Genomic DNA, 144,179 nt, shown 5'->3' on the forward strand with positions numbered 1-144,179 from the left:
TGGAAGAGACCAAACTAAAATGGGAAATTGACAGGAATAGTCTCCTTAAGTTTTTATCTTTCAAAACTAGCACATTTTTTTAGAATTCGTAACAAGAGTTTTTCTCGGTCCATTTCGTCTGAGATCGACTACGAAGATTTACATAAAAATTTAACTTTTTCTTGGATTGTTTTGGGTGAAATCCTGGGAAGTTAACACTGAGATTCAATCCAGTTTTCTAAATAATTATGCTTTCCAAATTTTTTATCAAATCTTACCTCATTTTTTAAATCTTTCCACCCAAAGATCAAATTTTGCCCAAAAAAGGAAGATTTTTCTAACAAAATTAACATTGAAATTCTATATATTTGGGCTATTTGGGTTTTTACGGTGAAATCTAGGTAGATTAACCCCGAGATTCTTTATATTTTCCCAAATCTTAATTTTTTATTTGCAAAATTTGATCTTTTACAAGATTTAAAAACACAATGCATTTGAGATCCATTTAAAATATCATAATCGGTAAATTCATTTGTAAATTTGGAAATTTGTATACCTACGAGAACTAAAATTAATGTAAAGATTTGAAAAATTATATAAAAATTTGATATAAGATTTGGTAAAAATGATAGAATTTGGAGAAAATTCGAAAAGATATGAAATTTGGTATAAGATTTGGAAAGATTATATGATATAGGAAAATTGTCTGAAATAACATCTTTTAAGTTTTCACCATACAAAATTAGCACACTTCTTGAAAATCCGTTCAAATAATTTTTTTCGGTCCATCTCGGGTGAGATGGACACCAAGATTTAGTTAAATATTTTATTTTTTCTAACTTATTAATTGTTTTGGGCATTCTCTCGCTACATCTTGCCAAATTACACCTTGAGATTTGAAGTAAAAAAAATCGAAAGGTTATGTAATCTCCTTAAATCTTTCCAAAATTAAAAAACGACACTACCAAATATTACACGATTTGGAGAAATTTGAAAAGATAATTGGTAAATTATTTAGATAGTAAATCATTTAGAAATTCGTGTAAATATAAATTGGAAGTAAGATTTGCAAGATTTTATGTAAGACTTGGGAAATATTGCAAGAGGAAATTTGAGAAGAAATAAGGGTTGGTATAAGATTTGGAGATATTGCATATAATTTGAAAAAATTATGTGGATCTCGGTGTTAATCTTGAAAAAATAACAACGAGATTCTATATTTGGGTTTTCTTCGTGAAATCTTGGGCATAATTAACATCGAAATTTGATATATTTGAGCTTTCTCGATAGAATCTCGGTCAAGAATAACACCAAGATTATATATATATATCTGACATCTTACCCAATTTTCATAAAATTTAAAAATGTTGAATCAATTTGAAAAATATATTTTGATAATAGGATAACCCATTTGAAAATTTGAAAATTCATATAACTGTGAAAATAGAAATTATGCTAAAGATTTGAAAGTTACGTAATAATTTGATATAATATTTAGTAAAGATAACTAAATTTGGAGAAAATTTAGAAAGATAAGATTTGGGAAGATTACATAAAAATATAACAAATGTCTAATCAAGGGAGATGTATCGAGAAGACCCAAAACAATCAATAAGTTATAAAAAGTTGATTTTTTTTTACAAAATCTCGGTGACCGATCTAGTCCAAGATGGATTGAGAAAAACTATTGTTATGAGTTATAAAAAAATGTGCTAGTTTTGTAAGGTAAAAATTTAAACGTGCTATTTCTGATAATTTTCCAATAATATATGGTAAAATTAGTAGAATCTCGCTATTAATGCCTGAGATTTCACCGAGAAGGTCTAAACAATCGATAACTTAGAAAAAGTTAATTTTTTAAACTAAATTTCAGTGTTCGATCTCGTCTGAGATGGAGCAAGAAAAATAGTTTAACGAGTTTTCAAAAAGTGTGCTAATTTTGAAAAGTGAAAACTCGATAGTATTATTTCCTGCCATTTTCCAACTAAGTATAAGGACGAAAGTCAACATTTAGGAAAATTTGGGTCGATGACCTAAAATTTGGGCCCGTAATGCTAAATGACCTATTTTTCTAAGAAAAAAATGTCGAATGACCCTCCGCTGATTTCATCACCATATCAAATTACGGGAATTGCCCCTCACGATATTGGTCTCACCCGCGCTTCAATTGATCTCGCTCTCGCTGTCGCTCTTCCATTGTGATGTGATTGTTTGTTAGTGTATGAATGATTTGACAATTTTCATGAAATCATTTGTCTAAAACCTCAAATCATTAATACGCTAAACATATAATGATAAATTCTTTAAAATATCAACTTCATTTTAACTGTGATTTTTTTCAACGGAGTTTTATTGAACGAGATTTTCCAAAATGGAGGATTTCAGAACGGGGTTTTTTATAATGGAATGGATTTTTCTGGAACGTGGTTTCATTGGTGTTTATTGGAACGTGGTATGAAAATAGCATAATGAAAGGAGTGAGAGAGTGAGTAAGAGTGATAATTACCAAGGGTTTAGGGTTTTGAGAGAGAGTGAGAGAGAGCGACAATGAGAAAGTGTGAGCGAGAGAGAGAGTGACAGCGAGAGAGCATGAGAGCGAGAGAGAATGACAACGAGAGTCGCAAAAGCAAAAGAGAGCGACAATGAGAGAGATTTAGAATTGAAATTGTGTATTAGATGATATTCATCTTCTTATACAAACTTAATGAAAAATGTACTCTTGCTTTGTAGAATGACAGAAAAGCGTCTACTCATTCGATACGGAGGTGATTGGGATGAGAACCAAAATTTGTATATTGGAGGCGAGCTAATAGGAATTATTGTGCCTATTACATTGAAGTATGAAAAAAATTAAAGCTTACGTTTACAGAGTTACAAATGTTAGTTCTTCAGAGTTTGATGTTATCATGAGAGTTATGAAGGAACTCGTATTGAAGGTGATCCTTGAGAGGAAGTGAATGGTCCAAATTCCATGAATTATTGAAAACATAATTTACAATAAACATACAGTAGATATGCATTCAAAATAAATTACAACATACTTGATACAAGAAAAATGGTTCAAGATACATTATCCTTGAAGAACTTTTCTTCGTGTGACTCCCTCAAACAGTCATGGGCCTCGAATAGAAACAACAACTCTTGAAGACCTTCTTCAAAATCTTTCGAACAGTAACAAGGGTACTACCATAATGAACCTTTAGTATTCTCGGGATGAGAACCTAAGAGCGGTGGGCTCTAACTATTTTGGTTAGGAGGGAAAGTTTGAGTGTGGAGGAAGAAGATTGAGGAACACACAAAACTTTTCTGCAATTCTTAGTCGTTTAGCAATCACAATGTTTGCTGTCCAGGAAGAAGAGAAAACTAATTTTCTTTTATTCCTCTTGCCACAAAAATAATAACCACCCACTTAGTCGTCAAAGAGAAAAGAGGGAAGTTATCATTTAAATAATAATAAAATAATATAAATAAATATGATAACTAACTTATCATATTATATTTATATTAAACTATATGTTATATCAAATATAACATATAACCTATAGTTTTAATATTGTATCATTTACAATATAAACTATAGTTTCTTTTCTCTATTTTATGACATTTAATATAAATCATATTTATATTAAATTTAACAATTATGAATCACATTCATAGAAAATATATTTGAATCTCATTCAAATATTTATTTCCTCCCATTAAACTATAATGTATCAATTACATTATGACAATTATATCATATATAATTGAAACAGTTTAATTATATCATATATAATTATATCCCTCTTATTAATTTGAACAATTCAAATTAACCCAAAAACAGATTCTCAACTAAATCATTTTGAGCTACCAAGGGGACCTTATGACCTGTAGTTTGAAGCTTCAATAGTACATGAATAATTAATTAAACTCTTTAATTACATTATTCACCATCCGTGTCGGACACTCCACTAAAGACTGATAGCCTCCACTCTTCGCACTACAGATATATTTTTGTGTCCATTGGATATAACCAATTAACAGTACAATGACCCTTCACAAATTGCTCGTAAGTATAGCTGGACCAAATTACCATTTTGCCCCTGTAGTTGTATCTAACTCCTTAATTACCACTTATTCCTCTAATGAACAATAGATCTGTTGGGATTTGTGCCATAAAGTCTCGTGCCCTATAGTTTGTAAACAACCTTATAAGAATGCTTGTGATGTATAATATATATGATATTTACTTCACTTCTTGACTTTACACATTTAGATATTTTTTATTTTACCACAAACCAATAAACTTAATATCCCTGGTTGTCTTTATGTAACATAAGCATGTATGTAGTGACATACAAGTAAATCTTGTCTTAAGTGACAACCAAAATGGTATGAAGTATATGGATATAGGAGGGAAACCTTATATTGGTAACACTACAGACGCGACCCGCTTTGTGAAATAGTTACAAGTGTTGTGACTTGTCACAGATGGTCTGATCTTGATCATTCGTGTAGGGGACATGCGAATGAGGGCGTCCTATACAAAGAGTTTGTATAAGACCCGACCTCGAAGTGTTAACGTCTCGTCATATAACTCTGTTCATGATTGAGACTTCACTTCACTAGGATGACCATAGGTAACATGACCTCAATCTTGAGTGAGTTGGGAACTCCTGCCATTGAGGGCGATCCTTTGATTTGCATGGGTGTGAGTGGCCAGAGCGCCAACTCAAACCTATTACTTTTGGGATTCGTCTGATTTGGGAGCTGGGAACTCAGCTTCACAAGATGGAGTTCACTCCTTCCCCGAAGCAGGGGTAAGTAGATAGATTGCTCTCTAAAGGGCTGATCCCGAGGCTTGAACGATCTGGTGCCACACACCTTTTTAGGGCCCGAGAGGTGTTCACACATAGTAAGACTATGTTGTATTATTCATTAGAGGGATCAGTGGTACTTAAGAAGTAAGATGTAACTACAGGAGAAAAATGGTAAATTGGCCACCTGTACTTACGAATATCTATGAAGGGTTATCATTATGATGATTGGTTATATCCAATGGACATAGAAATATATCTATGGTAATAAGAGCTCAACTGTCGGTCTTTAGTGGAATGTTTGACAGTTAACGGATGATGGATATCGTGGCTAAAGAGTTTAGTCAGCTATTCACATACCGTTGGAGCTTCGAGCCATAGGTCTATAAGGTTCCCTTGGTAGCTTGGATACAAGTTGAGAGTCAGTTCTTGGGTCAATTTGAAATGTTCAAATTGACAAGAGGGAGCTTCATTATATATGATATAATTGAACTAGTTAATTATATATGATATAATTAACTTTATGTATAAGATACATTAATTTGGAGGAAATTGGATATAAATATGATTTATATTTAGTGGAGGAAAAATACTATGATTAATATATGATATTAATTCATAGGTTATAAATATGATGTGATGATATTCATTGTCTATTAATTGGACTGTTAAAGGGGTAATAGGACGGTGTCTCTTCTATTTTCATAACGGATGAGTAGTTGAAAGATCATTTTGAGACACGGTGTGTTAAACATTGGATGCGTGGACGTTATGTTGAAAAGTGTCATCGTTTAGCAAAACCTGTGCCTATACGATAGTGCTTAAACGATCACTTACCTATACGATAGTGCTGAGCGATCGCTTAATGATTGCACCCACACACGCTATTTACTAAACGATCGTTTACCTTTTCCTAAGCGATCGTTTAGCGCCCGATATTCACTAAACGATCGTATAGACGATCGCTTACCTTTTCCTATACGATCGTATACTTTACCTAAATGATCAAGCATTTTATCTATACGATAGACGAGCCTATCTTCCACTTGCTTGATCGTTGTATAAGATCTCCCTTCCTCCTTCTCTCTACCAAATCTGTATAAAGCCCACCCTTTGGATTCTCACTTCAAGAATATTGAGGGTTCTGAGTGGTAGTGTCGTCCCCGTTTCCTTCTGTTCGTGTGGAGACTGTTCGAGGTAGACGATTGAGTTTTGCTGAGCGATAGCTTACCGTTTCAGCAAAAGAGAAATTTGCCATGAAGAATAAGTCTTCAATTGGTATGATCTCTCGATCTCTTATTTATTGTTCCTTTGAGCATGTCAACAATTTAACATTATAAATGCATATTTGTGTGTTTGAATGTATTTGTGGAAATTCTGTCACAATGAATTGGAAAGATCCGTTTTCGCTCGTAGGTACTCTTGAATAAGAGTTCCTTCAAAATCATAGTCCTACTATGACTAACCCCTCTCAGGCCAGGAGAGAGTGTGATGCCACATTGTTCAAGACCCGGAATCACCCTTAAGAGAACCATTTATCTACTTACCCCTGCTTCGGGGAAGGAGTGAATTCCATCTTGTATAGTTGTGTTCTCAACTCCCTAATCAGACGAATCCCCAAAATAGTAGGCTTGTTGAGTCGGTGATCTGGCCACTCTCACCCATATAAATCAAAAGACTGCCCTTATAGGCAGAAGTTCACAACTCACTCAAGATTCAGGTCATGTTACCTATGGTCATCCTAATGAAATGTAAGTCTCTATTATGAATGGTGTTATATAACGAGACTAAACATTTTGTGGTCCAATTTTATCAAACTTCTTTGTATAGAGTATCCCTATGCGTATGTCTAATACATGAATGATCAGGATTAGATCATTTGTAGTACTTTACAACAATTGTAACTAAAGCGAGCCATACTCGTAGTGTCACTAAGATAAGGTACCCAACCTTATCCATCCACTACAGACCATTTAGGTTATCACTTAAACATGATCCACCTGTATGTCTCCACATACATGTTTAAGTTACAACGACAACCTTGGATGTTAGTTTATTGGTTTGTGGTTAATGCAACTATAATATCACATATTTTATAGACAAAGTGAATAAAAATGTCATATATTATTAATCACATAAAAGTTTATTCATACAAAGTTTACAAACTATAAGACCTTACGAGATTTAAGGCATTAACCCCAAAATTCACATCAGGCTCGATTTTCACCTTGGGCTCGCCCTTGACATTGGGCTCACCCTTCACCTTGGGCTTGCCCTTCATATTGGGCTCAACCTTAATCCTATATTTCTTCAACGCTTGTGGTGGAAGCAACTCAGGATGCAGTAGTGTCAATGGGGGAAAATGTGGTATATCAAGAAACAACATAGAAAGATGTGGTATCTCAGGGAGAGCGGTGGATACTGTAACGATGGGGAGGATGGGCTCAATGGATGGTGAAGGGATGAGGTTAATAGATACGGTGGAGGGATGAGGTTAATGGACTCTATGGAGGGTGTAGGGATGAGGCCACTGGTCTCGGTGGAAGGTGTAGGGATGGGGTCAATGGACTCTATGGATGGTAGAGGGATAGGATCAATGGGCTCGATGGATGGTGGTTGGATGAGGTCAATGGACTCGGTGGATGCTGGATGGATGGGGTCACGAAACCCGATGGATGGTGGAGGAATGGGGACACTAGTCTCGATGGAAGGGGGAGGAATGGGGTCACGGGACTCGGTGGATGGTGGAGGAATGGGGTCACGAGACTCGGTGGATGATGGAGAAATAGGGTCATGGGACTTGATGGAATCCATGCCTAAACCGTACATCGTTTACAAAGTACATTAGGTTAAACACTACATGTTATATATTTACATTAGAACAAGTTCAATATAATAATATGTACTCGACACAAGGACCACAGTAAGTTGGTGATTATTTGTACATCGACCTAAATGACACTCAAATCGAATTTCACATTTTTCAAGTCTGACTGCACATTGTCCAATTTATCCTCCATCATAGACACTCTTTGGTCTATGTCACGAAATGATGTACGAATGCTCACACCCCTCATGGGCTCCGAATGGGATGTATTCGGTTGAGGCAACATTTGCTCCTTAATTGGGGGCACATACTCGTCAATAGACAACTTATGAGACTCATTATGAGGAGGGTGAGTCTCACGTTCTTCAGTAGAGAGCTTGTGAGAATAATGCTCATCGAGTTTTGACTCATGGGACCGATGCTCATAACTCTTGTAGTCACTTGAGTGACTATGAGCATCCTCATCATGGTGTGATCTATGTGTCTCTAAGGAGCTCATCTTAGCATCAATGTGCTCGTATGCGGGTCGTTTATCAACCCTAGTGTCCCTATACTGCCTCTCCCTATCCGACATGATCAGTGGTGTGAGTGTGATCTTTGTCTGTACAAAACAGTGAAGAATTTGTTAGTTATATTTGAAATTCACCATAAATCCAAGTAAATTTTGATGTAATACACTAACCTCGTTGGATTTAAACACGTCTTGTTGTATTGTTTTAGTCGGCGGTAAGTATGTACACTCCCAACTCAGGAATCGAGGACGACATGTCTACTTAGTCGGTTTGCAACTTTTCAAAAACTGTTGATATGATCTCGTATGGCCACCACCTACCATAATGTTGGGTTTTATGCCCTAAAACTCATAGATAGTAAATGTTATTAATTGACTGTCATCAATAAAGAGTTATGGATTTAATTCAATAAATATTATTGCTTGTATTGTTGTCTTTTTTGTCTTAATAACCCTAAATCCAATAAACTAACATCCAAGGCTATCTTATGAGTCTTGAAGTGTATGTGGAGACATACGGGGATCAATGTTCAAGATATAACCTGAAGGGTCTATAGTATATGGATAAGGTTGGATACCTTATCCTGGTAACACTATGGATATGATCCACTTTGTATTTGATACAAACATAATGATCCAACACATTTGTGTAGGTAATACGCGAGTGGGGTATCTTATGCAAAGAGTTTGCATAAGACTAGACCGCAAAATAGTAATCACTTGATGTAACACTGTTGACTAGTTCGGTTTCTATTTCAATATGATGACCTGTGCGACTTAGTCTTAATCCTGAGTATATTATAAACTCCTGTTCACGAGGGATTTTCCTTTAATTTGCATGGATGAGGGTGGCTAGTTCACTGACCCAATATGCCTACTATTTTGGGGACAAGATCAAGTGGGGAGTTAGGAACATAATAATACAAGATGGAATTCACTCATTCCCACCTTAAAGGTAAATAGATGAGTGTTCCTTTAAGTGGTGTCTCTGAGACTTGAACAGAGGGTCCTATCCTCTCGTTGGCCTGAGAGGGTTTCTGTTTATTGGTTGTACCATAAACATATTGTTCATTAGAGGAGCATTGGTACTTAAGAAGTCAGAGGTAATCCAAGGGTAAAACCGTAATTTGACCCCAATTGGAGTTACGAACACTCGTGAAGGACCCCCAATTGGAGTTACGAACACTCGTGAAGGACTAACTTGCTGGTATTGATCTATATCCATGGACACAGAAATATATATGTAGTAAAAAGAGTGTATCTGTGGGTCTTTAGTGGAGTGTACCCACAGTTAACAAATATTAATTAATTTGGTTAATGAGTTTAACCAATTAATCTCATATTGTTGGAGCTTCTGATCTATAAGTTCATCAGGTCTCGTCGTTAGCTCATTAGAGGTACTTAAGAGGGATAATTTGAATTGTTCAAATTAATTTGAGGAAACTATATATTAATGTGATTAATGCATAATTATGGATATAATCTATAATTAAATTGGAAAGTGATATTTGAATATGATTCAAATTAATTAATTCAAATGAATTAGATTCACAAAAAATTAATTAATGGAGAGGTTTTGCATATATACATGAGATGTATATGATAATCCAATATATACATTAAATTGGGTGTAATGTATAAATAGTTATTAATTAATGTGCAAATTAAAATTAAATAAGTGTTATTTAGTTGAGCTAATTGATTAAATAAGTGTTATTTAATTAATTATAGTAAAGGAAAATATTAGGAAAGGGGTTTGACCCTTCTTTATATAAAGACTTGCCTATGGCTCTTTGGACGTACACAAAACACAATACACAATACCATAGTGTTATTGCGCAGAGTATTCTCTAAGAGAATCCTCTCTACTCTCCAAAAGTATTTTCTCCTCTCTCTTCCAATAGTTGGATACCACCTATCCCTCTATTGGAATCCCAGAGAATAACGAGGTTACTCTCGTGGTAGTGTTCGAGATTATTCAAGAAATTGTTCGTGATCAAGATCATTGGAGATCCGTTCGTTGGAACTAGGAGAGGATTGTTTGTGGAACTTGGGAATCTATAAAAGTAAGAATTGTTCTAATCTTTTCTTTAATGTATGCTAATTTACATGCATATATATTATGTTTTGTATAATGATTTTGTTTAATATAAAATCGATATGGGATGCAAGACATTTTAATAAAATTCTTCCGCTACGGGATTCAATCCATGCACATAGTTCATAAACGATTATAAAACAAGAATAAATAGTAACTCATATTGTAACTAAAATAAATAGATCTTGTATGACCAATGAATGGATATTACTTGGAATGCATGAGGAAACCCCGATAAATTGTGCTTGACAATGTAGTTCTTATTGTTCTTGGACCTTTTTTTTTATAGTTATCTGCCTTGCCACTCAATCCTCTTTGTAGTCCAAGCAACGTCCTCTCTCATAGCACGTTTTCCCATTCCATGGAATTAAAGTAATTCAAATCCTCCACATCAATTAATAATGTCTTGTCAACATTGTCCCCCATCTTCTCCCTCCCTATCATACCCAATTCAGTATAATAGATCAATGTCATCTTCACAGCATCTATGTCGTCATCAAACTCCATCTCCTTGTACACTGTCTCTAAGGAACCAATACGAATGTCCCTTGCAAAATCATTCTTAAAGTACCTACTACACAATAATCAAAATACTTCACCCTTCCTGACAACTATTGGATTAGGTGACCGCCATAATTCTGTCACCAACAGGAAGTCTTCTTTGGAGAATATAACAATCGCACCATTCAAATCGAAGGTCATTGTATCCTTCCTATCGTCTACAACCTCCCTCAATATAATGTAGTGGACCAATAGACTGTTGAAGATAATGTCTATGTCCATGAATTGCCCAAATACCGCCTCTTGAAGAGGGAAAGCTGATTGAGAGTAAGTTTCTCTTTCACAATTTTGTTAGCCGCCCCAATGTGAGAGGATAGGCTGGTCATTTAGCCTAGAAACAATCCTGGGGAGGAATCTTGAATTGTCTAACCACACTGCACATAATAACAAAGAACATAAGAAATTAAGCATTTTGTTCAATACTCGATATACGATGTACGATACTTGATTCACGATACTCAATACTCGATATACAATACACGATTGCTCGATAGTAGATGCACGATACATGCTACATAGTGTCCCTTACTCGATACATGCTACACAATGTTCCTTACTCGATACATGATACATAGTGTCCCTTATTCGATACACGATACATGATGGCTCGATTTAATTTTCCACCTTCATGACTTATCCTACTCAAACCCTAAACTCTAGATGGTTCGAAATACCAAAAATATGGAAACCAAAACGAAAAAATTCAAGCTTTAGCCAACCATGCAAGATACGAAACCGAAATGAAAACTGTATCGGTCGAGTATCATGGAATATGATGGAAAAATATAATAAACAAAGAGACTAATGATGCCAAAATATAAACAAATAGAAGAATGTTACATGATGCAGAGAAAATCGAGGGAGTTTCGAGTGTAGAGGTGTAGTCGTCGAGGGATATAAAATTGGAAGATGAGAGAGAATAGTCTGAGAAATAAGTTGAAGTGGTGAAATAATGGACTTCAAACGGTTTAAGAATTCAAAAAGGTCAAAGCGATTGAGTATACATTAGTCGAGTATCGAGTATGACGTGGCTATGATCGAGCATACATGTGTCAATTGCACACATATAGAAGGACAACACATCCAGGTATCGAGTGGCCATGCTGAAAAAACCTATGGAAGTCCTGAGCGAAAATGTGGATCATCCCAATTTTTGGTTTTTCACATAGCACAAATTACAGAAACAATTATGCAATTCACAAAAAATTACAACATGCAATAAAATTGAGAAAAGGATTAGAAAGGGAGACTTACCCTTGAAGAACCTTTTCTTCACATATTGCATTTTCTCCAAAATGGCCACGTACTGCAATGAACTCGAAACCAGGGCCACCACTATGAAAATTTTCTTTGTATTATCTAGGATGAGAATCCAATGAGTTGTGTTTGCTTTTGGAATTTTGGGAGAGATGGAGATGAAATTTGAGAGGGAAAGGAGACTTGGAGATTTTTAAAGAGTTTTTCTCAGAGAACCTTTTCTCTGTTTTCTATACAAACCAAGAAGAAGAAGAAAACCGGATCACCACTCAACTCTCATCTTGATCGTGAGATTAAAGAGAGAATTAAGGGGAGGAAAGTTATTTCCCTCCCTTTAAAATTCAAATTAAAATTAATAAATTAATAAATTAATAAATTAATTTTAATTTAAAAAATATATATGTATGTATGTATGTACGTACGTACGTACGTATGTAAATATTTGTTATATCATATATAACATATAACCTATGGTTTAATATTGTATTATATACAATATAACCTATAGTTTTAATTCTCTCACTAATGGTATTTAATATAAATCCCATTTATATTAAATTCAATTATATGAATCCAATTCACATAATTAATATTTGAATCATATTCAAATATTTATTTCATCTCAAATAAAATTTATATTATAATGTATTTGATAGAGTATAAAATAAACAACAGAAGAACTCATAATCAATAAATACTCTAATTACACTCAATTTGAGTTTTAAAGCATGCATATAAACTATTATATAAAGTAGGGTTTCATAAGTGTATTACCTTTGATGAAACTCTTTAAATTCTTGCTCCTCACCACGAATTCAACTTACAAACTCACAATAGACCACCAAGGGGATCTTCTTTACTATCCTCTAACTCAGATTGTGTGGTGGAAACACTGAATTGAGGTCAATTGAATAAGGTAGGAAGAAGGTTTTGGAGAGTAAACCAGAGTTTCAGAAATTCCAGCAACATTACTTTGTTCAAAGTTGAGATTCAACTTATTTAACCAGGTTAGCCATGCATGCACTTACTTAGCTACTAATTGACAGTTCAATTAGCACTAAGTAAGTGGAAAAGATGTCTCAATTGGGTGAAAACACCCCAACTGAAGAGAAAAAATTGGAGAATTCCACTCGAAGTGGAATTTTCCTATTAATTTTCAATTTTTCATTGAATTTAATTTTTACTAAAATTAAATAAAATATGAATTTAATTGAAAAAATGTTTTATTTAAATAATTAATTAATTAATTAATTAATAATTTAATATCAAATATTAAATAAATCAAACACCTAATTCATACATGAATCATATTCATAATTCAATTTTTAAATCAATATTAAATATTCTAATCTCTCTAATTACGTTTAATTTTGATAAATTAAACGTTAATTATATCAAATACAATTAATCAAACCCTAAATTGAATTTGAATACTTTAAATTCAAAACCCTAATTTCGAATTTGAACATTTCAAATCCACTTAATTCACTAATCCAAGATATAATTTTACGAGCTAGTAGAGGGATCTTATGGACCTACAGTTCATGAGCTCCAACGATTTGAGATTAATTGGCTAAACTCTTTAGACTGAATTAATCAATATTTGTTAACTACCGAGACATACCATTATAACTTGATAGTTGCACTCTCCTCACTGTAGATATATTTTTGTCCACTTTAACTATAATTAGTAAGTCGATCCTTCATAGGTTGTTCGTATTTAAAATAAGTCAAAATTATCGTTTTTCTCCTGTAAATACTTGCTCCTTAAGCTCTCATTGATCCTCTATTGAATAATTGGTTTATAGCCCAACTTATAAACCATGACCTCTCGATCATGAGAGGGCGGGACCCCATTGTTCAAGACCAGGAATCAGTACTTAAGAGAACAACCTATCTACTAACCCTAAGTTGAGTAGGATTGAATTTCATCTTGCAGGACTATGTCCCCAACTATCTATCCCATATTATCCCCAAAATGGGAGGCTTGTTGAGTAGTGTTGTTGAACTACTCTCACCTATGTAGATTAAATAATAATTCTGAATAAACAAGAGTTCATAGTTAGTTCAAGATTAAGATCGAGTTACCCTAGGTCATCAAATTTCAAATAGTCGATTTTAACAGTAAACGGTTGTTATAAAGAAAAGTGACTATCTCGAGGTCTAGTCTCATGTAAACATCTTTTGCATAGGATGCCCCCACTCGCATGTCTCCACATGAATGATTTTGTGATCACATCATTTGTATCAGTATACAAAATGGGTCGCACCCAATAGTGTCGCCGGGATGAGATACCCAATCTCATCCATATACTCATAGACCATTTTGGCTATATACTAAAACTTGATCCACATTTTTGTCTCTACATAAAGTTAAAGTATTCATATTATAGCCACAGATTCGTTTATTGGATTTTTATAATAGAATTCAATATCAATAACATTTTATTGAATGAATAACTCAATAATACTTTTATTGATAAACAGAATATGTTTCCAATATTTACGAACTACAAGTTTTAGGACATTCCCAACAGTATCAAATGCTTTATATTAATTATATCATATATAATTAAATTAAATCAATTATATCACATATAATTAATTCACTCATTTAATTTGAACAATTCAAATTAATCCAAAATTGATTCTCATTAAATCCCTTTTGAGCTATAGAGGGGACAACATGGACCTATAGATTAAAGTTCCAATGGTACTTGAATAATTAATTAAACTCCTTTAATTAAATTATTCAACATCCATTAACTGTCGGGCACTTCATTAAAGACCGACAGTTACACTTTTCGCAGTACAAATATATTTATGTATCCATTGGATATAACCAGTTAACAATATGATGACCCTTCATAAATTGCTCGTAAGTACAGCTAGGCCAAAATTACAATTTTACCTTTGTAGTTACATCTAACTCCTTAAGTACCACTGATCCCTCTAATGAATAATAAGTCATAGTCCAACTATGACCAAACCCCTTTCGGGCCAGGAGAGGGTGTGGCACCATATTGTTCAAGCCCCAAAATCATCCCTTAATGGAGTTATTAATCTAGTTACCTCGATGTCGGGGAAGGAGTGAATTCCATTTTGTGTAGTTGTGTTCCCAACTTTCCAATCAGACGATTTCCCAAAATGACAGGCTTATTGAGTCGACAATCTGGCCACTCTCACCCATACAAATCAAAAGACCGCCTTCATAAGCAGGAGTTCACAACTCATTAAAGATTCAGGTCATGTGACCTATGGTCATCCTGGTTAAATGTAAGCCTCAATTATGAATTATGAATGACGTTATATAATGAGACTAGTTATTTCGTGGTCGGGTCTTATACAAACTCCTTTGTATAGAACACCACCGCTCACATATTTCCATATAAATGATCAGGATCATATTATTTTAGCACTTTACAACAATTGTAACATCTACAAAGTGAGTCGTATTCGTAGTGTCACCAGGATAAGGTATCCAACCTTAGCCACCTACTACAGACCATTTAGGTTATCACTTAAGCATGACCCACTTGCATATCTCTATATACATGTTTAAGTTACAGATGATAACCTTGGATGTTAGTTTATTGTTTTGCGGGTTTAATGCTACTAAATGTCAAATAAAACATCTCATATTGTATTAAATAGATAAAATGTTTGTACAATACAATTACAAACTATAGGACCCTACGAGATTTAGGACATCAACCCTAACAATCTCTCACTTGTCCTAAAGATAGTGGGGTGTATAGTATACAAGTCATACTAATATACAAATACACAAAGCAATAAACTTGGGCGTAAAATGCGTCCAACACAAAATCTCCCACTTGCCCTATATTAAATGTGGCCTTTCTCGTAGACCTATACTCTGGAAGTGACCTTCAAACACCTTAGCCGTGAGAGCCTTTGTAAATGGATCAACAACATTGTTCTCTGAAGCTATCTGTGTGACGATTACGCCCCGTCGATACACAATCTCTCGGATGAGATGATACTTCCACTCTATATATTTTCCGCGCTTGTGACTTCAAGACTCTCGGGAATTAGCCACAACACCACTATTTTCACAATAAAAGTGATGGGCTTTGACAAGTTTGGAACCATTTCTAGATCAGTCAGAAATTTCCTGCGCCACACAGTTTCCTTAGTAGCTTCACAAGTTGCTACGTACTCAACCTCCATGGTAGAGTCAGCAATACACCCGTGCTTGGTGCTCCTCCATTAAGAATAAACATTGATCCTAATGTGGATTTCCTAGAATCCTTATCAGTCTAAAAATCAGAATCCGTGTATCCTGTAAGGATCAAATCCTTAAAATCATACACGAGCATGTAGTCCCTTGTTCTCCTTAGATACTTGAGGATGTTCTTAACGACGGACTAGTGATCAAATCCTGGATTAGACTAATATCTATTGACTATTCCCACTACATAGTAGATCTCAAGTCTAGTATATAACATCACATACATCAGGCTGCCAACAGTCAATGCATAGGAGATCTATCTCTTCAACCTCTTGAGATATCTTAAGAAACTGTTCCTTAGACAATATAACTTCATGTGTGAAAGGGTGTGAACCCCTCTCGATGTTCTGCATCGAAAATTTGACAAGCATCTTGCCAATATACGACGCTTGAGATAGGACTAAAGTTTTGTTCTTTCGATCTCCAAAGATCTGAATACCTACAGCAAATTACGTCTCTCCCATTAGTTAACGAATGGGGGTTAATTCGGTGTAATGAGTTTAGCCAATTAATCTCAGATCGTTGGAGTCCATGATCTGTAAGTCCACGAGATTCCCCTACTAGCTCGTTAGCTTTAGAGTAGTGTGATAAATTAATTTGAAACGTTCAAATTAGAATTAAATGAATTAGTAATTATATGAGATATAATTACATATTTAATTTTAAGAATTAAATAGAATTGGAGAATTAATATTTAAATATGATCTAAATATATGATGGTGGATTTGTGTAAAATTAATTTAGTATTTGATATTAAATTAATTAAAATTAATTAAATTGTTTAAATAATTATTTATTAATTTTATTAGAAAATTAATTTTGCAAAATTAATAATATTTTCAATTTTAGAAATCAATTGGAAAAAATTGAAAAAGTTAGAAAAACACATAAAATGGAATTATGCTTTTTTCCATTAAACTTTCAACTTGCTCACACAAAACCCACCCATTTGGCTTCAACAACTCCAAGCATGAGCTGCATCTCATGCAACCATCTTCTTTGCATGATAGTCTGTAATATATTGAGAAGATTGGAGTGGAATTGAGGCATGCAAATATAGAATTTTTGCTAAAAAATTCAGGTTGAAGAAGGTATTCTTCAAGTGGGTTGTTGCTATGAGTTCTTCTCCAAGTTCCCTTCATTCAAGCTTATTTTGAGTCCCATAACTCAATCTAAATCTCCAATAAAATAGTGAGGAAGTTCTTGAGGTGGTCTACATCAAGATTTGGAGAAGTTTGTAGTTGAGAATCAAGATTTGAAGAAGTTTTACAAAGGTATAGCTTGAAACCCTCTTGTTTTAGTATGAGCATGCTTTAGTTATTGCCAAAATTAATGAATTAGAGTGATTATTGATCCTTGTTGCTTCCGCTACCTGCTGATAAACTCCAGCAGTAACCACCTCTCGTTCCTTTAAGGTATCCTACAAATAGACATAATTTTGTACGAGGTGACAATTTCTTAGGATTTGCCTCAAGCACATATGTTGGACAACCCCAAATTTTGAAATGACGTAAACTACCTTTACGACCATTCCACAATTCCAAAGGTGTTATCTTAACACTCTTGGATGAAACACAATTTAAAATATAAGTTGCAGTATGTACTGCATAACCCCAGAACGAGTCGGGTAAAGAAGCATAACTTATCATAGACCGAATCATGTTCAACAAGGTTCGATTTCTCCTTTCTGATACACTATTCTGCTGAGGTGTACCAGGTGCTAAGAGTTGTGATACAATTTCATGTTCTATCAAATAGTTCTGGAATGTAAGATCCAAAAACTCTCCACCTCGATCAGATTGAAATGTCTTAATTGTTTTATTTAATGCATTTTCAACGTCAACCTTAAACTCTTTGAACTTTTCAAAAGCTTCAAACTTCAGTTGCATTAAATAAACATACTCATATCTTGAATAATCATCATTAAAAGTGATGAGATATTAAACCCTCATTTTTCTCTAACATTCATCAAACCACAAAGCTCTGAATGTACAAGCTCTAAGGGTTTTTGGGCCCTATGACATTTTCCAGTAAAAGATCTTTTAGTTGTTTTTCCTTCAAGGCATGACTCACACAGGTACAAAATTTTCTTCTAACTCGCTTAGAAGTCCATTCTTAACCAATCTCTCAATTCTTTTGAGATTGATGTGTCCTAACCTTAGGTGCCAAAAACGGACATTTTCTTTAGGAGAAATTTTAAGTCTTTTATTTTGAGTTATCGCAGTTTTAAACATTTCAGTTTTTAGGAGGGGTTTAGTTGTTAACAGTCTTAGCACATATAAACTATTTTCTAGCTTAATAGAACAAATATCTACATCATTCTTAGAAATAAACGCTTTATTTACAGAGAAATTAACAATATAGTTTTGTTCAATCAAACACTTTACAGAAATTAAGTTCGTTTTTAAATCAGGAACAACAAATACATTTTTAAATAAAATATATTTATTCTGTAAAGTAAACTGGAGTCCTCACACTGCCATAGCTGAGATGGCGTACCGAGTTCCCACACGCATCGTCATCTCCTCAGCTATCAGTTGCCGCCAGGAACTAATTCCCTGAAATGAAAAACAAACATGGTTAGTGGCACCTTAATCAATTATCCAGGTTGAATATGATGGAATGAATACATGCGCAGCGGAAGAAAAAATGGATCTAAAGTACTCTAAATAGTTTAATTACAAAGGACAAACATGCAATTAAAACAAATAAAAAGGGGAAGAAGAAATACAACTTTTGTAGTCTCTATTCTTCTCCAAATTAGCTCCAATCTCCTCACAAACAGTTCGTAGACTATCACAAGAGTCTTCCCGACTATTCTCCGACCTTAGAACGGGATGGTGGGATCCAGTGAGTGACTAATTTGGAGAGGAAAAAGCTAAGTATTTGAGAGAAATATTTATGAGATTATCACATAATTCTCATAAATTTCACTTTGTCCAAGAGTTCTAAAAAAATTAGAAACTCTTCCTTTTAAAGGCCATTACATGCAAAATATACAACTTTGAGTTTGATGAGAATTTGACACTAAAAAATCTACTAACTCAAAGTGGGATTTAGTGGGATAAGTGTCTTCAAATGAAGACAACACTTAATCATACAAAAATTGGCATTTCTCACTCACAAATGTTCCATCTTTTCACTAACTTGATCAAAGTTTGACTCTCAAAGTCTAAAGTCAACAAATTTGACTTTTTGACTTTCAAAGTTAATAATCAACATATTGACTTCCATTGCAATTTTGACCTAGTTCATTTAATTTCAAAATTAATTCTAATAATCAATTTTAAAATTAAACTAATATTAAATCATTAATTAAATAATTTAATTAATTTAATTTAATATTAAATCCAACAATAACCCCAATGAATATGAATCCCTATTCATAATCTTGATATTTAAATCTTATTTAAATATCTCATATTTTCCATCTCTTTATGTTTAATTCACAATTAAACATTAGGTTAAATATATCGTATATATTTACCGTTTTACTCGAAAAACCAAATTTGAATACTTCAAAATCGTTCCTCACACTGTTTTAAGGTTTAGTCCGATATGAGCTAGTAGCGGGACCTCGTGAACCTACATATCATGGGCTCCAACGATCCGTAATTAACTGGCTAAACTCTTTAACCTAATTAACCATCATTCGTCATTAAAGCTCAGTAATTGTACTCCTTTTACTGTAGATATATTATAACCATGATTAGTAAGTTAACCCTTCATAGGTTGTTCGTAATAACGGCTGGGTCAAAAGTTGTTTTACCCCCCAGATTACATCTTGCTTCTTAAGTCTCACTAATCCTCTAATGAACAATTGGTTTGTGATCCAATCATTAACTGAGTCCCTCTCTGGCCAATGAGAGGGTGGGGCCTCTTGTTCAAGACCCGAAGTCAGCACTTAAGGTAACAACCTCTCTACTATCCCTAAAAGTAGGTATAAGTGAATTTCGTCTTGCACTCTATGTCCCCTAACTATCTATCTGGTCTAACCCATAAAATGAGAGGCTTATTGAGCTGGCATTGTTGAGCCAACCCTCACCCATGTAAATCTAAGGATAATCCCAAATAAATAGGAGTTCATAGTTAGCTCAGGATTAATATCGAGTTACCTAGGCCATCACTTTGAAATAGTCAGTTTTAAACAGTAAACAATGTTAAAAAGTAAGAGTGACTTAATTCTTGATTCGATCTTATGCAAACTTATTGCATAGGACGCCCCCGCTTCTCATGTCAATACATGAACAAATCAGGATCACTTCGTTTGTAGCACTTTACAACAAATTGTAATAACTACAGACTGTGTCGCATCCTTTAGTGTTACCAGAATAAGGTACCCAACCTTATTCATATACTATAGACCATTTTGGCTATTTACTGAACTTGATCTACTCTTATGTCTCCACATAAAGTTCACGTATTCAAATAATAGCCATGGATATTTAGTTTATTGGATTTAGACTTTACAAGTGCAATTCACATATTCAATAACAGTTTTATTGAATAAACGTCAATAACATCTTTATTGATAATAGAATATGTTTAACATTATAAACTGCGAGTTTTAAGACATATAACCCAACATAATCATCATTCTCCACTAAACAAGTCTCCAATACAAGTAAATCACATTTACCTTGCTTGGCCTTCTTCTTTTCTGCCAAGTACATGGGACAATTCCTCTTCCAATGTCCCTCGTGGTTGTAATGAAAACAGATTTCCTTTGCAACCTTGGCCTTCTTGCTCTTCCGAGCAGCAGCTGGTTGGTTAGCTTTCCCTTTGCCACTTTTCTTCTTCTTTCACTTTTTGGTGCCGGAAGAAGAAGGCACAAACTTAGTTTCAGAGGACGATCCTCTGCAAAACTTCTTTGAGAACGAGGCAACATTTGCCTCTCCCTTTTGTTCCTTGCTTTTCATCAAGAACTGAAAAGTCTGAAGCTCATTGAGTAAAGTGGTCAGTTGTAGTCAATCCTGTTCATAACAGCATTGCTATGGAACTATAGAAAAATTTCAAGCAAAGATTCCAAGATGAAGCTAACCTGACTGGCCTCATCGATGATAGACCCTTTCATCTCCGCCACGTTGAAGTGAACCATCATGTTGAGAAAATGTTCTCTAATAGATGCCCCCTCTTGCATACGGGTATTAAATATGTGTTTTATAGTGTTATGCCTGATCTGTACGAACGGCTGTCCGAACATCCCTCGCAGGGACTCCATGATCTTACGGGCAGTGAGCATGGGCACATGTTTTTTTGCTAAGACTTCAGAAAGGCTTGCCACGATATACGCTCGGGTTTTTTCATTTGCCCTTATCCAACGCTTGTATGTCTCTCGAACATTTCAAGTGGCATTTTAAACAAGAATAGAAGGACCATCCTCCATAAGGACAAATCGAAGGTCATCGATGATTAGTAGTGTTGATTGTATTTTTTTCATGTTGTATAATTTTCGTCGGTTAGTTTGTTGGCAACGAGTAAACTCAATGTAGCGAAAGTCATAATGAAATTTGCTGAAATCATACAATTTATTTATACCAGTACTCTATGCATTACTCCATTTACAAAAATCAATTAAATTGAACAAAATAATCTAATGCACCCTAAGTGACATCTATTTTGCAATGATGTTTCAATGAGACAAGATAAAAGTCACTGTAGGGTGATCATGTGCCCTTCACTAAAATGAGACTATCTCAACCAAAGATAGAATAACTCCTTGTTACTGTAATTATCAGTCACTATTGGATTAAACCTCGCTCTAATACTAATTGAAAGAATCTGTGAAGGTCCTGAGCAGAAACATGGATCGTCCCCAATTTTTTTTTTCACAGAACACTAACTACAAAAACAATTATGCAATTAAAAAAGTTTACAACATGCAATAAAATTGAGAAAATAATTAGAGAGGGAGACTTACCCTTGAAGAACCTTTTCTTCACGTATTTTTTTTCTCCAAAATAACCACGTACTATAACAAACTCGAAACCCTAATGACTACCACCATGAAAATTTCTTTGTATTTTATAGGATGGGAATTCAAGGAATTGTGTGGGCTCTTGGAATTTTGGGAGAGAGAGAGGTATTTCCTTTTCTCCAAAATGACCACGTACTACAACGAACTCGAAAACTTAACGGTCACCACCACGAAAATTACCTTTGTATTCTTAGGATGAGAATTCAAAGGAATTGTATGGGCACTTAGAATTTTTGGGAGAGAGGGAGATGAAATTTGAGAGGGAAAAGAGTCAAGGAGATTTTTAGAGAGTTTATCCAAGAGAACCTTTTCTCTATTTTCTATAAAACCAAAAAGAAGGAGAAGAAAATCGAATCACCACTCAACTCCCATCTTGATCGTGAGATTAAATCAAGAATTGAGTGGAGGGAGGGAAATTTCCCTCCCTTTAAAGTTCAAATTAAAATTAATAAAATAATAAATTAACTTTAATTTAAAATTTTATATATATATATATATATATATAAATAATATCTAACTTATTTTATATGTATGTAACATATAATTTATGGTTTAATAATGTATCATATATAATATAACCTATAGCTTTAATTCTTTCATTAATGGTATTTAATATAAATCTCATTTATATTAAATTCAATTATATGAATCCAATTCACATAATTAATATTTGAATCATATTTAAATATTTATTTCCTCTCAAATAAACTTTATATTATAATGTATCAAATACATTATATTAATTATATCATATATAATTAAATTAAATTAATTATATCACATATACTTAATTCCCTCATTTAATTTGAACAATTCAAATTAATCCAAAATTGATTCTCATTAAATCCTTGTTGAGCTATAGAGGGAACCTCATAGACTTATAGATTGAAGCTCCAATGGTACTTGAATAGTTAATTAAACTCATTTAATTAAATTATTATTTTAATTAATTATTCAACATCCATTAACTGTCCGACACTCCACTAAAGACCGACAGCTGCACTCTTCGCACTACAAATATATTCTTGTATTCATTGGATATAACCAGTCAACAGTGCGATGACCCTTCACAAATTGCTCGTAAGTACATTTAAGCCAAAATTACCGTTTGGCCCCTATAGTTACACCTAACTTTTTAAGTACCACTGATCTCTCTAATGAACAATAAATCATAGTTCAACTATGACCAAACCCCTATTGGGCCTAGAGAGGGTGTAGCGTCACATTGTTTAAGTCCTGAAATTAGATTACCCCGACATCGGGGAAGGAGTGAATTTCATCTTGTGTAGCTGTGTTCCCAACTCCCCAATAAGACGAATCCCCAAAATGGTAGATTTATTGAGTCGGCGATCTAGCCACTCTCGCAAGAATTCACAACTCACTCAGGATTTAGATCATGTCACCTATGGTCATCCTAGTGAAATGTAAGTCTCAATTATGAATGGTGTTATATAATGAGACTAGTCATTTCGTGCTCCGGTCTTATATAAACTCCTCTGTATACAACACCCCCGCTCACATGTCTCCACATAAATGATTAGGATCAGATTATTTGTAGCACTTTACAACAATTGTAACATTTACAAAGTATGTCGTATTTGTAGTGTCACCAAGATAAGGTATCCAACCTTATTCATCTACTACAGACCATTTAGGTTATCACTTATGATCCGCTTATATGTCTCTATATACATGTTTAAGCTACAAATGATAACCTTGGATGTTAGTTTATTGGTTTGTGTGTTTAATGCTACTAAATTTCGAATAAAACATCTCATATTTTATTAAATAAATAAAATATTTGTACAATACAATTACAAACTACAAGACTCTACGAGATTTAGGGCATCGACCCAACAAATGTATTGAATATCGTTTTGGCAAGTAATCGAGGATTGAGTAAGTAGCCATTAAGGATCGAGTTTCTTGGTAATGGCAGGCACGCGAATGCATCTCAGAGGCGAAATGGTAAAATCATAAGATCACTTTCCATTATTTTTCTACATGTGTCATTTTTTATTTGGGACAACAAGACGACGACGACGACAACACCGCAAGCCTCCTGTCTCGACTTGTCTCGTCGGCGCTTCTTAGCTGAATGCTTCATCAGAAAAATTCTGATCTCTTCCTCTTCTTTGATCGAACCACAGGTAGCAATAGAACGGATCGACATTTTCTTTCTTCTCCAAATGCCAAATAAACGATCTACTGGTTCATTCCATGCCCAATTTGGTGATGATTCGCCGGAGTATTTGGTCTACGAAGACCTTTCGTGCAGCTGCTTTAACAATCTTCAATCCTCAGCAGCATCTTCATCGTCGTCCAGTTATATTCAACATTGCTTGTCAGTTGAACCAGACTTGTTTCTCTTTTTCTGCGAGAGCCAACAGTTTTCAGGTTCCGGAATTCTATTTTCTGAACAAGAAGATCTCTTATTTGATACGAACAGGCCGAATAAGTGAAGCGAGGGAACTTTTTGATAGCATTAAGCATCGAAATACGATCACTTGGAACACGATGATCACTGGGTATGTGAAAAGGAGAGAGATGTTGAAAGCACTCCAGCTGTTCGACGAAATGCCTAACAGAGACATTGTGTCATGGAACTTAATGTTATCAGGCTATATATCTTGTGGCGGAAAGTTCATTGAGAGGGCACGGAATATGTTCGATAAAATGCCCGAAAGAGATTGTGTTTCATGGAACACGATGTTGAGTGGTTATGCTAAGAATAGGATGATGGATAAAGCAGAAGAGATTTTCAATTACATGCCAGAGCGCAATGTTGTCACATGGAATGCCATGGTTTCTGGTTATTTAATGAATGGTTATGTGAAGAAAGCTGTTGAGTTCTTTAAGATGATGCCAGAACGAGATTCTGCTTCTCTTAGTGTACTGGTTTCTGGTCTGATTCAGAATGATAAGTTGGTTGAAGCTGAAAAGATTCTGCTTCAATATGGTGGGAATGATGGTAAAGGGGATTTAGTTCATGCTTATAATACTTTGATTGCTGGATATGGTCAGAAAGGAATGACCCACGAAGCCCGTAAACTGTTTGATCGCATCCCTTCGGGTCGTGATCATGAGGAAGATGAATGTGGCAACTTTAGGAGGAATGTGGTTTCATGGAACTCTATGATAATGAGCTATGTGAGAGCTGGTGACATAGTCTCTGCTCGAGAATTATTCGATAGAATGGTTGAGCGAGATACTTTTTCATGGAACACTATGATCAGTGGCTATGTCCAGATCTTGGATATGAAAGAGGCCTCGAATCTTTTCGGTAGAATGCTGGAGCCCGATACCCTTTCTTGGAATATGATGATATCTGGGTTTGCTGAGATCGGTAATTTGAAACTAGCTCATGACTTGTTCATGAGGATGCCAGAGAAAAGCCTGGTCTCATGGAATTCCATGATATCTGGCTGTGAGAAAAATGAAGATTATAAAGGAGCAATTAACATCTTTTTGCAGATGCAACATGAAGGTAAAAAACCAGATAGGCACACTTTATCATCAATTCTAAGTGCTTGTGCCGGGTTGGTAGATTTGGCTTTGGGAACTCAGATCCATCAACTAGTTATAAAAGCCTTTATTGCAGATTTACCCATAAACAACTCTCTTGTTACAATGTATTCAAGATGTGGAGCAATCGTTGAGGCACGGACTGTCTTTTATGAAATGAATCTGCAGAGAGATGTCATTTCTTGGAATGCGATGATTGGCGGGTATGCCTCTCATGGCTTTGCAGCAGAGGCTCTTAAACTTTTTGAATTGATGAAACAATGTAATGTGCAGCCCACTTATATCACATTCATTTCTGTTCTGAATGCTTGTGCTCATGCTGGATTGATCGAGGAAGGTAGGAGAGAATTCAACTCCATGGTTAACACACACAGTATTGAGCCACGAGTTGAACACTATGCTGCCCTCGTTGACATCATCAGTCGACATGGGCAACTTGAAGAAGCAATGAGTTTGATCAATAGCATGCCATGTGAACCGGACAAAACAGTGTGGGGTGCATTACTGGGTGCTTGTAGAGTGCACAACAATGTTGAGATGGCTCAAGCAGCAGCGGAAGAGTTAATGAAGCTCGAACCCGAAAGCTCAACTCCATATGTGCTGCTATATAATATGTATGCCGACGTGGGACGATGGGATGATGCTGCTGAAGTGAGAACGATGATGGAGAAGAGCAATGTTCAAAAGGAAGTTGGATATAGTCGGGTGGATTCTTATTGCTAAAGATATTTGATTGGCTTCCAATGCTTTGGGTGAGTAGTAGATTGATTCTGTCCTTAGTTTCATAACTTATAAAATACAACCATCTTCATTGGATGGATCTTTTGAACCCTTTTGAGAATAATTTTTAAGTTTTTTAAAAAATTGATATATATATAAATCTAGTCGATGTCTTATTTATAAAGCTATACTCAATTTGACAAATTATGGCTATATTTTTTTTACACAATGAAATTTGCAGTTGTGCAAAATTTGAATAAATTTCAAGAGAGCATTTTTTTTTCTTTGGACCTTTTAAACCATAATTGTTGATTTTTCTCTCTTATCTTAATAAAACTATCGGCCACATTGTTCAGTCTCCTGAAATAATTTCTTCATAAAGTGAGTCTTCAAGATATCTTCTATGATCACATTTGCAGACTTAAATATTAAACCGTAAAATTAGCTAGTTTGAAATAAAAATTTGGCTATACTTTTATGTTGGCATAAGTATTTGCCCACAAAGATGTTGAAAACTAGTGCAAGCTTATTTTACAAGTAATTTGAATTGATTTTTCTTTTTTAATTTATGTTAGTGACACTTATTTAGGATGCAAAGAGTATGCTATTATGTTGGAGCCAATAAATCTAGAGTTGGACACGATTAAACAAATTTATGGTTCGTTTAGATTGACTTGAAAAAAAATATTTTTTTAAAAAAACTCATTTTTTTAAAAACTCTTTTATAAGAATGGTTTAAAATACACTTAAAAAACTATTTTGAGTGGTTGTCAAATACTCACTTTTTTTTTTTTTCAAAATGACTTATTTTTTAAATTAAACACTTAAAAATGTATTCTAAACACACCCTTAGTTTTGAAACGCCAGCCTATGTAGACAATTTTTTTGAGTTCAATAATATATATCAATGTGAGTAGTGAAATGACTATGATGATAGAAAATTTCTAGTACTACTGAAGTACTATATTTCATTTATTCATATTATAAATTTGTCTTCGTAAATATTAATGAACCTCACTTTAATGTCGGTGGATCCTACTTCATTTCTAAAGGCATGTTGATGTGATGATGTTCCAATCCTAATTTTCATTCCGAATCATAGTCACACAATTCTAAGGTTTAATTTTCGTCCAACATTCCAATAGATCTTTCCTTTTTGTACAATTTTAGCTTCGTGGTCTTCAATCTTATTAGGTTATAGTGAGAAAAGCACTTCAACTTAAAAAATTAACTTCGTCTTTGTTTCAATTGCTTCGTAAGTGTATTTAATACCAACGTAATGAGCAGAGCATTGATTTCCATAAAAGATGATTTCAAGTTCTTTGGTGTGTAGGAGGTGCTAGTGTCCAAGTTGGGGGTTTGGAAAGAGAGGTGAAGGAATGAGGCGAGTGAGAGTAGAGACAGGAAGTTTTTATTTAATTGAAAGTTACCTTGTCATGTAGAAAAGGAAATGAATAACGACCTTTTAAACTTATTATTTAAAATTTTTGGGATTAAATGTGCACATTATTAAATGAGAAGAACTAAAAGAACTAATTATTGAAATTCAAGGACAAGGAAAACAACTTTATCTAGAAAAAATTATCCCAATTTAGTCCAAATTAATTTTCAACCCAATCGAAACACTATAAGTAAAGTTAGGTTACTCAAATTTTACTGTTAAAAAATGGATCAACGTTAAATTTGTTTTTTCTAGAGAAAAATTGTATTGATGTCCCACAAAACAAGTATGTGCTTTTCTTGTATATATAAAATTCTCATTCCCTAATCGAGATATGAATTAATCACTCAAGTGTGAAGAGACTCTGAAGCTTAATAGGAGTTGAATTATCATTAAGACAGTTAACCTAATCTTGGTCTTTGATGCATTTAGGAACTTAGCTAATTGTAATTAGATGTTGAGAATTCAAATGACTTCTCAAACAAAATCGAACTCTTGACTTCACCCTTCGAGAATCGATCCTCTTTATACTCTTCCTCCAACCTTATAGTCATTGAGTTCTCACTTGGAGGTTGATTTAGCTCAACTTGGATCCTTGAAGCGAGCCTTGTAGCGACCATGGCTAGACAATCCAATAAATGGAGTTGGTGTTTCCTTCTTTTGGCTAACCTCTAAGGGGTTGACCAAACTCTCTTTTAGGCTTGTTCATTTGGGCCATCAACCAACAAGTTAGGGGTCGACATTCTTCATGTTCAGTCAATCCTTCAAGATTGACAAAAAGTTCTTTCTTCCCTAAATGCGCTTAACATTAAAGATGTCTATTTAACAGACATGTAGAATCCTTGATTAGATGGGAATGGGGAAGAAGCGGGGAGACTTTTCTCTCCAATGGCTAAACAAGTATGGGGATAGATACGAGTTTGCCTCCATTCCCTACCTCACTTTGCCTAATTAATTAATTATATATATATATATATATATACACACACACATTCACAATTAAGCCAGCTTACTGTGACTATTAGAAAAAGTTAATTATATATCTCACTGTAATTTTCTATACATATACATATATACATACATCATAGTTTCAATAATCAATGATTTTCTAATTTTCATTTTAACTTTTTCATATTTTAATACATTTATTTATTTATTTATTTATATATATATATATTTAAGACTTTATTATGTTTATGTTGTAATATTTAAGTTGAAAATTAGACTTGTAATATTTAAAATTTAATTTTTAGAAATTATGAAATTAAATACTTTAATTATATATTTACATATAAAATATTATTGTTTTTTTTTTTATGAAATTTTATATTATTTCCTTTAAATTAAAATTGTATTGAAAATGGTCTATTTAATATATAAAATTTTATTAAGGTTGAGAATAAATTTAAAAGTGGTTAAAAAATGAATAAATTAAAAAAAAACAAAAGGGAAAATTTTCAAGTAGAGATGAGGATTGAAATAGGGGGCGGGGACGGGGACGGGGGCGGAAAGCCTTCTTCGTCCCTGCTTTGCCCAATAGACATCTAGTTAGCACATTTGAGCCATACCCCCCTTCACTTGACCTTGTCTATTAAATAAATATACCTCTTCAGTTAACATATTGAGAAAAAAAAACATTTTTGGTCTATAGGTTTTAGGTCTAGTTTTCATTTGTTATCTAAGTTTCAATATGTTACACTTTTAGTTTTAAAATTTTGGGAATGATTTCAATTTAGTTTCTAGGTTTCAAAATATTACAATTTTACTTTTAAAGTTTGAGTTTTGTTCCCATTTGGTTCATAATTTCAAGATTCACACTTTTAACCTCAATTTTTTATACTAAATATTGATTTTCAATATTTGATGTGAATTTCTATTAATTAAAGTTTAGAAATAATTTTAATAGTGAGGAAAAATTTGTGAAACTTAATTAACTATAATTCTTTTTGATTATTTAATAGACATTAACACTAAAGATTGAAAGTGAGTATTCTGGTGAAGAATTGAGGTAAAAAGTGTATATTTTGAAACCTAAGTACTAAATTGAAATAAAACTCAAATCTTAAAGATAAAATTATTACAATTTAAGATGTAGGGACAAGATTGCAATTAAACTCAAAACTTGAACTACCGCCTCATTTACCCCACTGGAATGAAAAATGCAGTAAACTATATGGATTCCAATTGGTGGATCAATAGAAATGGGTCTGAATCGTAAAAGGGTTTATTGTGTTTGATGATGTTTACCCATGTATTCTTTTCCAAAAGGATTGTGATTGTGATTGAGCCTATTTACCTTGCCGCTCTAAATGAATAGTTAAATTAAAAAGACTAGACTACCTTCAACGTTTAATGAAATTTACTCCTAAACGACAGAATACTCATTGAGCAACATTTCAAAAAATCTCCCAACCGTTTGGGTTATCTTCCTCTCTTCTTCACGCCTCAACTTCTGACTTACATTTTTTAGTGTTCATCATCTGGTCGGTTCCACCATCCATTAGTAACTACAATGCGATTTGTGAAAATCCTATTTTGGAAAGCTTCAAATATAAGGAATTAACACTAACAAATACATGCAACATACAAGATGACTAAAAAAACTCAAAATGTCCCCCAATATTTCTTCGAGGGAAATGACACTAACAACTACATGCAACATAAAAGAGCTTCAAATATAAGAATTTGACACTAACACATGCAACATAAAAGATGTTTAAGGGTAAAACATTTTTTTTTATAATCCTTATCGAAAAATTGCATTGGTAGAACGGTAAGTGTATTAAAATATGCGAATGATAAAATTCCATTCCAACTATCATGGTTATCGATCATGCTCATCGTAAATCGATAATTGTTGACGTCTAAAGGTAAAAGGTGAAAAATCATTCACAATTATTTTTAAAACAATAGTGGATCCCACTCCATCTTAAAGAAGTGGACCCCACTATTTATTATGATTATAGATAGACATGTAAGCAACAACAAAATTATTCATATATGAAATCCACTTTTTGTACTACAATGGATTAATATGAATTCACTTCGTGTAAACATCACTTAAAAGTATAACATTTGAACTTGAGGAAACAAATAAAAACTAGACCGAAAATGTAAGAAACAAAATAATATTATATCTTTACTAATAGGGAGATTCGAATTTTGAGAAATTTTTTTTCAAAAAAAAAATATATATTTATATTAATAGAAGAAAAACTTAAAACCAAAATTACGTGGCTTTAATCAAAGATATTGTAAATGAAAAGGAGCGGTCAGATGAGGCTAAGAGAAAGATGATTTGCATTGAGATGTGTCTATATGTGTGTTCGTAAACGTGGAGTTCTCGAATAGGCCGATCAAATATAATCCTGTGAGCGACTCCGATGCTCTTTTGCTTCTACTTAAAGCGGTGAACGGCGATTTCAGTTCTTCAGAAGGCAAACCGAAACACAAAATCTTGCGATGGCGATGGCCTTCTTCTTTCTCGATCGCCTATTTTTCCTCCTTGTTAACTGATCATACTGAGATTCTTCTTCTTTTTTCTTTGTTAAAACTTGTTTGGATTCAATAATGAACAAGAGGGCTAGAATTGATGATTCCAATAAAGCAGTCGTCAATGTCTGGAAACGGGAGGTTGGCGAGCTTTCCACTAGGAATTTTGCCCACCGTCTTGGTGCGTTGGAGGTATTGCTCACCGGATAATCCTTTTCTGATCATATCTCTCGATTTTCTGTTTTTATGGATTATTTTTTGTATGCACATTTATCCTGTCAGCTATTAGGTGATTGTTTAATATCGTCCACTGTCGTTTGATCAGAACTGAATAAACCAAACGGAAAGAATCTAAGTCTGTTGCATGGTGATTAGGATTTTGTTTTGATTGTTAATATTTTGTTTCCGTAGCTGAGAATCTGTGGTTCCTTTTTATTATTAAACGTCTAGGATTTATCGTTATTGTTGTTACTGTAATTTCAGGATCTCGTGCTCCGACTTGATCTTTATAGGAAATTGGAGAGGCACAAAGGTTGTGTGAACACCGTGAGCTTTAATGCTGCTGGTGACATTTTAGTGTCAGGCTCTGATGATAGGCGGGTGATTCTTTGGAATTGGGAAACCGGGCATGTCAAGCTCTCTTTTCAGTCTGGTCACAATAACAATGTTTTTCAAGCAAAAATCATGCCTTACACGGATGACCGAAGTATTGTGACTTGTGCTGCGGATGGGCAGGTATATCATTTAGTTCAACCATTGTGACTTACTTTAGTACTCAAGTCAAGAACTCTTTATTCTATATATGTAGGTTTGCTGTACATTTAGCTAAAACTCATTGAAGCCCATGTAATTCTCATTAAAAGTACTATTGTTTCTCTCTAGCCAAATGGATCGTAAAGGTGCTTCAGTTACTCCTTTCCACAATTATTTAACTTTGCTTTTGAGTCACCATCTGAGGTGATTCTAGGAGCCAACGTGCAATGCCATTAGGGAAACAACAGTTTTCCCCCAAAGGTTTTCAAAAGGGATAACCACCTAGGCACCTAACTCCAAACACAACAAATGAAGAGGTGATTCATAAACTCTTTATCCTTTTACATTTTGGGGAACATATGAGGCCAGTTAAAGAGGAAGCAATTTCGTCTTTCAATTCTATCTTGATTGTTTAGTGTCTTTACACATCTTTTCTACTTCTACGCTTCTTTTTAATTCTACTTTTCAAATTTACACACTAGAATTGCCTAGTATTGACCATCATTTATTTAGGCATTTGACGAGACACTGGCTTTACAAAAGTTCTTTTGCAGGTGTCTCTGTATATTATCTAGAACTCTTCCCTTGTGACCTACTGATTGATATCTAGAACTCTTCCCTTCCTATCGTGGAAGAAACATATTGTGATGATTATCACTAGAGGCTCTCCTTTCCATATTTGGCTATTCATTCGAGAGTAAATTGTCAGACTTTCGCTACATCTGGCCGCTTACTCAAAAGATTTCTCCTTCCTGATAAGGTTTTCCTTCACCAAAGCTCTTATTTATACCTCTCAAAGAATCGTCTACTCAGCAAAAGAAACTCCTCCAAATGCGAATAATTTTCTCCCCCTAGAACTGCAAAACTCAATCTCTTTCCACTACTTTGGATATTAGAAATCTTTATGAAATCTTGCCTTGTTGAATTTTTCTTGATCCAAATGAAGCCATTTCCACGATCAATCTTCCAAAATAGTTTTATGTGGAGTAGGATTAAAAGGAACCATCATGGGTTGTCCTAGTGGTAAATAAGAGGGCTTGACCTTAATAAAAGGGCTAAGAGGTCATGAGTTCAATCCATGGTGGCCACCTACCTAGGATTTAATATCCTACGCATTTCTTTGGCACCCAAATGTTGTAGGATCAGGCGAGTTGTCCTGTGAGATTAGTTGAGGTGCGTTTAAGCTGGCTTAGACGCTCACAAATAGCAAAAAAAAAAAAAAAAAAAAAGTGGGACTAAAAGGAGGTTTTCCAGTGCATTTGTCATCTGAGTCGCTTTTCGTTTTTCCATTCCAAAGTTCTCACCTCTCCATTATCCATCAAACTCAACCATTTCTTCTTGGCGCTGAATGTTGAATTTATAAAATTATGTCAATTTAAGCAAAGCTTTCTGTTCATTTTCTCTCAACAGAATATTTACTTTGTTTCTCCAAACAACATTTACTGTGTTGTTTGTTGACGTTGATTTATCAAATAATAATTTAAAAAAGAAAAATTGTAACGGATAGCATAATATGTTAGTGTATTTGGGTGGTTTTTGAGTTTTACAAATATAGCAAATTGTTTTCAATCTTTATCATTCACTTTTCTTCATACCGGCTTTACCCTTCATTAAAAGTATATTAGCCGTTTGATATATGAAATATAAAATGCATCACCTATAAAATTTTCGCACATTTTGCCCTTTTTTTTGAGTTTCCAATATATGTGATATAAATTTTAGTTTTCCTTGCTATATATTGTTCTTCCATTTTTGTTTGCTGATTCTAATTTTATACTGTAAGTTATGGAACTTTCTGTAGTTGTTTTTTTGGTCAATAGGATGATTATGGACACTGCTATGAGAATTACAAAATTATTGCAGTTTTGGTCTATGACTCAAATTTAGCGTAATATCTTGGACTTTTAAACCAAGATTCCAAAAGAGATTGTCTTGTTAAAGTAACAGACAACATATCAATATTAATACCAACATTAATTTGACATGCATTTCAAGTATAAAATTTATATATCATTATTTGTATATTATGTATTTTAGTACTAAATCAACAATATCACTGGAGTATCAGTATCAATTCATTGGTGTATTAGCAATCATTTAACATGCATGCATGTTAAATTATTCTTGATACATGGATGATATATTTAATTTACTACTGCATTTAAATGAATGTTAATACACCAATGATATAATATACCTGATTTACTATTGTTAAACGAGGGTTGATGCACCAATGTGTTGCAGGTGATACCTGCAAGTTTTAAAACGTCCCTATCGATATTGAAATTGAAATTTTGCGGATATATCGATAAAATATTGATATCAACGATTATTTTTGTAGATCAAAAGAACTGTAAAAATTATTCAAATTAATAATTAAGTTGTTCTTTTGGTTTCTTATATATAAAAAGAATAATTACGTTGTTCTTTCTCTCAGATTAAGTTATAGAGCTTAGCTTGTTATAGTATTTATATTCCTATTGGAATTGATACAAGACTTTTTATATGTTTTACGAGTATTTGTAAAACATATTGGAGATATCGATTAATCCTTAACATTGATGTGGAACTCTTCGATTTACGTATATATCGCGACATATTTTAATCCTTGACCCAAAATGCATGTTAAATGAGTGCTAATTGCTGATATGCCAATGATATACCTAATTCACTGCTATACTTGAAATGCATGTTTCAGGCCCGTGTGTCCCAGATATTATAAATATTTCACGATATGAAAAATTGCTACATCTGCAATATGCTATTTATATTTTGCGAAATCCGCTTGTGCCCATTCAGAAAAGAATTGCCTTGTTTTCTTAACTTAAGTTAAATGGCCTGTTTATTCTGTCAGCAGAAATTCTACTTTGCTTTGTCCTGCTAGAAAGCTTGTCTATTTGTTCTCTGGGCTAAAACATTCCTTCCTTAAAAAGTATTATTTGCTGAAATTCAGGTGAGACATGCTCAGATTCTGAATAGTGGGCGTGTGGAAACTGCACTACTTGGCAGTCATCTAGGGCGAGCTCATAAGTTGGCCTTTGAACCTGGAAGCCCTTATATGTTCTATACTTGTGGTGAAGATGGATTGGTGCAACGTGTGAGTTTTGATTGTTCGTTAAGTTGTTATATTATGTTCTACCAACATTATAAGTATTACTGCAACTTGTTAAGTTTACTTATTCACAGCCAAAGAACTTTTTACACAGTTTGCAAATTTATTACTGAACTTATGGCATGAAATAAGATGCTTTACGATGACCCTTCGTTTATATTATTGCCAAATTGCATGTGATACTGACTTTACTCTTTTAATAGTTTGATCTAAGAACTGGGGCTGCTGTTGAGCTGTTCACTTGCCAATCAGTTGACAATAGGGCAGGTTATATGTCATCGATTCAGCTAAATGCTATTGCTATTGATCCCAGAAATCCGAATCTCTTTGTTGTTGCTGGCTCAGATGAGTACGCACGGTTGTATGATATCCGCAAGTCTGGGGAGGATGGATCAACTGATTTTGGTCAACTGGTAGACTGCTATTGCCCCCCTCACTTGATTGGCGATGAGCAAGTGGGAATAACAGGTCTAGCCTTCTCAGAGATGAGTGAGCTCCTTGTCTCATACAATGATGAATCCATTTATCTCTTTAATAGGGATATGGGTTTGGGTCCAAACCCAAATCCAGCATCTCCAGTATCTCTAAGTAGTGATACAAGTGAAATGGAAGCTGAAAATGTCGAGAATGTTAGTCCACAAGTTTATAAAGGACATAGAAACTGTGAGACAGTGAAAGGTGTCAATTTTTTTGGACCTAAATGTGAGTATGTCGTCAGTGGTTCTGATTGTGGCAGAATATTTATATGGAGGAAAAAGGGTGGAGAGCTGATCCGAGTCATGGAAGCTGACGAGGATGTCGTGAACTGCATCGAGTCCCATCCTCATATGACCATGCTTGCTAGTAGTGGAATTGAAAGTGACATCAAGATATGGACTCCAAAGGCCCTTGAAAGGGCTACTCTCCCTGAGAAAATCGAACAGGTAGGAATGTCATCTTTATTCTTCAGTTTAATACCAATTCTAGTGCTTTAATATAGCTTATTGAATGGCATTGGACTCTTTGCATTATTGAGATTTCTATCGTATATATTAAATTAAACATCCTTTCCAGTCGTAAGGATAATAGCACCTGCCATTTCGTATTCTTGATACTGGTATTTATTGGTCTTTTCATTATTCATACTACTACCATGTGTTACTATTGCTATCATTATCATCATCGTAATGATCAGAAAAAAATCCATCTTTACATATTAACTTAATGCAAGGGAGGAAAGTGGGGGAGACCCGTGTGCCCTTTTTTCCTCTCATTTTTGAGCTTAACAACCAATAATCACTTTGTTCTGTTTTCTGCTTGTGTGGATGAGATTGTGTTGCTTTTTCCTCTTGATTTTTCTGTAGACTTGTAGAGGTATGAATCTGATAGAACCCAAAAGATATTGCAATATATAAGATGAAAGATACAAGAAAATTCAAGTAATTTCATGTACTTGGACCCTCTCTCTCTTGTGCACTTTCACTCAAACCTAAGCCAACTAAATCTATCCATACCTTCATCTCTCCAATCCACTCTATTTATAACAAATCTCTCCTTAGAAACTAGCATTCCTATCAATGTCCTATAAATTTGTCATTCTATATCACCAATTGTAGTTATGTATGATGACTTCAATAAGCGGTTGGGTTGCTTTATTTAACAAATCAATTTGTGCTTTCTCAAAGACATCAGACAGGCATTATGTTCTTTGTAACACGAACATCTAGGAATACCAAGTATTTTCCAAATACATTTCCCTGACTAATTAATGCCATAAGAACATGATACGGGCATGTGGTAGTCTTTTCTTGTTCAATGAAACGAAAGAAAGAAACCTAGAGGCAGTCAAGATAGCCTCATAAGCTCAACATTCATTTGGATTCCATCGGGTTTCCCATGCAACTATTCTCAACATTTGAAGGTGAATAGGACTATAGCTAATACCCACATTCATTTACATTCTGTTGATGATATGAGCTGAGGTTCATTTCTTTGGTGTTTATAAATTATGTGGTTCAATTGCTTCATTTGTTGAAGAACATAGGTTCCATCTTGATTTGTCTCGTTGTCAATGATGATTATAAAGATAATGAAGGTGGTGTTGGGGATGATGATAAGGGGAACTTGGTTTGACAGTGATGTTGAAATGGAATGGAATTTTAATATGGATTTGATGACAATGTTAATGGTTTTGATGAAATTGCAGATGATGTTAGTAGTTGATTCAATGTTCATACCATTCTTCTGATCTAATGGTTTTCAATTCTGCATTTCACAGAAACCAAAGCCTAGAGGATGGATGCACCGCTTAGCGTTACCGGAGGAACTGATGATGCAACTGTTTTCACTGCGAAGACAGATTATGAGCCCCGAACGCGGAAGAGAACCTCCTACTGTAAGTAGGGAAATTTTAGAGTTGATAATGACATTCAACAATGGCAACAGTGATGACTCTTCATATTACAATGGTGATGATACTGCTGAAGATGATTGATATAATTGAGAACGTTTATGCTGACTCTTAGCTTTAAATTTGAATAACGTGATAGCTTAATTGTGCATAAAATAGGAATCCAGGCATATGCCATTATGAATCTTATTTCACAAATTTTCCTCTGAATTAATAGCTAAAAGCTCTCTTAGCTATTATTATTATGAATTCCTCCCATGTTGGCTGTAAATTGAGTTTGTGCATTCTTCTACTCGGTTTGTTTGTTTCATTTTTCAAGTTCTGATGGAATCATCTGTAGTGTATATAATTTCTCTTCGGGATGGGAAAATTACAACTTTAGAGATTTACTTGCTACATAAAGAAATCTAAAATTTTAAAAAAATGACAAAAACATGGGTCATAGTATATGCTTATTGCATTACAAACAATGTGGATTTGAAATGGATGGTTCAATAAAGGCATCAATTATCGTTTGGAAATTACTTATTTTAGTTGTTTGTTCAATAGGTTTTCATCATTAGGTTTTTTTTTTTTTTTTTTTTTTAACAAAGATTTCCTTCATTAATAGGTTCGATGTCATAGCCGTGCTTGTTTAAGGCTTTGTATATTCTTTTAAGTAAATTCTAGAAGAAGAGGACGAGCCAAATAAAGAAGTGAAGGAGGGGAAAGAAGAAACAAAGAAAGAAGAGATCGTAGCAGAAAGCGATGATGGGAGGGTGAGAAAGAAAAGTGGAGAATGAAGGAGAGAGGGAAAAAAAAGAACTTTTTGTTAATTATATTGGAAATTTCACAGATATTAAAATTTTGAATTTAGGCCAAGTTTATCGACTTGTAATAGATAATTGGATTGCTTTTGATCATGTTTATTTAGAATTATGAATCTGTTGCATGTATTATTATCGTTACAACGGTGATAAGTTCATATTTTTTATATTATAATAGTAACAATAAGAGTAATCATAACGGTAATGTCAATAATATAAGCGTAATTGGATTGAGCATCCTTCACTCGTTAATCAGTTTGTACTTTTTCTTTCTTTTTTTTCTTATTACAGATTTGGGGACTGGGTTCTAAATGTGAGTACGGGTAAATAACACCAAATATATTTAAATTGACTCATTATTTTAGATTACCATTAATTTATTACGTTTTTTTTAAAGTAAATATGATCTAACAATTTCAAACATCGAACATCAAAGACAAAGCATATTTTTCTTGGGAAAAAAAAACAAAGATATTAATTCACTACCATCTACAAAAAGTAAAAGAAAAAAGGGATAAAATGTAAGGAAAAAATCAACGAAATATCTATAAAAAATTTCTACGGTTGAAATTGAATTAGTGTTTGTGAATATACGTACTTTTTAATTTTGGGCAACAATACGTGTGGATAGAGAAGAAAAATGGAGGTTAGGAGAGAGAAAATTCTCTATATATGCTCACTCAATTTTTTTTTCAAGAGAAAAAAAAAAGGACATAAGACACCAACAATATAAAATGGTTAAATATTGTCAAAGTCATTTGTGAAAATGGTCAAACTCATGAGTGCCCCTATCATTTTTTCGTTTATCAACTTATTGTCACTTTAACAAAAGACCACTTAAAATTATTTTCTAAATTTTAGAGATTATAGTGTTATTTTTAAAACTTCATACATCAAATAGATGTAAGGTTTAGGATAGTTGATTACATTTGTTGTTAGTTCAATGAATTGTGGGATCTCCCTCCAAATATGTAATCAAATTGTACGATCTAATTGATGAATGAAGGGTGCTCAATTTGATTGTATTTGAAAATTACGTGAGACCTACTACATTTACTTACTGTTATAGTGTTATTGTTACTGTTACTGTAATCGTATGAGAACTATGAATTTATCACATTTACAGTTATCTTTATTATTACCATTATCGTTTAGAATCAATGACAGTGGCAACAGTGTGACAGATATGTGATTATAAATAAACACGATAAAAAATAATTAAATTACGTTTGTGATTCGAACTTATTACGATTGATCAATCAATGAAATTTCATTACGATTATATCAATTTTCATTATGGTTTGGTAAACGTGACTTAACTTCAAAATTCGAAGACCGAAAATGTATTTTACTATATAATTATATTTAATTAATCAATTGGTTGTAATTCCCTTTGATAATCGAGAATAGTAATGGGCCGGATAGACCGAAAATTGAGCCCACATTGGCCTAAAGGTCGTTCGTGTCCTCAAAACTCCGTTCCCACTTCCCCTTCCCCGCGATATTTTCTTCCTTCCCTCTCTGTTCTGCCTCTTCTTTCCGATTCTCATTCTTAACTGCCACTCCGGCGATCGCTTCTCTCCGGTCGAGATTTCGATTTCCCTGGCTATGGAGTCTCTAATCAACGCTTCTTCTGCTGCGATCGTTTCCTCTTCTTCCTCTTTTCCTATACCTTCTCCCAACAGGATGCTTCCCCTGAGATCTTTTCAAGTTCCGCACGCCTCCAAAGGTATTCATCTCTGAATTCTTTTCCAGTTTCTGTTTCTTTTATTTCTCTGCATCTTTTTAAGGATCGTTGGAGTCGGTGTGTTGTCGATGCGGTTGCTTCTTGTGCTAGCTGAACTATCCTACTTATCGTTTTGATTTTGATTCCTCTTGGAAGCAATTTGTTGTGTTGTTTGTTTTGTCTTTCTTGTTTTGAGTTGCTTGCTTAAGTCTTGGAATGTGTGTTTAGGTAACGAGAACGAATCTGATTCAGAGTCTGATTCGAAGAATATCAGGAACCTTCCAATTCTCAGTAAACGGCATCTCTCCCTTTCCCCTCTTCCAAAGGTATCCTCTCTCTATATTATTATTATTTTTTTTAAATTTAATGCTCTCTTGGTTTGGTTTCTGCAAATTTGAGATGGTCAGAATTCATGCTATGTAGAGTTTCCCGCGAGATATAGTTTATAGCCTGTATCATACGTACAAATACTTGTGATTTCGTGGTTTCCAACTTTTTTTTTCCTCAAAAACAAGAAAAGAAAAAGAGAGATAGAGAGAGAGAGAGAGAGAGAGAGAGAGAGAATTGTTTATTCAAATTTCTATAAGAAGAAAAATAATGATTGTGGAATTAAAGACTTCATGAACCTTTATATAGGTGCAATTGGTTGGCTTGAATACCATCCATATTCAGTACAGCCATGAAAGATTATCAAAAATCGATTTCCTAAGTGCCGTTTGCACAATGATGATGTTCTCTGTTAAATAAAATGCTATTCGTAGTCTATATTATTAAGTAGTAAATTAGATATATGGACTTTTTGTTTGGCATCCAATCTTATTGAAGCTTCCAGTAAAATTTTTCTGTTTGTTTTCCTTTCTGCATTAGGATGTTGCAATGGGAGTGGTGCTTAGTGCAGCCAGGGGAAGAGGGTGGACGACAGGGTCTGGCATGGAAGGCCCCCCAGCTCCAGCTGGACTGGAGGGCAAATCAGGCACAGAGAATGTATCCACTTTCCCATGGTCTCTTTTCACAAAATCTCCTCGGCGACGAATGCTTGTGGCTTTTACTTGTAACATTTGTGGGCAACGAACAACACGGGCGATCAACCCCCATGCTTATACTGATGGCACGGTGTTTGTGCAGGTGAGATTTCACAACATTCATGGAATGAATTGATGGAAGTCCATATTTGACCATTTGAGTTGAGTCGAAAGGAAGCAATATAGTTTCTGTTTTTGTTTTTTCTTTTTGTTCGGGTTTCTACTGAAATGGTTTCATTTAATGTTCTTTTGGAGAAAAAATAATATCAAAGAAATCAAAATCTGAGCAGCACAAAGGAATGATAGCAGCCTAATTAGTCTTCACTCTTCTGCATGTAATCGGCTGATAGAACCCTAGTTATGGATATATTAGGATTGTTTGTTTGTTTGTTAGTGAGGCCATATTAGTAATTAGCTAGGAGTTGATTATGGTTTTTTATTATAATTAGAGGGAGTAGATTGGGAGCAAGGGAGAAATGATTTTAGTAGGAGTCTTCATTGTGGGACTCTAGAAGAGAGTAGTCCACTTGGATGACTATCATATATTGTAACTTCTCTTGATGTTGTAATTTGTTACTATCTTTTAGTTCTTTGTATGTTTTTTAAGTTTTCTTGTTAGGTGGTGTCCTAACATATTCTGTCAGCTATATTTTAGTTGTTACATGTTAGGTCCTATAAAGTGTGTTGCTAAGCAAGCTTAAGTAGATAATCTGAATTAAATTTGTGGGTAAACAATTTACAAATTGACAGGAAACTAATCAGCTTACTATTTTGTTTCATTCTTATAGTGTTGTGGATGCAACGCATACCACAAGCTCGTGGACAACTTGAACCTATTTCATGAGATGAAATGCTACGTCAACCCGAGTTTTAACTATGGGAGTAATGGATGGGAGGACGTGAACTTCAAATATCTGGACATAGAAGAAGGAGGAAGCGACGATATATTCCCAATACAATGAGGTAAATACTGTGCTTGTTGAGTATGTACATTCTGGCTCATCAGTACAAGAGTAATTATTTGTTATGTATATTGTTCTATATATCAAATAGGTACCCAATTTGGACATAGAAATTGAATACATAGATTCTGCAGGTCAATCAGTAAAACAAGTTTTAAAAGCATCTTCATCTTCTGGTTAGTTTCCTTTATTGGAGCTTAGTTGCAGTTAAAACTAAAAGGATGATGTAGAAGTTGGATTAATTTAAGAATTGTAATTATTAGTGGAGAGAGTTGTTTCTTTCTGTCCTATTCTTACTCCTATGGATGTGAGTGTGATATGGTGGAAGAAAAGAGAATATGATTATTGAGTTTAAATGGATTAAATTACAAATTTAGTTCCTTAAAAGAATCGAAAGTTCGGACATCTCTTGGACATTTTTTAAAGTGTCAATCTCAAAGTTTAGGAATTGTGTGGTGAGGATTGTGGCAGGTTTTTTTAAAATTGGACCAGACAATTTTAGGAAATAAATGGACATGATTGCCCTTTTGCTGGGTTTGGAAAAGTTATGTTTGTGGCCAGATTTAACTTTTTAAGGGGAGATGAATCATTTGGTTTAGTGGATGATTTGGTGCAGTTTTCCTCGAGAAATGTTTAGAAGAAATAGAAGATGGGACGAAAAAAGGTTAAATTATAAATTTAGTTTATGTGGTTAAAAGAAAGTCAATAAAACTTCATAAATGTTCCATAATATTAGAAGCGAGCAAAACTTAGATGCAGATTGGGTTCCACCCAGTTCTGCAGTTCAGCCACGTGGCCCATTTTTATAGCGTCGTGTCGTTCGTTCACCTCCTTGCTCTTTCTTTTTCTTTATTTTTTCTCTTGTTTTTCTTTCTTCCTTCCAAATCTCAACCTCTACCTTTCTTTTCTTTTTTGATTTCACCATTCCTTCATCTCATATTTCTCTTGGTCTTTCTTTGATTTCTCTTTGATCTTCTTTTTCTGCTTTTTCTTCATCTCATTCTCAATCTCCACTTCCATGCCGTCCCTTTTCTTCACCATGAATTTTCACCCTTTTTTAAAAGTTTGTTCCTATTCTTCATTTTCTGCTTTTATTTAATTTGCAAATTTTAATAAAGCATGGACTCTTGTCGGACGTAGGCGAAGGATTTGGTTGGGTTTGGTCTTCTTCCATCCATGGAAAAGCATGGTTTGGTTGTTAGGGTTTTAATACACACCAAAAGATTTAAGTTGGACTGAGAAAATGGATAATACTTCAAAAGCCTAAAGCCCCAATAAAAATTGCAAATTTATAGTGAAGAAGAGGGGCAGCCATAAGAGTGGAGCTTGAGACTGGGATCAAAGATAAAAACAGAAAAAGAAAATCAAAGAGTAACAGAAAAAAGAAGGAATCAAAGAAAAATAGGGAGAAAAAAAAGTGATGGAAGTAATAGTACAAGAAGGAAAAAGAAAAAGAAAGCTGGTGATTGAGATTGAGATTTGGAAGAAAGAAGAATAAAGAAACAAAGAAAAATTAAGGAGATGAACGAAGGAAGAAGAAGAAGAAAGAATTGAAAAAATAAAAATGTCACGTGACATTGTAAAGATGGGTCACGTGGTTGGGCTGCAAGGCTGACTTTAGCCTAGCCTGCAAAGTTTTGCTCATCAGAAACCAGATGGATTGTCACTTTACTAGCCTTGACTGTGTGGCTTCAGTGAAAAAAAAAAAGGTTAGATATAAAATGTGTGGTTGGGGTGTCTTCTCGTCAACGGGCTTAGAGAGTAATTTGGGTGAATCTTAGAACCTTGACTTTTCTTCATCTTTATCTTAGTGTGCCTGAGTGTCTCTTATTTTTTTCATTAACTGATGATCTACTTTCAGATCTTAGATCTCAGTTACCATCTAAACCCATTTATCCAAGGTCTACTTAGTTACGTTTGTTGTTTGTTGTGTCCCATAATTGTAATGAATTGTGAGAATTACGTTTACAAAATCTTTAATTAAACGTGATTGACTCTTTATGATTGATCCATCAATGAAATTCATTACAATTATACAAATTTTTATTATGAATTGGTAAACTAAGTCTTGATCCCAAATAACATATGTGGGTAAATTTTTTGTAGCGGGGCCTCCTTCGCCACAATTTAGTGACTATTTTCTCGGCCTCTAACTTCCGTTTCTCAATTTAAATATAATAATAATAATAACAACAAACAAATAAATAAAATAAACCTTTCCTTTTTCCTTTTTCCTTTTTCCTTTTTTTTTTTTTTCAATTTTTAACTTTGGAATTTGTATTTTGAAATTTGATCTATGTTGGTATTCAGTTTTTGGAAGTTAAAATTTAGTCGATATATTTAGGCTAACAATTATTATTGCTTTAGTTTTATTATGCAATAACTTGAAAATTTTGAAACTAAGACGAAATAATATTTTAATTAAAATAAAATTTATATATATGCGCGCTATTTGAATGCCATAATTACTTCCATAAGATAAAAGTGGATACAAAATTTAAATTTTGAAAGAGTGTTTTAAAAATACACATAGTAAGGGTGTGCAAAATGGACATCGTCTGAAAAAGAATCACTAATTTAACTCTTGGATTAACAATTCTAGTGAAGTGTTAAAAACATAGTAGAATATTCAAGCTATGCCTAACATCCTCTAGCCATGTAGAAGTCCAAAAATCTTAGTCTAAATACGGCTCTAAAATGCAAAATTTTTAGAGATTGAAACACACCGGCAAAACCCAAGCGGTTGCATCCTTTTCGGCCTGCAGACTGCAATTCTCTCATTTGGCCATGTTCTCAAACATCCGTTGCCTACTTGAAATGTGTGGCTGAAAAAAAAAACTTCTTCAAAATGGATTCCATTTTCTCAATCGTAAGCACAATTATATAGGGGAGGTTTCATCTTCAATAGCTTATATATTATGGAAAATATCAATTATGTACCCCTAAATTTTAGAGGTTGTATCAATTTAAACTTTGAATTCTTAGACTTGTATCAATTTAGTGTCAATTTATTGCAAATTTGAGACTGATTTAAAAATAATTAGAATCACTTGTCATATTCAAAACCATTGTGAAACATATCTTTATTCACTCAAAATTGGTTAAGGGTATGATTTTACACTTTTAAATGCGATTTCAATACAATGAAAATTGATTTTGAATTATTCATACGTGTTATTGAGGTATTTTTGAACATGACAAGTTATTTTGACCTTTATAAAATCACTCCTTATGTTCCATTTAAAAACTTTGTGTGAAACTTAAAACTATATCAATTAAACTCCCACAATTTCGTTTGATGACCATTTTTTTTTAAAAAAATTAAATCTATAGACACACTATTTCTACCTTCAAATTTCTTTCTTTGTTATCTACTTTTTATCAATGATTTAAAAAAATCAAGCCAAATTCTCAGAATTAAAAAAAAGTTATTTTAAAAAAGTTGTTTTTGCTTTTGAAATTTGACTAAGAATTCAACCATTGTACTTAAAGATATAAATCATGTGGATGAAATGGACTTAATTTTAAAAAACAAAAAACAAAATGGTTACCAATCGAGATCTAAACTTTCATAGATGAATCAATTTAGACTAGTCAAAATTTACTTTGAGAATCATTTATGCATTTACTATAATAATTCATTTTGTAAAATCGACATTTGAAGAAGTTCACACACGTTTGAGAATTAATGCATGGATAATTTTCAAAGGTAATTATAATTAAGGTTCTAAACGGACTGACTTATAAAAATTCAGGAATTTAATTGAATCAAATTATAAGTTGCACAAGATTTTGATCGAAAGAAATTTGGAGAGTGTAAAATGATATATTTACGAAAGTTCAAGGTTTAAATTGACTCAATTATCATACAATCCTCCAAGTTTAGTGGTATGAATTTTTACCCGATATATTATGGACATATATACCAAGTTCTCAGAGCTGACGACTAGGCTTCTGAGCTACCGCTGCTACTGGGTCGTTGACTTGAACTACTTGGGGACGCCATCATCATGAGGCTTAGAACTAAAGCAATCATCTGCATAACATTTTTTTAATTTTTAGTATAATTTGTGAATAAATGGATAGGGAGAAGATTCCAAGCTGGTACAAGCTTAGGTACTTACTGAAGTGATGGCAATACACAAAAGGCTGAAGCCGGGGAACTTGAAGGGTGGATGGTCAGACAAGAATAAAGCTGGATATCATCAATGAATAACAAGGTAACTGTCAAGTCGAATCTCTTGTGTTCGAAAGAAAAGAATTTAATGAGTTCATACCTGTGAGAGGACTGAAGATTAAGGGAGCGGCAATTTGGGCGAGAGAGCTCAACCCTGAAAGGCATCCTTGAACCTTGCCCTGAAATGAGTTATTATTAGTTCAATGGAGTAAATAAGTTGAGTCATTAGGACAAAATACACTTTTCATCTTTCAGGTTGGTGATTACTTAGTTTATGGAATTTCAAGAGTTATATTTTAGTCTTGAAGTTTGGATATTAGAGTTTTTTTTTTGTATGAATGACCCATTCTTATCTCTTAAATGATTAATTACTCGCCCCCTACAAACAAATGAAATATAACATTCTGCTTATGTCAAAGCTATCGCATTTTATATCGTATCGCGTTAGGATAACCACATCTATCGTAGTCCTAACGTGATGGTCATGTCTATCGCAATCTTCATTTTTCTCCACTCCATTGCAATTCATAGCGAAAGTGAAGTAAAGTGTGAGAAAAATATACGATCACAATAGATAATGGCTATTGCATTAGGATTACGATAGATATGATCATCCCTAGTGTGATTCTATATAAAATATAGTAGTGCACTTGGATATAAGTTTAATTTATTTGTGGGGGCGGATCATTAATCATTTAGGGAGTTTGGAATAGATCATCTATATAAAAATCTCTTGAAAATTATTTTAAAATGATCCTCGAGTTAATTTGACCTCGGTTGGCTAACAAAAACATAACATCATGATGTGAGAAATTTTAAATGGAGTGGAAAATGGTTCCAAATTTAAAACTATAATAGACAAGGAAATGGGATGGATGATTCAATGGTTGATGAATATGAAAACTTCGTTAGTAAGCAAATTATGAAAATATCTTTATTTACCTGCTCATGTTCACCGACTTGTTTTGATACAAGGCTGCGTAGCTGTATAAATCCGAGAACCCAATGAGCAATGATCATGCACCAGCGAGGACAAACTAGTAGAAGAGATAAATTTAAAACTTACACTTGGACTTACGAAAACAGAGAAAATAGAAAATATAGTCACAACATAAGGAACCTGGGGAAGAAAGAAAAAAAAATACATGAGAATTGGGAAACAAGGGATTTTAAAGGAGGTAATCACCCCTCAAATATTATCTCACACAATGCTAATATTTAATGTTTCTTTTATGTAATTGTTAACAAATTCCTCCAAACAAGAACATTCAAGAATAATACAGAATACAAAAATATTAAAATATAGAAATGTATATTGCAATACAACAAAGAACTACGATATACCATAATCTTACGAGACAACAAAGTTCTTCACTCCTTGTTTCCAACTCACTCCCTCTATTTATAACTAAAAGCCTAACAAACTTACTAGCTCATTACTACTATGCCCCTTCCAATAACTATGCTAACAATCCTAATAGTTCCTTAACTAGGGTCTTACGGTGATGAGGTTCAATTTTACACCTCAGACCTAGGGGAAAAGAAGAAAAATAATTCAAGTGCATCCTAAGTTGCACTTATTTTTGTACATTCAATTGTTCAATTATAATTTGTCATGTGGAGAACTTTTTTTATTTTTTAAATTACTTCTTTTCTTCGTTTGTATGTGATTAGAGTGGGATGAAAAGGTAAAAAAAAAAAAAAAAAAAAAAAAAAAAAAAAAAAAAAAAAAAAAAAAAAAAGTGATATTTGAATGTAAGCAAAAACAGGTTTCTGCATAGGATTTTAAGGCAAGGGATTTACCCAAATTGCCCAGGCAATGCTGTTAATAACCATCTGCAATAAATCAACTTATAGTGAGCAATGTTGATTAAATGAATAAATGGTTCACTGGTTATATAGTAGACAAGAAGGGAAAAAGTTGATCATGAAATACTAAGGGCTTGTTTGGATTGAGTAGAGAAAAAAATGTCTTTTAAAAAAGGTCATTTTTATGTGAACTCTTTTGATAAAAAGGGTTTAAAAATACACTTTAAAAATGCTAGTGGTTGCTAAATACTTTAATTTTTTTCTAAAATGACTTATTTTCAAAATTGAATACTTGAAAAGTTAAACCAAGCATACCCTAAGTTACAAGTCTGAGGTGCTTACACCAATGCTGCTGACCAAAAGGCCTAATGAAAGTAACTTATCTTCTGATAGAAGAGGAGCCAACAGGGGCATCAAAACAAGCTGCATATATGTATAAAGCAGTGTATTAAAAACAAGAGGAAGAGCAGAAGCCTCTTAATAAAACACGTAGATTCTACCTGCGAGATGGTTCCTGCAGCCCCTGAAACCAGCATCAAATCTGCGAACTGGTTCTTATCGAAGTGAAATCGAGCTTTCAAATAGTACTGCAGTGCAATACAATTTAACAATTGAGAGAAAGCAGTTGTTTTCCCCTTGTTCTCACAATATATATATATATATATATATATATTTCTGTTTTATAAACTATTTTCAAGAATAATTAATAGCTAATTTGTAAGAGTAAAGATTATTGTGGGTTTAAATATTTCCGGGTGATAATTGGAAATAAAATATAAAAAGAATTCAAATAAATAGTAATCTAAACATGTTTCTGTCGTCTTAAATTATTGATTGATCAAAAAACTGGAGGAAAAGGGTAAATTTAGTATTTATATAATATAATACTATATTTCAGGGGTTTAAATATAGGATTTTCTAGACCATTGCTCTGATACTATCTTAAATCACCAATTGACTAAAAAACTTAAGCTTCTAAGGGAAGGTAAATTTAATATTATATTATCTAATAACTAGAAAACACTCTAACAGCCTAACAAAGTCCTGATTTGTAGAGGCATTGGGAGATGAAAAATTTTCATGACATTATTCATCTCTAAATTTTTCATCTCTTCAGGTTTCTGTTTCATTAATCTGTCATCAATTACGTATGTCAAACTTGAGTAGAATTTCCATTAGCCGACTTACGATTCTTAGTATACTTATTTCAGATACTTCAAAGCAACTATTACAGGCCTCAAATCTCATTAAATATAAAGGCAATAGCGAAGAAAAGTACTTATATACCAATATCGAGGCTTGCATTCCTCCCTCACCGACGCCGGTAAAGAATACAACAACTGCGGCTAGTGAGAGTAGCGTACTACAAACAATGAAATTGTATCCTATGGTTACTGAATAGAATGGCTTACTGCAGGGTCATAGGAAGAATGAAGTGTTCTCACAGTAAAATGCTCAAGCATATAGCTGACAACTCTCACTTACCTGCTCTTGAATAAGGTAATAACATCATTCAGAGTCGGCATCTTTCTGAAAGCCGGTGTCGGTCTCGGCAATTCATTGCCATCGTCCTCACGGTCAGTAAATTCTGGCACTTCTTCCTTCAACATTGGCTGTACTAAATCACTTCCACCTGGCAAACAATCCTCGAGAAAGATTCTCATGTATACAGTTCCGACCACAGAGAAAATTGCAGCAATCTGATTGAAATCCACAGCAGAACAATAACATCACTACCATTGAATCTAAAAACATAAAGTATAGAACAAAAGATCACTGGACAGTTGAGATCATAGAGGAACAATCTCATTTATATAGTAGCAATTATAGATGAAATGGCAGCAATCTACTAGAAATTTATGGCAGAACAATAACAGTATTACCGCCATTGAATCTCGAAACATAACTATAGAATAAGAGATCAATAGACAATCGGTAACATTCACATTTATATATCTTCACATTTATATATCTTAAATTACCGATTGACCCAAAAGCTTGAGTTAGTGCATAAAGACAAATTTAATTATATTATCAAACAATATAGTATCGATTATAGAGAAGATCACAGGAATATCGTCGAAATACATACAATAAAGCAATAACAATATCACTACCAGTCTACAATTAAATCTCGACACATAACTATAGAACAAGAGATCAGTAGAAAGTTGCAATCATGGAGAAATGTTCTCATTGTAGAGAGAAATCAGCAGTAATTTGATCGAAATAAACAGCAATACAAGAACCACAACACTACGTATTGAATCTCCAAACAGAACAACAGAACAAGAGATCAGTTTCATTTCGCGAATAAAGAGAAGTACCGGAAAAATATAGTCAGTTGCAAGGAAGCGAGATGCTAAGGTTCCGCAAACGAAAGCAGCAGAGCATACTCCAGTAAGCAAACCAAATGCGGACGCTCGTTTTTCCAGTGAAGTGTTATCTGCCTGAGAATGAAATCGGAGGATCAGATTGATGAGAAATTGGCGGAAACTTGCATGAAATTGGAAGAGATGGGTGAAGAAATTACCAGATAAGCGAGAGCGAGGCAAGCAGTCGTGCCCTCGGAGACCATGGCCGTGAGAGTCCTCACAGCGTAATATGCATAGAAGAAGTTTCTCTCCCTGCTGTATGCTAATATCGCTGCACGCCAAGCCAATGATCAAGTCGCCATTAATGCGCCTTTCAGAAGCTAAGTGCGTTTAATTAAATAAAATAAATAATAAAAGTAGAAAAAGAAAAGGGAAAAAAATTCTTTTAAAGGACAAAGAACTCTATTTTCATGGATAAATTGTCATAGACTACTATCATGATACATATAAACACAAATAATAGTCTAGAGATAGACAATAAAAATTTTTACTATATTTATAAATATTTTTATTTATTTTTCTATATTTTAAAACAATCTAAAAAAATTGCAAATCTAATTTCGTTGGTCCAAACTTTAAAAAAATCAAAATTTAATGATAGTAATTTCAAAACAAATGGTCGGAATAGTTTCTGAATACAAAAATGAAAGTTAGACATGATTGAACTTTAAAAAAAAGATTAGGAATGGTCAAAATTAAAATTTTATTTTTTAGGAATCAAATATTTTAAATTTTTCATTGAAAGTATAAAAAGATGTTTTCAATTCAATAAAAATACTTTTTAAAAAATCGTAAAATTATATGTACTTTCAAGTTTGGTGAGAATAGATAGAATACGAAAAACTCTACTTAGATGAATCATGTAGTTGGTTATCTTTTTAAAGTGCTCCAACAAATATTTTAATTTGAAGTATTTTTCCCAAAGGACATTTTAAAAATCATTAGATGTAAGAGAAACTAAAAATTACATATAATTATGTATATATTAAATATCATCGTCTTCTTTGATTGGAGCGTGATTGATTTTTGAGCTTTGATTAAATCATATATAAATTTAAAAAGAAACATAAGTTAAGATGAATACAATTCACTACAATCTAAACTCGAAACATACAAGTGCAAGACCTTAAAAGTTAAATAGGAATTCAACCTATACCATTGAAAATATGAGACAATTAGGCCAATTGTCCACTTCGACCTTAAAGGCCAAGGCAAGTTTATTCCCTCACTCTTTTTGAGCCTTGGGATTACTTTCCATCTAATTGGTCCATTTCTACCTTCTTATTTCCTTTTTGAAAGGAAGAAAGGGAAACTATACATTTGCCCTCTTATAAATGTCGTTATAACTTCATACAACTACATCTTATCTCCTAAAAATCTTGCTACATCTATTATTCTAAGTTAAATTAACATCAAATTTTATGTAGCAAGCAAGTATCACGCCGATGTGTTACTTTTAATTTAGAAAAATACTTGAGTGCATCTTAAGATGTACATTTTGTGCATACCATTTAAGTGTGCAATCATAATTGTCACAATTTTTTTTTTTTTTTTAAAAAAAATACTCGAGTGCATCTTGATGGACACTCATCTTTGTACACCCTACTAAGTATTCAATCATATATTTCTATTTGTAAATTTTCCTGATGTATCTTAAGATGTACCAAAACATTACTCTTTTAGTACTATATATATTTTGTGATCGAAGAGAATGTACAAAGATAAATATATTCTAACCGCAATTATTACTAAGAAGTTTTTAACAATAATTTCCTCAATCATTTTTGGTACGGAGCGTGCACACGAAACGTGGGCCACCGAACTCGAGGGAAACCAACAAAAACAATAATAATGAGGCAATTCAGTTGACGCAAACGTGCATAGAAATGGAAGTGCAGCACTAACCAGGAACAGAATAAGGCAAGCACAGTAACGAAACACAATCTCAAACAACAATTATTATATTCGTCCTCAAATTTTCATTATTTTTATTTTTTTAAAAAAATAAAATCATTATTTATATTAATTTTTAATAGGTTCTTAAAGTTTCAAATTTATAAATATTAGGAATTTTTTTAGTTTTAATTTTATGTTTAATAAGTTAAATTTATTAGATATAAAAATTAAATTTTATGTCTAATAAAATTCTAAGCTTTATTATGTTAGTAAATTTGTGATTTTTTTTAAAAAACATTCAAATAGATTAAATACATATATACATGTTATACTAAAATTTTGAAAATTCAAATATCTATTAAACATAAAGTTGGAAATTATGATTTATTAGATAGTTTTTAAAAACAAAGGTCATATAGAAGATAGTGTTAATTTAATCTCGAATTTCTTTTTTACTTTTTGAAACAATCGCACAAAAAATAATAAAAAATTAAATTAAAAAAAAGACCATTTTAGACAAAAAAAAAAAAAATAGATATATCCGATTGAATTATGTTGATTTTAGATAGGAGAACTTATAATTTTAAAATCGACCATATAAGTATTGACATGTTGGTTTTGACGTTATATGGTAAATTTTGGTTCGATAATTGAAAAAATATTTTGCAACAATAATATGTATATAATTACCGAGTGGGATAATGGAGACTGTCATGGGTAATGTCAGCAGTGCTTTCCTTCCATACTTGTCCGACAAATTTCCTACCAGCGGTGTTATCACTACTGCTCCAAATCCTGATAGCTGCAAATTTCAATCGATAATATTAATTAATTTCACAAATTTTCATAGAATCATCCTTCGATAACATTTATTTTCGTGCATCTCATTAGATAGTATATCTCATTAATCGTTCAACTATAATTTACCGTGTGATAATATCTTCTTATTTTTTTATAAAACAGTTTAATTATTTTTATATAAGTGATGAAAAGGATACATAAGGATGTATACATCTTGGAATGAATCTAAATATTATCATTTTCATATACAGTTATCCATATTTTTATTAAATTATAAGTTCAATCTTTTAATTTTGCTTTTCAAAAGACTAATAAGGTTAATAAATAATGCTTCTATAAAATTAAATAATGATTTAAAAATAACTAATAAATTATATTATACTTAATTCAACTAACTTAAATTTTAATTCAAGCTATAAGCCTAAGTAAACGTGATACAAACTTTTAGTTAAATGAAATGAAAGCAAATAAGTAAATAAAAGCACTACTGACCATGACTAGACCTACTAAAGTAGAAAACTTTTGAAGTATGTGAAATAAAGATTCATAACTTAGCGAGATAAAGGTGTGTTTGGTATTGCTTCTAGAATAAGCATGTTAATAACAAAAGCAGGATTTTTCAGTACAACCTAGATATAGTAATCTGAACTTTTTTTTAAAAAAAAAAAATTATTATTATTTATTTAATTAATTAAAAAAAACTATATCTCAATTACTATCCAACTATTAAATTATTGAAAAAAAAAGTACAGATGGGATATTCTCACTTTAAAACTTAGCAAAATACTTCAACCGTAAGTATTTTGTTATTGATTATTTTTTAAGTGATTAGTAGTAGGGTAAATATTAATTTATCCCCCTAATTTGAACTCTAAATTAAGAATGGTATCAATTTAAACCTTAAACTTTTGGAGTTGTATTAATTTAAACACTGAACTTTGAGATTTATATCAATTTAACCCTCAAACTAATAATTTATCAATTTAAACTTTGAACTCTTTATAAGTATATCAATTTAAACCCTGAACTTTCATAAGTATAACAATTTAAATCCTACACTTTCATAAGTGTATTCAAATAAAACATAATGAATGAAATGTTTAAGTTGATACAATTATGAAAGCTCAGGACACTACAAGAAAAAGGGACTCTCCCGACGTCTAAAATAACCATGGAAAAATACGTCGTCGGGAGAGAGCATATCTCCAAATAACATAAGGGTGTCCTCTGGAGTACTTAATAACTCCTGGCGCGGTATGTGCCTCGTCGGCAGTTTAAAATAACTCTGACACCTCACCATGCCTATCTAGAGTTGGGAACGGAGGCCAATATGGACAGGTCAAACTCCTGACAAATTATTTAATTCGTCGGGAGTTGTGTAGGAATTCCTGACGGTTACGATAGCCCGTCGGGAGTTCTGATTTAAATCCTCAAATCGAACCCCCCAACTCCAGATTTGCTTTCCCAGCACACAACAGAATATAAAACGCCAAATTGAACCAGCTAATTTTTGGTCGTCGTCCGTCCGTTGTCGTTCGTCCTTTAATCGTTTGTTCATACGTCAAACCAACCATTGATAAGGTGTTTATATAATATGTATGCATGTCAATTAGGCAAAGCAATGTTAGGGAAGCTCTAAGAATAACCTGGGTGCGTCTTCCATTTTTTTAGTACCTAATTTTGTGGTACGACCTTACTTGAACAGGATTTGTTATATAAATGGTACATCTGTGTCCTTGTGTTCTAAGAAGTACCTAATTTTGTGCTATTAAAAAGTTCATTATTATTATTTCGGTTATGCGTTGTTTTGAGGATAATGACATCATTCATGTGAATGGAAAAATCAATCCAAAAACTGATATTTATGTGATTAACTTAGAGCTTGTTTTTTCAGATCTGGACCAGGTAATATCATTGAGACCTTTTATATAGTTCTACACAAGTTTTGTTCATTTTGGAATGCAGACTATAATCATGCAAAATTTTGAATTCTACTCCCAACAACTTTAATTCATCATAGATTCATATGATAAAAGAGGGTGACTTGATGAGATCCCATGCTTTAGAGTTAGATATAGAAACAAAAACAAGTTGTCTTTAGAAGCTGTTTGGATGTTTTGCATTCTATCTCCTCTTTGATCTCTTCTTTCCTTGACGGTTCGTTATGATATATTGATAATATAAAGTTGTTCTTACTAGAGCTTTTATTACTAACAAAAGTATTGTAAATAAATAAATAAATAAATCCTTGTGTTCATTTAAATGAGAGTTGGTTGATTTAGCCATTGACATTATGAGGAACAGGCTTCGTGCTTTTCCATTTTAGATATATGGTCCATCCAAAAAAGAAAAAAGACTTGAAAGTTGATACATCTATTTAAAGTTCATTTTACTCTTCCTTGTTTATTCATAGAGTGTCAAAAATTATTATTATCAGCATTTTTTTTTTAAAGAAATGACGTTCAGCAAAAAGAATAAAAGGAAAGAAGGGGAAGATAAGCTATCCTCCCAACTTATACTAAAGAAGATTGTTATAAAAATTGAAGAATGGTGTAGTAGTTATGGCGCCGCTATGGTTTAGATTTTGAACTTAAAATAAAAATGAAACGCACTTTAACCATAGTTAAATTTAGCTCATTCTCTAAGTTGGGTGCATCAATGACACAATGTTAGGGAATTTTCTTGTGGGGGGAGGAACCAATAACATAATGTTTAATTTGTAAAACGAGGTGTTATTTGCAGAGTAGCAAGTTGGTTTCCTTGGGGAAATTGTCTTACCGTGTAATTCATTTGCATAGGTATTTGCGTGTTGTTCTGTCATCTATATTGTGTGACTAATTCATTGTATGTCTCATTTAGTTGAATATGATATTTCTCAACCGTCGATATTTTGCCATCTATATTATTGTCCTATAGCTTAATGATTAATTATATAAATGAGATTCATATAATTAAATCTAGTGAATATCATGATTGATTGAGAATATTAAAAACTATAGGTTATGTCTTATATATATATATATATGATATTTATTTAAATTAAAATTAATTTTTTTTAATTTTAATTTTCAAAATTAAAGGGAGAGAAATAATTTTCCTCCCCTTAATTCTCTCTAGGAAAAACGTGATGAGTGGACAGTTTTGTTGTAATCATCTTCTACACAGAAGATTGGTTACAGATGCACTTTATGTATGATCTCTCTCAAGTTCCCCTTACAAAAAGAAAAATTTCCTCTATCAAATCTCAATCACTTTCCAAAATATTCAGAGTCCACACCTCTTGAGAATTCTCTGTTGGGGTTGATGTTATAAATCTCGTAAGATCCTGTAGTTTGTAAATACTTGTATGAATAAACATTTGTGATTTATAATATACAATATTTTATTCACATTGTCTATAAAATATTTGATATTTTAGTTGCATTAACCATAAACCAATAAACTAAGATCTATGGTTATCATTGTAACTTAAACATGTATGTGGAGACATACAAGTTGATGGTGTTTTAAGTGATAACCTAAATGGTCTGTAGTATAAGGATAAGGAGGGATGGTGACACTACGAGTATGGCCCGCTTAGTAGATGTTACAAATGTTGTAAAGTGCTACAAATGATCTGATCCTGATCATTCATGTATTAGAAATGCGAGTGTCGATATTCTATACAAAGGAGTTTGTATAAGACCGAATTACGAAATGTTTAGTCTCGTTATATAACACCATTCATAATCGAGACTTTCATTTCACTAGGATGACCATAGGTAACATGACCTTAATCCTGAGTGAGTTGTGAACTCTTGCCCATAAGGGCGGTCCTTTGATTTGCATGGGTGAGAATGACAAGATCGCCAACTCAATAAGCCTACCATTTTGGGGATTCGTCTGATTAGGGAGTTGGAAACTCAGTTACACAAGATGAAATTCACTCCTTCCCTGAAGTAGGGGTAAGTAGATAAATTGTTCCCTTAAGGGCTGATTCCGGGTTTTGAACAATATGGCATCACACCCTCTTTTGGCCTAAGAGGGATTTATCTATTGTTCATTAGAGGAACCAGTGGTACTTAAGGAGTTAGATGTAACTACAGGGAAAAAATGATAATTTGGCCCAGCTGTACTTACGAGCGATTTGTGAAGGGTCATCGTACTGTTGATTGGTTATATCCAATGGACACATAAATATATCTGTAATGAGAAGAGTACAACTGTCAGTCTTTAGTGGAGTGTTCGATAGTTAACAGATGGTGGATAATGCGATTAAAGAGTTTAGTCAGTTATTCATGTACTGTTGGAGTTTCGAGCTACAGGTCCATAAGGTCCCCTTGGTAACTCAATGGATTCAAGTTGAGAATAAGTTTTTGGATTAATATGAAATGTTCAAATTAACAAGAGGGAATTTGATTATATATGATATAATTAAATTAATTCAATTATATATGATATAATTGATATAATGTATTTGATACATTATTGTTATGTTTGGATGAACTAATATTTGAATATGATTCAAATATAATTTCTATGAATTAGATTCATAGTTATTACATTCCATAAAAGAGAAAAAGAACTATGGTTTATATATTGTATATGATGCAATATTAAGACTATAGGTTATAAACATAATATGATAAGTGAGTAATTGTATTTATTTATAATTTATTAATTATATGATAATTAATTTCTTTTTCTCCATAATCACCCTTAGTGGGTAATTGCACGGTTTTATGAAAATTGAGGGATAAAATGAAAACAGTTTTCTAATGTTCCAACAAGTTATCCAATTCACTATAGAGTGACTACACGATAGCATCGAGTTTACTAGACGATAGATTTCTCATCTAAACAAGCGAGTATCCAGTCTATGCAAGTTTACTAAATGATAGCTTTTCCATCTAAACGATTGAGTATCCAATCTATTCGATAGACTTTCCTCTTCTGCACGACAACGTCATCGTTTACTCGATTGTCTCCTCCTACACTCTAAATCTTTCCTCAAACCAAAATAAGTTAGAGTCCACCACTCATGGATTCTCACATCGAGAATACCAAGGTAATTTAGTGATAGTGTCCAGATCTGTTTGAGGATCGAGTTTTTACTCGTTGCTATTCGAGAGAGTTTGTCTTGCTCGTTGCGTTCGTGTTGTTTGACGAGTTGGTGAACGATCGAGGGATACACTTGAAGAAGGGTTCTTCAAAGGTAAAGTCTCTCATCCTTTGTATTTAATTCAAAGCGTGTTGTAATTATGACTTAATGCATAATCTGTTTAGTATGACTGTAAATGTATGAGTTCTTTCACAATGGAGTTTGGGCCATTCGCTTCCACTCATAGGTCCTCTATAATTAGAGTTCCTTCATTCTCTTCCCCTACAAAGAATACAAAAGGCTCCGCTTGGTGGTGTTATCATTAGTTGTTCGTGATCAAATTGATCGTGATAGTTCGCGACCGTTTTGGAAAGAGGATTTCATAAAGAAGAAGAAATTGTTCTTCAAGGATAAGTCCTTAATTATTTTTTCCCTCCCTAGCATGTTGTAAAATTGTTAATGCATAATTATTTTTCGTTTTGTAAATTTTGATTTTGTGTAAAAATTAAAATTGGGAACAATTCCCACTTCTGCTGCGGAACTTCACTGTTCCTTCATAAAGTAAGAAGGTGAGGAAATTGAAAGCTAATTTCGAACAATATCAATCGAGGATTAAGGAACTTGAAGACGTTAAAAAACAAATGAGAGAGGATCATGAAGACAAATGGAAGAAATGAAAAAAAAAATGATTGAAGATATAATACGATCACAGAGAAAAGGGTCATCGAATTAGGTATGATTACTTCACTATCTAGTTGGCTAGTATGTTGCTATCCTACAGGTATGGTAGCAAAGTAGTTATGTCTTACTAGTAGCTTTATGATAATGAATTGTTGGCTATCTTGCAGTTATGGTAGCCAAAAACTGGATTTTGATATGTTTTCTAGAGTTATTGTGTGTTTGTGGATATTTATGAAATTTGAATGTTATGTGGGGGTGGGTTGAGATTGGTTATACTTGTTTTGGAGTTCAACTTATAAATTTTTGTCTACTTGTGGAAGTTTATGAATTTTGAATGTCTCGTGTGGGGTGGGTTGAGGTTACTTATACTTGTTTTGGAGTTCAACTTGGAAGTGTGTTCATTTTCTTCGTTTTGTACTCTTGGAAGCGTGTTTATTTTCTTCGTTTGTAAGATTGTAAGATTCATCTAATGACATTTATTTGATTGTGAAAATTTATGAATTTTGAATGTTGTTTGGGATGGGTTAAGATTAATTATTCTTTTGGAGTTTAACTTGTGGTCTTTGTGTGTTTGTAGAGGTTTCAGGTTGAGAACATTTAGTATTGAAAATGTGTTGATTGTCTTTTTGTAAGATTGTTACTCATTTTTTTGTTTTGTAGGATTGTAGGATTTTCTTTGTTTTGTAGGATTGTAGGATTTTCTTTGTTTTGTAGGATATGTAGGATTTACGTTATTGTTTTTGTTTTCTTATAGGACGCTGTTTGAAGATGATGCTGGAAATGTTGTTGGAGATGTTGTGTTTGAGATCGTATGTTTGGAGATGTTGTGTTGGAGACGTTGTTTTCATGTTCTTTCTTCTATGTATTTGTGAAGACATATTTCTTTTGTAAACCATTTTGCCAACTTTTCTCTATTTTGTGTAATAAAGAATACTATCAACTTTGTTTGTTTGTTTTATTTCTTATGTGAATATTTTTGAGTTACTTAATAATGTTAAGTAGGTTATTCATATCAAACTAAAAAAAAATTAAAAGTTAAAAAAATAACTACCTCCTAACGAAACGTTGAAGTGTTAGCCGTCGGGAGCTCGAAGCACTCCCGACGATGTCTATACATGCATTGGGAGTGTCAAACTCTCGACAATATGTGTTTCCACGTCGGGAGTTGTACTCCCAACAGGCATATCCCAACCAAAATTTCAACGCATTTTTTACCATTGTCCGATGGTTTCAAGCGTCGAAAAATGAGTGTTTTCTTGCAGTGGGATTTAAATTTATACATGTATAAAAGTTCAAGGTTTAAATTGATATAATTATTAGTTCGAGATTTAAGTTATACAATCCTCAAAGTTCAGGGTTTAAATTGATATATCACCTAAAATTTAGGGGTATAAAATTGATATTTACCCTTATTAGTAAAATATTGACTAAAAGTACTTGGAAGTATTTTTTTTTCCAAAAAAAAAAATGAAGAATCACTATTTGGTCATGTCAGCCTAAATAAATGTTATAATATCTTTTTTGTGTTGCACTTGAAATATGAAAATAAAAATCCAAATTAACTTAAGGAAACAAAAAAAAAATAGATATTCGAATCTTTGACATTTAGGGAAGCGTTTGATTCTTCTTCTTCTTTTTTCTTTAGGAATGTAGATTTTCAGAATCGTCAGATATTTTAAATCATAAATAATGTGTTTCTATAATTACCACGAAACAAAGGACCCCTTAATTTGATCGAAGTCCACAAGTATGAAAGTGGAGAGCACTTGTCAGGAAAGGTTGGAAAAGTGGGGAAGTTTCCCCCACAATGCTCATAAAAGATCACGAAACTTCACTTCAAGCCAATTAGAGGTGGCCGGTGGTGGAGAGTGAAAATTGAAAGCTACAAAAATAAAAGGTGGGTGGGCCTACTTGCTACTTTTTAAAGTTTCTTTCTCTTGCATTCTTTCTCTATTTGGAATTTTATTTGATGTTGAAATTCAAGAATCTTTCACTTTAAGAATTTATATATATATATATATACCACAACTTAATTAGTTGAAATATGTTTAAGAGTAATTTCTGACTTACTTGACAAAAATCACTTTCTTTTTTCAAATACATTATGTTTCGCAAATGTTAAAATTAGTTTTTAAAACATAAAAATTATATTAAAAATATTTACAAATAGTAGTAAAATATCACAGTCTATCTACGATAGACTACTATACCATAATATAGATAAACATAGATAATAGTCTATCAAAGTTTATTGCGAATGACAACGAAATTTTACTCAATTTGTAAATATTTTAGTTTATGTTTTTATATTTGAAAAACAAAAATCTAAAAGTGATTTCAAATTGATTTTTTTATAATTAATTGAGAGTTGACTCTTGGTGAGTTTGTTGACCGGATGATTCCCAAGAATTTGTTTTTATTTCATTCATTTATTGAAATACTAAAGTTGCCCCTTATATTTAAGAATTACTTTTTTTTTTTCCTTTTAGTTAAATAATTTCACAAATAAAAATATTATTTTTAGTAATTTAATCATTCTAAAATCCACTATGAAACTAAATATAATACCTCTAACGCTTTTAAATATATGAAAATCATATTACAAATTTGGAGTCAAACATTAATATGATGGTATGAAAATCAATTTAAAAAACAATTATACCTATATCTTTTTTTCTAAAATCATTATTTTAAAATCATCACTCCTAACATATGCACTTAAACTCCACTCATGTCCACTACAAGCATATTTGGGATACTAAAAATTTAATTTCATAAATATTAATGGACTCTACACTAATGTAAATAGATCACACTCTATTTTTCAAAATATGTTGATGTGACAAAAAGTAAATAAAGATAGTATTAAAAAAATTGTAGTGCTATAAAATTTTCCACATGTTAGGAAGTGAATTTTGTGAGGTTCAAAATCAATTTCAAATAAACATCTTTATCTTTAATCATTCAAATTAAATTTAATGTCTGATTTTCCAAATTTTAAATTATCAAAAGTTAAACAACACGAAGTTGATTGGACACGAAATCATTCGGGAACACGCTCCACACATGTGTTTGGGACATGTGTCCAATAATGTACCACTTGGGAAATGCTTGAAATTTAGAACTCATTTTAGAAAGAAATTAAAAGGGATAGCTCATTTAACTTAAAAGGAAGAAAAAAAAAGCTCATTTTGCCTTACATTTAATATCTAAAAAAAAATTAGTCTCCAATGAGTTAGAGGTGTACATAGATTGGATTAAAGGATATTTTGAACTGACAACAAAATTCGAGTTAGTCGGATTGGCTACCCGAATAACTCGAATAGAGTCTCTAATTCAGATTAGGTTGTCGGGTTATTTATTTTTTCTGTTTTTAATTACATTTTTATTAACTTAAAATACTTAAGTTTATGTGCATCATATATTAATAATTAAAATTTCATAAAACTTAAATATTAAATATCAAATCTAAGATATCTATTACAAACTTCAAACAAATATCATAAAAATATATATGAGTTATAATATTTATAAATTATAATACATATATATATATATATATATATATATATTTAGGTTTAGATTAGGTCAACCCGAATTTTAAAATTTGTAATCAAAACCCAACCTAACTCGAAAAAATCATAAAAAATTCAATCCAACTCAACTCAAAATTAAAACTAACTAAATCATATCCTTACGAGTTGGGTTGAGTAGTCAAGGTTGATCAAGTTGTCTTGATCATCATCCCTTTTAATGTGATTGTCTTTTTTTTTTTTTTTTTTTTCTTTTTAATTGACACGTCGTGTTCTACGCATGTTTTGTTTTTAGATTAAAGCATATTTTGAATTGATTTCAAGTAAATAATAATTTAACATTTTTAGATTAAATTTAAAATACAATAATTAAAAAAAAACACATTCTTGAAATATAAATTATGTGACTAAACTGATTACTTCTATCCAAGATACTCTCTAAATATATATTATTTCTATTTAGTCTATGTTGTACTCTAGATTTCTTAGATTAATCAAACCTATTGTTTTATTTTCTTTCTTAAAAAAAGTAGTGTATATATATATAAATATATATATATGATAAGCGGTAATTCGTAAATTAAGAAATATATAAAAGATTTTAAATATGTTATTAATCAACTTAAGTATGGATCACACGTAAGTTCACCACTAGTTGATCTTTTGTTTAATAACTCCTAAATAATAATAATAAAAAAAAACTAGAATAAATTAAAAAATTTGAAAAGTTAGTGAGGAGCTAACCATCATATTTTTTTTCCCTCAAGAAATCAATCTCAAAATCTATATGTTAAAGATTTTACAAACAACTTTGAGTGATTTTGTTTGGGTTAATTAGGTCTCGTTTGACAATTATTTGATTTTTTTTAAAAAAAAAAATTAAATATATAAATATTATGCATCTCCAAATTTCTTTTTTAGTCATTACTTTTTACTAATAGTTTAAAAAATCAAGTCAAATTTTGAAAGAAAAAAATAGATTTCAAAAATTTGTTTTTATTTTTAGAAATTGATTACGAATTAAACAATTATACTTAAGCACAATGCATATCATTGTAAAAAAAAATAAGGAAATAGACTTAATTTTAAAAAAAAAAAAAAATTGATTATCAAATGGAATCTTAATAATTCTTAAATCCCTCCAAAATCTAACTTCAAACATACTCTACAAGTAAAATTGAGACATTTAAAAAAAAAGTTAAATTCAAATTCACAAAATTACCTAACAAAATTGGTTTACAATGCCATGAACGTTGCAAAAACTTTGAACAAAATAATAATAATAATAATAATAATAATAAAAGAGAGAGAGAGAGAGAGAGAAAGTTGTAAGAAGAAGAAGGAGAAGAAGAGTAAAAAGTAAAAAGTAAAAGATTAAAAAAAAAAAAAAAAAAAAGTAAAGTTACCGCCTGTTGGAAGCCACTGAGGTATATGGCGAGAGAGCACTCATCACGGCCAGGGCAGAGCGCCGCCATTGTGACGTCGGTGATCGCTGGCAACACCATAACCGCCGCCGCCGTCGACAGAAACACCGTCACAAACAGATGCCTTACCCCATTACTCAACAATTTCTCCATTTTTCTCTCTAACTTCCTTTCTTATTCTTCTGTCTTATATATATATATATGAATGCTTTGGGTTTAATTCATAACTTGCTTTCGGCTTAATCGAGAAAAAACGTGGGCCCAGCTCAAAAATAAATGGAGCAAAGTGGAAAAGAGACAAAAACTTAATTAATTTGTCCTATTTAGAAAAAAAAAGAATATATAAAATATTAATTAAGGTCTCTTCTTTCTTTTTTTTTAGTAATTTATCTCTCTTCACTTTTTTTAGAATTGGAAGAATTGGTAGGTAAAACGTTTAATAGGTTAAATTTCAGTCCTCTTGTAGAATCTTTATGTATGGCTTAATGGAGAGATTATTTGGTGACATTGTTCTAATGTGTTAGAATTTATGAGAGAGAAATATCTTAAATTTATATTTTGAATTCAATATTAATTGTCATGATGACAACTACATTATAATAGCCTCATAAAATAATTTGTCCTGCTCTCTAGATTAGAGATCGTAAATGGAGTTGCATGATTTAGTGGTTGAGATTCGTAGGTATCTCTACTTTTTCTAAAAAGTTGTAGGTTCGAATTGTGTGTTCTAATGTTTTTATTTTAAAAAAAGAAAATCATTAGTATTTTTACTGTACATTTTTGTCAAATCTAACATTTTTAATTAAAAAAATTAGAGTGAAATTGCACTTTTAGACCATAAGATTTGAGGTTGATATTTATTTGGTCTCGAAAATCTTAAAAGTAACAATTTGGTCATTCATATATTTGTAAAATAATTCTAAATAATGGTTCATAACTTAACTTCAACATAATAGAATGGTAAAAAAATCGTTATTTGCTGATGTGGACTGTTGAAATGTCGATCTTATTTTATTACTTTAGAAAATAAATTGAAATTTAATCTAAAATTAAAGCAAGTAAATTAAAATTTATAATGCAGAACTCAAAGAGGACATTAAATTTCTCTTTAGCACCTCTAATTAAAATCTATAATCCCAATACGTCAATATGACTCTCTTTCTTTACTAACTCTTATCTATATATGAGTACAATAGGAGGGGAAGATTTGAACCACGAACCTCTTGATTGCTAACATATATCAGTTGAGTTGTGCTCGTTTGGACATGAAAAAACATATATAATCGTTCTTAAAGGAGAAAAATTATTGAATGAAAAGCTGGCACCATGTGATTTCCTCTAAAAATTGCATATGAATTTGAAATTTTGCTTACCCTAATAATCAATAATCTTAATTACATGGAACGAAAAATTTGGTCTCTCCATCAATAAATTTGTTCTTCTTAATGGTCAATGGTTTATTTTCCAGCCTAAAAAAGAAAAAGAAAAAGAAAAAGCCTCTATTTCCATAGGAAAGCAACAAGTTTATAATTTTCCTTTTGAAAAAAATGGAGGAGAGAGAAAACAAGATCAATGTGAAAGTGAGAACATGAAAAAAAAGGAGATAGAGAGATGTTTAATTTTGAAGAGGGAACTAGGAATGGTCGATGACACACTAACAAAGAGGAGGTGAGGGAGAGAAGTTTAAACATAAAGTAGAAAGGTGGAAGGAATAAAAACGTAGCTTGTAAGTTTGGCAATCACTATATTTTTGCAATATAGTACAAGTATAACACAATACGTGGAAGCAATTACAATTTGATTAGGGTTTGATTAGGGTTTATATATATATATATATATATATATATACACACACACACATTATCATATTAAAAATGTTAAGGCTAAACATCGGGTTTTTTCTTAGTACAACAAATGTGTGTGTCGAAATTTGAATCTCTATGTTTAAGAAATGGATAAATATACTGATCTTCTAAACTATTGTGGATGGAAATTCTTAATTATAACTTTTAGATGAAATAAAAATATTTTTGTTGAGTAAAAAATTTGGATCAATTACAAATCATCACGACATTTTTTAAATTAATAACGAAATTATACATCATCAAATTTGGGACTAATTAAAAATTAATATGTGTCATAAATTGAAATTGAAGCATAAGTTAGAAAAATCTCCACGTGTTTTCATCGTCACGGTTAGATTGAAGATAATAATTTAGTCTAGTTTGATATTAATATTTGATCTTAAGTCCAATTGAGCTCTCAAAACAGGTTTAATTTGACCTAAAAAGCCAATTGATGCCCAATTAAAAATTGGTTGGGCCTAAGGGTCAAGTCCATAGACTAACCAAACCCAAGCCCGCAAAACCCAACTTAGAACTTTATAAATAGAGAAGTTCTCCTTCATTTAAAAGATTCATTAATTGTACACTTAGAAAACTTAGATAGAATTCTCCCTTCAGAAGACTATCTGACTCTGAGACTAAACCACACTTGAAGACTGAAATTCTTTAGAGATACAAATATTCTTTCAAAACTTTAATTTCAAGAACATTCACATACTATGCTTCCTCAAATCAAGCATATACATTTAACACCCAGAACAAGCTGCAAAGCCCTCGAGATAAAGTCACGTTCGAGAACAAGCTACAAAACTCTCGAGACAAATCAACATTAAAAACAAGTTGTAAGGTTTTTAAGACAAATCCAACATCGAAAACAAAGCTACAAACCCTCGGAGACAAATCCACGTTTGATTGGGAACAAGCTGCAAGGTCCTTAAGACAAATTAACATTGAGAACAAGCTGCAAAGCTCTCAAGATAAATTTACTTTTCAAGATAAAACATCAAATGATAAATTATTAGAGACCATACTTACAATTTAGAAATGAATATACATACAGAGATTATTTTTAACGAATTAAATTTCTCCAAAAATCTCGTACAACCATTATTTTTAAAGTTTATTTGAACAAGAGAAATTAGTATCGGTTAAATGGGAATTAAATTTATTGTTATTAACATGTTGGGTATTTTTGTATATCAAAAGAATTGATATTGTTGACATAAAAATTAATCCATGTTTTCATTATAGGTAAAAAAATATCAACGATAATGGGAAAATGTTAACAAATGTGAATATAATACTAATAATAAAGTTTTCTTTTCCTTAATTTAAATTTAAATGTTCATTTCTATGATAATTTTTTTTAGAAAGACACATATTTACTTTTTGGCCCTTGAAATGTTGGTTCATAAGCACTTTGGTTTTTTTTTAGGTTCTAAACTCGATAATTTAAATCCTGAGATTTACGTTTGGCAGCACTTTGGTCTCTGGTTAACAAAAGTTGACATCTTTTTTTTTTTTTTTTTTTTATAATAAAAAAAAAGACTAAATTATACAAAATATCCCTAAACTTTCTCATTTGTGTCAAAATATTCTTGACCCCTCAAAAGCTTCAAAAACATCCTTAAACTTTAAATAGACATTTAAAAATACCATTATCGTTACTTTTGGATGAAATCCTAGTGTTTGTTTCAAAAATATTCTTAAACTTTTAAAAAAGTTTCTAAAATATCCTTACTGACATTATATGAATACAAACCGTTGATACTCCTTTCAAATATCTTTGAACTTTTAAAAATTACATTAATACTCCTAGTCGTGCAAAAAAAAAAAAAAAAAAAATTAAGAATACTCCTACCGTTAGTATCGGGATAAATTTATTTGAAATTTTATTGGGCTCGAGAATAACCAAGTTTAAAGCAACTTGTATAGATATTTTTTCTCCCATATAGAATCTCATTTTTCTCTCATTTGTAAAATTCTTATACCAATTTTGTCATGACAAAATATAAAGTATAACTTTAAGTTAAAATATAAAACCCCACGAAACTCCAAAAATAAAAATCTCTCTAAAACTTACTAAAACTATAAAGAGCCAAATACACAAAAAAAAAAAAAAATGTAGCTGGAAATTGTGATGAGGTGTAGATTAACAGCACTTTTAAAAGGAAGTGGAAGGGCCGAGTGAGAAATGGAAGGGCCGAGTGAGAAAGAGACAGTCTAATAAATCTACATTGGTCTATCTCCTCACTCCTTTTAAATAAAGATTATTTAGCTGATTGCCAAAAACGGTTAGCAATTAAGATGTTTTTCTTAAAAAAAAAAAAAAGAAAAAGAAAAAATAACGGTGATGTAAGAAGTTTCCATTAAAAAAAAAAAAAAAAGCAATGCAACCATAATTCCCCCTTCTCATATACCAATTTTTTTTTTTTTAATATTTTTTTAAAAAAATATCGTATAACAGTTTTGATTAAAAACCACTTTTAATCCCTAAACTTTCGTAGAAATTAACAATTTAGTCAATGGACTTTGGATTGTAACGATTTAGTTCTTAAACTTCCAATTTTGTAATAATTTAATCTATGAACTTTATTATGTAACAATTTAGTTATTGCATTTTAAAATTTGTAACAATTTAGTTCCTTTTATAGAAATTGGTGTTAAGATTTAATGAGATTTATTGCATAAACAAACCGATAAACTAATTAGAGACTAGATATTTTTATAAAATACAAAGTCTACGTCATAAAATAATAAAAATTGACATCTAATTTTGATAAATTTGTTTATGTTAAAAACTGACCCATTTACTATCTATTATTTGATTGATTAATCTTTTATATTGCAATGGCTGAAGAGACTTAATATGGAAAGGATGTCTCTACGATGTTTTTCATGTTCTGCCTCAGACTTGGAATAGATCAAAATATCATCTATAATTACAATCACGAAATTATCAAGATAGTCCTTAAAAATTCTATTTATCAAGTCCATGAAGGTTGCTGGGCATTCGTTAATCCAAAGGGCATCACAACGAATTCATAATGCCTATATCTTGTTCGGAAAGCAGTCTTAGGTATATCCGACTCCTTGATTCGTAGTTGATAATATCCAGATCGTAAGTCTATTTTGGAGAATACTGAGGCTCCTTGTAATTGGTCAAATAGGTCATTAATGCGTGGGAGTGGATATTTATTCTTTATTGTCAACTTATTTAACTCCCGATAATCTATACATAAACGCATTGATCCATCCTTTTTCCTAACAAATAAAACAGGTGCTCCCCATGGAGACACACTAGGGCGTGACCAAATTATTATGAATTTAAAAGTACAAGAACTAAATTGTTACATACAAAATTTTATGGACTAAATTGTTACAGAATTAAAAGTACAGAGATTAAATTGTTACAGAACTAAAAGTACACGGACTAAATCGTTACAAATTAAAATTGAGAGACTAATTTGTACTTTCATTTAGGGATCATTAAGATTTTTTAACCAACAAATTTTTATTGAATATAATAGAGACGGCACAAAAGATAAATGCAATTCAACTGCACTTAAATATTTTCTTCCAAAAAAAGGTTGGCACAATCTTTCCCCAAACACCAAAGGCCTAGCTTTCTCGCAATTAGTAGCATTCTAATTGAGCAGAAAGAAGTTCTCTTTAGGTTAAACCAGACCCCTGATGCTACTTCAAATCATTATTTACTTAACGTTTGGGCACCAAATGTTCGAATCTTTTTCTTTTCTTCCTTTAATATTAGCAATTCATAAATTTATTTTAAATCAAATTACCCGAAATATCTTTAAATATTTGATAAATTTAAATTATAATCTTAGGCTTGAAAAAGTTTCATCTTTTTTTGAAAAAATCTTATCAAAAAAATTAATGATTTAAATTGACTAGAAGATGTATGTGATATTATCTACAATTGTAGAGAAAATTAAAATGGTACAAGTTCTATACTAGTTGAGTTATACTCATTTTGAATACTATAATCTATTTTATCTCAAAAGATGTAGCAACAATCATTTACCTACGTAGTCAATTATTATACGTTAGTTGTCGAATCAATTAAGTGATTAATTTTATAATTTGTAAATGAGGTCATTTATGTGCTTTCTAATTTTTAAACATTATCAATTGCATCATTTTGTTTCCATCATATTATTACGGGAAAAAACTCTCCAACTATATAATTAAAATTTATCCTAAGGTTTATGGGTTCTATAATTTAATAACCAATTTACGATAATATTTGGGTGCATCTTGAACTATACTCGTCTTTTTGCATCTAACTTTAACCTTCCGACAAAAAAAAATAAAGGAAAAAAACTCAAAAAGTAACTTAAAAAACAAAAGAATAAAGAAGAGTTTGCTACATGTAAATTTGTGAATGGATATATAGTCTTTGTATTACAGTTTGTTGTCCGCTATAGATAGGTCAACAACTAATTCCCAACGTTTTAATCCTCGAGATTACTGAAGGATAAATAAAAGAAAAAAAATACTTGAGTGCATCTTAGATTACAATACATATCTTTGGGTATTCTACCTAGATGTCCAACTATATTTTTATGTGGCAAATTCTTTATATATATATAATATTTTTGACATTACAATAAAATGGATATTTCATGACACATGGCAATAAAAAAAATTTAGAGAGGAGAGAGAAACAATCATAAAAGCTAAATTCATGCGTTTTTCGTACGAAAAATAGAGTTTTTCAGATTTTTCAAAATATATGAGTTTTTAATGTCATGAATTCATGATTGAAAAAACAGTAATTAAATGTAGGAAAATAAAAAAAAGGTGCAACTTTGGAAGAGAAAGACGAAAACTTTTGGATTTTTAGGGTCATTAAATTGAAAAAAATGGTTTTGATTGGAAAAAAAAAAAGAAGAGAAATTTAGATTTTAGACTTTTAAGGCTGTTTTTTAGTGTATCAATATATAACTGGAATTGATTGTCATTGAATGGACATTTGGGACAAGGAGTTGATTATTATAATCATAAGTTATTATAGTTGGGTTATAATAGTTTGTGTTTCGGATGTAGATTATTTTAGTTTAAGTTATAATAGCATGTGTTTGAGGTGTAAACTATTTTAGTTTGAGAAGAAAATAGTAAATACTACCGTAAAAACTATAACAAATAGTAAATACTGTAGTAAATGAGAGTTTTAAAATAATGTTGACTGTAGCTAATTGGGGTTTTGAGAGATAGTTATTATAGTCTTAGAATAGTCATTGCCCCAAACCTCTTCTAAAAGCAATGAAGTGTTAGGTTAATGAATTTTAGGTTAAAAAACATTTTTAGTTCCTAAACTTTCATGAAAGTAATAATGAACTAAATTTTGCTTTATAACGATTAGTCCTAAGCTTTCAAATTTACAACAATTTATTAGTCTATAAACTCTAGTCTAAAAAAAATTAGTATTTATACTTTAAATTTTATAACAATTTAGTTCCTAGAGTAAAAAAAATAATCAAAATTAGATGAAATTTTTATTATTTTATGACGTAGACTTTGCATTTTATAAAAACATTGAGTTTCTAATTAGGTTAATTGCTTTAGGTTTTTTTTCCCTCTATAGTTGTTAGGGGTAGGCTTCAAAAAGATGGGATGCACCTAGGTATTGTTCCAAAGAAATTCTCAACCAAAGAATGTTCTTAAGTTAAGAGATATTTTTTTCCACTTTAATTTTAAATTGTAATCTTGTCAAGTTGAATATCAAATTTGCTAAAGTGAGCAATAGTCCAACGATAATTTAGATGTACTCATTTTGATAGGTTTAAATCTCCCATACCTCTACTTGTTATACTTTAAAACTATAAAAATAAATATATATCCTTAAACTTTAATAAGATAAAACTAATTGTATGACTCAACTAATGATCAAAACATTTACCAATTACCTAACTTACCAAGTCAAAGGTTTAAAAATTTTCACCTTTTATAGATTCCTGGATTTTAAAAGATTCAAAATTTCAATGAACAATAACCAACATTAATTTATGTGTACTCAATGTAGGTTTAGATCTCCCATACCTCTACTTATTATATTTTAAAAATATAAAAATAAATATATAGCCTTAAAATTTACTAAGATAAAACTAATGTGCATGACTTAACTGATGATCAAAACATGTACCAATTACCTAACTTATCTCCTTACAAAAGTCAAAGGTTTAAAATTTTCCAACTTTTTATCGATTCGTGAATTTTAAAAGATTCAAAAGTTAGTAACTAAGTTTAAAATTTCAAAAGTTTAGAAACGAAATAGACATAAATCTCAATGTTACGTTGATGGGACTAAATTTGTAATTTAATCTAAAATCACTAATATGAATTTAACTTAATTGGCATAAAACGTGTACAATTCCTTCGATTTGGGTCGAATCATGAATCAAACCATATCAATTGGTTCAGTAATTACGGAAATCGAACCCCAAGGCCCAAGATCCAATAAAGGTCAAAATGAATGGTTTGATTTTTAGCCGGTTCGACTTCTGAATGGTTCAGTTTTTGGTTTTGGGCCCAATTGAGTTGGGCTAGGATAAACGACAAATTAAAGGAAAAAAATCACTAATGACAACTTAAGGAAAGAAAATGGATACGGAAAAGGAAATACCACTTGCCTTTGGGTTTCTTCAATCCAACGGCTAATTAAGCATGAATAAGGAAAAAACAAACTTAAAAACACTCTATAAATATCAACCCTTAATGGCATAAATAAGAAAAGAAAAGAATGAATTCTGTGTTAATTAATTTTCTCAAAGACTAAAATCTAGCTTTAGGGTTAGGGATGAATATAAAGACACCGAAAATCGATTCAATCGATCGAAACCGATCAAATTGAGGTTTGTCGGTTTCGCCTTTCATATAATTTTTTTTTTTTTTTTTTTTTTTTTTGAGAAACCAACCAACATAAATATTATTGTTTTAATTTTCTTTCCTAAAAAATAAGTATAAAAGTAAGCTCACTACTATCAACCAAAGCTCAAGCCTATTGCCTTAGTATTGATTTATTATTTTCTTTTTTAGGTTACATAAATTTCAAGCCCACTACATGATTGATTTAACTTTTTTTCGTAAAAAATGATTGATTTAAATTTAAAAAATTTGTAAATTATGTTAACATAACAATAACGCTTCATCAATTCATCTTTCATTTTTATTCACTTTGGCTTTGCTTGAAAAAAAAAAAAAAGAGACAAAACCGATCGACCAATGATCAAATTTCATGCACTTTTTTGGTCGATTTTCGATGCCAGTTTTCTCTTAAAATCGACATCAGCTGGCCAATGAACATCCCTAGTTGGGGTACTCGTCTAAGTTGTTCTCTCTCTAAGGCTGTAGAAGGCGGCTATCGGTGTTTGAACTCATATAACAATGGAAGTTGAAAAATCATATTTGGTTGGCAAAAACATGAAGCTGACCGTCGCAGAAGAAAAAATTATGGATATTCCTTATTATATTGACATCTACGACGCTGACTAGATTCTTCGGACAACACTAGTGTGTAAGATTCTAACACCCTAACTTATTATTCCATAAAATTTCAAAACCATGATTCGTGAGATTTAGAATTTCGTAGATAGTTTTTCCATCAACATTCATAATGTTGGTAGAAACACATTCATATGTTGTTTCAAGAGTCTCGGGGATCATCTTGAGAGTATAAAAAATGAGTTGTGGTTCTTTGATGATGCCATGATACTATTAGCCAAGCCAAGAGGCTCGCACAACTGCTCAAACTTTGAATTTAGGTATTCTTCATTTTGGATTCATATTCATACTTCACCTCCTGCGGGGCAATCGAAAAAGATGGCTATGGCTTTAGGAGATATGATTGGACAATTTCAAAAGGTGGATATACAGATGAATCAACTGATGAGTATTGTTAGGGATAGATGTTGGGAATGTCCTAGAACTCGCACTTCATAAATTTCGTGTTAAACTTTCTATTTATCAATAAAAATATTGAGTATTTTATTCGATAAAGTTGTTGATATTACATTTTATTATGAAAATCCAATAAACATATCCATGGCTATAGTATGAATACTTTAACTCTTTGCAGTGACATAAACAGAATCAAGTTAATAGTATATAGCCTAAATAATTTGATTGGGAAGTTCAGTGGCAAAAAGAAGGAGATTTTGTATCTCATCCTGATAACACTATAGGATGCGATCCATTTTGTATAGGTAATACAAATGAGGTGATCCACAGATCATTCATGTAGAGACCTGTGAGTGGGAACATCCTATGCAATGAGTTAGCGTAAAGACTGGACCACGAAATAGTCACTTTTTTTTATAACGATCATTTACTGTTAAAACTGACTATTTCATACTAAAGTAACCTAGGATAACTCGATCTTAATCCTAAGCTAGCTATGAACTCCTGTTTATTCGAAATTGTCCTTTGATCTGCATGGGTGAGAGTAGTCCAACAGCACTGCTCAATAAGCCTTTCATTTTGGATAGATAGCTAGAGAGATAGCCCTACAAGATGGAATTCACTCATACCCGTTTTAGGGTTAGCAGATATGTTGTTCTCTTAAGTGCTGAATCCTGGTCTTGAACAATCTGGGGTCCGCCCTCTCATGATAGAGAGAGACATGATTAATAAATGGTATTGTGAATCAGTTGTTCATTGGAGGGTCAATGGGAGCTTAAGAAACAAGATGTATTTACAGGGGTAAAACGGTAATTTTGACCTAGCTGTAAATACGAACAACCTATGAAGGATCGACTTACTAATTATGATTAACATGGACAGAAATACATCTATAGTGAGGAGAGTACAACTATCAAGCTATAGTGGTGTGTTTTGATGGTTAACGAAAAGTAATTAACTCGGTTTAAAGTGTTTAACCAATTGATTACAAATCGTTGGAGCTTATGATCTGTAGGTCCAGTAGGTCCCTCTACTAGTGTTGGGTTTTATGTTCTAAAACTCGCAGTTTGTAAAAGATAAATATATTCTATAATCAATAAACTTATTATTGATTCTATAAATTGCATAATAAAAGCCTAAATCCAATAAACTAAGATCCGTGGCTATTATATGAATACTTGAACTTTATGTAGAGACATAGAGATGGATCAAGTTCGAGTAAACAACCAAAACGGTCTATAGTACATGATTAAGGTTGGGTACCTTATTCTGGTAACACTATTAGATGCGGCCTACTCTGTAGTAGTTACAAAGAGTTGTAAAGATACTACAAACGAAGTGATCCAGATTCGTTCATGTATTGACATGAGGAGTGGGGGCGTCCTATGTAATGAGTTTGCATAAGATTAGACCAAGAAATAAGTCACTCTTACTTTATAACGTTGTTTACTATATAAAAATGACTATTTCACTTAGATACCTAGGTAACTCGATCTTAATCTTGTGTCAACTATGAACTCCTGTTTATTCAGGATTATTCTTAGATTTACATAGGTGAGGGTTGGCTCAACAGCACCGGCTCAATAAGCCTTCCATTTCAGGGGTAAAACCGGGTAGATAGTTGGGGACATAGGGTGCAAGACGGAATTCACGCCTACCCAATTTAGGGATAGGAGAAAGGTTGTTCTCTTAAGTATTGAATCTAGGTTTTGAACAAGGGCCCTACTCTCTCATGGGCTGAAAGGGATCTGGTTTAGTGACTGGATCACAAACCAATTGTTCATTAGAGGATCGGTAGGAACTTAAGGAACAAAACGTAATCTTGGGGGTAAAACATATATTTGACCCAGTCGTTATTACAAACAACCTGTGAAGGGTCAACTTACTAATTATGGTTAAATCGTGTGGACATAATGTATGGGGAGTGCAACTATGGACTTTAGTGGAGTGACCCATTAGTTAACAAATGAGGATTAATTCGATATAAAGAGTTTAGCCAATTAATCTCAGATCGTTGGAGCCCATGATCTGTAGGTCTGTGAGGTTCCCCTACTAGCTCATAAATGGATTAGCTTTAGAGTAGTGTGATAAGTTAATTTGAAATGTTCAAATTAGAATTAAACGGAATTGGAGAATTAATTAATATTTAAATGTGATTTAAATATTAAATTCATGCATAGGATTCATGAAGGTGAAATTTATGTAAAATTAATTTAATATTTGATATTAAATTAATTAGAATTAATTAAAATTTTTAATTAATTATTTATTATTAATTTTATTAGAAAATTAAATTTGTAAAATTAATAAAGTTTTCAATTTTCAAATTAAGATTGATTTTTCAATTTGATATTAAAAAAGTTTGGAAAACACAAATTTGAGAAAAGATGGTTTTCTCCACTACATCTAACCAAATAGCTCACTCTATTTCCCACTTGTTCTTGCTTCAATTCACCAAGCATGAGCTGCATCTCATGCAACCTTCTTCTTTGCATGAATGTCTTGCAATAAATAGAGAATATGGAAGCAGAAATCGGGCATGCAAACTTTTAGAACTTGTTGAAGTTTTGTTGAAATTTGTAAGGTTGAAGAAGGGGTTTTCAAGTTTCATCAATGGTGTTCTTCTCCAAATTTCCTTCGTTCAAACTTATTTTGAGTCTCACAACTCAATCTAAAGCTCCAAGAGAATAGTAGGGAAGATTTTGAGGTGGTTCACAAGAAGAATTGGAGAAGATTTGCAACTAAATTCGAGTTTTAAGAGGTTCTACAAAGGTATGATTTGAAACCCTCTTATTATTGTTTGAGCATGCTTTATTTACAGCCAAAATTAATGAATTAGAATGCTTATTGATCATTGTTGCTTCCGTTGCATGCTGTTATACTCTTTCAACTAGCTCATAAATTGGAATAATAAATTGAGCATTGATTGGATGAATTTTAAATTTAGGGTTATGAATTTGAAATGTTCAAATTCAATTTTAGGGTTTTCAATTAATTGTATACGATGCAATTAAAAACGTTTAATTTAGTCGAAATTAAAACGAGATTGGAGAATAAATTAATATTTAAATTATGATTTAAATATTGATTATATGAATTTGCATCATATTGACGTTTTATTAATTTAATATTAAAGATATTAAATTAAATAAATTAGTTTTATTTAAAGTAATTTTAAATGAAATATTATAAAACTAAATTTTAAATAAAATAGTTTTATTTAAAAAGAAAAATCAATTTCATTAAAATTGATTTGAGTTAGTGGATTTTTCCCAAAAATTGAAAAAATCTACTAACATCACTTGTGGTGTTTTATCACCAAATTCTACCACGAGTTCTTCAATGAATACCAAGTAGGAGTTGCCCTACATGCAGTCATGTTCTAATGCATGAAATGAGTCTATATAATGAAGTTTCATGCATGAAATTTAGAGAGATCTCTGAGATTTTTATCCAAGTTGCTGCAAAACTAAAATCCCTAACACTCTCTCTCAAGTTCATCTTCAATTCAGCTTGTTTAGAGTATTTCCACCACACATTTCTTATTGAGCATAGTGGAGAAGATCTTGGTGGTGGTCTATCTGAAGAATCCAGCTCAAACTTATGGAGATTCTGCTGAAATCGTGAAGAGAACTACAAAGGTATTGTCTTGTTCAAACCCTGTTATGAAAACCTCATGAGTAGCATGTTTAAAACTCAAATTAAGTGTAGTTTAAGTGCTTATTGATTTTGAATTCTTCCGTTGCATGTTACATTACTCCTTCAACGGACTCTTCAAATCCAAATCAAAATTGATGTTTTGGAACCGTTGAGGTGTGGGGTTAGGGTTAGGGTTGGTTCGAGCATGGATAGTTAGATAAAAATTTCATGATGATTTATGCTTAAATTGGTAAGTTTAGATTACAAGTTAGTCTACGAATTTTGAGATTTGTGTTTATTTGATTCTTTAATTTTAAGAGTGCCCAATGATACTTAGATCAATTCAACCTTTGACTTTGAGTTTGATAGTAAAAATAGATTTATGCTCATTTTGACATAGGTCTCCAAACTTTAAAGGTTAAACATACCACAAAAACCAAATCAGTAATACTATACTTAGATAATAAATTGAAACTACACACCACAAAAACCGAATCGGTTATTTAATCAAATTTAATTTTATGAAGGGATGATCAAAAGTCTAGCAAAAAATTGTATTCCTAAAGAGAAAATATGGCAAGGAGTTCCAAGACATCATGTGCCCTCGCTAGTCACACTATATATCCATGGAACCATTCACGACCTTGTTCCACTAATTATTCTCCAACAAGAGCTAGATGATGGCGTTGGAGATTACATCTTAAATCTTATTAATATCAACCATATATTTTAATGTACAATTTAAGATTTAAAATATCGCAGTTAAAAAATGTGAATGTTTCATATTTTATGAGATGGAAATATCAACGTTAATAAACGTTTCTAAACATTAAAAAATATTCAACTTAATAAATAAATATCTTTTCATTTTTAAACAAGTTATAAATGTTTATTGTTTTTATTACATTTTCATTAACGATATTCTTTCACTCCTTTTGTTGATGAATCTATGAAAAGGTGAAAATATTGTTAAAAATGTTGACATGTATCTTCTTTCTAAAGAGATTCTATTTGAAACTATTATATGTCCAAGAAAATTTAGGGAATGTTTGGAATACATCTTCAAATATTTAATTTAAAAAATAAGTCATTTTTTAAGGGTTTGGAGTATTTAACAACTTCTCAAAATAAATTTTCAAATGTATTTTAATCAGTTTTTATGAAAAATATTAAAATAAAAATGATTTTTTAAAAAATATTTTTCTCAAGTCAATTTAAACAAATACTTAATTTCATGTGTACAATAGTGATATTTAATCTCGTGGGTACAATAATGACATCCATAAAACTAATGGTCATTTATGATTCAAAGTTCAATCTTTCTACTGCAAATAATCTAGAGTTTAGGGTTGACAACGGGGTCAGGGATGGGGGAGGGGGACTCCCCATCCTTGTCCTCATGGGGACCTATCCCCATTTTATTTATATATAATATTTGTAATTAATATATATATATATATATTAAAAAAATAAAAAATTTAATCGTTCCCGTCCCCGACTGGAGACTCGGTGACCAGAGATTCTCCGTCTCAATCGAGGTGGAGACCTGACTCACAGGAATTTTTGACAACCTTATTAGATTCAAAATTGTTGCAAGGTGTACATGGATTTTTCTTTCATATAGCTCACAAGTACATGTTTGAATAAAATATTAATCAGCGGACACTATCAGCATAGCCGTCTTAGCTCAGTGGTAGAGCGCGTGGCTTTTAACCACGTGGTCGTGGGTTCGATCCCCACAGACGGCGTATTTATTGCTTATTTTCTAAACTTTCCAAAATTTTAAAATAATCAAATTAGTTAACCTATCTAAAAAAAATGTTAATTTTTTCTTCACTTTTAACTTACTTATATGATTTGAGTTAAGTATCAATTGTTCTAGATCATAGTAGTCAAGTTTATCATAAAAATGATTGAATCATAAGTCAATTAAATTATATGATTAAGTATATAGACTTTTTTTCGATAAATATAAATAAAACTTTGAACAGCTAGCCAATCATTTGACCATCTAAATTATTTCATACCAACCTTATAAATTTTGGGTCAAAATTGATATTTTATTTAGGATCAAATTTAATCTCCCCAAAATAATGCCACCCCAATTCTTTTCCACTACCAACATTACAAGAAGCAATATATTATATATAGTTTAAAACAAGAATGTTCTTGACCAATCACTGTGGGCCAATTAAAATATGTTTTACAAATATGCCCCTCTGAGATTCATTTGTTGCCAATAAATTATATTTCAATATCCGCATAAGTAGGATTTGCATGTGGAAGGTAGGCTCATTTATTTTATTTTATCTTATTTTTATTATTACATTATTACATTTATTCAAAAGAAAATTCGGTAGGAACATTTGAACCGCTTAGGTATGTTTTAATCAATTAAATTATATTCGGATTTATATAGAAAATATGCTAATTCTTTTTGACAATGTGAAGATTGAGATTGAACCTTAAACCTCAAAATTATTTGTATAAGTTAATGTCGTGTTAGCAAAGATATGCTAATTATATGTCAAGTTACAACTTCTTATTCTCTTTTATTACTATTATTAAATTATTATCATTAACCGAATAGTTACAAGACAATTTGACATAGCTCGTCTAATTTAGATATATACTCAAAAGGTGAGAGATTCTAATTCCTTCCATCTATATGTTATTGTAGAGAATTAAAAAAATCAATATATTGAATTTCTTCTTATAATATACAAAATTTTCATTTTTAATTCATTTACTCTATCATTTTCAATCTCTTTACCTTTTAAGTTATTCTATTTTTTTAAGTAAAAAAAAGAAAAAAAAATTGAACCTTCGGATAGTACTACACATTCAAATTTGCTTAGACAATCAATCTCTTAAACAATTATGGAAAAATAACAGCATTTACTAATGCGATTTATAAAGGTTAACAACTAGAATATATTTTGGATGTTCTTGATAAAATGAATAAACCTAAATTTAAGAACCAAACAAAATTTAAACCGATTGATCTATTTTATGTAATGCAAACTCATTTCTATGGAATGCAAATCATCAAAATTTGTGAACTAAATCCTTGTTATTTAATCCTTAGTATCCTCTACTCTCTATCTATTTTCTTTAATTGAAAACAAGTTATTAGAAATTAAATTATAGAAAATTCCATGAACTTTGTATTTTGTTTACACAAAAATATCTCTAATATTTTAAACGGGACGTTTGGGGTAAATATTATAATAAGATTATAATAATCACCTATTGTTACCGTAAATACTATTTCAAAATCCCAATTACTATCATATTTACTATTTGCTACAGATTTTACTATTTTACATTTATCATTTTTTTATTTTTTGCTACAGTGCTTACTATTTTCTTCTCAAACTAAAATAGTTCACACTTACGCATACTATTATAACCCAAACTAAAATAATCTACACCCAAACACAAACTATAAAAACCCAACTATAATAATCAAACTCAATTATAATAATCTAAGAGTATAATAATCAATTCCTTGCTCCAAATGCCTCCTTAAAAGTTGCATTAATACCATTGAACTAAAAAAGTTTTGAAAAAACAAAAAACATTTGTACATCTACTGTATGGATGGAATTTTTAGTGGTGTTTTAAAAATGACTTTCAACTTTTGAAAGTTGCATTAATACCCTTTAAACATGTATTAACAAAGAGTTAAAAATGCTCTTAATTTATCAACGCCTCATTACCTTACTCTGCCATATCTCTTTCCTTTGCTTTAATCAATGACCTAACATTTATCTATTTTTTTCTCCTTTTTTTTTTCAATTTATCTTCTTTAATATCTTATTACTCTCATCTTCTTTCACTCTTCAATCTCTGTAACTACCTCAAAGGTATTTTTCAGAACAACCAATTATGAAGAAAAAGAAAATAGGTGGATTACTAAGGACTAGTAACAATTTGTAGGTTCGAGAGATCGAGGAAGAGAAATCCCAAACAGGATGAATTTGTAGGTTCAATGTTGCTGACACTGATCGAAGAGCGTAGATGACAACGACAGCAGGATGAAGCTAATTTAGAGGCACATGAAGACAACCCATGTGGGGTAAGGGCCAGGGGGTCGTCTTTAAATTTCATGTAAACTTTTATTTTCAAATTAAAGAACTAATTGTAAATCTTCTTTAGTATCATGACATTTTTTTAATATGAGTGCAGAATAATTATATTTTCATTGTAGATTAAATATATAATTAAGTTTAATAATGAAGGAATTTGTAGACCTGGTCCTAAAGTATTAATATTGTTGTATATCCCTGATTAAAAAAATAATTAGTCAATCTATTTTTTAAAAAAAAGAAAAAAGAAAAAAATCATGGACCTCGTCCACGAGTCTCTCTTCAACTGGTCAATCAACTCAACCGACGTGATGCTGACGGGATTAAATGCTAATAGTGTACCTCGTACACGATTTTTCTTCCTACTAAAACTATCCTATTTTTGTCAATACTTTTCATTCCCACGTATTTTTAAAATTACTTTTCTATGTACCTCATTTTTGTCAATAATTGGAAAATCCACCATGTTTTTGAACTTGATCCCTAAATTTATAACTTTGAAGATTTTAATCATCTTTTTTGAAATTCAAATTGCTTTGTTTACTGTGGTCGGGTCCGAAGATTTACCTCAGTGATCAAAGATAATATTCTTAGACTCGAAGAAATTTTGAACCATTATCTACCAAAAGGCAAATATGATTTAATAATCCAATCAAGTGCGCCAAGATGTGTTGCAGTGTTTGGTATGTACCCCTTTGAATTCAAATTTTCATACCTCAAATTTGTTGGGTATAAAATTTAATCAAATATCCAATAGCTAATACTTTCTTTGTAATTGCCGCAAACTAATTATTTATTATCGTTCTCTTCAGAATATATATATGTTTAATTTATTCTTTCTCGTTAACTAGAATCAGGAATTTTCAGTTTTGAACCAAAATCCAGCTTTCCAGCCGCGTCCGTGCAATTTAAATATTCGCTAAACCTTCATATATAACTACTTAGTTCCCCTCTCTCTATTTATACATCGCGGATTCCGATTCCAATTCCCCCCAATTTGAACCGATAACAACATGATCGATGGGAAGCAGACCGCGTCACCCAACGGAGCTTTCCGGCGACTTTTCAGAGCTCGGTGCCGAAAAAATGCCAAAGCCAATAGTCTATTGGAAGCCATTGCCATAGCAAGCAGAGAAGGAACTGGTTTTGTTTCTCAGAGCGAAGAAGGCGGAGTCGTACGGATAAAAATGGTGGTGAAGAAGACAGATTTAGCTCAAGTTCTCGAAGCTATGGGCGGCGGCGGCGGAGGAGGAGGAGGAGGAGGAAGAGTTGCTCCGGTGTCGGTCTCCGTCGAACAGCGGTTGGCGCTTGTGAGGCGGAAGCAATTTCTCCGTGCGAAACTAGCCGCCGCGACTTGGAGTCCGGCGCTGCAGAGCATTCCAGAAGAGATCGATTCATTCTGAAGATGCGAAACTAATTTCGGGTTTTTTTTTTTTCTTAAAAAAATTTATTTAGTGTAAATTATTTTTCCCTTTCTCCTCATGATTTTTTTTAATCGATCCTTTTCTTATGCGGAATTGGATTTGATTTCCTCTCTTTTTTTATGTTAATTTTTTACTGTTTATTTCTTCGCGAAATAAATGTTTGAATGTATTGTGTGTAGCTAATTTGAGGAGCAAGGCACATGAAGGATCATCTTAATGTAATTAAAGCTTTCATCTTTTTTTTTTTATCTTTATTTTTATTTTTTAAATTTAGATTCAATCTTCGATCTTAAATATATATAGATGTACTCTTTAGAACAATAAATCTGAACAGTTGTTCATGCATCTCCTTCAATTACATAGAAGAAAAAAATATAAAAATATATTTATTTTAAAATAGTAAAGTTTGTCAGGTACATGGTCATCTATGATTTGACACTTAAGTATTAATAGATAATGACAGATTACTATAGACAATGATAAATTAATAGCATTGATTGTATGATATTTTGTTATATTTATAAATAAGACTCATTTTACTATATTTGAAAATAACCCGTATATAACTATATTTTAAAAAAATTACTAATATAATAAAATCTATAAAGACTTTTATTATTGATAGACCCTACTTTGTTAGAATATTCAAAATAATAAAAAATTATTAAAAAAAAATTTCTTATTTGAATAAACAAGCATTTCATGCTTTTCACTACGTTCAAATTCATTAATATTATTATACAAAAGACTCAAACTCAGTTAGAACTTTCATTATTTCTAACTTTTATCTTTGCATTTTAAATGTATAGATAGTGATATTGTGTGAGTAATTTCATATATTTTAACGTAGAATTACTCCAAGTTAAATAAATTTAACTTTAGAGTTCCTATAATTGAGTCATAGAAAAGAAAGGTACACTTTGTATCTTGACTCATTTATATACTCTCGTTTCTTACTCATACTAATTTCATGACTTCATTTTCAATTATTAAGGCCCCTTTTGATTATCATTGTGTTTTTACTTTTCTTTTTTTAAAATTTTATGCTTATTTTCACTCAAATTGCTTACTATGGTTTTCACTTTCTTTGCATAAACATTTGAATTTTTAGTTCAAAATCTTAAAAAAAAAATAAAATAAAATAAAAAAATCAAAAACTACTTTTTTAAGTTTTCAAAAAGTGATTTGGTTTTTGAAAATATTAATAGTAAGTAGACCACATAACATAGAAATCTAGGGATGAAGGTAGAGTTTAGAAACTTGATTTTCAAAAACAAAAAACAAAAACGTAAATGACTGCCAAACTGGATCTAAAATACACACAAGTTCCCATAAAATTAATTGCATCATAGTAAATAGAAGAAGAAGGAGAAGGAGAAGGAGAAGGAGAAGGAGAAGGAGAAGAAGGTACGCATATTTTCTATAATATCAAAATGACATGTCCAATATCGTGTGCGAACAAATCGAATCAAACTCTTGGATCGGATTGGTTGTTTAGAGTTAATATGAAAATCTTAAAATGCTAAGAGTATAATTAAAACATATTCTAGAGTTTTAGGGATATAAATTGAAACATACCACTTACACCACATGTACCACTATTTAGAAAAAAGAAAGATTTAAAAATTTAGAAGCAATGTTGAAACATATACCCTAAAGATTAGGGGTATTTTGTATAATTTAGCCATTATTAATATTATATTCATATTGATGATATCATGTTGACATATTTATTTCGCAATATATTTAAGCTACAATTAACATATTGATTAATTTTTTACGTTGACTCTAAGTCTAACCCTACTTTATTTTTAAGGAAAACAAATGTAACAAAAGGTACTAGCCAAATATAAGCATAACCTTCTCAACCCCAACAATCACTACTACAAAATCTACATTACTTGACACTTGTAATTTTTAATTATTTAATGTTTCTTTGGAAAAATGTCAAGTAATGACCTTTTATAAAAGAAAATGTCAAGTAAAAGGGTTAAAAAAGCAGAGATTGACGGAATGTTTCATATATTTTCACGCGAACCATTACTTGACATGTTTTTCGTGTTAAGTAATATAAGGTTTTGCTTGACACGTTTTTCGTGTCAAATATAAGAAGTTCTTACTTGACATATTTTTCATGTCAAGTAAAATATAAAATATAATATTTTTTAATCTTTACTTTTGTTTCCCTCTCTCATTCCCATTTTCATTTTCCTCTCAAATTTGGTTTCCCTCCTACCAAAATTATCAAATAAAATATGAAAAATAATTAACTTCCCCCTAGTAAAAAAACCCCAGACACCCTAGTAAACCCCCCTTCCCCTCTTCTTCGTTTTCTCTCTCGCAAACCCCCCCTGAAACCCTCTCTTCACAGCACCACCAGATCCGTGCCCAGCCTCCACGTACAGACGCCCAGCCTTGCGCTAGGCATCCGTTCACGCTAGATTGCAGCCGCACCGATCAATCCTCCACCGTACAGACACCTAGACGGCCAACATCGTACCAGACCTCTGTTCACGCTAGATCGCAGCCGCATCGGTCAGTCCTCGATCGAATCCACGCCCAGCCTCCACCTTATAGACACCCAGACGCCCAGCCTCGTGCCAAACCTTCGTTCACGCTGGAGTGCAGCCTTGCGCCCAGCCTCCACGTTCACGCTGGATCGCCCCCATTGTCTCTCATTTTTCCTTTTCAGGTAAGCACCCCCCTCAACAAAAAAAAAAAAAAAAAAAAAAGAATCCTACGCAGATGTTGCATCTGTTAGTAACGAATATGAGTATTTTATACTGTCATGTCTTGTTTTAGCACCACGTTATATCTTATGCCATCACATATTCGAACATTTCACCTGCAGTCGTTGAGACGTCGATTTGAGCAAACACTTCGGGTAAGTGTTTTGGATGTATTGGTATGAATTTGTGATTTGGGCTATAATGTAGCATCTTCTGTAATGATTTACTTGTTTGAATGTTTGATGATGAGATTGATTTTGAAGTATTAAAAGGAGTTGAGTTGCTGTCCAATAGGTTTGAGACCGATCTTGGCAAGGTTTTGGTAAGTTTGGAGGTTAGTATTAATAGTTCTTTATTACCCATTGAAGTATTGGTCTAATAATTGAGTTATTTTCAATTTTTTTATGTTCAATTCAAAGATTTCAAGGGATTGGAGCTACTGTCCAGCAAACTTAACAATGTTTGGACGTTTTGATAGGTATTGAGGCCTTGAAACTCTTTTGAAATTGTTACATAGTTGCTGGAATTTGCGTTTTGTAACTATTATTATTGAACTTTTCATAGGTTGGATTACTTTATTGTAGTTTTGAAATGGCATTCGAATCAAGCATACTTTGGGTAATTTATTTGGAGTTAATTGGTTATTTTGGTGAATGAAATTGTGAAGAAATTTTTTATTGCTTGTAGATAAAATTGGGCTTCCAGTATTCTCTATTTTTTGTGAAAGTTGTGAAAGTTGGGGGAAAGGTATCTGCATTCTTCTATTTTAAATTTTAGCCTATACTTGATTTGTTGATAATCTTCTGCCTCTTTATTCTATTTTCTCAAATCTCTCCCATCTTCCTTTATTTTACAGCGAAAGGTAATAGTTCCTCCTGGGCTGGATATGGTCAAGAGAGAAGGAATAAAATCCCAGTAAGTTCCTAACTTTAAGTTGTAGATATTTTTTAAGTTTCGAGTATGATATTTTTTTCATTGCATAAAGTAAGCCAATCATGTACATTTTTCCTTGTGCGTGACTTTTTGTCATTGTTGTATCTTAACACTTATTTCTATATTTTGAAATTTGATGTTATCGCACTTTATTCTATTTTGCAGGTTGACTTGCTTAAACATGGCTTGCCTGACCCTTAGTTCTCGATCTTTAGACTTCAAAGCTCAATGTATAGATTAAATAATGTACTTTGTTGAGAGGTTACTTATTAAACAATGTCACTTTTGTGTTTGTTGAAAGTTGAGTTTTGTATACAAAAGAAATAGTTGAGATTTTATTTGTCCATGTACATTTGAAAGAGATGAAGGATCTCATATCTAAGAGTTCCATGAGCACGTTCAGATCGCTTCGATTTCACAGTGACCGAAATACAAATTATACATTCAAATCATACAGTTATACAAACAAATCTTAATTAACAGCATGCTAACAACAAGAACATAACAAGGGAAAGAGTTCTATCCCAGTTGAAGACGTTCTTCACACTTCGGAACTCCAACAAAGCGGAAAACTCCAAGCGATCTACCAACGCCCAACAGCAGCATCAACAATAGCAGTACGAACAATTGCACGAACACAAATGCCACGGGGACGACACCACCACTAAAGAGCCCCGGGTATTCTCGGAGTGAAAACTCGAAGGGTGGCCATTGGTGAATTTGGTAAAGGAAGGAGGAAACACGAATCGTGTAGGCGATAAGCAAGCGTGAGGGAAAAAGCGCTATCGCATAGCAGACTGCTTATCATTTAGGAGAAGCTACACGATCGTATAGTATTTGCTGAACGATCATTTAGGAAAAGATATACGATCGTTTAGCTAAATCGACACACTATACGATCGTTTAGAGAAGCTATGCGATCATGTAGTCGACAGTGTGCAATCGTTTAGGCGCAAGGTAGACGATCATTTAGGCGGAGAGGACTATCGTATAGGCTCTCGTTTTACGTAAGCGATCGTTTAGCAAAACATCAGCGCGCTCTCTCGAATTCTTTGGACGATTGAACTCCGGAGGATTCAAAATGAAAACATTTTTTTATTTTAATTCACCGATTACAATAACCGACGAATCCCACTAACCCACGTCCAAACGTGATTTATGGATTAATTATCATATAACTAACCAACTAATTAATTAATAAATATAATCATATTATATTTTTATTTTATAGTTTGATGTCACATATCTACTATAGTATTTTCTCCTCTACTTGATATAAATCATATTTAATCTAATTTACTCCAAAATAATGTATCTCATACATTTAGCCAATTATATCATATATAATTAACCACTCCAATTATATCATATATAATCGAACTTCCTCTTGTCCATTTGAACATTTCAAATTAACCCAAATTCTGGTTCTTGACTTTATCCAAGCTACCCAGGGGACCTAATGGACCTGTGGCTCGAAGCTTCAACGGTCCGTGAATAGTTGACTAAACTCTTTAGCCACAAGATCCACCATCCGTTAACTGTCAGGCATTCCACTAAAGACCAACAGCTGAACTCTTCTTACCACAAATATATTTCTGCGTCCATCGGATATAACCAATCATGAGTACAATGACCCTTCACAGATGCTCGTAAGTACAGCTGGGCCAAATTACCGTTATGCCTATATAGTTACATCTCACTCCTTAAGTACCATTGATTCCTCTAATGAACAAAACAACATAGTCCAACTATGTGTGAACACTTCTCAAGCCAAGAGAAGGTGTGTGACGTCACATCGTTCAAGCCCCGGAATCAGCCCTTAAGGGAGCTACCTATCTACTTACCCTTGCCTCGGGGAAGGAGTGAATTTTATCTTGTGTAGCTGAGTTCCCAGCTCTCAAATCAGACGAATCCCCAAAATAGTAGGTTTGAATCGACAAACTGGCCACTCGCACCCATACAAATCAAAGGACCACCCTCAATGGCAGGAGTTTCCAATTCACTCAGGATTGAGTTCATGTTACCTATGGTCATCCTAATGAAGTGAAGTCCCTGTCATGAAAAATGTTATATAACGAGACGTTAACACTTCGTGGTCAGGTCTTATACAAACTCTTTGTATAGGACGCCCTAGCTCGCATATCCCCAACACGAATAATCAGGATCAGACCATCTGTGACAAGTCACAACACTTGTGACCATTCCACAAAGCGGGTCGCATCAGTAGCATTACCAGGATAAGGTTTCCCTCCTATATCCATATACTACAGACCATTTTGGTTATCACTCAAGACATGATCTACTTGTATGTCACCACATGCATGCTTGAGTCATATACAGATAACCAGGGATTTTATGTTTATTGGTTTATGGTAAAGCAAATAAAACAAGTAATTGAGAAAAAATACAAGATGTGAAGTAAATATCATATATTAACAACACAAGCGTTCGTACAAACTGTTTACAAACTACAGGACACGAGACTTTAGGGCATCAACCCCAACAAGAGAAATATTATTGTAATTTGTGAGGAGTGTTCATATGAAAGGTCATAGTTGAACATATGAAATTTTTAGTGAATATATTGAGTTGATATATCTTAAATGTATAATGTTTATTTAGTTGATGTAATTGTATTGTTAGAATACAAGGCATAAAATGAGAATATCGATTGGGGTATTTAATTTGAAAAGAAAAAAAGACATATACTTGACAAATAAAAAACATCAAGAGTTATCATATATGATATGTAATCAATGTCAAGAATCAATAAACTTAACATACCACCAATGTCAAGTGTATTATCTTTCTTGACACGAAAATTGTATCAAGAAATATTTGTCTTGACATTTTTTCAAAGTCAAATTATCACACTATACTTGACAGTCGAATACTCGACGCTTTTATAAGCGTTAAGTATACCTTTTACTTGACATTGGAAAAAAGTCGAGTAATCCAATTTCTGTAGTAGTGAATAGAGCCAATCAAGAAGATTAATAGACCAACTACAAGAAGCACAAGAAGAAATAACGGGCCAAATTGTGGGCAACTCTATTACATTCTCTAGGAGCATAACTCAAACCCATAACTTTTAGCTTGATCCACAACCACCTCACCACTATTGTCTCTAATCACAACACCTATATCACACCCCCTCTTAAATTACCCTCTTAATCTAAAAGAGAATGTGACGACAGCAGTTCCCAACCCTTTTGGGGCATTTACTATCTAACCATTATACTAAACTTGCTTAAAAAAGCTTGGAATATAACAACAGTTTAAGAAACTTAATCTTAGATAACTCAGTCAGGGTTAAGCATACAAAATAATTACATTACTAACAAATACAGAGTTCAGTGCGTCTCGATAGCTAGCCCCTGTCCCTAACATGTTCAATACATATGTACAAGCATTTATAAGTAGACACCTAAACTTTTCTGAAAATTGGAGTTTTGAGTGGCAGAGCGGCAATATAGTTAACCTTTGAGGAGTTGACCACTACCTGAGAAAGAAAACATTTAAAACGAGTGAGCTACTAGCCCAATGAGTGACTAATATATCATAAATATCATGCTTTAAAACTAGAAAACTGCCAAGCAAACTCATATTTAAAACTTTCAAACATAGCATAGCTAAAAAAATAGCTTAACATAATCCTTAGTTAAGAGAGAACCCTTTTGCTTAATCTCTGAACACAAACCTTAGTTGGTGTGGAATATTCTCAACACAACCTACGTAAATTCTACCTTCATGCACATGGTTATAACTAAGTATCATCATACTTTAGGTACTATTGCCCAAATACTTTCTCATTATCCTTTAGTATCGAGTTCTAATAATCATCATAAAACTCATACTTTGAAGTGAATCATACTTTGAAAGTATAGCATCATAAATCATATGCATAAACATCTTTACTGTAGCATCAACTTGTAACGCATGCTTCTTATAAAATAAGTATAGAAATACTTAATTCATGCTTTATAAACTTCTTTAAACCAGCATGCGTTAAGGACTTCATGAAATATAGTTTGCTTGGAAACATCTTAAACATCTTTTGAAATAAGCAGCATGAGCCTAAACATTTAAGTAAAGCATATGTTACTAAAACATTTGAAAAACATCAATTTTATCACTCATAGCCTTGAGCGTTCCTCCTTGGGTTGATAAGCCCTTCTTATTGGTGTTAACCCTGTGGAAATGAATAACATGTTTAGCTAGTGCCTTTAATCTTCTTGGGAGACTAACTCACCTAAATGAACTTAACATTTAGCTTAAAAGATCAATTTCTCTTTCAATGCATACCTTCTTATGTGTCCAACACTTATGAAAATCTTGAGTTACTAAACCTTAGCTATGTGGCCAATAAGACAATTCATGTGCCCATCACATGCCTTATCCACCCAACCAGTTGCACATAAACGCATAGCCAGTGCCCATTACTTCAGCACATACCCACACAGCTCAACGCATACCCTCGCACATAGCCCAGCGCATGCCTTGCGCTCAACTAGCTTCTCGTGCACGCCTGCAACCTGCCTAGGTTGAGCAACCTGCTTGCTCAACGGTTGTAACTGCCTGTTTGTTCAACCAAAAATTAGTTTCAACTTTGAGCTCGAATAACTTATTTTCCAGACTTGTTGGAAAATTTCCTTACAAACTTGCTTTCAAAATGTCTTAACTTTCTTACCTTAAAACTTGAGCTCTTAATTTCTCTTGGTTTTTCCGAAAACCTCAAATCTTCATCACTGGCCCAAATTCATTTGAGAGCTTGACCTTCTTGCAATTTTTTTTTCAGATTTCACCTTGAATTCCTTGGAGATTTCTCCCAGTAGCTTTAAAGCTTCAACTACACTCTTTTTAATGGCTTTAGAATCACTTCATTAGCACGAGTAAAATGCTTAAATCGACTCTCTAAACTAAGGTCTTCCTTTTATAGTGAAGACTGCATGCTTCAGCTTGAGTCCTACCATGTTATCTAGCCCAGTAAGTGGGATTAGTTCCCTTAACTTTGATAGCTGGCCCACTAGAGTAGGTGTTAAGCTATAATCATGGTTTGATCAACGCAAGGCTTCACCATCAACTCACCATCGCATGGCACAATCAACGCACAACCACTACCCCCACGCATTGCTTCAACACATCTAGCCCATCGCTTGGTCTAGTGCCAACACCTGACTTCCCTTGCCGTGGCCTTTGCTTTAAACATCGCATAGACTCAACCATCCCCTAAACCAATGCATGGCTCAACATCACCTTACTAGCATATGACATCACCTCATTGCATAGCCCACCAGCCAGCGCAGCCCTTGGCGCTTCCTGTGCCCATCACTTTGTCTAATACCATCGCATGGACTTGCCTGCCTACACCATGCATCTGGCCATCGCACGTATGCCCAGCCTCGGTGCATACCTCAACTAGCACCAACGCACATCAACGTACATGCATAACCCCTATCGCCTAAGGCTTCTTACTCTTATGCGTGTATCCTTGCCCATCTAACCTCTCATGGGCTTGACCAACACATGCCTTTGCTCAACGTATGGCATCTCATACGACCATCACTTAGCGACATAGCATGGTCTCATGCCCATCATGTGTCCAAATAACCTCAATGAAACATGGTTGCCACACACCTAGGCAACACATCAAGGCTTCCAATGCAAGGCTACTATACTTAGCCAAACTTTTCCTTACAAAGTGCCTCATTGTCTTGCTACCTAGGGCCTTAATGCTCAACACTTAGAACATTTTTCCTTCCTTTTCCTCTTCAAGCTTTTCGAACAAACGTATTATTAACTTATACTTAATCTTGATTAACATGTTAATTAACTTACTTAAGTAAGGAAATTAGGGTTTGGGTTTTACAACCCAACCCAATCCTAGCCCCATTTGGATAACAAGCCACGTCAACATTTAGCTTCAGGCCTTTCCCCCTGCCGGCGGAGACCAATGTTGCAGCACAAGCTGACCACCTGACCTCCTATAGTAGCGAGCACTGTCCAAGTACTCTCACTTCTCCTCTCCATACAATCCCACCCAGTCATTTGGTAACTTGTAGAAATACAAGTTATTTTAGCTCTTTATTTATAATAATTAGGAAAATTCAGGGGAAAATGCATTAACTTGAACTGAAATTCATGTGAATAATTAAACTTTGTATTCCTACATTTACAAAACTCATTTATCCTGAAAGTTATAAAATCTAACACCTTTAAATGCAAGATTTCTAAGAAAAGAAAAAAACTCAACTAAGAAAAGAAAAGTTGCAGTTGTGGACACATAAAAAGAGTTCAGATCAAATTTCAACCTTGCACACAAAGAACCATGCGTTGAACAGAAATATGAAGAGTAGAAAATGACAAACGTGTGGGTGATGGAAGTCAAATCAAAATGCAAGCGGCAGAACCGATGAATATGTGATACGAGTAATTGGCATAGTAGGGCATGAAATTAAATACAAAGGTGTCAAATCATCATTAGAAAGAAGCTTCCTGTGACGCTTATATATAGCCCTTTGAGAATCAGTTTAAGAGCAAAGACTTTCTTCCAAGAGATTGGCTGAAATTCTATCCAAATTTCTCCCCATTTCCACCATTGTCTTCAACCTTTCGAGCTTTTTTTTGGAGAATTCTAAGTGAAAACTCAATCTTCTTCTCTAAAAAGGGAGAGAGTGTTTTCATCTCCACAGTGACCACCATTGAAGAAGCCTCCATCCAAGCCAAAGGAAACAAGACATTGCGACCGCGGCTTGATACATTTCATGTAAACTTCTAAACCTATTTAACTAGTTAATCATGTTTAAGTCCCCTTAATTACATGTTAATTATCCTGATTATGTGTTTAAATTCTTGTAAGCATTTGGTTATAATGTTTGTAGTAGAGAAAATTATATGGAGGTTATAATGAGTATACGTTTGAGGTAGAGATGAGGAAAATTTTCTAAGTCTTGAAATCGGGTACTCTCGGATGGTAAAGAACAATCTACACTTAGGCAGAATTCGGGAAAGCTAAAGCAGATGAAGGTAGGCGCGATGCTAGGTTGAAAGGGAAGTAGGAATTTTCCTAAGTGTTGGAGGTTGTGTGATAACTGACAGAAATGCCAGTTATTATAAGCCTTTTATTTAGAATTATAAGGGCTAACAGGTAGAAAACGCAGTGATAATACTTAGAATTTTTGAAAAATTGAGTTTTGCGTCGATAAGCACCTAAAACCTCACTGACCCAATATTATGCGTTATTCTGTGCCAAAGTGTCTATTTTTGTAGCTATCGCAGGAATCAAACACATGCGTTTGTAATAAGCAATCATAGACAAACACATGCGCTGAAGCCAGGTGACCGCAAAAGACGAACGTAGACGGTAAGCCCATGCGTCCAACGCATGGAGAATATGGTGAACAAATAGAGATTGCGGCCACAGAGTGACAACCATAATAGAAGATCGCAAGTTGGGTTGAACGCGTTGATAACTTTAGCTAAATTTAGCTCAAACGGATACTTTGGGAGTATCAACAAGATAAGGTGATGTGACAATGCCCATACCGAGACAAAAGCAGTAGTGAGCCATACCTCCATCATTACAGCTGTCGGCGTCCAAGTTCTATAAATAGCCCTTGATACCTTCATTTTGAGACATCTGAGCTTCTGCCTCAAGACAGAAGTTTTTTATCACAAATGAGAGCTTGAAAGAGATTTCCAGTGAAAATTCTTCATCTCCGCAGCCCAGACTGAGTGACGATCGGAGTATTCGCCAAAGATAGAGCTCGAGAGAGACATCTCTACCATTCAACCATGGCACCACCGGCAGCCTTGACATAGAGATAGGTACAATCTTATGCTTCGTATTGTTTCTAGAGATAGGTACAATCTTATGCTCGATGCAACCATGCACTATAGAGATATAATCATGCGGCTGACCATCTAGAGGTGTGATGCGTTAGTACAACGAACTAGGATTATTAGGGCGATTTAAGATAGTAAAATTTCTATGCGTTAATGTTTGTTATGTCTCTATTTATTCTCATTGCAAGTCTTCTATTGCTCAATCTGTTTAGTTAGGAGTAGGAGTAGTATGTAAAACATTTAAACCTTCTTCACTTTATTTTTATTCTTATTCATCGCCTCAAACAGATCACCTCACAAATATTATTGAGTGACAAGTCCCCGTGTTCGACCTTGGATTACTCGACAAACTTGCGTTTGTGTTATACTTGACGCAAGCGTAAGAAAACTTGTGATAGGAACGCGTGATCATTGCATGCTAAGATTAACGCATCATCATTCCGATGCATGACCTCAGACGCATGGGAGCAAGTGCATAAGCCATGTCTACCCATCCATCCTCAATAAATAAAATAAAACAAAAACGCATCCCTAAATAATCCCAACAAGTTTTTGGCGCCGTTGCCGGGGACGTGGCAGCTAATGTTTTGTGAAGTTTTTGTATTTTCGCAGGCACCCTTTCAATCTTAGGCTTATTGTAGATTGTGCGACCAAGCTGCAAATAATATTTGAAGGATAGGTGATGCGTCAAAAGTCAAATATTGACCCCGAGATAGAAAAGTTATCTGTCGCATAAGCTGGAAGCAGTCTTAGACGCATGACAACCATCATGCGTCCAACAATTGCTGGAAGCTCCAACGGTCAGGGCGAGCCCCCTTGACCCAAGCAGTTGAGAGCCATCTCTTGTATGGGAGACTCCTTGTGGTGACAACACTCCAATTTCTCCATGGACGTCTTCTACTCTATCTTTTACATTACTTTCTTAGTTTATTATTTTTATTTGTTGTTATTTTGGATATGCGGCTACTTCCTTGGTTGTGGTGCGTTTGCTTCTTGTAGGTGTGATAATAACTCTCCTCGGTGCGCAATTACAACGGAAGAATCCTCCACATCCTTTAAACGCATGGCTTCAATCACATGAACTCCAACGCATTGTTGCATGCGTTATTCTACTTAAGGTTCTTTTCTTGTTATCTTCTATGCATTATCCTTTTGGAATTCTCCTTGTCTGACTGTGGTTCTTTGTGATGCGTCTATAATGGTACAAATAATTCACCGAGTTCTCTAGCTAGGCATCGCAAGGCGCTCTGTACTTTTAATAGCTTCTTCAAATTGTGAAAGTCTATAGTTTTATTATGTGCAAACCTTTGCTCAAGCATTTGTTATTACATTCCTAATGAGTTTGCTTTTAGCTTGCAGTGAGAATGTTGCCACCCTCTAAGTTTAGGGGGTGGCAGCAGTCTTAGAGAATTGCGTTCATCACAATGCAAATCTTAATTCCTTAAAAAAAAAAAAAAAAAAAACTTTTGAAAATAACAACTCCACTATCAACGCAATGGGGAAATCCATGTTGATAAGAGTTAAGTTGTGAAAGGCATTTACTCGTAGTTGGATGTCCGCATGACACCCGTGGGGGCAAACCAAAATGAAGGTAAATCGCCATGCAGTGAGAATCGACGCATCAACGCAACTCCTCTGTCTGGCGCAATCCAAATTAAGCAAGACATGAGTTGAGTTGAATATGGAACGTAACCGAAGTTGGATGCCTGCATGACACACATAGGGGTAAGCCAAAACGAAGAGCGTAACCAGGATCAATGTCGTATTCGAATAAGTAAACGCATAAGCTTGAATTGTTTTAAACAAACGCATTCTCATAAGCTGAAAGCAAAGTTGCGGAGAATGAATAAAAAGTTTTTGAGCAAGAGCTTGCCAAATTTCAACTTAGAAAAGATCTCTTTGAAAAAGTAACCAAGGTAGAGGAGAGCACTGCGTCTATAGTTAGACGCACGAGTAAATTATATTGAGAAGATGGTCATCACAAAGGAACTCCAAAAAGTGAGTTAAGAATTTCTTGAGTGTAACGCATGCTTGAGGACAAGCATGATTCTATGGACGCATGTAGTAAATTATATTGAGAATTATGAGGGCTAACAGGTAGAAAACGCAGTGATAATACTTAGAATTTGTGAAAATTTGAGTTTTGCGTCGATAAGCACCTAAAACCTCACTGACCCAATATTATGTGTTATTCTGGGCCAAAATGTCTATTTTTGTAGCTATCGCAGGAATCAAACGCATGCGTTTGTAATAAGCAATCACAAACAAACGCATGCGCTGAAGCTAGGCGACCGTAAAAGACGAATGCAGATGGCAACCCCATGCGTCCAACGTATGGAGAACGCGGTGAACAAATAGAGATTGCGGCCACGGAGTGACAACCATAATAGAAGATTGCAAGATGGGTAGAACGTGTTGATAACTTCAGCTAAATTCAGCTCGGACGCATACCTTGGGAGTATCAACAAGATAAGGCGATGTGACAACACACATACCACGATAAAAGCAGTAGTGAGCCATACCTTCATCATTACAGTTGTCCGCGTCCAAGTTTTATAAATAGCCCTTGATATCTTCATTTTGATACATCTGAGCTTCTATCTCAAGGCAGAAGTTTGTGATCATAGATGAGAGCTTGAAAGAGATTTCTAATGAGAATTCTTCATTTCCACAGCCCAGACTGAGTGACGATCGGAGTATTTGCCAGAGATGGAGCTCGAGAGAGACATCTCCACCATTCAACCATGGCACCACCGGCAGCCTTGACGCAGAGTCTTTCATCTCCCTTCTAATCTGTGTATTGTATTACATTTTAGCTTGAGATATTAAGATATTTTGTGATCAATGCAATTCTTACTCCTTCATTATCGTTTTCTCCATCTTCTTCATCTCTATCATAGTTTATCTTCAGTGTTTATTTATCAAAGTTAATCGCATGCTTAATCATGTAGCCTAGAGATAGGACGCATGTAGTAACCCACCGAGAGGTATGTGTTGTGCGAGTATAGTGAGTTAATCCTCTTTGCTTGGTGAAAGGCTGTGGCAACGTCTGTCTATGGGATGTTGCATTGCTTGTCTATAAGTTAAATAGCCGCGTCTAACTGCCTGAGAAGGTAAGAGATGGAACGCACTAAGCAAGGTTCGTATTATTCCTAAAGATTGGCACAATCTTATGCTCGAAGCAACCATGCACTATAGAGATATAGTCATGCGGCTGACCACCTAGAGGTGTGATGCGTTAGTGCAACGAGCTGGGATTACTAGGGCGATTTAAGATAGTAAACATTACTATGCGTTAATGGTTGTATGTCTCTACTTATTCTCATTGCAAGTCTTCTATTGCTCAATCTGTTTAGCTAGGAGTAGGAGTAGTGTGTAAAACATTTAAACCTTCTTCGTTTTATTTTTATTCTTATTCATCGCCTCAAACGCATCATCTCGCAAATATTATTGAGTGACAAGTCCCCGTGTTCGACCTCGGATTACCTAGAAACTTGTGTTTGTGTTATACTTGGCGTAAGCGTAAGAAAACTTATGATAGGAACGCGTGATCATTGCATGCTAAGATTAACGCATCCTCATTTCGACCCATGACCTCAGACGCATGGGAGCAAGCGCATAAGCCATGTCTAACACATGATTTAATGTTCAAAACCCATCTGTCCTCAATAAATAAAATAAAACAGAAACGCGTCCCTAAATAATCCCAACATTGTGCTCTTGGGTAATATAGAAGAGTTGACACTTAGAAGAAAATTAGAAATGTAGAATTGAGGAACGCATGGGCGTCTATAGGATTAAGAGCTTAAGGGTGGAAATTGGCTAAGTGTAACCAGAGGTATTTGTCAAGGGCCTTTAGAGGCAAGTAAAGGCCTAGGATGGATAGAATATGGGCAGTTAAGTCTGCATAGGTGAACGCAGGGTAGACTCTGAGGCTTATTAGAAGTTAAGGGTGAAGGGAAACCAATGAAGGTTTCATAGCGGAAACAGGGATCGTTCCTGCTTTTAGTTTCACAAAATTGATAAAATTACATAATCAAAACAAAGATTATGCATTATCAAACAAAAAACTTTACAACATACTTTTAAAATGAGAAAAAAGGGAATAAGAATTACGTACCCTTGAAGAACATTTTCTTCAGGTAAATCCCTCAATCCATGATCATGAATGATTTGATCTTGATCTTGATCTCCAAACCAAGACACCACCACTTGGGAACCCTCTATATTCTCTTGGGAATGAGAATATGCAAGAGTGGTGGGCTCTACACAAACTATTGAAAGAGGGAAAGAGAATGAGAAGAAGAAGAAGAAGGAAAGTTTCCTTCTTTGTAATTTTCTTGGAAAAGATAAGATTGAATGGTCCAATCCCCTGAACTTCCTCTGCACATTTTTTGCTAAGAGAATTAGGGAGAGGGAGTTGTAACTCCCTCCCTTTAACTAAATAAATATAAATATAAATATAATTTAATTTAATTTAAATAAATAATATACATATATATATATACTATATGTTATATCAAATATAACACATGACCTATAGTTTTATATTGTATCAAATATAATATAACCTATAGTTTTATTTTCTCTCAACAATGCATGATATTTAATATAAATCATATTTATATTAAATTCAATTATATGAATCTCATCCATATAATTAATATTCGAATCATATTCAAATATTTTAATTCCTCTCAACTATTTATGGTATTTAACATAAATCATATTTATATTAAATTTAATTATATGAATCTTATGCATATAATTAGTATTTGAATCATATTCAAATTTCTCTCAAAATACTTTATATTACAATATATCAAATACATTATATTAATTATATCACATATAATTAATTAATTTAATTAATTATATCAATTATATCATATATAATTATTTCTCTCAATTAATTTGAACAATTCAAATTAGTCCAAACTTAATTCTCAATTTAATCCCTGCTATAGATGGGACCTTATGTACCTGTAGATTAAAGATCCAATGATATTTGGATAATTAATTAAACTTTTTAATTAAATTACACAATATCCATTAACTATCAGTCACTAGATCGACAACGACACTCTTGTTTTTAAAATCAGAGATTTAATATTAGTATAATCATATTTGGGTCATAAATACAAAATTTTCATTTTCTCTCTCTCTTCCTCCTATCTCACTCATTTTCATTCTTTCTCCCAAGCCCCACCTTCACATATAGACAATCCCCCTTTGCTCTCTCAACCTCTCAATGCTCTTCCCCTTTACGGCCATCCACAGCCAATGCCACCTCCTCCTCCGCCTTGACTCCGCCACCGAGGGTCACCATCCACTGTCACTTTGGGTCCAAGGAATGTCAATGATAAGCTTTTGTCTCTCTAGCGTAACTTATGTTTTCCTCTCCTTCACAAAAACACCAGTCGAAAATTTCTTCAATTCGAGGATTGAAACATCACCAAAAAGAAGTGATTGAATCATATACTCAATGAAATCAGAAATCGTCTGGTAAAATTACTTCCTCAATGAAATACTCTGGTGGTCTTAGCTTTGCCTATTTTGGTTACTCTCTTCTTATATATTCATTGAGTGTTACATTTAACCTAATTCCAGAAGGAATTAAGAAAGGAATTATTGAAAATATTACTCGTGTAAGACATCTTAGAGGATCTTTCTGACACTTTTTTATTGAAGTTTATATATATTTATAGATTGGAACTTTGTTTACCTAATGTACTTTATGTTTATGCATATTGGTACATTAAGCATATAGGTTTGATGTATTTTGCTGATTTTCAATAATTTGTACTTTATTCAGTTTTGATTTGGTGCAAATTCTGGAATTGAGGGAACAGTGTGGCTGGTTATGCCTAGGTGGGATATTAGAAAAATTGTAAATACGATCATTTATTGAATTGTTAGGACTTTTAATAGAAGGTCTTTGAACGGAAGATTCATAAATATCTCTTTTTGAGAAGGCTTGATTTATAATAAATCTTGGTTTGGAATTGTGCCACTGAATCATATACGGCATATTTCCTGTTTACTAAATGATGAAGTTCTTTTAACTATGAGTAGCCACGAGTGTTTAAATATAAGTGGTGTATACCAACGAGGAATTTATTAAAATGAAGTAATAAATACAAAATGAAGAGAGTTGAGTATTTATAGGCCTTTGGACAGTAATCTATAACTGGCTAAGAAGGTTACAACAAAGTAAAACTTAAGAAAAAAAAATGAAAAGTTATTGAACTAAACAAAAAAATAGGATAAAAATATACATAATAAAATCTAACTTAACATATCTACTACATCATAATCCATCCCCACAAAATCAAACTCGTCCTCGAGTTGTTTCTAAGAAGCCAAATGAAACTCGTTTGGAGCATGATAAGGAATAATGTCAACAATGCTGAACACAGGGCTGATGTTGAAATCAGAAGGTAACTTAATGCGACAAGCATTAGCTCTATAAACTCAAGTAATAGGAAATGGTCCCAACTTCCTATTCTTCAGTTTATTGTATGTCCCTGTAGGAAATCGAGCTTTTCTTAAATGAATTATCTCCAAGACACCAATGTGATATTGATGAAGATGACGGTGTTTGTCAGCTGCTTCTTATAAGCTTTATTTGAGCGTTAGATGTTTTGTTAGACTTCTTTGTGGAGTTCAACGATCCAATCAGTCATACTTTCAGCCTCATTGCTAATATCAATAGAAGTGGGTAAATTTACTAGATTAACTGTTTACCTTGATATTGTAGTATAAACTATCTCGAATGGATACTTCCTGATAACTTGTAGAAATACAAGTTATTGTAGTTTTTTTTTAATTTAGAATAATGAAGGAAATTTAGTGGAAAACACATTAACTTAAGATGAAAATCAGGTAAATAGATAAACTTTGGGTTCAAGTATTTACAAAACTTAATAACATGAAAACTATAAACATGACATCTATGATTATAGGATTTTAATGAAAAGAAGCAAAAATTAACAAAGGAAACTAAAGCTGCAACCATTGGATGCATAAGAAGATCGGCTCAACCTAATCCTATATGCACAGAAGAATCATGCATTGAAAAGAAATATGAAGAAAGAAAAACAACAAACGCATGACCGATGGCACGTCTAATCAAGTGGGAGATGATACTGGGGTATGCCCTAGTTTATTGTATATTGTACATTTTTATATTGTATTGTACATTTGTCTCCCGAGTCATTAGAACAAGTGGAAGATTGTTAGGATTGGTATCCTAATTCTCCTGGAGTCTCGTTGTTTTGTAAATATACACATTGTTTAATGAATAAAATAAGTGTTATTTAATTTTGGCATTTACTTATATCCAATAAACAAATATCTTTGGTTATCTTATGTGAACTTAAGCATGTATATGTGATATACAAGTGGATCATGCCTTAAGTGATAACCTAAATAGGTCTATAGTATAAGGATTAAGGTGGGATACCTGATCCTGGTGACACTACGGATACAGTCCACTTTGTAGAGGTTTGCAAGTGTTTTAAACTACTATAGATGGTAGATCCTAACCATTCATGTGAAGACATGCGAGCGGGGGTGTCCTATACAAAAAGTTTGTATAAGACTTGGACCACGAGATAACTAGAATCTGTATGAACGTCATTGATACTAGAGACTTGCATCTCACCTAAACGACCATAGGTGACACAACCTCAATCCTAAGTGTTTTGAGAACTCCTGCCTTTGAGGGCGGTTCTTTTATTAGTATGGGTGAGAGTGGCCAGATTACCAACTCAACATGCCTACCTTTTTGGGGACTTGTCTGATCTGGGAGTTGGAAACTCAATCCACAAGATGGAATTCACTCATTTCCCAAAGCAGGGATTAGTAGAAAGATTGCTTCCTTAAAGGCTGATTCCGGGGCATGAACATAGTGGTCACAGCTTCTCTTTGGAAGAGAATGCTCAGTCATAGTAGAACTATGACTTATGTTCATTAAAGGGATCGGTGGTACTTAAGAAGTTAGATGTAACTATAGGGGCATAGAGATCTGTGAAAGGTTGTGGCACTGCTGATTGGTTAAGATGGACACATAATATATCTGTGGTAAGGAGAGTTTAGCTGTCAGTCTTTAGTGGAGTGCCTGGCAGTTAACGGATAGTGGATCCTGTGACAAAAGAGTTTAGTCAGTTATTCACATACTGTTAGAGCTTCGAGCTACAGGTCCATAAGGTTCCCTTGGTAGCTCAATGGATTCAGTTGAGGATCAGTTCTTCGTGTTGATTTGAAATGTTCAAATTGAAAAGAGGTATTTTGATTATATATAATATAATCGGTATGATGTATGAGATACATCTAGTGGAGGATTAATGTAAAGGAGATTTACATTAAGTACCATGGAATAGAAAAAGAACTATGGTTTATATGTTTCATGAGATGAAATATTAAAACTATAGGTTATAAATATAATATGATAAGTTGGCAATCATTTATATTTATAATAATATTATTATTGGATAATTGATTCTTTTTCTTTAATAACCAATTGAGTGGGTGGTTATTGGTAATTCGTGGTAACCGTGAGATAAAAGGAAAATTATTTTCCTAATTTTAGTAGGTTTTTACAAACGTTGAAAAATTGTTTTGAGATTTCTCTCGCAAAAAAACTCACGGGTGCTTGTAAAGTAAATACCAATTTACTAAGCGACAACGTGTTTTAGTAAACGATCGTGTAGTATTTTGTAGGTGACAAATACTGAGCTAAACGATCATTTGGCTTTTGCTAGACGATCGCTTAGCTTTAGCTAAACGATTGAGCATCGACCTATGCGATAGGTTTCTGTCTTCTCCCACTTGCCCAATCATGTACACGATTGTTTTTTCCTCCTTCATCTGCCTCAATCCAAGTCCGAACCGAGCCCACCCTCTGGATTCTCATATTGAGAATACCAAAGTAACCTTCTTGGTGGTGTCATACTCAACTCGACACCGTCGAAGTTTTGTGGAGGTCGTTCGTGTTCTTACTGGAGTGTTCATGACCAAGGCAATCTCTGAGGATGAGCATGAAGTGTTTGTGCAGTGTTGCGGTTGTGTTGTTCGAGCGTTTAAGGTTGCCATGTTCGAACGTTCGTGAGCAAGGAGCGTGTAGACGAGTCAAAAAATGTTCGTAAAGTTTTCTCCTTGTTCATTTGTAGTTGTTCATGCTGTAATTTATGCATTAATTACATAACTGTGTGTTTCTGTTTCGGCTGTATTTTGTAGTGTTCATTCATGATTGTAATTTGGAAAGATCTATATTTCGCTGCTCATGGAAATCTTGAATTCGATTTCCTTCAGAAGAACCTTTCTCTTGACGCCTATATAGAGCCCAAAGATCACACGTTAAAGGAGTTAGACTTTTTTTTCAAAAGATTGATTGAAACTCTGTCTAATTCCTTCCTTCATTATCTTCAACCTCTCGATTTTCTCTTCGAAGAACTCTGAGTGAAAACTCAATCTTATTCCTCTATTAGGAAGAGAACATCACTAACCTTGATCACAAGCACAGTGAAGCAACCAGCCATCAAAGCCAAAGGGAGCAAGAGATTGTGAACGGTGGTTTGACATTTCTATCTCTACACATTTATTCTGTTTCTTACTTTGAATTGGCATTGAGATATTGAGATTGAAAAACTCTATATTTTAATATAAATCATAATTTCCATCACTTCTTATCCATTCTACTTTCACTTCTCTCAATTATAAGCAACTAATTTCTTAATGGGTTGAGAATAATGAACTAACATTCTCATTAGTTTGCATAAGTTAAAGTTCATATTATTTGATGTGTGCTTAATCTATTACTTGAATCCATCTTATCAATTGGTTTAATTAGAAATAGCTAACTACTCGAGAGAGCAAGTGGTTGTAGAAATCCTTAAACAAGAAAAGATGTAGCTAGAGATAAAGTTAACATTTTGTCCAAATTAACCTAAGCATGTGGCTTAGAGATAAGATCTATGTAGCAGAAAACACTAAGAGGCGAGATCTTCATTTTATAAATTAAAGACGTGAACGAGTACTTATGCATTACTTAGGTAAATGTTAGTGAACATTCTCAACCCTAATTTATTAACTGGTTTTCTAAACCTTTCAACGCACGTTGCTTTTATTTGTGATGTACCTATGTCACCCACACATACCACTTTCTCATCATCCCATGCATCACCATCACTCTTACACACTTAACGCATCACACTTCCATTACAAATCTCCGCGTTCATCTTTATCCATTCTTCCCCATAGCTTGTAATTAATTTATCATTTTAGTTGTACAAACACTCATCAATGCATGATTGAATATTGCCCACGTAACTTTATTCATTAAGTTTAGCATTAATTATTAGTCCAAGTCCTTGTGTTCGACCTTGGTACTTGCCAGGAAACTCTGTTAAGGCTTGCACTTCGGTTTAAGTAGAGAAACTTTTAATTAGTTAAGATAATTTGATTGATTAATATAATACACATGCGCACATAACTATCAAGCAACATTTCCCTATTGAATGGTTCTTCATGAAGTTGAAAGTGAATTCAACTTGTCCCAAAATAAGATCTCATTGTTTATGGTGGTCTTCGAAAAGGCATCGAATTAAATTTCCAAGTGTTATATTTGTTACTTCCGTCTAACCATCAGTATAAGGATGAATGAGTGTGGTGTCAAATTTATTTCATAGTATCTTTCAGAAATGGCTTAAGAATTTTATATCTCTATCAGATACAATACTGCAAGGAATACCATGTAATCTGATAATTTCTATATATTTATTTAAAAAAAAAAAGGTTAGTAATATAACGGTATCATGTGTCTTTTTACAAGGAAGAAAATGTGTCATCTTACTAAATTTGTCAACCACTACCATAACTGAGTCATGATGTCTCTGAGTACATGGTAATCCAAGTACAAAATCCATTCAGAGATCTTCCCAAATTGTTGTTGGAGTATGAAGTAATGTATATAGTCAAACAATTGTGGAAATTCTTTTAGATATTTGACAAGTAAATCAACATTTAACAAAAATTAGAACGTCTTTTCTTAAGTATGGCCAATAGTGCCTTTGAGAATGAAGGAATTGAATTCCTTAGCAGAAGTGTATGAATGCACGTGCCAGTGTTATTCGTTTTGAAAATGCAAAAAGAGAGGAAAATACAGAGAACAGGATAAACATTTATTCTATATACAACATGCTTTTAAAAAGAGGGATGAGAAGAACTTACCCTTGAAGAATTTCTTCTTGGTGATTCCTCTCCTTGTCACGAACTTCTCTCTCGAACTCAACGTACTATAAAGCACCTCTCACAAACCTAGAAAATCACGAACGAAAAAACAAGCAAGACATCACCACTCGGAATCCTCGTTATTCTCAGGACAAGAATGTATGATTGTGGGATGCTCTTGGATGGGGAAGAGATCTTATGAGAGAGAAGGAGATTTTTGCTTGAGAGAAATTTGCAGAGAGTTCAACCAAAATTGTGTCTTCAATCCTGCAAAACTTCTCCTTTTTGTGTTAAACGAGAAAGATGGGAGTTGTTCTATAACTCCTCCACTAACATGCATCTGAATCTAATTAATTTAAATATATTAAATTCAATTTAATATATAATTAAATTAATTAATATTTGATTAATTAATAATTAAATATCACATATTTAATTTCATTTGAATCATATTCAAACCATATTCTCTCGCATAATCTATAATTTTAATATGAATCTCATTCATATTAGTTTTAACCTATAGTTTTAATATGAATCTTATTCATATAATTAATATTTGAATCTCATTCAAATATTTATCTCTCAATTATAATCAAGTATAATTTTGAATTTTATTCAAAATTAACTTTATATTATATGTATCTATTAACGTTATATTAATTGTATTTTATACAATTAATTCCCTTATAATTTGAACAATTCAAATTAATCCAAAATTTAATGATTCTTGTTTTACCCGTAGTGAACTAATAAGGAGATCTTATAGACTTACAGATTAAAAGCTCCAATGATACGAGATTAATTAATTAAACTCTTTAATTAAATTACTCAACATTCATTAACTGCATGTCACTTCACTAAAGACCCACAACTGCACTTTTCGCACTATAGATATATTTATGTATCCACAGATATAACCAATCAACAGTAAGTTGACCCTTCACAAATCGCTCGTAACTGCAGTTGGGTCAAATTATCATTTTACCCTTGTAGTTACATCCAACTCCTTACATACTATTGATCCCTCTAATGAACAAACAGTTTATAGTTCAACTATAAACTAATCTCTCTCGAGCTAATGAGAGGGTGAGCCCTTATTGTTAATCCTTAAGGAAATAATTCATTTACTTACCTTAAAGACAGGAAGGAGTATATTCCATCTTGTGTAGCTACATTCCCAGCTCCTTACTCAAACAAATCCCCAAAATGGTAGGTTTATTAAGTCGACGAATCTGGTCACTCTCACCCATACAGATCAAAAGGTTACCCTCATAGACAGAAATTCATAACTCACTCAGGATTAAGGTCGAGTCACCTATGGTCATTCTATTGAAATGTTAATCTCTTTAATTAATGACGTTATAAAGAGAGACTATTCGCAATCTGATCATATACAAATTTTTTGTATAGGATACCTCCACTCGCATGTCTTCACATGAACGATTAGGATCACATCGTTTGTAACACTTTACTGTTGAGGATTATGCCCTAAATCTCATTTGTAATATATAAACAAAATTCATTTATTTAATAAAATAAGGAGTTATTTTATTCAACATTTAGACTTGTGTAACTCAATCCAATAAACTAAGATCCAAGGTTATTTTATGTAACTTGTGTATGTGGTTGACATATAGGTGGATCATGTTTAAGTAATAACCTAAATGATTTGTAGTATATGGATAAAATTGGGTGTCTTATCCTGGTGATGCTACGGATACGACCTACTTTGTAATTGTTACAAAAGTTGTAAAGTGTTATAAACGATGTGATCCTAATTGTTCAAGTTGAGACATGCGAGTATAGATATCCTATACAAAGAGTTTGTATAAGACTAGTCTCTCTTTATAACATCGTTGAGTGAAGAGATTAACATTTCATTGGATGATCATATGTGACTTGAACGTAATCCTAAATGGGTTTTCTGTCTATGAGGGTAATCCTTTGATCTCTATGGACGAGAGTGGCCAATTTCGCTGACTCGATAAGCCTACCATTTTGGAGATTTGACTAAGTAAGGAGTTGGAAACATATCTACACAAGATGGAATCCACTCCTTCTTAAGGGTTGATTTCGAGTTGTGAACATTGAGGCTTCACCCTCTTATTGGCCCAAGAGGGGTTAATTTAATAATTGAACCATGAACTATTTGTTCATTAGAGGATCAATGATACTTAAGGAGTTAGGTATAATACAAAGGTAAAACGGTAATTTGACCCAGCTGTTATTACAAACGAATCGTGAAGGGTCGAATTACTACTGATTTTTATATCCGTTGACACATAAATATATTTATAGTGGAAAAGTGCAGTTGTGAGTCTTTAGTAGTGTGACCTACCATTGATGCATGTTGATTGATTTAATTAAAGAGTTTAAAATTAATCTCATATTTATGGGTCCATTAGGTCCCCTTGCGCTTACTAAGTACAAAACACAGAATACATGATTTTTGGAATAATTTGGATTGTTCAAATTATTTAAGGAAAATAAAGGTATAATTTATATTAATGTGATTAATAGAAAGTATAATGTATATTAATACGTTATAATATATAGTTAATTATAAATATTATTTATAATTAATACTATATATAAGAAAGATAAATATTTGAATAAGATTCAAATTATACAATGTATATTGATACATTATAATATATAGTTAACTATGAATATGATTTATAATTAATATTATATATAATAGATATAAATATTTGAATAAGATTCAAATTAATATTATGTATATTGATACATCATAATATATAGTTAATTATGAATATGATTTATAATTAATACTATATATAAGAGAAATGAATATTTGAATAAAATTTAAATTAATATCGTGTTTATTGATACATTATAATATATAGTTAATATAAATATGAGTTATAATTAATACTATATAATATATGAGAGTAATATATTTGGTTCAAATATTAATTATATGAATGTGATTCATATAAAAACTATAGGTTAAAATTAATATGAATGAGATCTATATTAAAATTATAGGTTATGTGAGGGATGTCATTTAAATATGATTTAAATGAAATTATATATATGATATCTAAATTATTAATTTAACTATATATTAAATTTGATTTAATATATATTTAAATAAAATAAAATAAGAATAACTCCCATATTTAATTATTAATTAATTAATATTGTTAATTTAATTATATATTAAATTAGATTTAATATATATATTTAAATAATCAAATAAGAATTACTCTCCGGAGTTACAACTCCCCCTCCAATCATCTCATTCTTAAGACATACTCCGTTCTCTTCACTATTTTGTAAGGGGGTGTTTGACAACCCAAGGAGAGTTGGATTGAGTTAGTATTTTTTACCAACTCAATGTTTGACAAACAACTTTAAATGTTGGTGGGGTTGAGTTGGTTATTTTACCAACTCACCCTAATTCTCCCTAATTCTTTCTCCCTTTAATGTTTTTAACGATTCCACCCATCGGTCTCTGTTAGCGATTATTGCTACCACACTCTGGTGACATACTCCGATGACCACCTTTGGATAGCCAACTCTGACAACCAACTTCGAGCTCCGGCAACCATCTCCGACGACACTCCGGCAACCAATTCCGACAACCACCTTGGTACAAAACAACTCCGACTTTCACATTCGCATGATCAACTTCGACGAAGAACTCTAGGCTCTACCAATCACCTCCAATGACGACTCTAACAACTAACTCCAACGACTACCTTCGTACAAGCAACTTTAGCGACATAATCCGACTACCACCTTCGTGTGCCCAACTTCAATGGCCACTAATAAAAATAAAATGGTGGGTTTAATTATCTACCATTTCATCACTCTCATTTTCACCCCTTTTCCCACGCGTTTTCATTACTCTCCCAACTCCCTCAATTACTTTGTCATTTCTCTCTCTCATGTGTCTCTTCACATTTACTCTCTTCTCTCATCTTCTCACTTTGTTCGCCTTTTGGTTTGTCTTTCTTATTTGCTCTCTTCTTTCTTTGTCTGGCTCGTATGGGTTTTATTTTCTCTTTTCTTTCTCAACTCCTTTTTTTTTTTTTTTAATTTCTAAGCCTGTTCTTTTAGATCTAGTTATTCTTTTTCTATTTCATTTTTTCTTAGATTTAAAGAATATTACATACGAGTTCTATTACTGTTTCACTAAATAAAAGTTCAACAATATGTTTTAAACAACCTATCCCTTAATGTTTTCAAATATTACGTAATTCTAATGAAATAGTGGAATTTAAAATTATAGCTCAAGTTTTTTTTTAAAAAAAAAAAAAGTTTGTACACCGATGCGACATAATAGTAGAGATATTAATATTTTTAAAAGCATTTCACCGATTTTAGAAAAAGATAAATCCATATTCTACAAATTGGTCAAAAAAGACTATCTAATAGTTGGTTTTATGATTTAAATGGTAAGATTTTGGTTTTCTAATATTAATATTTAAGTGTCACCCCTTCTATTTAAAACAAGCCCAATTCATTTGATGACACTAATTCTTACAGTTCTTTTTAACTTTTACAGTAATTAATGATTAAGTTGAGTTTTTGAATGGGGTAATCTCTATTTGAGTGTTTAAAAATTGAGTTCGGAATTTTGTGTTATGTATATGAATATTTTGTAGAAAATTTATTATGTTTCGAAAATGGAAAAGAATTCGAAGTTTTTTTGTTTTTATCTTAGAAAAGTTAGGAAAAAATGGGGGAGGGGACAAGATCAATTTTATTTACAAAAACAGCACTAAATACCCCAACTCAACTCACCTCTGCATCAAACACATACAATAATTACCAACTCAACTTTACTCTGCACACAAAATACAGACAATGTAACTATTTAAATAATTTAACTCTCCAGATAATAATTACCAACTCAACTCAACTCTCTACTTTTATCACGCGCCAAATGCCCCCTAAGTGTAAAAAGAAATTACAGAACACACAGCTCTCTCAAGAATACCATAAAAGTATTATTTTTCCTTGTTTAATTTGAGCTCATTCATGAATTTTAGGTGTTTATTATGCTATTTTGTAGGTATTGAACAAATAAGAGGTAGAATGGACCATCATAGTCAAAACGGGACAAAAATGAACAAAAATGGAGCTTCGTCACGTCAACAGTGAAAAAGGAAGAAAATTGATCAAATTGCCCCTATGGAGCATTGCAACGCTCTTTCTTATGTTGTGCTTTATGTTGTCTCGAGAGCACCAATTCAAGGAGGTCACGACGTTACCATGGAGCGTAGCTACACTCTGGAGTTTGACGGACACGGAGTGCTTGTGCGTGCGCGCTTGATGAATGGGAGAGTGTAATGCTTAACATCGCTATGCTAAGGCTTATACTACAACAACTAAAAACCAGCATAGCTATGTTGTCTCTCAGTATAGCGACACTTGGTCATTTTTATAAATGCGATCTTTGCCAAATTAGGTCATTTTAGCCCCTATTCCCATGTTCTCTTCGCTTCTTCTCCTTCCCTCTTAATTTTTCATTCTTTGGTGTATTTTATGATTGTAAAGCTTATTTTAGACCAATCTCGTGGTTAAGGTGAGTAGCTAGTTTAGATCTAGATGAAATCCATTGATTCATTGTGAGGATTTTTGTTCTAATCTACATTTCTCTTTGATTTGGTGTGGTTCTTGAATGTATAATAACTTTTATGTTTAGATTTATGATTGGATCGATCACCCATCATATTTTCTTTGTTAAACTAGAGATAAATGTATCTCCGTGTATGAATCTCCTTAGGGCAAAATTTTAAAGCATGCTTGCGAACTTCTAAATTGACTTGAGCAATTATTTTTGTAGCATTGCATATAATTCAAGAATGAAATCGATTAGTAACCTAGGCTATCAATGTTATTAATCGTCTTAGTGAGAACCCACTAAAGTTTGTTGTATATGTAATGCCACTAGAATTAGGCACCCAACCTTATCCCATAAATTACAGACTTTTTAGGTTATTACTTAAACATGATTTACTTGTATGTCAACCACATACATTTTAAGTTACAGAAAATAAAATCAGATATTAATTTATTTGATTTGAGTTAATGCAAACTAAATGTCAAATAAAATAACTCTTGATTTCATTAAATAAATATTGTGTATTCAAATTTACAAACTACAAGAACCACGAGATTTAAGGCACCAACCCCAACAGAGAAAGCAAATCCAATGTATTATCTCTCCTGAAATGACCAGCTAACCCATTGGCATGTTCTTTAATAAGATCTCTTAAAAGATATGTGAGGTATACATAAAACATCTCCTTTGAATAAGTAACTGTAAAAAATATGAAAGTCTGCACCATTTAAAATGTTAGAACACTAAGATCAAATAAAAATCTGGGTTCGTAGCATAGAGATCGGGAAGGTGTTGAAAAGCAGTCGCTTCACCTCTTAGGATAGTGAGTAAATTTTCTTTTCGATTGAGGCATCTATCACTCGATTTTTTTTTTATTAATGTTTAATGTTTAATTTGTGCATTTAGCTTATATTCTTTTGAGATTGGATGAATTTAAGAGAAAAATGATATGTTAATTTTAATAAACTCTTTATAAAGAAAGTAGTGGTCCCATTGTTGGAGAGCTCGAATTAAAGCATTTGATTCAAGTTCATAAGTACTCCAATTTGATTTCGATTGCCCTAATTTTTCACTGAAATATTCTATAGGGTGTTTATTTTGTGATAGCAAGACCCCAATACCAAACCCCGAAACATCTACAACTACCTCAAAAGGATAAAAAGATCAAGTAACTGTAAAATTGGACTTTTTGATAAATGGTTTTAAGATTTTTTAAGCTAAATTCTTGAGACATTTCCCATTTAAAGGCTCTTTTTTTTAGACAATCAGTAAGTGGGGCTACTATAGAGCTAGTGTTTTTTATGAACCTTCGGTAAAGTAAAGCTAGTCCTAGAAAGGATTGAACTTGTTTTATGGATGTAGGAGTAGGCCAATTAGTTATAGCTTCAATTGTAATAGGATTAATCTTATACCAAATTCTCCAATGATAAAGCCCGAGAAGGATATTTCCTCAATCAAGAATAAGTATTTTGAGTGATTTATGAATAATTGGTTACTTTCTAAACTAGAAAATATAGATTTTAAATGTTTAAGTTGATCTTCCTTTGTTTTACTATAAATGAGAGAATATCATCGAAATATACTACTACAAATTTATTGAGAAAATGTGAAAGAACTTGATTCATTAACCTCGTGAAGGTGCTTGCTGTATTGAATTAGACCAAGTGGCATGACAAGCCACTCGAAGAGACCCTCATTAATTTTTAATACCGTTTTTCATTCATCCCCTGGTCGGATACGTATTTGATGATATCTACTTTTTAAGTTTATTTTTTAAAATATGATGGAACATCCTAATTGAGCCATTCGTGCTATTGAAAATTGGTATTTTGTTGTTCTTTTGTTGAATGCTTTGTTGTCCACGCACATTCTTCAGCTTCCATCTTTCTTTGGTGTTAAAAGAGCTGGCACTGCACAAGGATTGATGCTCGGTTGGATGTGCCCTTTTTGTAATAGTTCATGTATTTGATCATGAAGTACTTGGTATTCCTTCGAGCTCATCCTGTAATGAGAAAGATGGGCTAAACTTGCTCCTAAAGTCGATTTTGTGTTGAATGTCACAAATTCAAGGCAATTCAGTTGGTGTCTTCATTAAAGAAGGGTATTTAGTTAATAATTCATTAACCTCTTCTGGTAAACAATTTATAGTGGCCATCTCCTTGGATCCTTTTAATATTAAGGTCCAAATCGTCTTGTATAATTTTTTTTTATCAATTTCTTTCCTCTTACAACCATGAAAATATTTCCACCATTTTCAATATTCTTTCCTTTCGTAGGTGGTGCTTGGTTGTTTAGAGGAAGAAGGATTATATTCTTTCCCATCCAAGAGAACTCGTAATGTTATCTCTACTGATAGGTCCTTAAGAGAGATATACTTTCTACGTTAATTCCCTCAAAATTGTGTTGTTTGTTTGCTTTTAATGCTTATTTTGTAAGTAAAACGGTCCCGGGAGCGATTATGAGTCATTCCGAGAAATTGAGCTAAAAAGGATTTAAAAAAATAACCAAAAGTCAACAAAATTGAAGAGAATCAAAGTAATTACCAAAATGTCATCACACACAACGTCATGACCCTCCTAGAAGCGTTGAGCAATGCTGGAAGACAGAAAGCATCCATCCGCTGCAAAATAGAGCAGCATTGCAATGCTTCGGATTTTGACAGGACTGTCCATGCGTGCACGCCTCTTGCGCAACCCAGTGTCGAGGGCAACGTCACGACTCAAGCTCAACGCTTCTTGGCTTTTTTACGATTTAGCATTACAACGCTAGCCTCAGCGTCGCGACACTACCCTGCGAATATAAATACTTTTTTCTTTCCTTTTTGCAAAGGAGGAAGCATAATTCTCATGGAGGCTAGGTTTCTTTATGTATCATTTCGTCTCTTTGGTAATTTTTGTTTCCCATTTAGGTTAGATTTTGATTTCCTTTTTGGATAGTAAGCAACATTTTTGTAATTCTTCATGAATTTGTCTATGAGTTTGTGAAGTAGTTATTGAATCTTGTTTCTAATTTCAAGGGTTCTTGTAATTCTTTTGAGTTTTCACTTTTTCCTTATCATTTGCAATTTGAGTTGAGCATTCTTGAATCTGTTTTTTAGTTCTTGAAGCATGTTGAATGATCTATATTTTGAACATGTATAATCTAGATGTTTGGTTTTGTCACAATCATGATTGAATGTGTTGCTTTCAATGTGTTCGATAGAATGTCTAGCCAAGATCTACAAGAGGCGATAGTAATCGTGTGTTCTACTCCTAAGATACATTAATTACTAGATTCGGAGAAATTTTGGTTAATCGAGTAAGCTATCTTGGTAATTAATCGGCGCAATTGAATCCTAAAATTTAATACACGTGTTTATGGCTGCTATCAAACCCAATAGAGGTAGAAGCATGTAGGTTTAGGGTTAGGCCTATCCAACCTTAATCAAAGTTTAGGACGCTCTCTTGACTAGGTTATTGTTAGTTGTCCGCCTTTGTAGAGGCTAGCTTAATCAAATTAAGTTAGTAGTTGCGAGCATAATTCAATTGTGAATTTAATTTGTAGAATTCGATGATAGGAATTACATTGAACGTCTAACTTGAATTAGGAGCAAGATTGATCTACACTTGTTTACATTTATCCTCTGTCTCTTGATTTTTAGTATGTTTCTAGTTTCATCAAAACCTCTGTTTTATCACTTTTATAGTCAAACTTAGCTTAAGAAAAGATTAGAATTAAGCATTCCCTATGAATCGACCTCTTACTTCCGCTTTAACTACGAGCTAGTTTTAGTTGTTGTTTGAGCTTTATAAATTTTGATTGTTTCAGGTTAAGTAGAATTAACGACATCTATTTAGCTCTGAACATCTACCTATATGGATTGTTTATCGAAAATATTGTCATGGACGTCTAAGAATCACATGGCATGTGTCCATTTTGAGAACATCACATGTAATCTGATCTTCGTAGCTATTACCAGTGGATAATTATATCACGCAAATGTCATTCCCTGTTGTCTCCCCTTGTATGGGTTTGGATGTGGTTCTATTTTGAGATTCAATGCACGTTCTATTCTCGTTGCTCCCACTATCAATAATAACACTACAATTTTTTTTATTGATGGTGCAGCGAGTTTTGGACAAGGTATGACGTTGTGGTTGAGTTTCAATCTTCAGGACAAGTAGCAATTAATAGGTTCTTCTTCAGATGATTCATTTTCTTCCTCATTCATAGTTGTTTCTTCTTTCCTGATAGTTAAGAGTCTTTCTTGAAAGAAAATTTTTGGATAAATGTCCTGTTTGTCAACATCTTAAGCATTTTCCCATATTTGGACGGTTGTATGGATTTTCTTGAACCTTGTTTATATTTGTATCTGCCCCCTTATCTTTTAGTGGGATGACATCAATTTCCCCTTGTCTTCTTGGTGGTGTTGTATTCTTGGATGTATCCCCAACATTCTTTTTAAATATGGTGTTGCTCATCTTCCATGTGTTTCTTCTTGCTATCTTTCTTGATTGTTCATTATTCATTTCTTCTATAGTTTCAACCAATGAAATTGCACCAGTTAAAAATGTTATGGGATGCACTTTCACTTTTTCTTCAGTGTTTGATCGAATTCCTCCAATGAATCTTGCAATCAAATGATTGTCACTTTCAGTTGGATTAATCTAAGCTCCTAATCGGTGGAACACATCCGTATAATCAACGATTGTCACTTTGGTAACTCTAGCTTCACTTTAGTCACCCATTTCTCCCATCTGAAACTAAGGTCTACGAATTCTTCTTTCCCATACCAACTCTTGTCTTTCTTCTTCCTCTTTTTCTTCTTTACTGGACAATTCCACCTTTTGCCGTTGTCTTCTTTGAAAAATCCTCTTGTCTCAACAGTTCTTGAATGTTAAGAGGGGGTTATTTAATGTTTATAAGTGGTTATTGAATGTTTCTTGGATGCATTTGATGATGTTGAATATTTGGAGTCTTTCTTAGAACCCCAGACCATGTTCTCTTCCAATTTCTTGTGGTTGCTTCAATTATTCTTGAAGTTGTTTTTGCCTTTCCGTCAATCAATCGAGCCTGACGGAAATATTCTCGAGTAAACCTATGATACCATCGATTGACCTTCGACTGATTGCAAGCATTTAGTCAAGGATTTTGGTGATAGAGAGGTGGGTGACTCCACTTCTTTGTTTTAGAAAGTCTCCCATGTACACCATCAAATCCAATTGATCTTGATGCTTTGATACCAATTAGTGTACATCAAGAATAAATTTTATTCGGATGAAGTAATGAATATAAAATGAAGAAAGTTGTATATTTATAGGTCTTTGGATAGTAATCTATAAATGTCTAAGAAGGTTACAACAAGATAAAACTTAAAATAAGGTTATTAAACAAAATATAGGATAAAAGTATACAATAGGATAAAAGTATACAAAATAAAATCTAACTTAACGTGTAACATCGGTTAAATATCTTTAAGTTATAAAGTTTATTTTCCTTTGATTTTGGTTTTTGGAACAAAAATTTAGATATCTAGAGAAGATAATTAATTTAAATTAATTTGATAAGATGATTAATTTAAATTTGTTTACAAAATGATTTGAGATTTAAGTTCGAATTTGGAATTTTGAAAGATTTAAAATTTGGTGGTAAAGGGTAATCCAAGATTTTTTACTTAGGGTTATATATATATATGAGTTTTTTTTCAAAAAAAAAAAAATAAATAAAAAGGAAAAAAATAAAATTCCATTCCATACCCAGCCGTCAGCCTCACCTCACGCTCTCTCTCTCCCCCTCGTCGTCTTCATTCACGCGAACCAGCACCAGCGTCGATAGCAACCTCCATCGCACGACCAGCGCCGCCGCCGCTTCACTGCTCCGCTGCCTGTCGCTGCCCTCGCGCCGGCAACCTCGTCAGAACGTCGTGCGTCGCCGGTGACAGGTCGCCGCCGTTGCTGAATCTCGGACGCCCTCCTCGAATTTCTGTTGCGTTAGTCTCTCTCTCTCTCACATATCCCCTGGTTGCAGTCCGATCGACAGCCCACCAGGTCCATCGCGCCGCCGTTCGCTGCCTCCGGCCACCGGATTTTTGGTTTTTGTAAGTTTTGGGTTGCTTTGATTGGAATTTTATTACCCATTAGAATTTTAGGACTAAACTCATGTTACCCATGCGTTCTGACATTAGATTTGAGTTTTAAGAGAATTAGCATACTGTCCAGCGAGATCGGAGGCGTATATAAAATAAAACCTAACCTAACATATCTACTACATCAATAAGTAACCATTTGATTTGGTTGATATGTCGATCCTGTCTCTTAAGTGTATGATGGATATGGTAGTGTCATATCGGTGAATCTTTTTTCTTTTTACCTGTTGAACCACCTTCCGCAGTGTTTAAATTTTTATGAGTTTATTTTGACTTCTGATCCTTCTTTATAAGAGTTAAATGGAGTCGCTAGTTTGTTTCCACATTTTGAAGTTCTGTATTTATAGTTTGAAGTTTTTTCTTTTCCTTTATTTTCTGACTCTTGCTAACTGTGATCTTGCATATGTTATTCAATCATGTTTGAGTGTTTTTATAGTTATGGTTTATCTGAAATTTGTTGGTTGTTCTTAGAGTACTTTAGACATGGACGTCGATCATTATGCTATTCTTGGGTTACCCTCGGGTGAGCAAGGTGCCAAGCTCACAGAGAAAGAGATATCTAAAGCGTACAGAGCAAAGGCTTTGGAATTGCACCCTGACAAGAGGCCAGATGATCCAAATGCCCATGCCAATTTCCAAATGCTGAAATCATCCTACGAGATTCTAAAGGATGAGAAGGCAAGGAAATTATTTGATGATCTTCTAAGAGTCAAGTGTGAGCAGCATCGCCGACAAACTGAGCGTGATTCTAAACGCCAGAAAATGATGACGGACCTTGAAGCAAGAGAACGATCTGCATTTGCCCCTGACCCTGCTGCAAAAGAACTAGAAGAGGAAGAAAAAATTGCCAGAAAGTTAAAGGAAGAGATTGCTAGAATTCGAGCTATGCACGCAAAGAAAGGAGCACCTACAACATTTCCACCAAAGAAAGAGACTGGGAGAGTTGGAAAGAACATTGATGGTGATGCTGGACCTACAATGGACAAAGAGAGGATGCTTAAGGTTTCATGGGAGAAGATTGGTGAGGATTATACAGCAGAGAAACTTAGAGAGATGTTTTCAAAGTTTGGTGAGGTTGAAGATGTTGTTATTAGGCATAACAAGAAGAAGAAAGGTTCAGCAGTCATTGTAATGTCAAGTAAAGATGCTGCAGTGAGTTTTCTCATTAAATTTTCTTTTTCCTAATCTGTGTTCCCTGTTTCTTAGGTTACTTTTTCTAAAACTTTAACTTGAACTATTATAGTAATTGTACGTGGGTTTTATTTCGTCTTTCAGGTTGCTTCTACTAGATCTATGCTTGGTGATCTATCTAACCCTTTGCTAGTTTTGCCTCTTCAACCGGTTTCTTCAGTAGAGATGCCCAGTGCTGAGAGATCACCAGAACATAATCGATTGAATAATTTGGTAGGAGCTGGTTACCAAGCATTTGAAGATTCTATTTTAAAGAAACTCCAAAAGGTAGCTCTCTCTCTCTCTCTCACTAAATTCTTCCAACTTTTATTTTCTTGCTAGTAATGAGACTAAGGGTCATGATTGTTCCAACTGAAGATAAATAAAGAGGGAGAACAATTATAACATATCTAAAAACAAGTTCTCCAAAAGAAGGTATTAAAAACAGTAAAGAAAACAAGTTAACTTTCTGCCAGCTTTCTACTCTATTCTTCCTTTGAAATATTCTCTTGCTTCTCTCTACCAAACAAACCAAAAAATAGCACTAATAGCATTCAACCACAAGATAAGACGACTTTTCCTTGGAAATGAATGCCACAAAGGAGACTGTACGGTTGGAACTTGGAAGTAAAAAAAGAGGGGAGAGCAGTCGTAAGAACCTTAGAACAAGAGGTCTAAAGGGAGGAATTGAATACAATGATATTCCAAGTTTCTTACAACTGTCTACTCACTTTTTGAACCTTCTCTTATTCCTATCCAAGCTAACAAACCAAAGGTAGCCCCAGTAGCATTCAACAACTAGACAAATAGCTTTCTTTTGGAAATAAGAGCAACGAAGGTGACTATATTGACTATTAAAGACATCTTATGTTAATAACACTGCAGAATACCTTCAAATAACCGAACAAACCAAACGTAGTCTTGATAGCATTCAACCACAAGACAAATAGCTTTTCTTTGGAAATAAGAGCCAGGAAGGAGACCATATTGACAATTAAAGACATCATATGTTAATAACACCAGTAAATACCTTCCACTAAGGATGAATGAATGGACACTCCAAAAAGAGTCATTCAGCATTCTCAATGTGTTGACAACAAAGGCTACCTAGTTAGTTGGAAAGCTCAGTATCAATACCTAGTTTAGGATCTCCTAACTAGAATTAACCTACTTGAAAAAAATAAAAGAGAAAAGAATGAGTATTAACCCTCCCATCAAGTCTATCCACAATCTTTCCAGTTTTTTATTTAGTATACTTTAATTTTCTAAGAGCATTAAATATTCTTCCTTTTTTTTTGTAGTTTATTATCTCTATCATTTTATACCCTTCTGATATTTTTTTCTGTCAACTTAAACAGGCTGGTGAGAAGCAAAAACAATAAGTTAGCACTACAAAGATCAGTTTTACCATATGAATTGAGAACACCCTTGTCATGAATGTTGAGGTGAAAGCATATTTTCTAGTTGCTACTTCTCAGTTGGAATTAATTCCATATCTTCTCTACTTGCTGAATTATCTTCCCAATTTGTATACTGTTTTGACTGCAGACCATTGAGAGGTACCTTCAGTTATTGTTTATGCATGAGAATCATGGTCCGATGAGTATGATACCAATTAAAATATTTCTAATTAATACTCAGACTCTTGTTCAATATATCAATTCAATTCAACGAGTCTTGATGGAAAGAACAAACACATGAGTGTCGTATATGCTGCTGAAGATTTGTTTGTAAGTGCTGTATCCTTTTCCATTACTCTATTGAAGGTCCTTTATTAGGCTGAATGATTCATACAAGTCATAATGTTTGAGTAGCTAGCTGGTTCTATTTCTTTTAGAAGTAATGGCAAAAGTTATATTCATCAGACTTATAGTTTCTCGTCTGTACTTGTGTAATCGAACATCTCTAACTCTAACACTCTGTTCATGTATTTGTTTTTCTTTCTATAGATCGAGCATAGTTCACTTGATTGTTTGTCTATTTATTTTATGGCATTGTTGAGTTGATAGCTACGATATTGTTTTCAATTGTTTATTGTTTCTGAATTCTGGGAATGCCAAAAGTTGGAGCAAGTCAAATAGCAAGCACTACTTAGCATTTAGTGGTTTGCAGGTCTGTTCTGATAATAATCATTGTTATTCTCGATCTGATAACTTATTGTTATAGCTCGATCTTATACTTCACCATACAGTACGTCGAGTTTTGGCACGAAGAGGCGTTTAAGTTGCATTGTAGTTGGGTCCAATTTCATATATTATGGCTAGCAAAGAATGCATAGCCTCAACTCCTCAGTGACAGGTCTTACCATGATAGATTTTGGCTTTGTTCCCTCCACCAGCTGCTTTGGTTATGGTTTTTTGCACCTGGTTTCAAGCTCGCAACTTAAATTTATCCTCGAATTTGCCGTTCTGCAGCTATTGGCATAGGATTTTGGCTGCTGCTTTCAAATGTTAGACTTCTAAATTGTCGATGTACTGTTACCGGCCATTGTACAATTATCAGGTTTTGAGTACTTCAGTCTTTATGTAATTTGCTTCTTCAGTTTCAATGGCAGGAAAAAATCACAAGGTTTGAGCTTGAATATTGTATTTTTCTTCAACAATTTTAGAATGTTTAGTTTTAGGCCTGTTCAATTTCGGTTGGATGATTGACATGGTAGAATTAAACATAGGAGAATGAAAATTAGTGGCATTTTCAGCTTAAAGGATTTTTTTTTTTTTCTTTTTTTTTAGGATACACTATCATTATACCCCAGCAAAAACAGGTACAAGAATAAAAATGCCAAAGTGACCGGAGTTCAACTAGCATATGGATATATGGATGTGTTAGTGACTAATAGGATAAAAACAAATAGTATGATAATTTCATTAAATGTAGAGGAGTCACAATGACTTCTTCCAAGTCAGAACGTCAATAATCTCCATAGGATATCAAAGTTGTCGTGCTCAACGGCTACACGTGCTAAAATGTGCCACAAAATTTTCAAATCTAGGATAATTGGTGGAGATGACTTTTGCTTTGATGGTCATCCCTTCGATCTCTTCCACAGTGCTCTGCGTGTCAAAGTTATCGACATGCTCTCGATTTAGCAATGTGATTGACACCTGCAAGATTGGACTAAACAAAGAGAGGAGGGGTGGACGATCTCCCCCAAAAAATCGATGAAGATCAACACTAAGCCTTGCACGATGACCAAATTCTTCTGTATTGGGAACAACCTACTCGGATGAGAGACCCAAGAAGTTACACCACTCGGTCGATACCCTCTTAGAGGAGATAATTCTAGCTTATAAATGTTTTTAATATCATTATCGTTAATAATTTGTGTTTTGGATTAACATATCTCATCATCTATTTGTTTTTTAACATGTAAAATAAAATTATGAATAATTTCTCCAGGATTGGGAAGAAATCGATGTCATATATTATAAACCAGTCATATTATTGAGCTCTGTACATGTCGATAAAAATCACTTAAAATTATTAAGACTAGAAAGTGATGTCATCTACTGGTTGTATGTGATGTTTTTATAGCCTAAATTTGAAAAGTATGAGACCTTTAAGCAGTAATTTGATTTTAGTCAATGGTCTGATTAAACTCTGTTGTGTGGTCTAGTGGCCTAGGAATCGAGGTTGAAATTTTAGTTTATGTAGCTAGTTATATTGGAAAAGTTGTAACTTGGAGACCTAAATTTTTACAACTATTTTTTAGTTCAACCATCGTAAGGGTTAAAAGAGTGAATTATCAATTTTTTGAAATAATTATTAGTGTCTTATTTATTGAACTATAGTAAAGAAAGTGAATTTACAACTTTTTTTAATTCAACCATTGTGAGAGAGAGACGAACTATCGAAGTTTGAAATGGTAATTATTGTCTTGTCTATTGAGCTAGAAAAGTGAATTTGACCTTTCTGAATTCAACCATTGTAAAGATGAGGAAGCAAACTATCGATTTTTGAAATGATAATTAAAATGTCTTATCTATTAAGTTATGACAAAGAAAGTGAATTTGACTTTTTTTTTTTTTTTTTTTTTTTTTTTTTTTTAGTTCAACCATTATAAGGACGAAGGAGCGAAAAACTATAATTAGTGTCTCGCCCATTGAGTCATAAAGATTACGTTGATTTAAACTATACAAAATTAACCTCTATTTAAAGTAAAACTTAATCTGTAAATTAAATGCAAACGTCAAAGTTTAAATTTATCATGTATTCTCTCTAAACTTGATCTTATTCTTACTAATTTTGACTTTTGACATCGATCTATTTTTAAATTTAAAATTACTTTGAAAGGAAATCATTCCATAGTATACAATTAGCTATGCCTTATAATACTACAATGATAGGAAAGTAGAACACAAGAAGCAGGGCTATTCATAATAACATCAAACTGAACTCTTCAGAAATTCTCAAAACTGTTCAGAATACAAAGACATGATATCAACTTATATAAATAGACAAGAGGAATTGGAAAGGGCCTTTATAAGAATTTAGATGCCCTAAAAGTTGTTGAGCATGCCCTAAAGCAGAACAGATGCCACGATCCAACAAAATAATTAAACATAATACAAACATTGGAAGAGCTTGATGTTCTTTGCTAAAAGAATGTTGTTCCCATTCTGACTTGCTTGGAAAGAGGCTGAACTGTGAGAATGAGATGGAACACAACCTTTTTTTTTTCATTTATTCTTCACTCTGAATTTATGCAATATGGAGGGAGAAAGGAAGTGAAATGGAAAGAGGGAGAGACTGAAAATAACATTTCTCCAAGCTCATTATGATCTATCTACGCGGCCTCTTACAGGTATATAAGAGCTTTGGTTCTTCAATTTGCAGATTCTCGGCTGTAAAACAGGTCAAGAGTCTTTGCAGGTATACGGTGCAGGAGTTCACGAGGGAAAATACGAAGCAGTGTCCATGCCAGGTCAAGTGATTGGAAAATGTTTCGAGTATCGTAAGCTCCTTGAGTGACAAACTTCCTCTCAAATTTGTCCAAAAACTCCAAATAGAGCTGTTTTCAGAAAGTGACGTTAGTTTGTTGTTATGAGAATGGAATTTTTATCATTGCAAAACAATTCTCATGGAAAATGAAAGAAAGATATAATATAATACCAGATCCTCGGAAGAGAGTGCTTCTTCTCCGACCACGGCTTTCATGGCCTGAACATCCTTCCCAATTGCATAATTTGCATAGAGCTGCAGGTTCGCGGGCTCATAGATATTAAAGTCACATAGCTTTCATCACTAGCTCAAAGATGGATCTGTAAAACTATAACAAAGAAAGCTCACCTGGTTGGATACATCAGCATGATCCCTACGGGTCATTCCTTCACCAATAGCACTCTGCAGTAATGGAGGATATTTATTAAGTACACTATGAATTTGTCTATGCTTATAAACAATCATAAAACAATGTGGAAGAAAATTACCTTCATGAGACGAGACAGTGAAGGAAGTACATTAATTGGTGGGTATATCTGGCCAAGCCAAGAAGATAATTATCAGATTCAGAGCCAGGAAGAATACTCGTGAGTAACAATTATCATTGATTATAAGTTCCAAGTTGATGAAAAGTAACTTAAATATCTCTGAAAACCTGAAAACTGCTATGTTTTTCCAATTTTCATTTGGGTAATAGTAATCCATGGACTGACAACTTATCAAAATGGGCGCAGTATGTCACTGCTCATATCTTAAAGAGCAATGGCCAAGCAAAATGATGATAGATGAAAAGTTCCTCTTCCATCTACCTTTACATGAAAAGGATCGGATTTTATGACTTGTTGGGGTGTATGCTATTTTGTGGGATCTTCGGAGTGAGGGGAATAATAGTGTTTAGAGGTTTGGAGAGGGACCCTCAAATGTTTGATCCCTTGCTAGATTTCAAGCTTCTCCTTGAGCTTTGACTTCGAAGAGCTTTTGTAATTATTTTGTAGGTTCTACTTTGTACAATTTGAGCCCTTTTCCTTTAGGAGGGTGTCCTTTTTTAGGGCTTTTATTTTTGTGTGTCCTTGTATTCTCTCATTCATTCTCAATGAAAGTTGTTTGATAAAAATATACATATGCAACTTTTTTTATTAGTACAACAATATGCAAAGTGGGGGATTCTAATATCTAACCTCTTAGTCAAGATTACATGCTTTATGCCAAATTGCCAATTGAGCTATGCTCATGGTTACCTTATATATACAACTTCACATGGTATGGCTTGCATCGATAAACAAGTTATATAATCTAAATTGTAAGCTCCATATACTCACCTGTCTGTTGTAGAGTTGCCTGTCAATGTAGATCTGTCCCTCGGTAATATAGCCAGTAAGATCAGGAGTAGGATGTGTAATATCTGATCACCCCCAAAACCCCAAAACCCCAAAAGAATCAATTAAAACGCTAAAGACTAAAAAAAACGTTCATTTAACAAGACGATGAACATAGATAGAGGAGGCATTACCATCGTTTGGCATGGTGAGGATTGGGATTTGAGTGATGGATCCTTTACGTCCTTCAATACGTCCAGCTCGTTCATAGATTGTAGCAAGATCAGTATACATATAACCAGGGTATCCACGCCTTCCAGGTACTTCCTCTCGTGCAGCAGACACCTGCAAAAGAAGTCAATTATGTGTTTTTTAAATTCTTTTCTTCTATTTCCCCCTTTTCGCAGGGAACATCTTCCCAACTTGAATGTTCCCAACCAAAACTATTACGATTCTGTATGAACATTGAAATTATTTTGAAACTCTTAGAAATGATCACTTACCTGATGTCCCCAAAGGGACTCTTAGAAGTGATCTTTTAATAATGTTAACAATTAACATATCTAAATGCTCTGTAAATTAGTTTGATAAGCAAAACAATAACTTAGTTAATTAAGGTATTCAGTTTCTTCAATCAGTTAATTCAAGAAAGTTGCCATCAACTAAAAGCAATTTTTTATGTGCGCAAAAACAATAAAACTACAAGATTGGTCCTAGGTCAGCCAAAATCCGATTAAAAAATCCTAAAAGATATGTTATCATATAATCTGCATTTAGTTACAGGGAGTCCAGAGACATGTTCAGAAACTCCAAACTAAAAAGTAAATACATCATTGCATTACCTCACGAAGGGCATCAGCATAAGAACTCATATCTGTCAGTATGACGAGAACATGCTTCCCACATTCATAAGCCAAATATTCAGCAGTAGTAAGAGCAATACGAGGAGTGATGATACGCTCAATTGTAGGATCATTAGCCTGTAAAAAAATATATATATGGCTCCAATATTTAAGAATAAATAGTCACAAAGTTTAGTTGATGCATAAAAAAAAAAAAAAAAATACCAGGTTCAGAAATAGGGTCACTCTCTCCATTGAACCATTTTCTTCAAAATCACGTTTGAAAAATTGAGCAGTTTCCATGTTAACACCCATAGCAGCAAAAACAATGGCAAAGTTGTCCTCTTCACCACCCTGTAAATCAAAAACTTAGGTTAAAAAAAGATATCTCTCTCCACTAAAATAAGCATCAAAATTATCAAATCAGTACACCAAGGAAATATCTTGAGAATGAGTAATCAATCACCCAGTTCACATATATTTCAGCATTGTAGTAACTTGCATGTAATTGCAAATTTGACTTGAAAAGCTAGAAGATTATATTCTTTTCTAATTCGATGGAAAACTTCTTCGAACTTAAAGGTCAAATTCATTATATTTCTTAATTATTACAAAATTATTTTACACGTTTGATAAAGAAATTATAATCTCCTCTAAATAAAAAATTTAGAGTGGACAAATATCTACCGAGCAATCCCATTTTCCAAACCAAAGCAAAAAACGCATGCCTGCAAAGTTACACAACTGTAGCCTATACCTCAAGAAGATCGTTAGATTTCTCCAACCGCTTCACCAAGCCAGCCTGACGACATATCTGGGCAGCAATTTCATTGTGAGGAAGACCTGCAGCTGAGAAAAGTGGGATCTTTTGCCCTCTAGCAATGGAATTCATGACATCAATTGTAGAAATTCCAGTCTGTATCATCTCTTCAGGATAAGTTCTTTCACTAGGGTTAATAGAACTCCCTAAGGAAGAAGAATTAGCAAATAAGGTAAATAAAATATAATAAAGTGTGGATTTACTAAAATGGAAAGAGAGAGAAAAATAATTCTCCATATTTCCAGTAACACACCAGAAATATCCAAGTAAGCCTCAGGCAAGATAGGAGGGCCATTATCGATGGGTTTTCCAGAACCATTAAAAATTCGCCCAAGCATGTCCAAGGAGACTGGAGTTTTCAAAACCTACAAATAAGATATAGAACAAAAGTAATGAGCAATAAAATTAAGTGTAAAACAAAGTTAAACTATAAAGAACCTCAATGAATGAAAAAAGACGCCCTAGAATCTCTTTATCAATTTCAATTTTCCAAGACCTGGTGGCTGGCAACAGAATTTCCACAAATATAGATGTCCAAGCAAAAAAAAAAAAAAAAAAGGTGATCATGAAGCTAGAAAGCTAATTTAAAGCACCCTCCGGAACATTTGGCTAAAAAGGAATAGACATATTTTTTAAGATAAAACCTTGGACATTGAAAAGCTAGGGCAGTTGAACCAATCTCTAGTCCATTTATAAGGCTTCAGTGATTAACCTAGTACTGTTCCATCATACAAGTATCTTGCAAAATTGTTTCCTATTCAATCCCTTTACACAAGACTGACGGTTCACAGAGAAAATAAACATGGTATTCGAACAAATTCATTTGACAAGATAAATTCAGCCAATTATTCTATTATTAATAGGGTTTGTACCTCTCCGGTAAATTGTACAGTTGTATATTTGTTATCAATTCCAGATGTCCCTTCGAATACCTGGCAATTCAAAACAACAAAAGCCAAATAAAAATATTATAAGTAGATGAACTGCTTTGCAAGAATAAACAACAAAAAAGAAAGTGAAGCAGTACAATCTCTGTAGAAAATAAGCAAAAACTGATGGTATCAATTAATTTTTTTGGTATCAATTTATCAAAACCAGAGAATAATCTGGAAACAAGCACCCAACCAAAGAAGGGCACATCATTCCCTGAACCTCAATCTTAGGTAGGAAGTCAGAATGATAGTGAAACTGGAAATAAGACAGAAGCGCGCTGAAGAAGATAACCTGAACAACAGCTTTCTCCCCATCAACTTCCAGGACTTGACCTCGCCTGGTTGATCCATCTCCTAGATGAATATTAACAATCTCCTGAAACTTAGGTCCCTGGAAATTTGAGAAAAGAAAAACTTAGTCACTAGATCCTCAATAAATATACATGACAAACTAGAGAGAAAGGATCAATACCTTGACTTTGTCCAGAATAACCAAAGGACCAGCCACTCCAGAGACTGTTCTATATTCTGCAGCAAGAAAACCAATCGAAAATCATTTACCCAGAACAAAGGTTCCAAGATTTTTGCAACTCAAGCTTATATTACTTCGATCAAAATAAAGCTTCAAAAATTAACAAATGATAGCAAGGATAAGCCATTGGAAAACCTACCCATTCCAATCTCCAGCGTTCCCTCCTCTGCATCGTGATTGTTTTGTTCCACACCCATACTTCAATCACTAACGCACCAAGAACAAAAATAACAAAACCCCAAAAGTAAATTACAAAAAATTAACAACAAAAATCAATTGAATGCATCACTACACATATACTGAAATTACCTCCAATCACCACAGAACAACAAAAACACAAAACTATCCTCGAAATCAAATGACAATAATTGGAGACCACAGAAAAAACCAAGTTCGGATCAAACAAGCGTAATCAACTCCTATAGCCCTGAAGAGGCAGATAAATACATATTCCTAACGAAAACGGAATCCGAGGCAATCAAAAAAGGATTAAGAAACATTCGGAATTGATCGTGGATCTGAAAGAGAAGAGGAAGATTCAAACCTGTTGTTTTCGCTTCTCCTGATCTGATAGAGGAACCGAGGGCGAGGAGAGATGTGGACAGCAGCGAGAAGATGCAAACTGGGATCTGACGGACTGGAAATATTATTAATAATAATTGAAGAAAACTAAATTTCACTCGGAATATCGATTTTATATTTTTCTTTTAACCGTTCGTCGTAGACAGAGTAAAATAACATTCAGGCTAAAATACAAAAATAATTTTTTTAAAAAAATAAAATTAAAATACTATTTTTAACTCTATACTCTAATTTTTTTATAAAAAAAAATTAGTTCTAATATTTTTATTTATAGTCTCGATACTTCCGATGATTTTTAAATATAGTCCCTCCAAGTTAATTTTTAACGAAATTGATTAAACAATAATAATAATAATAATTTCCATGCCAACAAATATAATATGGTATATGTTTTCAGAATTTACAATAAAAATGTTAATAAATAAAAAAAATCGATAATACACTAATAATAGACACTAAATTTAAGATTTATTAAAATTACATAGAGTAAAAATAGATAATTGAAAGGACAAAACCAAAATTTAATAAATTTCAAAATATAGGGACCAAGATGATATTTTAACTCTAAAGGATGTTAAAATATTATTTTGGATCTGGTTTGTAATAATTTGATTTTGGTTTTTGGTTTTTGAAGATTAGATGGGATAACGACACATAACAAGACCCTATATTTCAATTATATCAACATTTTTTATTATTTAGATAAATGTCTAAGTGGGTTATACAAAAATTATGATCTAATTACCTTCATTCCCCAGCCTACTATTGTGGTGGGAGCTAAGAGAGAAAATTGGAGGAAAATTGCATTTATGATATAGTTTTCCATATTTTTGAATCATTTTTAATGTTGGAATGAGAATATGCATTTATTATATTCTATTAATTATTTGAGATTTCTTCTCATTTTCAATTAGAATAAATACATTTAGTATGGTTTTATTTTTCATTTAACACGTTTACACGTATCAAACAACTAGTTTTTCTGATGGGTTTCTAGTTATTTTTAATATACCTTAGAACATTGTTTTAGATATTTGCAAATGTTTAACCAATATATAAAATACATTACAAATATAAATCAGAGATTGACTCAGTGTTCAATATAAATCTCAACATATATCATATATTTCTTTTATATCATAGTATGTATAATACCAATAAATCAAATTTTAATGACGATTCCCTAACATAAGTGTAATTCAAAATTAAATTAACAATTTTAATACACCACAGTATATAAATCACTCAACATCGAACATAATTCATAGTATATATTAAAAATTCTATTTTTATCACGGTATATATCATAAATTTCATTTAATTAGTTAAAAATCTCAATTAATTTCATTTAAGCTCTAAATATATTTATTATATATCATTAATTAGTTGAGCTTTTTTCCTATTTGAAATTAATGTGATTTTCTATCCCACGTCTGACTTCTAACATACACACACATATATATATATGAAAGATATGATACATACTGTGACATAAATTGAATTTATGATATATTGTGGTATATTAAAGTTGTTAAATTAATTTTGAATTACACTTTGGTTAGGGAATTGTTGTTAAATTTTGATTTATTGAGATTATATATCCTATGATATAAAAGAAATTTATAATATATACTGAGATTTATGTTGAACATGTTAAAGTTTGATTTGTTCAGATTATATATACTGTGATATAAAGGCAATTTACAACATATACATATATTTATGTTGAGTTGATTTTTTATTTACATATATACTATGTTATATTTCATATATTGGTTAGAACATTTGTGATCATCTAAAAGTATCTAATATATATTTAAAATAATCATGAATTCGTAAAAAACAAACCAGTTGTTTGATACATCAAGTACATTGAATAAAAAAATATAATAATATTATATACATTTTATCTATCCAATTGCAATTTAGGATAAATCTCAAATGATTATTAGAATATAATAAATACATTTTATTTCTTCAACATTAAAAATGCTTGAAAAGTATATAATAAATGCACTTTCTCTCTTCAATTTTATCTCTCCAACTGCCTACCACAAGGGGTATTTTTGTCCAGAAACAACATTAAACCTCTTAAACGAAAATATCCAAATATTTAGACATTTATGAAAATAAGTTTTCAAAAGGGATTAAATTTGTACTAATCCTAAATTAAATCTATTCATTTCCCATTTTTTACTATGATTTGCAACTTTCTAAAGTACCATTGTTGAATTTATTACGAAATTCCAAAAAACAAAAACAAGCTTTAGAAGTTACTTATTTTAGTTTTCAAATTTTGACTTATTTTTTAAACCATTGGCAAAATGTAGATAACAAAAAAAGAGAATTTGGAGATGGAAGTGGCATATATATAGGCATAGTTTTAAAAAACAAAAAGCTAAATGATTATCAAACTATATCTTATTTTTTGGCCTTTTTATTTTGTTTTGGTTTTTTGGTTTAAATTTTAGTATATGTACTTTAAATAAATTTTAAATTTAGTCGATATACATTCAATAAATCTTGAATGTGGTCCTCCAAACAAGTTTTTATCGAAATAGGTTAAATAATAATAATAAATTTTCATGTAAAAAAAGATACGATGTGAATATATTTTCACAATTTATAAAGAGGATGCTGGTAGAGATTAAATTGTTTGAGAAAATCGACAATAAAAAAACCATAAAAACTAAATTTAAGATTTATTGAAAGTATAATGACTAAAATTAAACAATTAAAAATACTTGAAATATAAAGATCAAAATAGTATTTTAACCTAAAAACAATATTCATCCATTTTTAAAAAAACGTCCAACTTCTCTCGAAGTTTATAACTTTGACTCTAATAAACATTTATATATCAATTATTGGAATAGAAATTTATTATAATATTAGACAAATATCTGGATATAGTCCATATGGTGGTGATTTGAGACAAGAAAAAATTATATCGGTTCTAATTTCCATCCAACATTTTAACTTTTTTTTTTCACAAGTAATTTTAAAATGTTTATAAAATACTTAAAAAGAATATTATTATAAATTTCGAAAGAATATTTGTATTTATTAAATGAAAAGTGTCTCTTCAAAAAAAAAATGCAAAGTATGGTTAGTTATGAAATGGAGGAAAATAATGGTAATATTGAAAGAGATTCCTGCGTAGTGTTTTTTAGGGGTAAAATTTGTCCTTGTTACGTGGCGGAAAATTATTGGCCCACGATTTACGGATGGTGGGGAATTTTTCATTAGCTTTTGGAGAGAGTAAATTGACAAAACTACCCTCCAGTGGGACCCGCTTTACTGAAAGTTAAAATCTTTATCTCAACATCGTGATCTGCATGGGTGCACGTTGGCCAGGGGCAATTCGTGAATCTTTTTTTATTTTTTATTTTTTCTTTATTTTTTCCTTTTTTGGCTCCATATGTCCCCATTACCTTTGTTGGTATTTGGTTTGTAGATTCAAAGCTTTCATTTTCTTTTTTCCTCATAGATTCGATGTCTATAAATTCAATATTGTAAGCCTAAATTTATTGTTTGAAAATTTAAGTGAGAGCTTTGAGAAGTTTAGCCCCATTTTAGTAGAGATTCCGGATTCTATTTTATTTTTTTAGGTTTATTAACTTCGTATGTTTTGATGACAATCTAAATTTGTTTTTGAATAGTGTGTGATTTAAATTATAAAAATTTAGAAACAGTATTTTTATATTTTTATTATATCTAAATTTTAAAGCTTAAATTTCAAAATGCAAAACAATATTAAAAAAAATATAAAACATTTAGAAATACAATATATAATGTTATAAACTCAATTTTTTTTTTAAATATAGTATGTATTATTTAATATATTATAAATCATATAATATTACAAATTTTTTTTAACCTAGATAGTGTTCATAAATACTTAATAATAGTTTACTGTCAACTAAGTATTAGTGGATAACTACAACTAGTTTTATGATTTATAAATGTATAGTATTAAATACATTTTAAGTCACTGTTTAAATTAGAATTCAATTTCTAAATATACTACTAAACACATATTTAAAAATATGAAATACAATTATATTTTCATTTAATCCATAATTTTCAAATTCTCTACCAAAGAAGCCCAATTTTGAAATTTTTTGTTTAGAGTACAAAATTGAGAATATGTTTGGTATGAAATCTGAATACATAAATTTGATAACAAAAGATTTTTAATGAAAATATGATTGTATTTCATGTTTTAATATATGTATTTGGCAGTAGATTCAAAAATAAGATTCTAATTTAAATACTTATTTCAAACGTGTCTAATACTATATTTATATATTATAAAACTAGTCATAGCCACTAACTAACTGTATATTAGGTTGACTATAAACTATTATTAATTAATTTATAAACTAATTTTATATTAAAATTTTCTTATAATTATTATGTGTAAAATTATACATTTTAAAATTACATTTTTATAATTGGTCGGTCACGAAATTCAAAAACAATTTTCATGCTTGATTTCCAATATAGCAACTTCTCTCCCAAATATAAGTTGGGCTTCGTCAGTCAACTCATCGTTCGTCAGATGTTGTCTCGAAAAGATTATTAATGTGTCATATTCGGAAAGTTTGGATTAGCAAAAGGTTTCATTTGTGTAATTTACATTTGAATGGTAAAAGTTGTCTTTTAGAAGCTCTAACTTTTTTTTTTTTTTTTTTTTTTTTTTTTTTTTTTTTAAAAAAAAAAACCTGTGTTGATTATGTAACAATACAAAAGTTGTCCTATTTTAATATTAATTTGAGATTTATATAAATTATACTTTAAAAACTGTATTAATTCACAAGACAGTCACAATAGCAATCAGATTAAAGTATTTGCAGATGTAGTACAATACAAAAGAATTTGTAGATATAACAATATTAGATTTTGCTTTCAAAGCCTATTAATGATAAACATATCGTTAGTAGAGATCTATCGGTGATGGCCATGTCACTAAGACGAGCGTATCACTAATAGATTTTGTTATACTTACAATTATTTAAAAATGTTGTCATACACTTCATGCTATTCAATGTAATTACCTTAATTCCATATTTCATAATAAATTCATAAAGTTCTATTTTTTTAATGCAAATTGAGTAGAAGAGATTTAAAGTATAGATCTATTACTCTTGAGTACAGTTAAACTAAGTTTTTGTTGGACACAAAAGCACTAGTTAATCTGTGACATCTGCCACATGATTTGCATCAAAATGTTTGATTTCCAAAAGCCTGACCGCTTTGTGCATATTGGGCCAGCTAAAAGGGCCCATTCAACCTCTATGATGTCATTCAATATTATTTTGTTTGATAAAGGATTTTTTTTTTCTTTTCATTTTTCATTTTTTAAACAGATTTAAATTATATTGTAAACTTTGGATCAAAACTTCAAATTCAATTTAAATCTTAAATTCTTGCCATTGAATCAATTTAGACATGTAAAGTTTATGCCTTAACGGTTTTAAAACAAAATATGTACTAAAGAATATAAATTGATTCACCAATAAAACTTTAGTATTTTAATTAATCTAGGTGATACAACCCTTAAAATCCACGAATATAAATCGATTTTTAAAATAAATAGTTTGACCCTTAAACTTGAGTTATACCAACTTTCACTTTTAAACTTTTAATTGCATCAAATTGAACTTCAAATTTAGATAAGTGTTGCAGTTATTGAATGAGAAATTTTGGACCAATCACAAGTCACCACGTCGTATGCTAAATTATCGACGAATTTCTAAATCATTGACTTTGGGTCCAATTAGAAGTTGACACATGTCCCGAATTGAATTGAAGACAAGTTTCGATGACGTCACGCGGATGGATCGGATGAGATTAAATTGGTCCAATTTGATATTACTATTTGAGCTTAAGTCCAAACTACAAAAAAAAAAAAAAAAAAAAAAAGTTGAAATGGATCCAAGTTCCAGATCAAGCCCAAAACCAAATAATTGGGTCAAAAGGTCAGACCCATGGACCAACCAATCCCACGAAACCCACCTGAGAACTCTATAAATAGAGAAGTTCTCTTCATTTGTAAGGACAACATTTTCTACACTCAGAAGACCCAGAGAGAATTCACTAACAAGCAGAGGACTCCTGAAGCTGCACTCCTATAAGGCAGAAGACCTTTAAAGACACAAATACTCTTTCAAGACTTCTACTTCAAGTTGCCAAGACTCCTAAAGCTGCACTCCTATAAGGCAAAGGACCTTTGAAGACACAAATACTCTTCCAAGACTTCTACTTCAAGTCGCCAAGACTCCTGAAGCTGCACTTCTATAAGGCAGAAGACCTTTGAAGACACAAACACTCTTCCAAGACTTCTACTTCAAGCTTCCAAGACTTCTAAATCTACACTTCTATAAGGCAGAAGACCTTTGAAGACACAAATACTCTTCCAAGACTTCTACTCCAAGCTTCCAAGACTCCTGAAGCTACATTCCTATAAGACAGAAAACCTTTGAAGACACAAATACTCTTCCAAGACTTCTACTTCAAGCTTTCAAGACTCTTGAAGCCGCACTCCTATAAGAAGAAGACCTTTGAAGACACAAATACTCTTCCACGACTTCTACTTCAAGCTTCCAAGACTCCTGAAGCTGCACTCCTATAAGGCAGAAGACCTTTGAAGACACAAACACTCTTCCAAGACTTCTACTTCAAGCTTCCAAGACTTCTAAATCTACACTCCTATAAGGCAGAAGACCTTTGAAGACACAAATACTCTTCCAAGCTTCCAAGACTCTTGAAGCTACATTCCTATAAGGCAGAAGACCTTTGAAGACACAAATACTCTTCCAAGACTTCTACTTCAAGCTTTCAAGACTCCTGAAGCTGCACTCCTATAAGAAGAAGACCTTTGAAGACACAAATACTCTTCCACGACTTCTACTTCAAGCTTCCAAGACTCCTGAAGCTGCACTCCTATAAGGCAGAAGACCTTTGAAGACACAAACACTCTTCCAAGACTTCTACTTCAAGCTTTCAAGACTCCTAAAGCTACACTCCTATAAGACAGAAGACCTTTGAAGACACAAATACTCTTCCAAGACTTCTACCAAGCTTCCAAGACTCCTGAAGCTACATTCCTATAAGGCAGAAGACCTTTGAAGACACAAATACTCTTCCAAGACTTATACTTCAAGCTTTCAAGACTCCCGAAGCTGCACTCCTATAAGAAAAGACCTTTGAAGACACAAATACTCTTCCACGACTTCTACTTCAAGCTTCCAAGACTCCTGAAGCTGCACTCCTATAAGGCAGAAGATCTTTGAAGACACAAATACTCTTCTAAGACTTCTACTTCAAGCTTCCAAGACTCCTGAAGCTGCACTCCTATAAGATAGAAGACCTTTGAAGACACAAATACTCTTCCAAGACTTATACTCCAAGTTTCCAAGACTCTTGAAGCAGCACTCCTATAAGGCAGAAAACCTTTGAAGACACAAATACTCTTCTACTTTAAGAACGTTCGATGCTTTCCTTCTCCAAGTCAAGCATATTCACCCAACTGAGAGAGAATCAGAGGATCAAATATTAGAGATTGAACCACATCGCATCAAATCAACTCCAACATCAACACCAACTCAAGTTCAACTCCACGAAACATGTTTCTCCGAAAATCTCGTGCGAACAAATTGGCACGCCCACGATGAAAGCAATAGACAAGGGGAAGACCGTGCTACAAGAAAGCCAATCGCAACAGTCAGCCTCAGTGACCTCTTTGTCGGTCTAACAACTACAAGACATGATCATGACCTCCATAAGAGCTCAATATGGAGGGCCGGCCCAAACCTTCTTTATGTACTCCAAGCCATACACCAAGAGAATCGACAACCTGAGAATGCCAGCTGGGTATCAACCTCTAAAGTTCCAGCAGTTCGATGGAAAGGGCAATCCAAAACAACATGTTGCACACTTCATTGAAACCTGTGAAAATGCAGGAACCAGAGGAGACCAGCTAGTCAAGCAGTTCGTCCATACCTTGAAAGGAAATGCTTTCGATTGGTATACTGATTTGGAGCCAGAAGTGATTGACAGTTGGGAACAACTAGAAAGGGAGTTCCTGAACTGCTTCTACATTACAAGGCGCATTCTTAGCATGATGGAGCTGACAGATACCACAGTGGAAGGGAGAGACAGTCGTCGATTACATCAACCGATGGAAAGCTTTAAGTCTGGATTGCAAATATAGACTTACTGAATTATCTGCAGTGGAGATGTGCACTCAAGGCATGCATTGGGAGATTCTTTACATCCTACAAGGGATAAAACCTCGTACGTTTGAGGAGCTGGCAACACGCGCTCATGATATGGAGCTGAGCATTGCCAACAGGGGAATTAAAGATTTCCTAGTCTCTGAAGGGAGAAAATACAAAAATGATGCCAAGGGCACTGAAAAGATCATGGGTACTACCACAAAAGAATCTATGGTCGTTCATGTGACCTCGCTGAAATTTTCCTCCAAAGGAAAACAAACAAAATTTGAAAGAAGGCACAATGAGGGCGAGAGCGTCGTCCGACTCTTAAAGAACGACAAAGAAGGTTTATCCATTCCCTGACTCTGATGTGGCAGATATGTTGGAGCAACTACTAGAGAAGCAACTTATTCAGTTACTGGAATGCAAGCGGTCGGAACAAGAAGGGAAAATAGATTATCCTAACTACTGCAAGTATCATCGGGTCATTAGTCACCCAGTTGAAAGGTGCTTCGTGCTGAAGGAACGAATTATGAAGTTGGCTCGTGAAAAGAAGATTGAGCTAGATTTGGATGAAGTAGCTCAGACAAAGCACGCTACAGTAGCGACAACTTCAAATGTTCCATTACTGTTTGTGTCCTATGCTCAAAGACAAAGCCCGATCCAGTTTGGAGAATTCGAGCTTATAGTTGTTTGGTTCCAACAAGAGATTCAAACAACAAATTTCGAAAAGAAATATGAGCTTGTTGAAGATGACAACGAAGGGTGGATAGTAGTGACTCATCGAAAGAGAACACAACCAAACTCCACCCAAAAAGAGTCGCGTTCCTATTGAAGCTATACAAGAATCATAAAAAGAAAGGCAAAAAGATGACATGGAAGCCTAAGCCTGTTAAGAAAGAAGACAAGGTCTTCCCTCAATTCCGACGGCTGGCAACTTTGGCAGAATTTCTCCCAAGAAGCTTTCTCAATAATCATCCAGAGAATGTATCAGAAGTTATTGCATGTCATACTGTCGGAATAGTGGAAGTCGACAACAATCATGTGACTGCTGAAGAAGTCAACGACTCAGAATAAATGAAGCAAAGAACTTCTGTCTTCGATCGTATTAAGCCTTCAAGTGCTCGATCTTCAGTCTTTCAAAGATTGAGTAAGGCCACGGTGGGAAAAGAAGACCAATGTCCAACGACTATTTCTGCTTGAACTTTACCTTCAAAAGGCTAAGTATATCCATATCAAAGAAAGATCAACCTTCAACATCTGCTGGTGTATTAGAAAGGAGAAATATAACCTTGTTGGACATGGTCCAATCTATGATGAATTATGCTATCTTCCAGACTTGTTTTGGGGTTTTACAGTGGAGACTGCATGCTATATTCTAAACAACATTCCCTCAAAAAGTTTTTATGAAACATCTTTTGAGTTATGGAGAGGCCGTAAAGGTAGTTTACATCACTTTAGGATTTGGGGGTGTCTGGCACATGTGCTTGTGACTAACCCGAAGAAGTTGGAACCACGTTCAAAAGTTTGCCTCTTTGTAGGCTACCTCAGGGAAACGAAGGGTGAATACTTCTATGATCCGAGTGAGAACAAAGTGTTTGTTTCAAAAAATGCTATCTTCTTGGAAGAAGACCACATAAGGGATCATAAGCCACAAAGTAAGCTAGTTTTACGTGAGATTTCTAGTGAGACTGAGACTACTGAGGGTTCGATAAGAGTTGTTGAACATGCCAACAGATTAATAAGGGTTGTTGAGGTCGATGCATCTAGTCAACCAGCTCAAGAGTTGAGACTGCCTCGATGTAGTGGGAGGGTTATAAACCCACCAGATCGCTACATGGGATTGATTGAAGCCCAAAACATCATTTCTAATGATGGGGTCGAGGATCCATTGTCTTTTAAGAAAGCAATGGAGGATGTTGACAAGGATGAATGGGTTAAAGCCATGAATCAGGAGATGGAGTCTGTGTACTTTAATAACGCCTGGGAGCTTGTGGATCCACCCAATGGGGTGAGACCTATAGAGTGTAAGTGGATCTATAAGCAAAAGAGAGGTGTAGATGGAAAGGTGCAAACCTTTAAGGCTCGACTCGTGGCAAAGGGTTATACCCAGGTCAAGGGAGTTGACTATGAGGAAACTTTCTCACCTATTGTCATGCTCAAGTCTATCAGGATACTTTTGTCCATAGCCACATTTTATGATTATGAGATATGACAAATGGACGTCAAGACTGCCTTTCTTAATGGTAATCTTGAGAAGACTATCTACATGGCTCAACCAGAGGGGTTCATAGTTCCAAATCAAGAGCAAAAAGTTTGCAAGCTTAATAGGTCCATTTATGGGTTGAAACAAGCGTATCGATCGTGAAACATTAGATTTGACACTACGGTCAAGTCGTTTGGCTTTGATCAAAACGTTGATGAGCCTTGTGTATACAAGAAGATCATCAACAACTCAGTAGCTTTCCTGGTACTGTATGTGGATGATATCCTACTCATTGGGAATGATGTAGGGTATCTGACTGTCATTAAGAAATGGCTAGCTGCCCAGTTCCAAATGAAAGATTTGGGTGAGGCACAATATGTTTTAGGGATCCAGATCATTCGGGATAGTAAGAACAAGAGGTTAGCCGTGTCTCAGGCATCATACATCGATCAAATGTTGATCAAGTACAGGATGCAAGATTCCAAGAGGGGTTTATTACCCTTTAGGCATGGAATCGTTTTGTCTAAGGATCAATGTCCTAAGACACCTCGAGAGGTTGAGGAGATGAGATGGATTCCCTATGCTTTAGCTGTTGGAAGCTTAATGTATGCAATGTTGTGTACCAGACCCGACATTTGCTACGCGGTAGGGATTGTCAGTCGGTTTCAGTCCAATCAAGGATTTGATCACTGGAGGGTGGTCAAGACGATCCTCAAGTATTTTCGGAGAACGAAGAACTACATGCTCATGTATGGAGATAAGGATCTGATCATTACAGGATACACAGACTTTGACTTTCAGACTGATAGAGATTCTCACAAATCAACATCGGGTCAATGTTCACTCTGAATGGAGGGGTTGTAGTATGGCAAAGCATCAAGCAAGGATGCATCGCAGACTCCACTATGGAAGCCGAATACTTAGCCGCTTGTGAAGCAGCTAAGGAGACTATTTAGCTGAGGAAATTCCTTACAGATTTGGAAGTTGTTGCAAATATGGATTTGTCGATCACTCTTTATTGTGATAACTGCGGGACTGTGGCAAATTCAAAGGAGCCTCGGAGTCATCGTCAGGGCAAGCATATAGAGAATAAATACCACTTGATCAGGGAGATTGTGCATTGCGGTGATGTGATTGTCACGAAGATCGCATTAGAGTACAACGTTGCTGATCCTTTTACAAAGACTCTCAAGACTAAAGTGTTTGAGGGTCACCATGAGAGTCTAGGTTTGCTGGACATGCGACATCTTGTCTAGGGTAAGTGGGAGATGATACTGGGGTGTGCCCTAGTTTATTGTATATTATACATATATTTATCTTGTATTGTACATTAGTCTCCCAAGGCATTAGGACAAGTGGGGGTTTGTTGGGATTGGTGTCCTAATTCTTCCGTAGTCTCCTAGTTTGTAATTATACACATTGTTATGAATAAAATAAGAGTTATCTGGCATTTACTCATATCCAATAAACAAAGTTCCATTTTTATCATATGTAAACATAAGCATGTATATGAGATATACAAATGGATCATGCCTTAAGTGATAATATAAATAGGTCTGTAGTATAAGGATTAAGGAAGGATACCTGATCCTAGTGACACTATGGATACAACCCGCTTTGTAGGGTTTGCAAGTGTTGTGAACTACTACAGATGGTAGATCCTGTCCATTCATGTAGAGTTATGCGAGCGGGGGTGTCTTATACAAAGAGTTTGTATAAGACCGGACCATGAGATGATTCGTCTCTGTATATAACGTCGTTGATACTGGAGACTTACATCTCACTTAAACGACCATAGGTGACATGATCTCAATCTTGAATGTTTTGGGAACTCCTGCCTTTGAGGGTAGTCCTTTGATTAGTATGGGTGAGAGTGGCCAGATTGCCAACTCAACATGCCTACCTTTATGGAGAGTTGTCTAATTTGGGAGCTGGGAGCTCAGTTACACAAGATGGAATTCACTCCTTCCTCAAAGCTGGGGTAAGTAGATAGATGCTCCCTTAAAGGCTGATTCCGGGGCTTGAACATAGTGGCCACAACTTCTTTTTGGAAAAGAGGACTCAGTCATAGTAGAACTATGACTTATGTTTATTAGAGAGATCAGTGGTACTTAAGGAGTTAGATGTAACTATAGGGGCATAACGGTTATTGGCCTAGTTGTACTTACGAGCGATTTGTGAAGGGTTATCGTGTTGTTGATTGGTTGATATGGACACATAATATATCTGTAGGAAGAAGAGTTCAACTATCAATCTTTAATGGAGTGCCTGACAGTTAATGGATGGTGGATCCCGTGACTAAAGTATTTAGTCAGTTATTCACGTACTGTTGGAGCTTCAAGCAACAGGTCCATAAGGTCCCCTAGGTAGTTCAATGGATTCAAGTTGAGGATTAGTTCCTGGTGTTGATTTGAAATGTTCAAATTGACAAGAGGTAATTCTGTTATATATGATATGATCAGTGTGATGTATGAGATACATCAAGTGGAGGATTAATGTAAATGAGATTTACATTAAGTACCATGAAATAGAAAAAGAGCTATGATTTGTTTTTCTCTGTGAATGCATACTCTGTCTTTCTTTTTTCTGTAAAATTCTTATTTATGTAAAAATGAGATTTGGGTAGATACGCTTCCGCTCAAGGATCCCTTCACTAGGGTTCCTTCAATTGGTACTAGAGCCTTTAGGTTTTGATCTCAAATTCTATTTTTTTTTATGAATTAATTTTACAGTTTTGGTGGGTTTAGAATCTATATTCTGTGATTATTTCATATGATGAATTAATGTTGAATGTGGTATTTCATAGATGGATGTTTTCGGGTTTGGACATTAGTTTTATGGCTTTCTTTATGAATTTTGTTATGTAAAGGCCCATGTTTTGGGGCATAATTTTCTGCTATTAAGTTTGTAATTATTTGTTGAGTCGTTCACAATGGTTCTCGACCGAAATCTAGAGAAAATGAGACGAAAAATGGTGATTTTTTGAAGAAGATCGAAGTAGTATAGTAGGCAACTGTACTGTAGCGTCGCAACGCTGTGCCCTAGTGATGGGTGGAAAATGGAGAGTAAATATGCGTGCATCTTATGATATGCATTGATGGTCATGTGTTGGACTAAGAAATATGCAATATGCGTTTAAGAATATATGCGATGACCATGCGTTCCTGCCACAAGTTTTCTTTCTCTCTCGCCAAGTATAACGAGATTGCAAGTTTCTCGGGGTGATCTGAGGTCGAACTCAGGGACTTGTAACTAAATGTTGCAAAGTAATGCAATTGAGGCGATGAATAAAAGAATGAGGAAGTTAAAAGATTATGCACTACTCCTACTCCTAACTAAACAGATTGAGCAATGGAAGTATGACTATGAGAATTGGTAGAGACGCGACAGCTGTTAATGTGTAATAAGATGCATGAAAAAATAGATAAAATGGTGGAAGGGATAAATTCACCACATCATTAAGCTTGATCGCAAGGGTAATCCCAGCTATTAAAGAATAGTTATGCGATCATACTATACACAAATATCAGTACTACATTTCTCAATGCAAAATGCCATGATTCCTATTTTTAGGACGCATACGATGCATATGCGAAAAAAGTCGATAGAACTTATTTCTAAGTTTTTATTCTTGCTTACGCGATCTAATATGGCGCACACATAAGACAAAATGACCGCATACCACCATTCCTATTTCTAGGGCGCATGCGATGTGTAAATAGCAAATAGAACTTATGTCTAAGTTTCTACTCTTGCTTATGTGATCTAATTTGACTCTCTCAAGCCTAGATTCTAATCCGACTCTCTTAAGCCTAGATTCTATCTTTAGACTACTCTCTTGAGTACGTTCAAAGGGTGAATGATGCACACATAAGACAAGATGATCGCAAAAAGTATGGTTATGTTGAACATAAGATTATTCCTATTTCTAGGAACATTGCTTGCTTTGCTTAGTGAGTTCCACTACTTACCCTCTCGGGCAGTTAGTCGCCGCTGATCAACTCATAGACAAGCATTGCTACAACCTCACACTAAGCAGAGAGAATTAACTCACTATAATTGCGTAATGCACACCTCTCGGTGGTTTGCTACATGCTTCATATGTCTATGCCGCATGATTGAGTATGCGATAACTCTTGCAATCTTACTTAGTTTGATACATCAACGAATTTGGAATATCAAAATAACCTGGCTTTGATACCAATTGAAGGAACTCTTAACATAGAAAACCCATGAGTGGAAGCAGATCGTTTCAAATCCCATTGTGAAAGAACATGAATATTTACAATCTAACAGAACAATTATGCATCAAATATAAATTACAGCATGCTACAAGAATAAAATACAAAGTATCGAGTAAACATAACGTTGAAGAACTATTTCTTCTAGTGTTTCTTCGATCCAACAACCAAGCGTCCAATAGCACGAATGCAACACGAGCAATTCCAACAAACAACACGAACTGTAAGATCCTCGATCACAATCGAGTAAAACTCAATCCTCGACCCTCGAATGCAAACTCGACACTACCATGAGGCTACCTTGGTATTCTTAGTGTGAGAATCTAGGAGGTGTGGGCTCTGTATGGATTTGAAAGAGGGAAGGAGGAACTGGACGATCGAGTAAACGATCGAATAAGTAGGAGAAGGTAGAAGTCTATTGTTTAAACTTGGGTACTCGATCGTTTAGTAACGAGTGTCTATCATATAGAAAACTCGATCCTTGATTGTTTACTCTCTCAAAGCTATTGTATAGCTTTCACTTCTTGCACATTCAATTATTAAAAAATGAAAACGATTTTCATTTTATCCAGCAGTTACTAAAAAATTGACTACAACTTCCCACTAAAACGGTTATTAGGAGAAAAAATCAAAATCAATTATCTTATAATTAATTTATTATAAATACATATAATAACTAATTTATCATGTTATATTTATAACCTATAGTTTTAATATCACATCATATGCAACATAAACCATAGTTCTTTTTTACCTTTATAGCATTTAATATAAATCATATTTATAATAATTCCTCCAATTAATATATCTAATACATCAAATTAATTATATCACATATAATTGAATAAATTTAATTATATCATATATAATCAAATTCCCTCTAGTTAATTTGAACACTTCAAACTAACCCAAAAACCGATTCTCATCATGAATCCCTTGAGCTACCAAGGGGACCTTATGGACCTGTAGCTTAAAGCTCCAACGGTACGTGAATAACTGACTAAATCCTTGAGCTA

The 144,179-nt window shown here is 33.1% G+C and overlaps 7 protein-coding genes and 1 non-coding gene across 20 annotated transcripts; 6 read left to right on the plus strand and 2 right to left on the minus strand.

The window, feature by feature from the left end:
• The first annotated feature begins 24,189 nt into the window (after positions 1–24,189).
• MEF9 (mitochondrial editing factor 9) lies at positions 24,190–26,707 on the plus strand. The gene has a single exon (XM_039031018.2). It carries the CDS (start codon positions 24,479–24,481, stop codon positions 26,504–26,506), a length of 2,028 nt encoding a protein of 675 aa, XP_038886946.1. The 5' UTR covers positions 24,190–24,478; the 3' UTR covers positions 26,507–26,707.
• Positions 26,708–31,214: 4,507 nt separating this feature from the next.
• LOC120077937 (uncharacterized) lies at positions 31,215–37,982 on the plus strand. The gene is made up of 5 exons (XM_039032059.2): positions 31,215–31,628; positions 31,920–32,171; positions 35,143–35,286; positions 35,505–36,224; positions 37,559–37,982. Exons 1-5 carry the CDS (start codon positions 31,515–31,517, stop codon positions 37,772–37,774), a joined length of 1,446 nt encoding a protein of 481 aa, XP_038887987.1. The 5' UTR covers positions 31,215–31,514; the 3' UTR covers positions 37,775–37,982.
• Positions 37,983–39,966: 1,984 nt separating this feature from the next.
• Positions 39,967–46,690, plus strand: LOC120077156 (Zim17-type zinc finger protein). 2 transcript variants are annotated; one of them, XM_039031060.2, is made up of 5 exons: positions 39,967–40,225; positions 40,451–40,548; positions 41,090–41,347; positions 42,033–42,207; positions 46,293–46,690. In XM_039031060.2, exons 1-4 carry the CDS (start codon positions 40,105–40,107, stop codon positions 42,204–42,206), a joined length of 651 nt encoding a protein of 216 aa, XP_038886988.1. In that variant the 5' UTR covers positions 39,967–40,104; the 3' UTR covers position 42,207; positions 46,293–46,690. The 2 variants fall into 2 exon arrangements, with proteins under 2 accessions (XP_038886988.1, XP_090169695.1); XM_090313569.1 differs by lacking the exon at positions 46,293–46,690 and adding an exon at positions 44,919–45,249.
• On the minus strand, positions 44,658–64,194 carry LOC120077154 (uncharacterized). 2 transcript variants are annotated; one of them, XM_039031059.2, is made up of 15 exons: positions 63,965–64,194; positions 53,154–53,265; positions 50,726–50,838; positions 50,520–50,642; positions 49,678–49,892; positions 49,480–49,555; positions 48,693–48,779; positions 48,535–48,615; positions 48,187–48,219; positions 47,462–47,503; positions 47,326–47,367; positions 46,484–46,562; positions 46,331–46,401; positions 46,109–46,242; positions 44,658–45,031 (listed from the first exon to the last, which is right to left on the minus strand). In XM_039031059.2, the coding sequence occupies exons 1-14, from the start codon at positions 64,133–64,135 to the stop codon at positions 46,153–46,155; spliced, it is 1,335 nt and encodes a 444-aa protein (XP_038886987.1). In that variant the 5' UTR covers positions 64,136–64,194; the 3' UTR covers positions 44,658–45,031; positions 46,109–46,152. The 2 variants fall into 2 exon arrangements, with proteins under 2 accessions (XP_038886987.1, XP_038886986.1); XM_039031058.2 differs by having other exon boundaries at positions 47,450–47,503.
• A 14,867-nt stretch (positions 64,195–79,061) lies between these two features.
• On the plus strand, positions 79,062–79,133 carry TRNAK-UUU (transfer RNA lysine (anticodon UUU)). The gene has a single exon. It is a non-coding gene; the product is annotated as a tRNA-Lys (tRNA).
• Positions 79,134–82,020: 2,887 nt separating this feature from the next.
• On the plus strand, positions 82,021–83,112 carry LOC150036296 (uncharacterized). The gene is made up of 2 exons (XM_090314209.1): positions 82,021–82,159; positions 82,328–83,112. The coding sequence occupies exon 2, from the start codon at positions 82,490–82,492 to the stop codon at positions 82,877–82,879; it is 390 nt and encodes a 129-aa protein (XP_090170335.1). The 5' UTR covers positions 82,021–82,159; positions 82,328–82,489; the 3' UTR covers positions 82,880–83,112.
• A 33,823-nt stretch (positions 83,113–116,935) lies between these two features.
• Positions 116,936–121,110, plus strand: LOC120078061 (DNAJ heat shock N-terminal domain-containing protein). Of its 10 annotated transcripts, none has more exons than XR_016529823.1 (6): positions 116,938–117,311; positions 117,831–118,511; positions 118,635–118,817; positions 119,888–120,088; positions 120,171–120,259; positions 120,721–121,110. XR_016529823.1 is itself a non-coding variant. In XM_090314137.1 (4 exons), exons 2-4 carry the CDS (start codon positions 117,843–117,845, stop codon positions 119,909–119,911), a joined length of 876 nt encoding a protein of 291 aa, XP_090170263.1. In that variant the 5' UTR covers positions 116,938–117,311; positions 117,831–117,842; the 3' UTR covers positions 119,912–120,498. The 10 variants fall into 10 exon arrangements, 1 of the variants encoding a protein (XP_090170263.1); XR_016529818.1 differs by having other exon boundaries at positions 119,888–119,974; positions 120,078–120,259; XR_016529824.1 differs by having other exon boundaries at positions 119,888–119,974.
• Positions 121,111–122,900: 1,790 nt separating this feature from the next.
• On the minus strand, positions 122,901–128,643 carry VAB2 (ATPase, V1 complex, subunit B protein). 2 transcript variants are annotated; one of them, XM_039032208.2, is made up of 15 exons: positions 128,457–128,643; positions 128,052–128,119; positions 127,853–127,908; positions 127,673–127,771; positions 127,321–127,380; positions 126,702–126,813; positions 126,386–126,594; positions 125,854–125,982; positions 125,629–125,766; positions 124,981–125,131; positions 124,790–124,872; positions 123,959–124,006; positions 123,819–123,872; positions 123,642–123,725; positions 122,901–123,540 (listed from the first exon to the last, which is right to left on the minus strand). In XM_039032208.2, exons 2-15 carry the CDS (start codon positions 128,107–128,109, stop codon positions 123,355–123,357), a joined length of 1,467 nt encoding a protein of 488 aa, XP_038888136.1. In that variant the 5' UTR covers positions 128,110–128,119; positions 128,457–128,643; the 3' UTR covers positions 122,901–123,354. The 2 variants fall into 2 exon arrangements, with proteins under 2 accessions (XP_038888136.1, XP_038888137.1); XM_039032209.2 differs by having other exon boundaries at positions 128,222–128,458.
• Between the last annotated feature and the right edge of the window lie 15,536 nt (positions 128,644–144,179).

This window comes from Benincasa hispida, chromosome 5 (genome assembly GCF_027475165.1).
Source record: "Benincasa hispida cultivar pf3 chromosome 5, pf3_genome.v1.1, whole genome shotgun sequence".
Classification (NCBI taxonomy): domain Eukaryota; kingdom Viridiplantae; phylum Streptophyta; class Magnoliopsida; order Cucurbitales; family Cucurbitaceae; genus Benincasa; species Benincasa hispida.

Coding starts and splice junctions, on each gene's coding strand:
- MEF9 (XM_039031018.2), top strand. CDS start 24,479: ATGCCCAATTTGGTGATGATTCGCCGGAGTATTTGGTCTACGAAGACC.
- LOC120077937 (XM_039032059.2), top strand. CDS start 31,515: ATGAACAAGAGGGCTAGAATTGATGATTCCAATAAAGCAGTCGTCAAT. Junction 31,629..31,919: donor ACCGTCTTGGTGCGTTGGAG/GTATTGCTCACC, acceptor CTGTAATTTCAG/GATCTCGTGCTCCGACTTGA. Junction 36,225..37,558: donor TCCCTGAGAAAATCGAACAG/GTAGGAATGTCA, acceptor TGCATTTCACAG/AAACCAAAGCCTAGAGGATG.
- LOC120077156 (XM_039031060.2), top strand. CDS start 40,105: ATGGAGTCTCTAATCAACGCTTCTTCTGCTGCGATCGTTTCCTCTTCT. Junction 40,226..40,450: donor AGTTCCGCACGCCTCCAAAG/GTATTCATCTCT, acceptor ATGTGTGTTTAG/GTAACGAGAACGAATCTGAT. Junction 41,348..42,032: donor ATGGCACGGTGTTTGTGCAG/GTGAGATTTCAC, acceptor TCATTCTTATAG/TGTTGTGGATGCAACGCATA.
- LOC120077154 (XM_039031058.2), bottom strand. CDS start 64,135: ATGGAGAAATTGTTGAGTAATGGGGTAAGGCATCTGTTTGTGACGGTG. Junction 53,266..63,964: donor TCAGTGGCTTCCAACAGGCG/GTAACTTTACTT, acceptor TGAAATTTGCAG/CTATCAGGATTTGGAGCAGT. Junction 47,368..47,449: donor CTGTTTTCGTAAGTCCAAGT/GTAAGTTTTAAA, acceptor GGATTTATACAG/CTACGCAGCCTTGTATCAAA.
- LOC150036296 (XM_090314209.1), top strand. CDS start 82,490: ATGATCGATGGGAAGCAGACCGCGTCACCCAACGGAGCTTTCCGGCGA.
- LOC120078061 (XM_090314137.1), top strand. CDS start 117,843: ATGGACGTCGATCATTATGCTATTCTTGGGTTACCCTCGGGTGAGCAA. Junction 118,512..118,634: donor TGTCAAGTAAAGATGCTGCA/GTGAGTTTTCTC, acceptor TTCGTCTTTCAG/GTTGCTTCTACTAGATCTAT. Junction 118,818..119,887: donor TTTTAAAGAAACTCCAAAAG/GTAGCTCTCTCT, acceptor CAACTTAAACAG/GCTGGTGAGAAGCAAAAACA.
- VAB2 (XM_039032208.2), bottom strand. CDS start 128,109: ATGGGTGTGGAACAAAACAATCACGATGCAGAGGAGGGAACGCTGGAG. Junction 125,983..126,385: donor AATCTAACGATCTTCTTGAG/GTATAGGCTACA, acceptor TTTGATTTACAG/GGTGGTGAAGAGGACAACTT. Junction 124,007..124,789: donor GGCAACTCTACAACAGACAG/GTGAGTATATGG, acceptor TGGCTTGGCCAG/ATATACCCACCAATTAATGT.